The sequence below is a fragment of the Dermacentor variabilis genome, chromosome 2 (assembly GCF_050947875.1).
Source record: "Dermacentor variabilis isolate Ectoservices chromosome 2, ASM5094787v1, whole genome shotgun sequence".
In the NCBI taxonomy this organism is placed as follows: domain Eukaryota; kingdom Metazoa; phylum Arthropoda; class Arachnida; order Ixodida; family Ixodidae; genus Dermacentor; species Dermacentor variabilis.
The window spans coordinates 110,126,573-110,270,751 of NC_134569.1; the positions used below are offsets into that span (position 1 = coordinate 110,126,573).

At 48.1% G+C, this 144,179-nt stretch overlaps 1 protein-coding gene across 1 annotated transcript; it reads right to left on the reverse strand.

Annotated features, from left to right (window-relative positions):
- Nucleotides 1–518: 518 nt before the first annotated feature.
- Nucleotides 519–90,980, reverse strand: LOC142570401 (uncharacterized). The gene is made up of 12 exons (XM_075678787.1): nt 90,738–90,980; nt 89,860–89,910; nt 85,619–85,820; nt 62,785–62,894; nt 50,574–50,606; nt 45,581–45,785; nt 34,335–34,489; nt 34,207–34,248; nt 25,770–25,983; nt 23,626–23,747; nt 7,364–7,560; nt 519–662 (listed from the first exon to the last, which is right to left on the reverse strand). Exons 1-12 carry the CDS (start codon nt 90,934–90,936, stop codon nt 519–521), a joined length of 1,674 nt encoding a protein of 557 aa, XP_075534902.1. The 5' UTR covers nt 90,937–90,980.
- Nucleotides 90,981–144,179: the final 53,199 nt, after the last annotated feature.

Sequence of the window (144,179 nt, forward strand, 5' to 3'; positions counted from 1 at the left end):
TTTAAGCCAATCCTTCACGCGAGGTAACCTACAACGAATATATATGGGCGGCATCACGGACCAGCTCGTCAACGTCATCAAACTGGAGCTTCAAATTGCCTGTCGCTATCGCGGTTCCTCAGTGGGCACGTCAGCTGGCTTTCAGTCAGCACAGTGACAAAACCGTTCACGTTTCTTGTACCGGTTACTAAACCTATACCTCTACCTTTAAGTCCTGCAATCCCTACTTATTCAAGCTCACCAGGCCTGAGTTTACGTGTACACTTTGTACCGTTGTTTCCTGCTTCGTTTCGTCGTTGCTCATGCTCAGTGCTCATGTCGAGCCTAACCCGGGTCCACCAACTGAGAAACTTCTTGGTGAATTTTTCGAGGGGCAGAAAGAGATAAAAACCAGGCTAGACGACACTAAATCCCGATTTAATATTTTTGAAGACCCGGCTTCAGCTATTCCTGGAGCATGTTCTATAGCGCGCAGCTTGGAGAAGAAGGTTCAGAGCTTAGAACTTGAACTTCCGGATTTAGAGGACTGCAGTCGCCGTAATTATCTTGTAGTGTTTGGTGTCGAGGAGAAAGAAAATGAGACACACGAAGGTCTCGAGGAATGTGTCCTCAAAGGCGTCCTTACAGGAACGCTGGGTGCACATGCCAGGTCGGTTGAACGCCTACACAGAATTGGATGGAAACATAATAGAGAGTTTTAGAATAGGGGCCCCAAACGTTTTGGGGCCCCAAAGAAATAGCGTCGAAGCCACTGCGCATGCGCAAGACGCAAACTGCCTTTGGGTTTTGCGTTGGGAACGCTATTTCACCGATTTAGAGGGACCCCAAATAGCGGCCCCACAAGCTTTGCGTCGGCAAACATGGCGGCACCCATCGAAGCGACAGCTCTAACCTAGCGCCAAACTGGGTTCGATTCGCGGTAACGCGTGATGTTCGCAAGCTAGGAGAAGTGACTGCGGTTATCGCTTTCTCTCATCTAGCGTGTGTTATGAAGGTTGACTCATTAGACGCCGCTGATTTTGAATTCGATTGTGGATTTTATGGCTCGTAGGTCTAACATGGCTAAGCTTGGCTGGTGAAGGCTAGTAAAGTTGGTTTGCTCAAAATTAAGCGCAACTAATTGTTTGCTGCTTACAGAATAACCTCTAAATTGTAATTAAACGCGTATACACGGAAGTAAAATTACTATTTCTATCATAAAATGGTATATATATTTTAATTATTTCTAATAGCTTTTCTTTGACGCCGTAGTGGCGCTGTCAGCGCAAGACGCTATCCGCAAACGTACAACCCTATTCTAAATCTCTTCACTCCTACGTGCTCCAACGCTAACACCCGCAAAGCTCTTTGGGGCCCCAAATTATTGGGGCCCCTATTCTAAAACTCTCTATTGACAAAGTTGTAACGGTAATCGTAAAATTCTGCGATCACCGCGAGAAAATTTATGTATCTATTTCCGACAATTTTTCCGTAAACACAAGAAAGAAAAGAAAGCACATCTGGGACAGCGCCGCTGCGAACAAAAAGAACGAACAAAAAGTCCAGCTCATATACGATAAGCTTAAGATAGACAATGACATGTTCGAATGGGATGAGGAACGAAACATCCGGGTTCCACTTCGCCAGCAAGACAAAGGCAGTCCGTGAACTACACCCCCCGGGAATGACCAATTTGTGTGCCTTCAACTAAACGCGCGGAACATTGTTAATAAAATAGTTTACCTGGAAAGTATCTTGTTCACACATTAGCCACATATAGTGTGCTTAACAGAAAGCTGGCTGCACACTGATCTCAACAGCGATGAAATATTACGGGCAGGCTACAGAATGATCCGCAAAGGCAGGAATTCCTGGAGTGCTCGCGTAGCAATTATTTTCCGAGCATCACTGCATGTAACTAGACTTCCTGACATTCCTGGTAATGAGTGTTTTCTGATTAAGCTATTTCTAACCGAGTTTTCCCCTTCCACCCACCAAACAACGACTGGCCTTTTTCAGAGGCATTGAACGAATTTTTATGCTCTATTAGCATTCCCTTTTGTAACACAGTGCTTGCTGGTGATTTTCATATTCCTGCTGCCAAACGGGAAAGCGAATTCCCTCGACGCCTAAATAGTGCTGTTGAACTGTTTCTACATTTAAACTTTTTCCACAACTTCACTTAAGTGGCGAAGCGACCTACCCGCATTCAAAAAGACACCAAATCAATTTTAGATATTTTCCTCGTGAGTAGCAGTCTACTTTGCCGAAATCCGGTTACGCATGTCTATGACGGCATATCAAACCACAAGGTGATATCGTTAAATCTCAGATGTGGCTCTGCTACTAGCAAATACAAGGACGTGCGCGTTGTCCCGAATTTCACACGCGTCAATGACATTGCCGTTCTAGATTTGTTGAACTGCTCGTTTTCTGATTTTGTTGCTTGAAGTGATGCCACCGATTGCTCTATTGAAGTATTATAGTGTTTCTTCAAGAGAGTTGTGTTGAAGTCCGTGGAAGATTTCGTACCAACTATGACGAAACGAATACGAAATACTAGTCCTTGGATGACGCCAGTAGTCATTCAGCAGAACTCAAATAAAAAAACGTTAAGAAAAGGAACCCAGTTGTCCCCTTCGGCGGCTAACAAAACTAAGCTTTCATTGTTACGTACGCAGGTAAAGGACTGTATTAAGAGAAACAAGGACTACTATTTCGAAGTTACCTTAAAGAACCTTTTGCTCACGGCCCCAGAAAAGTTCTGTCGGCATTTATCTTCTAAAAAGAAAACAACGTACAAGTTATGTATAATGCCGAAACGATAACGTCAGAACCGCAAGTCGCAGCCGCCTTTAATCAATTTCTTTTGTTTTGTACCCACAAATGATGATAGTAGAACGGCACATTTCAACCCACTGGCCCATCGGCAGCCAATTAACAAGGTCTGTTTATTTGAACAAGGCCCCCCTTCTGTCTCTTCTGCTCAACATTGGCAAAAAAATATGCAGGTGCTGCCGGTATACCTAATGCCTTCCTCGTCAGGTATGTCGAATGGTGCGGTAAATGCTTACATATTATGTTTAACATTTCCTTGTCAAAAGCAGACGCTTTCCTTTATTGGAACTGCAGAAAAATTGTACCCATACATAAAGCAGAAGACTCATCACTTTCGCCCTGTAGGCCAATACCATTGTTTTGTACGTGTTCTAAGATCCTTGAGCATATTATTTTCAATCATATTTGGACATTTATAGAAAATAATAACATAATCGACAACAGCCAACGCGGGTTCCGAAAAGGATTTTCTACTGTGATGGCACTCTTAGAGCAAATTTTCAATTTCTCAGCAGCAACTGACATTCAAAGCCAAATCGACCCCCCCATTATATTTCCAAATTTCGAAAAAAGCCTTCGATCGCGTCTCACACCCTAAGCTTCTTTTAAAACAAAAACGACTGTTAAAATATAATTCGCTCCTTGCATTCATCGAACCTTATATCGAAGCCAGTGTGTGAGAATTGACGAATAGCGTTCTGGCTCATGCACCTGTTAAGTTGGGCATCCCACGAGGACCTGTTGTCGGGCCTCTGTTCTTTTTAATCTTCATTAATGACGTAGTTCTCAACCTAATCATCAAAACTAAACTATAAGCTGACGATTGTATGATCTATCACGAGATTCACAGTTGCAGGGACAAGGCTGTACTTTGAATTCTTTAGATAAAATTGCAACGTGGTGCTCAGATTCGCAAATAACTATAACCATAAGAAAAGATCAGTTGGGATGACCATAAGATGGAAGCGCCAGCCCTTAAGTTTCGTATACTGCATAGGTGGCAGCCCTCTTGCAATGGCAACCAGCTACAAATATCTGGGGGTAATCATAACATCGGATCTCAGGTGGAATGACCACATATTGGAAGCCGTGACTTGGTTAATTAAAGAAAAGACCTTGCGACAGTGCCCACACGAGGTTAAATTAATGCCATATAAAACTTAAGTTCGCCTTGTAAAAGAATATGGATTAATTGTTTGGGATCCGTACAGTCGAGGCAGCATAAAATAGAATTTGTCCAAAAGACAGCGGTTATGTTTGTACCGTATGCCGCTCATATTGTTGGCATACTTCTGCGAGTGCTCTGGTAAAAGAAAGCAGGTTTAGATTGCTTACAGAAGAGGCGCCAACGTGACTGATTAAAGTACATGCACTTGCTATTCCACGATAAAGTCCGTGTACACAGACACACCTATATAGAGCCAGTGTCCAGACGAGCCAACCGATGGCATCATAATAAAAAATTAACGGAATATTTCTGCCGTACTAAAGAGAATTCGTTAATGGAACCAACTACCAGTCAGCATTGTCGGACGCCGAAATACATATACATTTGTGCAAGCAATTCAGTTGCAATCATTTTTGCAATCAGTTGTAATCGGCAGTGCTTCAAACACTGTGTGTGTGCTTTACTTATCATTTTTTTTTTGGCAGAACGTTGTAGCAGGTGTTATCATGAATACATTTCTTAACTTCTTGTTGTTTTGTGTAACACGCTTGTTGTGTCTTGACTTGTTCTGTCTTGATTTCTTTTATACGTGAACACATTTTTCTGTTTTTTTATCTCACCCACCCCTGCTTACGGCCTCATCTGGAGGCTAACAGTACTGTATAAATAAATAAATAAATAAATAAATAAATAAATAAATAAATAAATAAATAAATAAAGAAGACCCAGTTATAAGGAAAGCTATCGAAGTCGATAGCCGAGGTAAATTGGTGGATTTTGTATAAAGGCTTTGTTAGCGCTGAGCACAAGAGAGAACAGGCGAAAAAAAAAAGGCTAGCTAAAGAAACGAAGCACGAGCAGAACCAGATGACAGTTGTAAAAGAGAAGGTGACCCATGTAGCAAAGAACCAGGGGACAGCCATTTCGGCAAACATTAGTGGACGCTTCGAAGCAGCCAGCGAGGACAGAGCTGGCTACGAAGAGAGCAAAGGGCTGGAAGGCCGAGGCCTTCACGCCGGAACGCAGTGACGGAACCGACAGGTACGGGCAGGAAAAAGGGAAAACCACTCAAGTGGTGGCATCGGAAACGGATAACCAAACGAAGGGTTATTTTAGGACTAAGGGGAAGGATATCGCGACTTCAGATGCAGCTACAGTTTTCTTTATTGGGAATCGGAACGAGCTGAAACCGGTGATAAAAGGGAGAGCAGACGTAGACGAGTGAGTCCACATTAGTGAGCTTTCACGGAGAACCAGTCCGCATAGTGATCACTTATCCAGCTTTTCTGGACACGTACCAACAAGCGCCCCATGCGGCCCCGGCACGAAGCTGGCGCGTTTTCAACGGAACGAGCGGGTTTTTTGCGAATAACAAAAGCTGCAGGTAGATTACTGAAAAAACGCAGGTGATAGGCAGGTTCTGGAAGACATTTCACAGGATTCAAATGCTGTGATCGCGCTGTGGCAAGCAAGAATCTTGTTCCCAGAGCTGTTAAAGACTCAGAAATGAAAGCCTATAGAAATGACGAAAATATGTGCACGATTTTTGAGAAAAATACGGTAGCTGTGATACAACTACGGCGACTACCATAAATGTCGCTGCGGCGTATGTAGTACGGAGACTCAGCTTTCGATTGATGCCTATCTGGACTCTCTACACATGGCATAACACTGCTCCCAAAAGCAATTTTTCAGTCATGCAAGTTCATGTGGTATCTATAAAAACCCAAGCGTATCACTTACGCGAACGTTCTAAGCCGTGGCCGAGTCGTTTAATCGCCCGCAGCTATCGTTCCGCATCATAGCGGCAGTGGTGCGCTGCCGTGATACCGTTTTCTCTTCTTTTCTTTTAACACCACGTAGGACTGAGTTCGACAGTCTTCGATTAGTTAGCTGAAATACAAAACTCAAAATTTTGTTTCAGTTTTGGTTTTTGCAGGAGGGCTCGTCAAATATATTTTCTATTTCTACTTACCAGAAAGTAGGAATGGGTTGCTTATTTGTTAAGTCATCGCCTTCGTTATAATATTTTATTCATTGCACAACATAACAAGCATGCGCATGTCTGTGTAACGTTAAAAATATATATGCTATAGGGCTTTGTAGCATGGATATACTCAGGAATTCTGGACATTGCACCTTCACCATCCTGTGGAACTTCGCGGCAATGCACATGCGTAACTGAATGGGCAAAATTTTAAACAATTTTGTTTCTATATAATAGCCGAGTATCAAGAAGTTTCAACTGTCTACGCCAAGAGGGTAGTCTTTTGTAACAACATAAGTATTTATGGCAATTAGTCGGAACATTGGTGGTGCGTTAAAGCACATCAATGTAGAAATTTAGGCTTGTTGGTGTAACATATTGAAGTTTTTCTTGCGGCGCAAAAAACACCAGCACGCAGAAGAGAAAAAAAACAGACACACACACCGGCGCTAACTTCCAACAATTTTTATTCCGGGACGGACGTCACTTTTATACCCTCGCATTTTCTCGATTTTAAGCACGTATCTACTGACAATATAACAGGATTGTCACGATCCACCTGGGTTCGTGAACAAAGGCGGCCTCGAGGCACCCTCCGTTAACGGACGCTCCGCAGCGTGGTGGTGCTGAACGATGACTGACCGCCGAGCAGCTGTGCTCGTCGTTCTTTATTGCAGTGCGGTGACCAATGTTGCCTGCCGAGCTTGGCAGGCCACCGATCCTGGCGGCGAACGAACATTATGGCTCAGGGGGCGTCACATGCTTGCTACAGCCCCTTCCCCCAGTTTGTTAAATAAAAGAAACAAACGTCCATGTTCTGAGCAGAAGGCTCTGCCACCATCCCAGCCAAGCCGACAGTGCCTGCTACCCAGGCGAGCAACGGTCCGTGGCCTCCGCCGTCGAGTACTCCGCCTGGGTACCGCTGTTGATGGGTCGGGTGTGGCAACGCCAGGTGCTGTCTGAGCCAGCCTCGCTCCATCCGCAGGGTCCGTAGTGGTCGCCCTTGTCAGTGGTGGCGGGCTCGACACCGGTCCAACGGGTGCCGCACCAGTGGCAACGGTTGCCGCCTCCGAGGTGGGTGGTGCTCCACTGGAAGCGACTGGTGCTGCCGCTAGTACTCCAGCAGGATGAAACTCAGAAGTGGCCCTCGAGGGTGCTAGCCAGGTCCCGAGGCGAGGTCTGACATGGTTGGCGTGTCTGCGCCACATGACCCCGTCGGGCATGCGAACGAGCAGCGAAGAGGCGCTGGCAGGAGACACCACCTGTTCGGCAGACAAGCGTGGGCCAGGACGGAAGTTCCTAGCGAAAACTGGAGCTCCCAACTCTGGCAAAGGCCCGGGACGGCCCCCTTGGTCAGCAGCCAACTTCTGCTTCAGCTGCTTCAAGAGCACTGTGGATCTGAGGTACGGATTCAAGACGTCCAATGGTGTCTTGACCATGCGACCCAGCAGGGGCTCGCAGGGGGCACGGCCAGTGACATTTTGGGGCGTGGGCCGGTACTGAAACAGTACCCGGGCAATCTGCGTCTGGGAATCCCCAGTCTCGCTCTTCCTGAGCTTGTTTTCGATGGTTTGCACCACCCGCTCGGCTGCACCATTTGAAGCAGGGTGGTACGGCGGAACCATCATCCGGTGGATACCGTTCTTCGTCAGCCAGGCCAGGTACCGTGCTGACGAAAGCAGGACCATTGTCGGACACGATGACATCTAGCAACCATTGGGCGGCAAAGAGCTGTCGTAGCGCTGGAATGGTCGTGCCTGCTGATGGAGTGGTGACAGGCAGAACGTCCACCACTAGGAAGTAAAGGCCCTTGAAGGGTTCCCAAAGATCCACATGTAGGCGGGACCAGGGTCTCTGTGGGAAAGGCCAGGGGGTGATTTCCACATTACGCGAGGCTTGCTGATGCTGCTGGCAGATTTCGCAGCTCTGCACGAAGTGAGCGATGTCCTAGTCCAGGCCAGGCCACCAAACATGGGACCGGGCCACCATCTTGGTATTTTCTACGCCAGGATGACCCGCCTGCCGCCACTGCAGGGCCCAGGACCGGAGACTTTGTGGGGTCACCACCCTAGAAACCCACAGTAGGTAGCCCTGCTGCAAGCTCAGCTCAGCGGCCTTGTGGCTATAGGCCTGCTGCACCTATTCCTCTCCACGGGACACCGCCTTGACCACCTGAGACAGGACTGGGTCACGGCTGGTCGCTGGAGATACCGCAGATCAAGAGAGCACCTCCAAGTACGCGTGTTCCAACATGAACACTTCAGCAGGTTCTGGAACAGCATGAAGCACCTATGCCAGCGGCATGCGGCTCACGGCATCAGCAGGTCCCAAGTCCCTTTCCCGGACGGTAAACCAGCTGGTAACTGTAAGCTGCCAGCCTCACGGCCCAGCGTACCACTCGAGGTGATGCCTCCACAGGAACTGCCTTGTCAGGCCCCAGCAGCCCCAACAGCGGCTTGTGGTCCGTGACCACCTCCAACTTCCGGCCCCACAGATACTGCTGAAAGCGTTCGACACCGAACATGGGGGCCAAACCTTCTTTGTTCAGCTCGCTCTAACGTTGATGTGCAGCCTGAAGCCGTCGAGAAGCAAACGACACAGGGTGTTCCTGGCCGTCTTTGTCCCGGTGTGCCAGGACGGCTCCCACGCCGTACGGCGACGCATCTAGCGTAAGGACGACAGGCTTAGCAGGATCGAAGTGCTCCAGCACTGGATCCTTGGTGATTGGCTCCTTGCTAAGATGGAAGGCCCGGTCCTGCTCCTTCTTTCAGACCCATGGCTGACCATCTCGAAGCAGAAGATGGAGCGGCTGTAGATGCTCCGACAGGTTCGGCAGGAAACTCCTGTAGAAGTTGATGAGGGCGAGGTAGCTCTGAAGCTCCTTGTTCCGGAGCTTAGGTGCCTAGAGCACACCATCAACTTTGTGGGCAGCCGGGGCTATTGCCTGGGAAATTACATGTCCCAAGCACTCAACGCTGGGGGCTAGGAAAACGCACTTTTCCAGCTTGAGCTTGAAGCCGGCGTCCTGCAATAGTGCCAGGACGTTGTGCAGGTTCTGCAGGTGGTCCCCGTCGTCGCTGCCAGTAACCAGGATGTCGTCCATGTACACCGCCACGTGCCTCATGCTCCTGAAGAGGTTGTCCATCTCCCTCTGCAATATGGCTGGCGCCGACGCCACGCCAAACGGTAAGCGCGTGTACTGAAAACGCCCCAAAGTTGTCGATATTGTAACATACTTCCGGGGGGCATCCTGGAGCACCAGCTGCTGGTACGTATCTCTGAGGTCGAGCTTGGTAAACTTCTGTCCACCGGACAATGCTGACCAGAGATCTTCTATCCGGAGCAGCGGGTACTTCTCGACGGTAGCGACGGGTTGATGGTAACCTTGAAATACCCGCATATCCCGACACTGCCATCTCGCTTGAGGACTGGTACGATGAGAGCGGCCCATTCAGATGTCTTGACAGGTACCAGGAAGCCTTCTCACTGTAACCATTGCAGCTCCTGGGTGACCCGTCCTTCAGGGCCAACGGCAGTGGGCGAGGCTTGAAAAAACGTGACCGGGCTCCCTCAGGTACATAGATGGTAGCCGTTGTGCCGGCGAATGTGCCCACCCTTGGCTGGAACCGGGACTTGAACTCTGTCAGGAGGCTGGGGACGTCTTTCACCACATGCAGGCTGGCTTCCTGGTACTGTGGCAGACAAACGTCCAGTGCATGAGTCCAGTTTCGGCCCAGCAGCGTCGACGACGACCCCTTCGTTAAGTAAAGCGGAAGGGTTGCCTCCCTGTCGCGAAAGCGAACGCTGACGTGTGCCTGACCGTGGACCTGGGAGAGTTGCCCGGAGTAGCTGCGCAGCAGCACGCCGGCAGACACGCCGGGGAAAGTACGCTTGAAGAGTTTCCCGGCCATTACTGACACATTGGCGCCTGTGTCCAGCTCCATGGAAATGGGTGTCCGCAGATTTCGACGGTCAGCATGTACGACGGCACAGACGGCGGTACAAGGCCTGTGTGCCACATGTCGAAAATCGGCGGGTTCTCGGCCACGACGTGGAGCCTGGCCTCGGAAGAACTTGAGCCTGCTGCCGCACGCCCCCGCCGCATACCCTTGCAAAGCCTACTCTGGCCACGGGCTTGTGTGGTACCTGGGCTTGAATCAGGCTGCTGCTGCTGTTTGCTGTTCGTCCTCCCCCTTCGGTATACATGTGCCAGGTGCCCTGTTTTCCCGCACTTAAAGCATTGTGCTTGGGAGAAATGGCACTGTGAGGGGGAGTGGGCACCAGCACAGCGACCGCAAGTACTGCCCTTTGTCGCCAACTCGTCGAACACCGCTTCCGCCGAAGGTGAGCCAATCGCACGGAAAATCGCGGCGGCGTCCTTGGCGGCAGCTTCCATTGCCATCGCTGCCTTCACGGCATCATCCAGCGAGGGGTCGGGAAGCTCCAGGAGTCAGGTATGCATGGCGGGGTTGTTGATGCCACAGACGAAACGGCCCCGCAGCAGCGAGTCCAGCTGGTCTCCGAAAACGCAGGCACTCGCTAACCCTCGTAGCGCAGCAACGAACTGCCCGAGGGTCTCTCCTTCCCGGCGGCTACGCTTGTTGAAGCGGAAACGCTCCATTAGTGTGGACAGTGCAGGGTTCAAATGCGAGCGCAGTATGGCGAGCAGCTCACCCAGAGTCTTAACGTGCGGCGTGGCTGGCTTGAGAAGTTCGAGCAAGAGGCTGAAGACGCGGGTGCTACAGCTGGCCAAGAAAATGTCCCGCTGTTTGGCCTCGGGTATGTCGTTTGCCCAGAAGAACACGTGGACTTGCTCCTCGTAAATTTGCCAGGCGGACGCATCTGAGATCCCTGGAACGGCTCGAGCCTTCCGTACAGCGACATGGCGGCAGCAACGGAGGGCAGTGTTTCGTCGCTCGCGGCGGCGTGGGACGATTCGTGGGTACTCGTCGCCAGTGTCACGATCCACCCGGGTTCGTGAACAAGGGAGGGCTCGAGGCACCCTCCGTTAGACGGAAGCGCCAAGGTAAATATACCTGGTAGCGATGCTTCCATAGGAACCCATACGTTCATAACATGGCGGTCCATCGGCGGTTCATGGGGCTTAGCGCCATCTGTATGTGGTGGGAACACTTCCGGCGGAAGAAAAAATAATCTCACGCTATGTCCGTTAAAAGCAGAAGTGACGTCCTTTTGTTTGAAGTGGCGCGAAATTTGTTTTGTTGGCCAGCTTTTGGAACTATACATTCAAGTTCCCTGCCATTCGACTTGATGGACGTTTCGAGCTTTCAGCGCGGAAAGCGATGCAGGAAAAGCCAGCCGTACGGTTGTCGAAATCGCACCCCTGCACAGAACATACTTTCTTTGGAGGCCGACGAAAGCTTTAGATCATCATCATCAGCAGCAGCAGCAGCAGCAGCACCAGCCTGGTTACACTCACTGCAGGGCAAAGGCCTCCCCCATACTTCTACAACCACCCCGGTAATGTACTAATTGTGGCCATGTCGTCCCTGCAAACTTCTTAATCTCATCCGCCCACCTAAGTTTCTGCCGCACCCTGCTACGCTTCCCTTCCCTTGGAATCCAGTGCGTAACCCTTAATGACCATCGGTTATCCTCCCTCCTCATTACATGTCCTGCCCATGCCCATTTCTTTTTCCTGATTTCAACTAAGATCTCATTAACTCGCGTTTGTTCCCTCACCCAATCTGCTCTTTTCTTATCCCTTAACGTTACACCCATCATTCTTCTTTCCATAGCTCGTTGCGTCGTCCTCAATTTAAGTAGAACCATTTTCGTAAGCCTCCAGGTTTCTGCCCCGTAGGTGAGCACTGGTAAGACACAGCAATCATACACTTTTCTCTTGAGGGATAATGGCAACCTGCTGTTCATGATCTGAGAATGCCTGCCAAACGCACCCCAGCCCATTTTTATTATTCTGATTATTTCCGTCTCATGATCCGGATCCACCGTCACTAGCTGCCCTAAGTAGATGTATTCTCTTACCACTTCCAGTGCCTCGCTACCTACTGTAAATTCCTGTTCGCTTCCGAGACTGTTAAACATTACTTTAGTTTTCTGCAGATTAATTTTTAGACCCACTCTTCTGCTTGGCCTCTCCAGGTCAGTGAGCATGCATTGCAATTGGTCCCCAGAGTTACTAAGCAAGGCAATATCATCAGCGAATCGCAAGTTACTAAGGTATTCTCCATTAACTTTTATCCTCAATTCTTCCCAATCCAGGTCTCTGAATACCTCATGTAAACACGCTGTGAATAGCATGGGAGAGATCGCATCTCCCTGCCTGACGCCTTTCTTTATTGGGATTTTGTAGCTTTCTTTATGGAGGACTACGGTGGCTGTGGAGCCGCTATAGATATCTTTCAGTATATTTACATACGGCTCGTCTACACCCTGATTCCGTAATGCCTCCATGACTGCTGAGGTTTCGACAGAATCAAAGAAGCTTTAGGTGTAGAGTGCTGATCCTATCGTCGGACGCCAACCTTGTCGGCCAGAGCAGTCGAACGAAAACAACTAAACAATCATCTGGAAGTCGTAACTCACTACTTTTGACTGAACAGATTAAGAAGCGATGAAGTTACCCGCGTCACCAAATTCAGACAAACTTCGACAAGCAAGAAAGCACAAACTGTGAGGGGTGCGTATTTCAACAGGTGAACTTTACGAGTGCGCCTTTCTGCCCATTTCCTGACGTGCATTGCATTACGAGCGATAGTGGCGTCAACGCCCCCTCTAACGATGGGCGCGGAAAATAAATGCATTTAATAATAATAATAAAATGGAATAAACTTTTATTTTCTTAACTCGTCACGAATATATAAAATTGATCAGGAATCTTATTTTCGTTAAATGAATCTAAATGTGTCACACTTGAAGTTAAAAAAAACGCTTTTTTCTCTCCCAATGTTTGTTCCCTCCAAACAGTCGCGCTTCAATTGCTGCTCCCATAACCCACCTTGCTGACGTCGGTGACAATCTGTACTGAACCGCTTTTCGCCCGAAGCTTCGCGACCTATTTGGATCGACCTTGGAAGCTCCGCAGCGTGGTGGTGCTGAACAATGAACGACCGCCGAGCAGCTGTGCTCGTCGGTGTTGATTGCAGTGCGGTGACCAATGTTGCCTGGTAAGCTTAGCAGGCCACCGAGCCTGGCGGCGAACGAGCATTATGCCTCAGGGGGCGTCACATGCTTGCTACAAGGATACTATATGAGAGTACAACAAACTTGCAGACTATGCACAAACTATTACTTTTAACACATGCGCAGGAATTCCAACTCTTTTTTTGAATAGTGACAATGACTACTGGCTAACACAAGCATTGCCAAACTCTTGAATATGAGCAGTTTCAATGATGAAACTAGTGAATTCGCATTTCCTTTTCCCTACAATAACTGCATCTTCGAATCCCGGAATGCTATGCTCTTATGACAGTGAATTGCAATGAAGCCATCCGGCGAAGCCTTGTTAACTTTGTTCAAGTGCCTTCTAACCCTATCATCAACGCATCTGCCATTTTAAAAAATTAAATTATGCGGTTTTACGAGCCAAAACCACTTTGATTATGAGGCACGCCCAGAAATTTCGACCACCTGGGGTTCTTTAACGCGCACCTAAATCTAAGTACACGGGAGTTTTCGCATTTCGCCCCCATCGAAATGCGGCCGCCGTGGCCGGGATTCGATGCCGCGACACGATAGCCACTGAGCAACCACGGCAGGTACATCTGCCAACAATGCAACTGCACATTTCTTTACACATTTAAAATCAGTGCTTGAAAATATAATTAACGTGGCTTAGTTAATTACGCACAGAACGTCTCAATTTCCTTCGTATCTATAGATTACCTATATGAACACTGGAATGGTAAAATTATCTCACCAAGACTTATGTTGGTAAATATCTTTCTTTTGTGCAGTTAAAAACAGCCGGCATATTGATAGGGCAGTAGGCTTCCTAGGAAACAAGCGTGAAAGCATGCAAAGATTTCCTTGGCGCAAATGAAGTTCATGAGCTTAAACACACGTTCCAAGCCGTGCACTTCTGCCTTTACGATGGAGTCTTCGACATTGTACAAGAATCACTTCAGCGTTACGGTACATCATAGAAGGTGTTCGAGAACATAGCGTGCGCTCCCGATTACATTTATGAGCCTTGCTGGCATCAGGCTCGATTTCCTGGCCTCATTAGGAATAAAGAGTGGGGGGACGCTTAAGCTCTGCCTATAAGAGTGGAACGCGATAACATTTATAAATCCCTGACTGCTTCTCACGCTTCCCGGCAACTGCAGGTTATGCAACTGGAATGTTTACCGGGAAAAGCTGGCGGCGAACGTTATGCACGAAGACCAGCGTTCTGGTAGAAACGCGGACCCTTGCGTGGGCCGATCCCAGAGTCAGTGCGCAGCCGCGCCACGAAATTAACATCATTTTCAGGTTTCGGACCTTCTTTCGCACTTTCAAAATTTCAGTTTTCAAAGATTTATGCTAAAAGGTATGCGCTGTTTGTATTTTGTTTCATGGCGTTTGTTTGTGGGCTCCCAATTTCAAAACACCGTGGAATAACTCTATCAAGACTGTAGGACAAGGCATGGGCATCTTCAGTGATAGAATGTCGTGGCAACATAACCCGCATATGCTGCATGTCATCTAGCGAGGCATGGCATATACATATGCCTAAGTATGTACGAAAGTTTTTTTCACTGACTACACCGCCGAAGCCGACACGAGACTTTCTTAGTCACGGGGCCCTTAACGCTATCGCAATAAAACAGCGGCCTGGGAGAGAGCATTGGATATATCCTTCAGTACTTTGCAACAGATGGAGAAGCGTGGACATGTAAATTAGAATAAAAAGTAATATGTATTAGGATGGGTGTTTGCGGCAGCAGAGTGCTGAGTGTGGAAGTGCCAGAGAAGGTGCTCAATACTGCCTCGTAAGCCTCCGAAAATTACATGCGCGCTGCTGCACGTTTCTAGAAAACTGTGTATGCGACGCCCAGCCATATGCAACATAGCAGCATTGTTTTGCTATGGCAGATTCCAGGTCAGACAGAGGATCATTATGGAGATGAAGAGACGCTATCTTCTGCAGCAATTTAGGAATAAATAAATGAGTGAATGAATTCAATAAGAAAAAGGACAACCGAACGTCGATGGAAGCACGTCTCCGTACATTGGGAAAGGAGCGACGTACAAAAAAGAGGAAAACAATTGAGTCCAGGTGGCAGGCGAAGTCGCAGTTAAGATTTGAGAGAATATAAGCGGGAATTTCTGAAACCAGCGTAACTTAAGTGTATATGTATGACGCAGCGAGCAAATGATTGGAGTCACCGCCCAGCATCCATCCTTTGCGGTAGTATATGCACCCGCCGTTCTTGGTAATTAACGTTTACCAAATACCAATCTTGCCATTTGCTTATTCATCGGCCATACCTCGCCGCGTATTCCTTAGTGACAGGCTCTGTGAACTACAGGTGCATGCGCTGTCGGGACAACTTACGACCACACCGTGACTCTTGCGGTTGCGGTTGCCATACTCGTCACCTTTGCGTTTGCGGGAATGCTATAAACATCGGTTTACTGCGCAAGTTAGAGAACAGACAGTTTAGAACAGCGTTTCTCGCCTTACATACGCTCAACGCAAGCACCTTTGTGGTATGTTACGGTGCGGGTCCCTTCAAGACAAAAGAGAGTTACAGCTCAGTGAGCCAGCAGGCCAGCGTGCCCAGTGGGCTAGCGTAGACGCCAGTGCGCATGCGCGGTACAACATGCTCAGCGGCGTCTATGCTGGCCAGCTGTGCCCGCTGGCTTCCTGAGCCATAACTCTCTAAGAGCGCGTTAGAAGACAGGGCCTCGTCTTCGGCCTCGTGCCAAACATATCCGAGCCAACAATCTATTAGCAACCATGCTGAAGACAGGGCCTCGTTTTCGGCCTCGTGCCAAACACGTCATGGCTGCCTGCCACAAGGACATCATGGAGTTACGGTGATGACAGTTTGCGTTGGGTGCTTGAGGATAAAAACGAGCACAGCAGAGACGTTTGAGGGACATTTCTACGGTACAAGATCACATCCTGAAAAAAAATGCTTGCGAATAGGGGCTTCAGAAAATCGAGTATTACGGCCCTTATTATGTTCAGGATGACGTCAGCGTTTCATTCAGCGTTTATCTCTGAGAAAGAGTTCAACGTATGTTTATTTGCATTACAATGGCAGCCGTAATCATGCAAAAAGTGAAAGCGTTAGAGGCTGCCTGAGTACTCTGTGTAGACTACGTATCGCAATGACACAAGAATACAATAAGAGAATATCATTAGAAAACAAGTTCATTTATTAATACAGTGCAGTAAAAAGGAAGTGCCTCCGCAGTATACCTGTGTATGACGCAAATTATGAGTATACTGAAATAAAAGGTCTTGTGGGTCTGTAGTAAACTGGCTAGAGCATTCACTTCTTGGCAGCAGGATAAAAGTTACTCCTGAAGGCGGAAATCCTAGTGTGGAAAACGGACAGTTGCATCTCGCAGTGATTTAACCCCGCAAAGGACGCGATGAAGCCCCGACGACACGCGATATTACGCCAACAAATAAAGACTTTTTTAAGCGAAGCATTCCTTGCCTCTTCCTTCGACTTTTCCACTGCTGCTGCTGCTGTCTTGCACGCCGTGTGGGGGAGAGAGAGGGTGCATATACTTGGAAGGAACAGGGAAGAGAGGAATGGTGACGCGAGAAACTCGTTTGGACCTTTCCATCGCGTCACATGTGCACAGTGCTCTCTGGAGCTCCCTGGGCGTCGTCACCTTAGCCTCTTTACAGCTGTAATTATCTGTGACCCCGAGGGATAACATTCCAGAAACTGCAGGACTTAACGCTCTACTGACGTGCAAGTCCTGACGAGAGGTAAATTGAATGGTAGGGAGGGAGCAAGGAGATGAGGCAAAGAATCGGTACAACCGGCTCAATCGCGAAACGAGTGAATAACAGCCTTGCCACTCTTCGCTCACAGTTCTCGTACAGGAGAGAAGGTCATGACAGGGAAAAAGTTACGTTATGGAAACGAAGATAAGTAAACGCTACTACAATAGATACGAGAACAGTTTGCAGGCCAAATCGAAGGTACGGTACTGTTCGTTTCTGCTATTTCTCAAAAACACCATGCAAATTCGTCAAGAGCACTATTGACACAGGTTGTGCAGATGAACAGCCGCATTAAATCACCGTAGGGTGTATGCAACACTAAAGAAGCGGCCGCACGTGAAATCAACGCTTCTGTGCCCGCCGCGGAAGCTTTGCAGAAATGGCAACGCTCGGCGTAGCGGTTTGGATGCCTACCGTGGGAGCTCGATTTCGACGGGAGCGAAATACAAAAGCAGTCGTGCACTTAGATTTAAGTGCGCGTTAAAGAACACCATGGTGTGAAAATTAATCGGCAGTCAGCCCCTACGGCATGCCTCATAATCCTATTATGGTTTTAGCACGCAGAGCCTCGTAGTTGTGCCAGCACTTCTGTCGCGATGCGATGTGCCATGAGAAGCAATGACAATGCTCAACCCTCTCATAGGTTATAAACAATGGCGCACAACGACGCCTCAAGCAAACACGTCTCGCTGCAGGTTGGGTACTACCCAGACAAGCAGCAGTGTTGCACGAAAGGTAACATTTGCCATCAACTCGCTACTCTCATATTGCACTAAACGCTGAAGAAATCATACATTCGCAGCCAATATCACCGCTAATTATCGTTCATAAAAGCAAACAACAAAAAAGCTTCGCTTACATCAATTCCCACAGTGCGTGGGATAGGCATAATTTTTTAGGCTGTCAGCTTATATGCTTAAGATTGGCGCTCATTATTACAATATATTCATTGGCAGTGAGCAAAAGCGGCTGTCAAGTCCACGGTGTAATCGATTTAAACGGCTTCAATCCCATGGCCATTACATCATTGCCAACGACCGTGGGATCGTAGTCGTCAAAATGGGATATAAGTGACAGGGAAATCGGGAAGTTGATGAATGGAGAGAAGGGAGAAGCTTGCACAAGACCTCATGAACATAAACTGACTTTTTGAGCAGCCTGGTCAGGGGGCCGCGCTATGTTTTCAAAGTGTGCTAAAATTCCCCAAAATGTGAACACAGGCCGACAAAACTGCAGGCATTTTGGGAAAGGTGAACCCGCTGGAAATCTCAGAACATTACTAGCTTAAATACAAAAGATGACTTAAAGATTTTAAAAACACATAAAGTTGGTAGCCGAAATTCCGGACCAATAAATTGGTTTTGAAGGAGTCCTGCCCAAAGCCGATGGTATGAAATAAGGCGAGAATTTCGGCAAGCGTTGTGCAGAGGCCAAGTAGGTCCTGTGGCCGACGCCAGCGCCCGGCAGCTGTGAGGCGACTGCACATATAAGCGAGATGCCTGGTCGTCATTCGTTACAGGGCAATTTGGGTACAAAAGTTTAGACGCGGACTCCATCACATTAAATACAATGCACTATACGGTCATTCTTCGACGGCTCGTACCCAGTCTAGCGCCATCAGAATGCAAACAAATTGTCTCGCGTGCCGCCGGTCTCGTTTCTCGAACTGCCAACATGCCTTGCCCGCCGTAGTTGCTTAGTGGATATAGAGTTGGGCTGCTAAGCACCAGCTCCCGAGATGGAAACCTAGCCACGGCGGCCGTATTTTGATGGGGGCGAAATGCGAAAACACCCGTCTACTTAAATTTAGCTGCACATTAAACAACCCCACCTGGTCTCAATTATAACGGAATCCCCCACTACCGCGTGCCTCACAATCATATCGTGGTTTTGGCACGTAAAACCCCATAATTTGTTATTTACCATTCCTTAAGGATGTCTTTGGGAGTCGCACAAGTCTTGAATACAAGTAAGTGTCAGGAGTTGTGCGCGAGGTCTTTGAGTAAGTGGGTAGCCATTTTGGTGTGCGATATCTGCTAGTCTACATGGCAGCTATACTATATAGGCGGAAAGGAAACATGCTAGACAATATAGAGACCAGACAAATCCCGCGTATATTCCTGCACAATCATCTTAAATAACGGTCTCCTTTGACACACGTGGATAACCGTGACAGAACAGTATTTTCACAACTAACTGCAAGTACCGCATATGTCGAACCCAAAGGTGTACCTGGCCCGGTGGCCAGTAAATGGGATCTAATATTGTGAGCAACTTCGGCCATAGCATGTTAACGGACGACCACACAGAGACAGTTGGTACAATTCTTGTGTCGTGCACCTTTTGCCTTAAGGTGCAAAACCAAATTATCCATGTATCCATGTAAATAGTTATGCACGTCTCGATTTGCAGCTGCTCCGGCAGCCCATGATTGCGGATAGCAAAGTCGCTAGGGAAAAATTAGGGGCACCTTAACGAAATCGATAAGTCGAAATCAAAAGCTTTCCACGAAGGCGTCTCTCGTAGAAGCTGTGCGATGTTCGGACGTTAAGAATACGGGCCGAGTGTAGAAAGGCTGCCGCGGGGTGCTTCCGACAATTTTTCCAACAGCTTGTTTACTCCGTAGCAAGAAACGTATCAAAAGCGAAGAATCGACCATCGCTCGTCGCGAATAAACATTCTTAGGGTAACTTATTTCCAGGCGATGAGCGGTTACGCTTCGTCAGGAACACTGATAACGCCGCCGGGACAAGCATTGTGGCGAAGTTCAATGCACAGGGGTAGCTTTTAATATTTACATTTTTTTTTTTGTTGACATCATCACGCGTCCCCGCGGGACGTTTGAAAAGTTTAAGGTCAGTACGCCACGTGGTGCCGCACACGCGAACTAAACGCTCGTGTCCGAAAAGCTGGATACGAGCGAAGACCAAAGAACACGTATCACAATACTGGCACGATGACAAACTACGGCAGCGGCGTTATCGGCGTCGCATCTCAACCATGCATGAGACGAGACCGATAGAAAGTCGTCGTCGTTTATTAGCGGATAATTAAAAAATTTACTGTCCGTTCTGCATACACCAGTGTGCGACCACGGTGTGATAGGCCAGCAGAAACCCTACTGTGCATGCTCATGATGATCATGCCAGCAGCGTAAACCAGAACACAGCCCTGCGTCCCGACAGAACTCAGTGAACGAAAACTAGCCACACGACCACGCGGCTTCGCGGCTTTTGCAGCCAAACGCACTGAGGTGGGGGGGGGGGAGGAATCTGGTGACGTTCCTGCCCTCAAAAGGCGGGCAAGTAACGCGAGTCGTTACAATGCCATCGTGCTGACAGACAAACGAGCCTCTCGCATCCGTATCTATGCTACCGCACCAAAAAAACGTTTCGATGCACATACACGCAACGCCATGCTCGAAGGAAGCAGCAACGCAGCAGGTGGCTGCGTTCAAACGGGGCCGTGGTACAGGCAAGTGTGCAGATGCAGACGCCAGCAAACCTGTTACAGCGAACGGCTACAATTTTACCAGCGCCGATGCAGTCAAGAGCATCAGCACAACGATTGTGCACTGACGCAGACACTCACAAGCGTTTCGACGCCACTAAACATCAACATCTCAATGTAGTCTTTTCAACAGTGCCTCAGTGCTTAAAATCACCATGAGCAAACCAAGCAACATTCGTACCCCAACCATTGTTTTGAAAATCATGAAGAACCAGACGACAAGCAAAACATCGTCCACAGCGAAAGCGAGGAATGTTAAGCCCCACGCTGCGTGGACAAGCTCCGACTTGCACCATTATTGCCATGACAAAGACCGGACCGGTTGGTTCAACCCAGCACCCAATCGCGGCGTCTCTATCCCATCCACTTCCTTGTGCTGCAAAGAACACACCAAGAGTGGTAGAAATCCAGTGCCAAAAATATACTTCCTGAGAAGTCAAAATATTAGGAGTGAAGGACGACACAGACTCCTTTCATTCAGCAACCATTGCTATGCCTACTAACATTCAGACAACCGCCAGCAACAACATATTAAACTACACACGCGGCCCCCCTTTGAGCTAATCGATGAAGACATGCTAGACGAAAGGAATCAGTCAGCAAAAAAAAAAAAAAGAGCAGTCAAGCTATAGGAGACCTAACCCGATGATGGGCCTACGCCGCGACACTTTCCCGCGCCCTCTAGTTTAAAAAACAGGGACTGCGAAACCGCCTCGTCACACGGCGGTTCTAATCCCCACCCAATGCGTGTAGGTCGGCAACATATTTCCATGATAAACAACTGTGTTACTGAATCAGACAATATATTTCCAAACCAATGATCCAGCTTCCATTCAAGATGCTGCTAAACCCCGCAGCAGACATTTGGAAATCCAAGTTGGTGCTTCATATTGGCACGTAAAACCTCCGAATCAATATATATATATATATATATATATATATATATATATATATATATATATACACATCTTTCTAAGTTTGTGCCAGCATACAAGAAGCACGGCTAACAACACCTCAAGGAAGTACAGCTGTTGTCAACTTAAGAATTTTGTGGGATAGGTGCAAGCAAATACAACAATCTAAGCCTAAACATCACTTATAGAGGTACACGTAAATTACTCAATGCCAGCAGTAAGCTACACCAACACAGTCGACACTCCGATCTTTTGCACTAGGAAATTAGAATGTTAGAATTAGAAAGTTACCCGGCTATTTCTTGACGCGAAATTGAGTCACACAACTACCGCCTCAGCTGTCAACAACCATGACCGGACAAATTAAGCATCTCCAAGCGGCGTGTGCTAAAGACAACAATGGAGTCAAAATATGATGAATTCCGGTACCTGCAGTGTAACTGCCGGGACAACGCGAACCACGCAGTGAACACACGCGTGTTTTTACGACGGCAGTCATAAATCATGAGCGATTTCCTACAAAAACACAAACCACGCATCATCGATTTCACTTGTACGATACCAGTCGCACATTTTCAGGCAGATAATCTACTTCGGTTAAAGCAAGAGGAATGGGAGTATGCCTTAAAAGAAAGGTCAGGCCGTGATCATCCCGGGCAAAGGCATCTCAAGGAGCCAGATAGAAACCTGAGACTTCATTTGGAGTTCCAAGAGGTTAGTAGTGCAGTGCACGCAGGTAAGCTAGACGGAAAACACGTTACGTCAGCATTGGTCTGCGTGTGACCAGCAGCGCGAGACTCCAAAAAGATTTTGCCAATACCGGGGAAGAGTTGACCAAGTAGCTGTCGACGTCCATGCAATTCCGCGCCCATCGATGGAATCAGACACAATGATGGGTGAATGACGAGACTGCTGAGGTTCTGAGAAGGATGATCACGAGTGCGTTCTTACTTTTACTACGAGTGCAAGAGACAAACGCACTCAAGAAGAAAAGGGATCTTGCTTCGTTCTTCAAGTTTACATGTCGCGGCATCTTTATTCTGTCCTCTACGCTAAAATTCCCAGCAATTGTAATGCTGAGAAAAGATTTTGCAAGGACCACACCTTTTTTTTTTTTTAGTGTACTTACCTTGCCTTAAATATATCTGGTAATATATATTTGCAAGTTACGGCCGATCCCTATAGGGACTATTGCAGGAAGGGCACATACGTGATCAACACACGCACTACAACGTATTCAGCTTCAAACACAAAAAATACAATTAGGAAGAAAAGAACACGAAGACAAATACGGGTAGGCTACAAAAATTAACACGACAGTGAAAGTTATTTGCATTGCTGTTAACAAAGCGAAAAAAAGAAAATTCATTGCTGTGCGTACAAGTGCACCTCATACAACCGTAAAAAATTTACTAATGACAAAGTGCTAGTTAAGTATGCAGGTAATTTATTCCATTGTCTAAGTGCCAATCCTAAACGCAAGCCAAACAATGCTAAAGTGATACTCCTACTGTTTGAGGACCTTTATGACGAATGCGTCTTGTTAATGACTTACGCAGGTAGTACGTGGTGCTGTCTATGTTAAACATAGTATTCAATAGTCAGCAGATCGTTTTTTTCTCCGGCGAGTTTTGTGCGGTACTGCAGCTTAAGCAGTCCTGCTGAGTGAATTAGTTCTGGTGGTGAATCAGTAATGGTGTACTTGTTAAAGATGAAACTTATTGTTTTCCGTTGAATTCCCTCTGTCTGGTAGTTAATGTCTTAGTATACGGGAATCAGGCAACTTTAAGGCATTAAATGACAGGCTTTCGGAGTATATTATAAGCTAAAAATTCTATATTATAAACTAAAAATTCTACGTCTAATGTAGCTGCTCAAATGCGCGTTCTGAGAAAGAACAGCCGTTTTAGTGCAGTAGTTATCACGTAATTCCCGTGAGAGTGTCATCTGAGGCCATTTCATACTATCAAATAAGGTATCCGTGTTTATTTACTGCCGTCAGTGGAAAGTTATTTACTGTGTACGAGAATTTCGATGTATCTTGATTTCTGGTGACACGTATCAGGATTGATTTATCAGCGCTAAAGCTCACCTGCCAGATACTACACATGGAACTTGGTCAAACGGATGTCGCCGTTACAGCACATAATTGTAACAGGCTGGTACATGGCAGTTCAAATACGTAAAACGAACGCTAAACGGTCAGGAGTAGCACTGGATGCCGCATAATCTTAAAATTCGCTTTGTGGGCCTAGGAGCTTTAGCCACTCACGCCCTTGAGCCAACTTACATACGTAGCCGAGTTCTTCAGAGCAGTTACGTGGAATCCTATTGTACTGTGGAAAGGGAAAGTAGAACTGTGGAGTGTCAGATTCTAATTCGACTGCGAGGCACTCGTTGATGCTATCTTGCCTGAAACAAAAAAAAAATATTGCGTTGGTGAACCGAGACAAACAACTTACTCATAGCTTTAAGCACAAAAGTATTATTTGTATTTCAAGACTATATTCTTTTAATAGGACCAGACTTCGTGCTCAAAGGCCGCCATATGTATTTGTGATCATTCATTCATTCATTCATTCATTCATTCATTCATTCATTCATTCATTCATTCATAAGAAGCTCCGGATTTCTCTTGATGATATCGTGTTTTTTAAGCATGTGCCCTTGTTAGCGAAAGTGGCGGGCACCCCTGACGGTGCCGACCTGCTTTTACGTCAGCTAGATAAGGCTGTTGCTGTTTCCTACTTGAGAATGTTTCAGGTGCATGGCCACGCCATATACAATAAGAAACGGTAGCTGTTGCTTCTCATGCCGCCTGTAAGCTTTCGAAAAAGCTCACCTGACTGCCAATTGCAGGCTGCAGTAAATAATGAATATTATGCAGAAAGACTGTTTGCCTGTCAACACACTATGAAAGCTGCCGACATGAATATGAATAGAACCGGTGATATCGACTTCAGCCGTACGGCAATTACCAGCACTTTTAATTTACAAATCACTCGCTTACGCGACAAAAAAAGCGATAATATTCCGCACCCCTGCATCTGGAACAATTCTTCCCGCCACTCCTCATCACCTTCATCGGTTAAAGTTGTCCCTGATTGCTGCGGCTCTTAAATTATGTCACCATCACAGTTATCAGAATGAGTTTTGTAGCTGACCAATCCTAGAATAAGGGTTTCGCGGTGGTCGGAGTTGGACTTCAATGTTGCACCGAAACGCAAGCAGCGGTGCTTCAAAAACTCCAGAAGTGTACTACATACGGCATCCTAACATTCCAGTAGTGCTGTTCCGATACACAACATCCACGTCTTATTTTAGACCTCAGAAACTCAATCTCAGCAACAAAGTGGACCACTAGCGTTTCTGAACTAACCAAGTTGTGTATCCCAATGTCCAACGGCGATAATTGGGTGTTGGCGAAAAAATTCAGAAACATAAATGTTACGGGAAAAACTCGTCAGCCAATGGACTCTTGAAAAACTTTCCTTTTTTCTATTTCACGAATTAGCCGCACGTCTGAGAACTTTTCAAAAATGCAGAGTGTGCACCTCCTTCTTTAAATTTGAAACAATACTTTTTTTTTTATTCCCTTGGCTTAGATATGTAATGCCAAGCAGTGTCATGCTCGTCAGAGGTATTTTACAGTAGGCGGTGAGGTAGTTAGGCTTTTGTGTCGACGGCCTCTTTAATAATGAAAAATTCATGTGTCCGATGATGGGATCCAACCTCTGTCTCCCAACAAAGCAGCATAAATGCACTAGCTATTAGTCCACACTTGACGCATAGTTTTCTCGTGCCTCGCCTAGTTGCTCGCATCCTCCCCATTCAAAGCTTACTCACGGCAAGTTCATGGTCCCTGATTATACATAATATGACGATGCGATTAAATAAATGTTTTTATCATGTCTTCTTCGCGCGGAGTGCAACTAGCTTCGGGAGGATTTTGTCGTGCGCATCACGTCTCACTTGCTAGAATTCTTTCCTCGTAGCAGCCACCACATTGAGACGCTGTGTCAGGCTGTGGAGCCTTCTGGATCAACCATTTTTACCGGTCCTTCCGTCGCACCTGCTAACGCTACGTAAAAACTGTTGGAGGAGCCGTGGTTTGAATGCACTGGCACTCCACCAAAGTTCAGAGCATGTGCTCTAATTATACCTGATATGTGTACAGCTACACGTATTAGTATAGTTGCATGATATTGCATTCCAAAAGCTCTTACTACGCTCATCCTGCCTTGTTCCTCCATAACTATAATGTAACGGCTCCTCAGGTGGCACGCTATCCTGAGACGCCCAACGCCTAAACTCTGTGTATCTCAACTACGCTGTTCTTCTGATAAATACGCGCACGAGCACCGATTAAAGTTGCAGCTATACGGCGTACTTCAGTGTAGCTGCAGTAAACGAAGAGAAACAAGTCACGCTTACCGGCTGCTCGTGCTGCGTGCGTCCCAATATACATAGCGCGGATAGGACCACTGAACGAAGGGTCCTTCCCAAACAAAGTAGATCGTATGTATCTCATAAAACAGCTTTGCAGTCAGCAATAACAAACGGCGATTTGCGCAGAATTCTGATGCAGCTTTTTTGTTGAACGTGCCGTTCTCCAATAGGCAGAAAGTAGCCTTCGAGGGGACATCAGCTGCGGATGAAAAGCACAGTAGGAGAAGTGCACTTCACCACAAATTGCGAAGCAGTATACAGCGCGAAGCAGTGCGTGCGTGCGTGCGTGCGTGCGTGCGTGCGTGCGTGCGTGCGTGCGTGCGTGCGCGCGTACGTGTGTGTCACTGTTTGCTGAAATACATGCATCACTCATGAGGTGTATGTCATTCTATGTCATGAAGTCATGAAGTACTGAATACTGGGCTTTTAACAGTTTTTCTGCCTACAACGAGTCATGTATACTAGGCTTGGGTTTCCGGTCTGTACAGTGAGCTATGCTGCGCACGTCGCTTATATGTCGTTTAACTAGGAAGCCTGTTGTGGGAGAGATACGACAAACTTCAAACATCTGCAACGTAAGTATAGCTTTTCTAGAAAATTATTTCTTTTCAATCCTTGCAGAATGTTATGCAGCCGTGCAGCGGTGCAGGGCATCATCGCAAATGAGCCACGACATTAGAAGTGCAATTTGTGGAGAAACGTTCCTAGAAATCACGTAGCTTTGCAAATAATTACTGAAACCTGTTTTCTTGTTTTGCTTTTGCTACTTTCACGTGTTATACAACGCTCGAATTGCGATTTCTTGACGTCGTTGATGAACCTGCAAGCGGGATGTTGATGCGGGTCGTCTACTTTTATTGTGTGAAGCCACCATTAGCCGAGGCGGCTGGCCGGCGGCGCATGAGAGGGTGGTTCGGGCCCGGAAGCCTGGAGCGCTTCATTCCTGTAGCTCGCGGCCTCCCGATCGTTCTTTTCTTTGGAGGCCATCGCGAACGCCCGCTACCTAGCCGCTATAGAGCAAGTAAATCAAGGCATGTTGTCAATAATTAATTAATATATTTCACAGCTTGTGGGTGATGTGTAGGAGAAGCTGGAAATTGGGTAGTTAATTATGGCATTTGTAATAAATACGAATGCAAGGGCTCTGGCGTCTTGTGGTTGCATTTTACAAAGGACGCTAAACGTAGCCCACTGCCCTGGAAAAAGTACAAGTGTCGCATAAATCAAACTCCAAAAATAGGAATATAGTTTTCCGGAAGATAAATAATTAAATGTATATAAGAATAGTGTCTTTGTAGTAAAATGAACAATTCCTCGACAACGTTATAGGAACATTATATGTTGTTTCCACCTGTGCCGAGAGAACGTTATGTGACACCAAGCGCACCTTTGGAAGACATGACGGGAATATAAGGTGTAATGTGCGGCGGAACTTTAACATTTGCGGTCTAATTACTAGGGTATCAAATAATTACAGAAACGTGTTGTTTTTTGTATTTTTGTGTATTATACGTGGCTTATAGCAGGTTTTCTCACTGGTTTCGGTGAACAAAATTTGGTCCTTCGTTTATACTTAGTGAAATATAAGAGTATGATATGAGTAATATGTTGGCATACTTCTGAATGCGTAGATAAAATGTTGTGATAGCAACTAATTACGTATGCCGGCCCTTGTGAGTGTTAAACTTTTTCTGTGGCATACGCACATAATTTAACCCAATGAGATGGAAGCCATAAGCGCCACCAACACTAAAATTTTACTGGATATGGTAGAACATAACGACCAATGTTCCCGGAAAATAAAATGTGTGCGGATTAATTGCTGCTTTCGTTAAAAAAAACATATCAGCGAGTGCTCGGAAGCGTTATAATATGAGGAAAAGGCTTCAGACGGTCGAGTCATATGCGGGCAACACCTTAAAGTGCGCGGTGCCATTACAAGCAACTGAAATTAGTGTTGCACCTGCTCAAAAAGGAACAGCTTCACGGAATTTGAGTTTGATTCTTCAAGATCATTGATTAAATCCAGAATCAAGCTTATCCATTGAGTTGTGATTCTTCAGCAGCACAAGTCCGCTGTCTGTGCTTTTTGCCACTACCTTTCCCCGAGCAATCTCGCGCTCATTAATTAATTTATTTATTTATTTATTTATTTATTTATTTATTTCTTTATTTCTTTATTTATTTCGTACTGGAGAAGAACGAGCAGCAGGCACTGCTTGGAGAAAGACGACGGCAACGAGTGGCTGGAAGCCTTGCGCCTGTGTTTCCGAAGCTCTCTGTCCTCTCGCTACGCTGCTCTGCTATCTAAGCATTTTATCAATTGAACTATAACGTTGCTTGACATTTGGTGGACGTGCTGGGCCCTTCTCAAACCTGGAACTCCGCAGCCAGACGCTCCCTACCGTATCTGCCATCCCTCAGGTCGCCGCGCAGCCCGGTCCTCCCCTGGCATCGCCTGTCGTCTGCTCCGGTGCTCTCCGCCACGACATCCTCCGTTCTTCAGCGGCAACGACGACCATGACGTGGAGGATTGGCTCTCGTCATACGATTGTGTGAGCGCGCATAACAAATGGGATGACAAAGCTAAACTGACTAACGTCATGTTCTATCTCTCTGGAGTCGCTAATCTCCGGTTCCAGAATCATGAATCCAACCTTTCCATCTGGAAAGCTTTTCCCATTGTTTCAAACACGTCTTCGGTCGCCCTGCTGTGCGCAAGCTTCGCGCAAAACAACGCTTGCGTGGTTGCGCTCAGCAAAAGGGTGAAAATTTCACCAGCTAAATTGAGGACGTAGTTGACCTTTGTCGGCGCATTAATCTCGCCATGCCCGACTCTGAAAATATCAAGCATGCCATAAAGGGCATAGAGGATGACGCCTTCCAAATGCTCTTGGCGAAAAATCCTCAAAAGATTGACGAGGTCATTACACTGAGCCAGAGCTATAATGAGCTCCGCAAACAACGCATTACTACGCGCCGAGCTGCCGCGCCCGACGACACCATTTCGGCTTTAACCGACAGTTCCAGTGTTGCTTCCGCCCACTCCTCGACCCTGGACCAAATCAAGCAATTCGTTCGTGAAGAAGTCGCGCGCCAACTGTCACTGCTGCCTGCTACTCAGTCGCCTGAGTCCTCTTTGTCCCAGGAACTCCGACGCCTCATACATGAACAAGTCAGTGACGCACCACCTTCAGCAACGGTTCCGCTCATGTACGCTGCCGTTGTCTCCAGGCCAAGACCACCACCTCAAGTTGCGCACTACACCCCCACAAGCGGCTTCTACGCCTCGCCTACTCCAGCTGCGAACTATACTTGCCCAGAAGCGGCTTCTGCGCGCCTCCCCAGCCCCTACGCCCAACTCAGAACTGTGCACCGCTACCTAGGCCCCCTGTTGATAATCCGTGGCGTACCCAAGGCAACCGGCCGATCTCTTTCGCGTGTGGCTTTGCTGGCCACGTGGCACGGTTCTGCCGCCGGCAGGGTTGGTATCCTCCCGATACTGCGAGATTTCAAGGGAAGCTCGTGACTCCCAGTCCCGCTATTCGCCACCAGTTCTGCACTTCGCTCCTTCATCTCTTCTTCCCCGAAGCATCAAGACTCGTCGGTCTCCATCTGCCCGTCGACGTTCGCTCTCCCCCATCGTCCACCGCCTTCCAGCTGTGGAAAAAACTAAAAGGCGCAGTTCCGGAGGCAAGAACTGCGATCTCTTCTAACTGCTGAAGCCCTCGTTTATTCCCTACGAACGTCGTTGAAGTTTTGGCCGAAGGTGTCGCCGTTGACGCGCTTGTCGACACGGGTGCCGCAGTGTCCTTGATTGCCGACCAGCTTCGCCATACGCTCCGAAAAGGCGCGACGCCGTTTTCTGTAATTTCGCTACGCAGAGCAAGCGCTGAGCCAATTGAGCCCTTAGGAACATGTACCGTCCGTGTCGCCATACAAGACTGTTTATGCCACATTGACATTGTAGTTCTTCCCCGCTGCTCTCATGCCATCATTCTAGGACGGGACTTCCTCTCATCTCATCACGCTATTTTGATTGCGCCCGTGCAGAACTTGCGCTGGCTCCATTTTGCGGCAGTCCTTCTGAAGGTTCGCCTCCACCTTCTGCTCGAGTCTTCGTCGCCACCGACCCTGATATCCCTCCTTTCTCTTCCGCCCTTGTACCCGTTTCCTGTGCTGCTTTCTACGACTCCACAGTTCTTTTCACGCCATCTCAACTTGCTTCACGCCGTCTTCCCTTCTTGCTTCCCTCTGCCCTCCTTCCCTTTCGCCAGGGCTCCAGCGCACTTTACGTTTCGAATCCGTTTTCGTGTCCATCAAGCTTACATCCTGGCGAGTGCCTCGGTTTTGCTGATGAATTCGACACGAGCTCTGTGACTCGACTCCTCTTCACGTTGACGCCACTGCTCTCCCTGTCTCTGCGCCTGCGCCTGCTTGTGACCGAACGTTTGCTCCCTTTATTGATTCTAACCTCACTCCGAGTCAGCGCACGCAGATCGTCGACCTCCTTAACCGATTGCGAACTTTTTTCGACCTCTAAAAACAATCCTTAGGACGTACCTCCACAATCGCTCATCACATCGACACCGGCAGCCACGCGCCTCTACGCCAACGTCTATACCGTGTGTCCGCGACGGAGCGCCGTGTCATCGATGAGCACGTAGCAGACATTCTCCGACGCGGCGTGATACAGCCATCACACAGCCCCTGGGCTTCTCCGGTAGCGCTGATCAAAAAGAAAGATCGGGCTATCCGTTTTTGTGTGGACTATCGACGACTAAACAAGATAACCTGGAAAGATGTCTATCATATTCCCCGTATCGACGACGTACTGCCCTACCTCCAAGGCGCTGAATTCTTTTCGTCCTTAGACTTAGGATCCGGCTATTGGCAGGTCCCGGTAGCTGACGCAGACCGCCCGAAAACAGCATTTGTTACGCCTGACGGCATATATGAATTTACCGTGATGCCCTTTGGCCTCCGTAATGCGCCTGCAACGTTTGAAATAATGATGGATAACATCCTCCAGGGCCTCAAATGGCAGACATGCCTTTGTTTTCTCGGTGACATTGTCATCTTTTCCCCAGACTTTCCTTCTCACCTGTTCCGACTCAAACGCGTGCTCATGCCTTGCCGATGGTGGGCTCCAGCTCAACTTAAAGAGGTATCGCTTCGCCGCACGGCAGCCAGTCGTCCTAGGCCACGTTGTTTCGAAAGGTGGTGGGCTCCCAGATCCAACTAAACTCCAAGCCGTTGCAGAATTCTCACGACCAAAGACCAGCAAAGAACTCCGCAGCTTCATCGAATTATGCTCCTATTTTCGTTCTTTCATCTGCAACTTCGCCACCATCATAGCGCCTTTGGCGCAGCTTCTCGCGGCTAACGACGACCACTTGGCCTGGCGGCCAGTTTGCGATGCCGCCTTCACGACGCTGCGTCGTCTTCTAACCTCACCCCCATACTCCGATATTTTGACCCAAGCGCACCGACAGAAATACACACGGATGCCAGTGGCACCGGCATTGGCGCTGTTCTTGAGCAACAAAAAACTGGCTTCGACGAATACGTTGTTGCCTTCGCTAGCCGCGCACTCACGACAGCGGAAGCAAATTAGTCCGCTACAGAAAAAGGATGCCTGGCTACAATTCGGGCCATAACAAACTTTCCTCCTCAACTCTACGGCCGACCGTTCGACGTCATCAGGGACCACCATGCACACTGCTGGCTCCCGTCCTTGAAAGATCTCGTCCTTCAGGTCGCCTCGCTCGATTTGCGCTTCGCCTCCAAGAGTGTGATATTCGAGTGCTCTACCACTCTGGCCGTAAACATTCGGACGCGGATGCCTTGTCTCGCTCCCCAGTGTCAGGCCAGCCCAATTATCAGAAAGTACGAATATGCGAGTCCTCACTCACAGCCACGAATTTGATTTCGGAGCAGCAAAAGGATGCATCGATTGTTGCTATGCTGGCTTTTCTGTCAGACCCATCAGCGCCTTCTACTGGCAGTACATCGCGTCGCCAAGCACACCACATTGCTGTTCGTGACGGGCTCCTATACCGCCGTAACTACCTCTCGGATGCGCGCAAATGGTTACTCGTGGTACCTCGGCATCTACGTTCGGGAATATATGCAGCGTTTCACGATGACCCGCAATACGCACATACAGGATTACTAAAAACATGCGCCCGCCTGCGAATTCGTTATTACTGGCGCGGGATGTACCGATTCGTCCGCCAATATGTCCGCTCCTGCTTCGCTTGCCAACGCCGCAAGAATATCCCTCATGCCTTAGCTGCTCCACTGCAACCATTGCTTTGTCCAGGACGGGCCTTTGACGGGATCGGAGTTTATGTTTATGGGCCCCTTCCGACTACTTCAGATGGAAACCAATAAGTGATAGTGGCGATAGACCATCTCACATGCTACGCCGAAACTTCGCCTCTGCCCGAAACATCTGCGCGGGATGTTGCCTGGTTCCTTCTGCGTAACATCATTCTTCGCCATGGAGCCCCCAGAGAGTTGCTGAGCGACAGAGGCCGCGTCTTTCTGTCTGATGTTATAGAAGCCCTGCTCAAGGAATGCAACGTAATTACTATTGCATACCACCCGCAAACTAATCGCATGACTGAGCGCTTTAACCGCACTTAAGCCACGTATGTCGCATCTGACCAAACCAATTGGGACCGAATTCTACCCTTCGTGACGAACGCTTATGATACCGCCACACAAACCACTACAGGATTTTCCCCGTTCACTCTTCTTTACGGACGCGAGCCTTCCTGCGTAATGGATACCATCCTTCCGTATCGTCTTGACACAACGGAGGCTACTACCCTGTCCGAGGCTGCCGCACACGCGGCAGAGTGCCGAAAGCTCGCACGCACATTAATTTCGGAAGATCAGCAGCGACACCTTCGGGATATTCCCACTTCTCCGGCACCCTATGCCTCTGACTCACTAGTCTGGCTTTGGGTTCCCGCTACCAGCCCTGGACTTTCACCCAAGCTTGTGTCCAAGTGCCAGGGTCCCTACCGTGTCGTCAGTCAAACATCTCCTGTGAACTATTTGGTAGAACCCCTTGAGCCGCCTTCCGATAAGCGCCGCCGAGGGCGCGAAATAGTGCACGTTCAGCGGCTCAAGCCATACTTTGATCCACCTGTGCTATCTTGCCCGAAGGTCGCCGAGACAGCTCCTCCGGGGAGGCCGTTGTACTGGAGAAGAACGAGCAGCAGGCCCTGCTTGGAGAAAGACGACGACAAGGAGGAGTTGGAAGCTTTGCGCATGTGTTGCCGAGGCTCTCTGTCCTCTCGCTGCGGTGTTCTGCTATCTAAGCGTTTTATCAATTGAACTATAACGCCTCTTGGCAGTTCGTTTATATTGCAATAGCAACTCTACGCACACTCCAAGCTTTTCTCCGCCGTCATCGTCGCCGTCGCCGTGATGTTCCTATAAAAGTCCGAGCACGACAACAACGTCGCCGCGCGCCGTACGCTGTATGTACGAGCGAACGCTAGTAATGGTCAGCCGACGATCGCGGCTCAATCTCGCGGCGCAAGCGAGCAAAGCGTGCAGGAAGCGCGCCGTCTTCCGTCGCCGGCGAGGCACCGGGGGGAGGGAAGGAATTGAGAAGGTTTCTACTCCGGCAACTCCTGCATAGGCCGCGGTCGCGCGGGCGCCTTATCTTGAAACTGATCTGCGAAGTGGACGAAATGCACTGACTGCTGGGAGCTTCGTATGCGCTGTGCTTTAGCGTGTAGTTCGAATTGAAGTGATAGGCAGCACGAAGGTCAATTTGGTTGCTGCTGCTGCCGCACTTCCGCATTCTCGCGTTTTGACAGCGACTTTCCACGGTCACCGAGCGAGATGCGTTCATATTGAACCAGGCGCGCGTGACACTATGCTTGTTAAATTAGCATTTATTTATTTATTTTATTTTATTTCAATCTCGCTTCTTTCTCGCTGTACTACGTAGTGCGATGTACCTTCCAAAGGAATCCACGGGTTCTTTTACGGCTGGCTATTTGCACGCTGCAAGCGGCATGCCAGTGAAAAGAAGGGACAAATGCGTGACGTCACCTCAATTGCGGACCAAATGGCTCCCGCGATGAAAACAACGCCCAGGCGTTTGTGTCAATTTGCCGTTGTTTTTGCCACGTACACCGCTGTGATACTTTTCACGGCCTTTTACACAGAGGATGTTTTACACACATCACCACAACCTTTTCACACTGCCCTACGAAATAGCGGAAGTATTGACAGAAATTAGAGCTTTGTTTCTTCTGAATATGTCACTTTCTGAGAGTCACACAAAACATTGGCAAATGGCAAATTTTTATCTTTTGCAGCACGAACGGGGTCCTTAGCATGCCTAACTTGAAAAAGATTTTTTTGCGAAAAGCGAACGAGCACTTCTACTCACCGCAGTAAACTTCAGCGTTAATAGTGTTCCCGATTGGTCCACCTGAAGAAAGTATACAGACGCCATGTTATATATACATTCCTACAAAACCTAATGAGGCTCCGTACTTGTCCGCTGTTTATACTTACTCTTAGTATATGTGCTGTTCTCGCACATCACTGGATATAACTGGCTACAGTTGCGCTTGTAAAACCACGGTACCCAAGCGCCGAACCACACCGTGACACAAGGCATATTCCAGTCAATATCATCCACGTCGAATGCAACCACGCCGGCGAGCTTGCTGTTGCGTGGAAAGAAAATGTCCATGATATCATAAATTACGATACGTTGCGAAAAGATGTTTAAAAATTGAGAAATGAAGTCCCCAGATCTGCGCATACGTTTGCGGAATTCCATGTCTCAAATAGCCAATAATGCATTCCTACAACCACTCGTCGTTCTTTTATGGATACCTTCAATTCAACAACCCGTCACTATAAGAGCGGCAACGGCGACAAGCACGTCTCGAACAGCATTTTGCGCAGCGAACTCACAAGTGGCATTAATAATTTGACCGAGGGCTACATAACTTACTTCCAAGATGTCCTGGGCCTCCGCAATTTGTGCTCTCTGGCAACCCACTAGGCGTGGCGCCCGAAGTTTTGGGAGGCCATCTCCCAACTTTATTATGCCACCTTGTACCGCGCTTTGGGAGCCGCGGCTTTAATTAATTATTCTATCGCTGTGTTAGACTGCTGGAAGAAGAGAGCGGCCACCACAAGAACAGAAGACGTGTGCGTGTGCGTTTGTAGGTCTTCATTTTGGCCAGTGCTTACTACTTCCAGACTTGAAAATGTACCGCGGGAAATTCCACATACTTCCACGTAACGTATTTTGCGGAGAGGCGGCGAACCTTCTGACAACGCAGCTTCGCAGCGTGCGCCACCTCGAGTCTACCACCAAGCCTCTGTAAGAAGACACGTCGCCGCCAGCCACGTCTGCGACCACCCAGTTTGTCGCTCTCTCATATCCCCGCTTCCTCCTTACCCGTTCAGGCATAGACCACGTTCAAGTGGAGGGGCTCATCTTGCACCAGCATGTCAGCAAACATAACCGCTGGTACCAAAGAGTAATGGTGGTGAATATCATCATCTACGTCGGCGGAACTCTTCCTGTCTAGTTTCAGACCCACGGGAACGGGCCACCCCGCAACGACGGCTTCAAGCAGCATGCTCCACGACTTTCTGGGCAGCGCGTCCTGTTGACAGCTTGTCACCCAGAAGCAACAGGAGGTACGTGCCCAGGTGTCAACAGAGCCCTGCTATGTACAAAACGTGCTGCCCCATTATGCAATAACTCGTCAGATGTCCGAGACTGACATACACGAAGCCACCACCGAGCGCGTGTGCGGTCTGCTCGTCTTTACCACCGTGACGAACGTTGACAGCCTGATGAAAGAATGCGGCTGCTAATAGCAAGCAACAATCCATGGCATATCTCATTACTTCACGCGTCTGCCAGACAGAACTGCAACATTGACCTGCGAAAAAACCTCTTGTCAACCGTCTACGTCTGACGACGTGACGCATATTCCCCGACTCAAACTCAATGCAGCATATCCAGCTGCTCATAAACCCACGCTCTCCGACAGCTCGACGCCAGCTAATCCGTTGATCAAAGTAATTGTTCAGCCAGGAAATTCACAAAAGTGAGACTTTTCTGTATACTTGGGGATATGAAAAACAGGCAAATTACAATCCAGTTCATATCTAGGGAAAGCTAATCATTCTTGGCGTGATTGGCTCGTCAACCATATGTTTATCAAGTGTCGTTTCCGCGCAATGAATACCATTATTATAAAGCAGCACATTATACGAATAAATGCTTTCATTTGCAGAGAGATATATACAGTGAAATGAAGCAGATGCGCCCCTAGTTGTCGGGCGAGACAGCGGCAGCAGCCGGGCAAGACATTTCCCAGACACATTGCAACCGGGTAACCGGTTGCAATGTGTCTGGGCAACCGGGCAACCGGTTGCAATCTCTGCAACCGGGTAAATGTCACCATGAAAGAAGACGAGAAGATAGAGCACATTCTCGAAGTAATCGCGGACGGTGCATTTCAGATGTTGCTTGCCAAGAACCTAGCGAGTGTAATCGCGCTCGTCAGCCTTTGTCCGAGCTTTGAAGAACATCGCCGCCAATGCAACATCGTCTGCCCAAACATATCCGACGCTGATCCTATCTCGGGCATTGCTGTTGCTACCGTCCACCCCACCGATCCTCGCTCTTTGATCACATAAAATATTTCATTGATCACAAGGTGGCCCGCCAGCTTTCGCTGCTGCGTCATAGCCAGAAGCCTGCCGCAACCTTGAGTCCGACCCTAGAGCCAACCATCCACACACAGATTTTCTAGGCTATTGCTGCTGGTCCCAACGTTCACGAGCAACCTACTGTGACGGCGCCACTATCCTATGCCAACAACCCTCCCTGTCTTTCTCACTTCTGTCGCTAAACTGATACCACAACCTCCTTTGGCATTTTTCTTCTGATCGCCCATGCATCCAGCACCATTTCCCGTTCCGAGGCAGACACCACAGTTTTTTTTTTCTTCCAGCGAACGCATGGCACACTTTAGGGGCGCTATAAGGTAAAGCTATTCCAAAATTTCCTATTCCAATTCTGCAATCAGCCCACCGCGATGGGTCAAAAAACTTTTTTTTTGAAACACCCCCTCCCCCCCATATGTCATCTGTCTTTCACGCCTTGTCACGAAAACCGCGATAGCTACCCATCTGACATGGCGTGAAGAAAATGATGTGTATGATTAGACCGAACAAAAGAACGACAATTATTTTTGATTCCATGCTTTTCTCTGTTAGCCCTCGGTTAATCGTCAAAAGTTTTCGGGCCGCGCCTACTTCACGTGACTGTCACGCGACGTCGCACAACCGCGAGAACTCAACGCGTGAAAGTGACGTGTACGTGTTAAAGATGTATTAATCTGCCGCACAAAACTTTTTTTTTCTTAGTACCCGAAGACTGCTACGTTCCTAGAGGAATAGAAGATGGCTGCCTCTGGTCGCTCAGGCACTAGCTACTCGCACCTCCCGGAGAACAGTGGTTTATTTGCATATAATAAAACGTTTTGCGTGGCCGTGAAACATTATCGAGCCCTGTCGGCACGTTTATCACAATACTTTACCAACATTTTTTTTTTGCTTGGTATCCGCTTTTTCGGTATTCTAAACCTTCCGTTGCACGCCGCATTGACTTTCGATTAGCCAAGGCAAGCTACGTAAGGGGAAGCTGACCAATCGCAGACACCGGCACCACCCTCTTTACCCGGTTATCTATTTTGAGTGCACTGACTCGGCCCCAAGGAAACCCTTTCCACGTGAGCGTGCTCCTCGCTTCTTGCCAGCCCATTAGATAAGAAAAACTGCTCAATGTAGGCAATTCTATTCGTTTTGAAAGCAAACAAAACTTACCGCCTATAAACGAGGAGAGCGTTTGGTTGGGCTCTTAAGGCAATGCTGCGGGTCACCGCCAACTGCTTGCGTCCGTGGCTTCGGGAATTCGACACCAGGATGTTGGAATAAAAACATATTGTAATAGTTTTACGTTATAGGGCCCAAGACAACCGACCCATCTGCTTCGCCTGTGGAATCGCCTTTCATGTTGGGCGCTTTGACCCTTTGAGTCCGATCGCCGCCAAGGCACTCTACTTTTCCTTCTGCTCGTCGATGATCGCTTTCTCCTTGTCCTTCTCGCAAGCTCAGCAACGTTACCACGTTACTTTCTGGCATGGTACTCTCCCCTGCTAGTCATCAGCCGCGTGCACGGCCCGTGTCGTCATCGAAAACGTTCTTTACATCATCGAGTTTTTCCTGTTGCCATCCTGGTTTCATGAACTGATTCTCCGATGCGTTTTTCTGTCAAGTCACAAGGCCGTCATCGATTGTTTTAGGGCGGAAGTGACGCTTTAACCATCGGCCGGCCCTTGTCTCAGTACAAGCAAATCTTAGATGATTCCGACACAAATACAGCTCCTAAAACATGGGCGCTTGTTGCTCTGTTATGTGCTGCCGAACCAGGTGACACCTTAATATTTACGCCATCGGACGTGCTCGCTCAACTCAAAGGCATTTATCTCGCGTTTACCGTCCGCACTGTTACCTGTGGGGCCGCATCGGTTCTGGTGTACAACCACTACCCGTACCCAGTCATTTTTCTCAGTGGAGAGCGATTAGGACATGTTCAAGCTGTTGACTCCACTGAAGAAATTGATTCTACTGATAATTCCACCTGTCGTCACGCTGACGCCATCACGTCTGTCCCTAGCCCTCGCTTCCAGCCGTGTTCGACTTACCCATCGACGCTGATGTTTATTTTTCGGCTCACCGCGCCCAACTTCTGGCTCCCCTTCAAAAGCTTTTCTCTTCCTGTGGCTGTCTTCTATCACCAACGGGCCGCACGACAAATGTGTCTCATAACATCGACACTGGCTTGATACAAGCCCCCTTGCGATATTACCCTTATCGCGTTTCCGCGGAAGAGCGCCAAATTATCGCGGAGCAAGCTAACGACATGCTGCATCGCCGAGTCATTCAGCCTTCCCAAAGTCCTTGGTCGTCACCCATGCGCAAAAAAAAAAAAATTCACCGACGATTACAATATCCTTTAATGCGCAATTTGAGTTCAGCTCTATACGTGTTTTGATTTCATGATGCATTGGCTGGCGCTAACAATCTCTATCTCGTGCACGTCGCAAACTGAGCAAAGCACGGCGCAACTGCCTCGCTGATCTGTAGATCAAGACAGTCAGCGCATGGGTGACGCGTGGACGCAATTCACATCAGCCACCGCCGGCAGACCTCTCAGACGACGCCCACTACTCCAGCTGGCGCCATGTCGTAAGCATCGTCGCCGCACTAGGCTTTTTTCTTCACTGTTTCGCCATACCCTCCTGCGCCGCTCTGATGCCTCTTGATATCTCTTGAATCTCTTTGATGCCAAGTCAAGTCACCAGGGGTAGCACACTCTCAAGTTCAACGAATGGCCACAGAGGGCGAAAAAATCGACCGCGCGCCGCTGCTAACAAAACCAGCGTAGTAGAATCACTTCGGGATGCTTTCGTTAGTTCCAACATTTCCCGGTAGAGGCGTCGTAGTAAGCGCAATTTTATCCTACAAACTTTCTCTTACAATCACCGAATCATTTTCTTTTACATAAAAACAGGGCAAAATTATCATTGCTAATTAGATATTGTACTCTCTGTTAGTAAGTTTATTGTTTCTTCGCCATTATAAACGCAAATAGCGTTCAGCATCATCGATCTTTCACGTGACCTCTGGCGTGGATTTAAAATTTTTACCGGTATTTCCGAGTGCGCGGCGGCACGGATTCATTCGTTCGTACACTCGAGACTGGTTGCTTCTTTGTTTCTAAAACTAGTTTCTTGCGCTTCGATGTCTCGCGTCATTTAACTTGGGGTGAAGTTACGTGTTTGCAAGCGGACATGTAAGCCCGGCAGTTGGGTTTCGGTCGTGAGCCATTCGGAACAGGTCTGCCTCGAAACGGGAGCTGGATTTTGCTGCGGCTGACAACGGCAATAACGGTGAGTCGTTTAACACCGCTGCTTGAATCGTTATATAATATCCGTCTCATTACCTTCCAGGCGGGCACAAGTTAACTAGATCCTGCATTACATATGGGCAGTGAGGATCTCAGTTGCTGTTTCCTAAATAAACCTTTACTTGCGAGGCTGTCGTTTGGTTTACACACACAACTAGGAAAGAAAGAGCGATATCGGAACGCGCGTCTCATTTTTCATGTTATTGTAGCCGTGGTTGTAGGTGACTGAGTAGCCTCATCAATATACATATTAAACTTTTTTTCGAGTCCGCCGGCAACGTCTTTCGTCCACAAAACCGAATAATCCTTTGGTAAAATGAAGTGAAAGTACAGAATTTAATGTATTAAACAGTTGCAAGCACGATAATTCACCCATATATCGTACTTGTTGGTTCCAAATGTTCTTGCTGTTCAGATTGGTTTACCGTAGGGCATTTATTGTTTCAGTAGTGAAGCGGTGCATCACGTTCGTGCAGAAAAATAATGCATCATTTCTAATAGCTTCATGACTTTCATGCATTTGCTTGTGGAACTAGCAGTGTGATCACTTCTAGTGTATAAATGAACCCACAAATGTTCTCATTTGTGATCTTAATAGTACTTGCGCTGTTGACATGCATTGTAGTTAGGCAGACATCAATTTTATGGACAATAGCAATATTTATTTAACATGCTGCTTAAGCACCCTAGAACAGACAGTGTACATTTGCATGTGTTCTGTAGTCGCAAATCATTACAACATATATGTCACACCTTTTTGCATTTCATATTGCAAAACTTTGCTTTTTCAATTTCTGATTCAGTCAAAATTTCTGTTCCAGACATGCAGTAATGAGGACGGCACCAGTATAAAGCAACACACTCCACGCACTAAACAGAAGCTGCTGCCTGCTACAGCAACGTCATTGTGTGGACATTGGCTACTACTACAAGGTAAACAACACATGGTTCAGAAATAAATATGTTTGATATATGCTGTATTGGCTTGCTGTTTGCAGCAGATATGAATGTTTGTTCATATTTATGGTTCAGTATAATTGGTTCGAACATATAAAACACACATAAATTTGGCTAATCTGTGCTGTATCTCATGTGTCACCGTTTTGCCCCAACAGAGTCTATGCCAAGCACATCTTGGTCATCACAGGAGCTCCTATCTGCGCCAACAGGAAGGGGCTGGAGCCGAATTTGCAAGGATTTTACACCAAGAACAAAGAAGCACATGCAGAAGAATATGAATGAGATATCAAGTCTGCAGAGGACTGTGTCAAGACTGAAAAGAGCTTCAGCCACCATTCCACCAGCATGGACATTTGGCTGAGTCATCCAGGTAACTCAAAAAGGACTTTCTAGAAATTCTTCGTCTTCAGATGCACCTGCAACATCTGACCAAGCACGCACGACGCTGGCCAAAAGATCGAGTTCCATCAGTTTGCCCTTAATCAGCTTCCTAGCCATGTTAATTCCGTTTGTGCCAAGTGTAATTTTTCTTCTATAAATGCAAGCTTTCTCATTGCCCATTTTTTTAGAGATCATTCATCCTCATCCAAATATAACGGTGAACCGATTCATCGCTGATACTTAATACCAGTCACTGTCTAGCAGCCTAACATATCTGTAGCAGTATCTTCTAGTATATGTTGTCATGCGCAATTCCTCTCCTGAAATAGCTGATGCAGCATCGGCATGCGTTTTGCATTAACCTATGCAAATGTGCTATGCACCATTTTACTTTTCTTGATGTTTTTAGCCTTCAATGCTTGCAGAGCAGAGTGCCTTCTCTCTTGAATGCAAGCTTTCTCATTTTCCATATTCCTAGTCTCGTTGATGATTGCTGCTCTTCCTTGATAGCCTGGGTCTTTGTGCAAGCTACACTGAAGTGATTGATTGCAGAATCTGGTTTTGCTGCCACACTTGGTTGTGGTAACTGTGTTACGTTTCTCAGATGTGGGGGCCTGGTCAGTTGCATTGGTAAGCAGTCCCTCGAGGTAAGCATTTGCTCCTGCAGTCCGCAAAGCGACATAGACTCCCAGTATACACACACCGTAACTGGTGCGCCCCGTTCGTTCTGGCCTGCTGCAGCCAAGGGCAAATTGTGCTTGTGGCCTACCTCGGCCATGATTTGCTCAAAACGGAGACCAGCATATGTGCTTACATGGTTCGAGGTGTATGAAGTTGATAGCCGTATGGGTGGAAAGGCCCGCAAGAATGGCTGCCGAAGGTGATGCCCACAAAAGCGACTTGTCCACATTGGGACAAAGTGGGACACAAAGTGTAAGCCACACATAGCGGCCCCCGAAAGAAAATAAATGTGCAGGTTGGAAAGGAGTTAACGCTAAAATGCCGGGTAGTCCATGTCGCTGTGTTGGTTGCGGCAGCAGATGCCTGCGTCACCTGATTGCTTCGCAATGGAAGTTGCTCATCTTCAACGGCAACTGTTGGTTCAAACAGGTGCGAGGCTCTGTCCAATCTGTTTGTACCGCAGGTTTTCGCTCGTTACCAGACCACCACATGCGACAAAGGCAAGCATTATGCCTGTAAGATGGTTCGTAGCCAATGTATAATGTATTGTCTGAACCTCATGCGGTGACTGACTGCTGTTTAAATTTGCTGTTATGTCACTTGGTTACGGTCGCAGTTTTATGTTTTTCGAATATTGCGGCCTGGCGGTTACACTGGGAAGCAGCCTCTCGTAGTAAGCATTTGATCCTGCAGTCTGCACAGCGACATAGACTCCCAATTTACGCACACCGTGATTCGTGCTCCCCGTTCACCCTTTCCTGCTGCAGCCATGGGCAAATTGTGCCTCTGGCCTTTCTCGGCCGCGATTAGGCATGAATGGAGACCAGCATAAGTGCTTACATGGTCGGACGTGAATGAAGTTGGGTGGAAAGGCCCGCAAAAGTGGCTGATGAAGGTGATGCCCACGAAAGCGACTTGTCCATATTGAGACAATGTGGGACACCAAGTGTGAGCCACACATTAGCGGCCTCCAAAAGAAAAGAAACATGCAGGCTGGAAAGGAGTCAATGCTAAAATGATGGGTAGTCCATGTCGCTGTGTAGGCTGCGGCAGCAGATGCCTGCGTCCCCCGATTGCTTTGCACTGCAAGTTGCTCATCTTTAACAGAGACTGTCGCCGCAAACAGGTGGGACACTCAGTCCAATCTGTTTCTGCTGCTGGTTGTTGCTCGTTAGTAGACCACCACGTGCGACGAAGGCAGGCACTACGCCTGTAGGTAGGCAGCTCAATGTACTCTAAGAGACCCGTGTATGTGAATGCTCACTGTTGCCATATGGTTCGTCGCCAATGTATAATGTATTGTCTGAACCTCATGCGGTGACTGATTGCTAATAATTTTGCTGTTATCTCACTTGGCTACGGTCGCAGTGTTATATTTTTAGAATATTGCGGCCTGGTCGGTTGCACTGGGAAGCAGTCTCTCGAAGTAAGCATTCGCTCCTGCAGCCTGCACAGCGACATAGACTCCCAATTTTCATGCACCGTGATTCGTGCTCCCCGTTCGCCCTTTCCTACTGCAGCAATGGGCAAATTGTGCCTCTGGCCTTTCTCGGCCGCGATTAGGCATGAACGGAGACCAGCATACGTGCTTACATAGTCCGATGTGTATGAAGTTGATAGCCAGATGGTTGGAAAGGCCCGCAAAAGTAGCTGATGGAGGCGATGCCCACGAAAGCGACTTGTCCATAGTGAGACAATGTGAGACACCAAATGTGAGCCACACATTAGCGGCCCCCGAAAGAAAAGAAACGTGCAGGTTGGTAAGGAGTGAACGGCTAAAATCTGGGGTGGCCCATGTCGCTGTGTAGGCTGCGGCAGCAGATGCCTGCGTCTCCCGATTGCTTCGCAATGCAATTTGGGCATTTTTAACGGCGACTGTCGCTGCAAACAAGTGGCACACTCTGTCCAATATGTTTCCGCTGCTGGTTGTTAGTCGTTCACCTGACCACCACGTGCGACGACGACGGTGAGCCGTTTACGAGCTCGCGTCAATGATTCCAGCGTATCTCGACATGCAAATTTTATTTCTGCTATTGCACGAGAATGTACACTGCTTGTCTTCTGCCAATAATGTCGCGCGTTCTGTTCACTCACTTGTGGCTTGTTTGTATGGGCGTCAGTAGAGGCTCTTGGCAATTATAACGCACCAGCTACGCGGGAGCGAAGGCATTGAGGCATGCCGCATAGCCTGCAGGGCAAGCACGGCGCGTACCAGCGTACGCGACCGGCAAAAAACGGCCATATTGGATTGTGCTCTAAAAAAAAATTGCACTTCCGCTTCCGGATTGAGCAGCGTCATCTGGCGTCCGCCTAAGTAAGTTCCATGCGCTGCCGCTGCTTATTTTCTAACCACGGCGGAAGGTACAGTTTCCCTTCTCTAAGTTGGTTCTTTATTCTATGGGGTCACTGGGTATGTGGCAGAAGGTGGGTGCCGTCATCAATGAACGCATTCGAAGCCAACATGGGTAACTGGGAATGTGCCGCTCTACAATGACACAAAATATCTTTTGACTTTCTCCGAAGCTGAGCGTAATTGAATCCGCGTCACAAGGGTTCATCAACGACAGCAACCCAATGCATCATCAGGCTGCGCCACAAATGCATTAGGTATGTGCTACTTTCGCCAACGCTTTAGGGTTGCACGAGTGGCCCTGGGTTTGGGCCGCTCTTGAATAAACCACTCACCAGCTAGGGTCACTGAGTACGTGCGACTGAGCGAAGGAACAATGTTGAGCGTTCGCAGGCACGCTGCGCCGCACTTCTGGCGTTGGAGGCCACACATGCAGTGCTCAGCAGTGCCACTAGATGGCGCAGCTTGTCCAGAAAGACGCGCGACAGAGGAGCCCAGTTGCCGCAAAACGCATTTCTCAGCGTTCACCATGCACCGGCCCGCATTGCATTTTGGAGGCCACGTGCAGGCTTCTTGGGAGCTGCGCCTGGTGGCGCCTAGTTTCCTCAGGGAAGATCGAAGTAAAAGTCCCGCTGTAGTGCACGCCTCATACATGACTCAATTCTACGGTGCGAATATGTTGTGTACCTATATTGATACAATGCTAACGCATTACCATCGAGAGTCGTCATGAGATAGGTTCCACCTCTTTCTTTATGTCTTGGTACCATTAAGTCAATCATCTGTAGGCGTCGCCACAGTTCGCGTACGTCCCGAATTTTGCCAAACTCAGGGCTCCTTTGCATAGCACCCCAGGATGAATTTTGCTCCAACTGTGACGCTTTCATTCTGGGAAACTCGTTGGGTATCTTTTGTAGCTTCATGCTACAAGACGGGTGGATGTCAATTTTTCCTATTCATTAACTTTCCTCCACCTTGTGTGCTTCCGCAGAACTTTCTTTGCCATATTCAGTATGCCAGTCTTTCGAGTTGCCGATTAATTCGCCATCTCTCTGCGATCGCCTAGCCTGCTGGTTAGCTCAATAGTAGAGTCACCAGCCCGGAAAGGCCTTCATCCCGGGTACGAATTCCGGACCAAGACGAATTTTTCTTCAAATGCGAAGCTTTCTGTCTGAGAAACCCGTACGGCTCTCATCTATAGCTTCGGGCAACGGGAAGGGTGGACGTCAGTTTTTCCCTTTCATCTTAGCTTCCTAACAGCTTTGCGCGTGTTGTCTGGCACGCGTCGCGTTAGGTGCACTCAAATAAATATTACTGAGGCTACGTCATTGCTATAAACAAAACAAAGGCGCAACGCTCAAACGAAGAATTGGCGCGTACCTCACGTCTTCCTTTTTCAGGTCTACCCAGAACTCCCAGTTGAGGATAGGGTCATTCGCGAGAGCCTCGTGTAGTGTTCTGGGCAGTTCCTCTATCTCCACCAGCGCCGATGACTTCTCTGCGCACCGCTTGCTGGCCTCCGTAGCGTTGACTTTATCTTTTTCGTAGCAATACTCGACATCGATGTTGCCTTCTGCTTTCGTGACTGCGAACGAAAAAAGTGGCGGCGGCCAAAAGAAAAACATTTACAGTGCCCTCTTGCTCGCAACAGCGTTGCAAGTGCACCAGTGATGTTTACTGTGTGGACATCATTCAAGTGTACAACGATCCTCGTGAGTTTTCACCATATGAATAAAAATTAGACAACCATCAACATCGAAACGTTATTCTATTTTACTGTAATTTCATAACGAAAAGCTCGTATTAGTCGTTCGGTGGAACGCAAATGATTGCTGTCGTTTTAGTTCTGAGAGACGGGGTTTACCTAAGAAGGAGTGGGAATAAGACACGAACAACTATTCATAAAGGCAGGAAAACGAACTCATAAAAAGCCTGCGCCATTCCACTGCAGTGAAGGTGGGTTACCAGCGAAGCTGGATTAGAACACGACATTGATGTGACACAAATGTGACATTGATGTGACATTGATATGACACATTGATGTGACACACACACACACAGATTTAAGGTCGGCGGCACACGAACGCACACGCATTTTTTTGATGGCTGCGTCTTAGTCGGTGGTCTTAGTCGGGGTCTTAGCAGGTGGATTTAGTTGGTGTACTTCGTCGGCGGGCTTTGCTGATAGCCTGAATTGGTGCCCATAATTTGGTCGTGATGGTGGTGACGATGTTCTTGTAGTCGCTATGGCATACACTGATCGGCTCGGGCACAACCGTAGAAAGATTCTTTGCAAGAGTGAGGTCTAAGCACGACCAGTGGTGAGTGGTCGGAGTTGAACAATTTGTGTGCCACTCCAAGTCGAAGCGTTTGAGCACATAATGTCGAAACCACTTCTTTTCCGGCCCCGATAGGTCAATGTTTAAGTCGATGACGACGATGATGGGCGAGGTGTCGTCATCCCTGATCCCAACGAATGGCGACGACATGAATAAATATCTCGATGTGGCATTTTGTTGCACCCGGCGATATATACGAAGTGTATACCACGATCCCGTCAGTCGTCCGCACGGCATTCACATCGGCACATTCGGTGACACTGTTCTACGGTGGTTTGGGGAGGCGTTTAGCGTAGCACACCCAAATTGCCTGTCCAGAAAGTACCCTTTGAAGTTATAGCGTACGCTCTATTGAAGTTCTGCAATGTAACCGCGTGGTAACTACGCCTTTGTGATGCGTTCTCTGCCTCACGAGGTTGGGCGTCTTTCCTGACTCGCCGCATGCGCTTGGTGTTTCTTGCACGCTGTTCATCGGTGGTGTTGGCCGACCGACGCCGCCGATCACATTCACGTCGTTGTCGTTTCCGTCGCTCCTTGGGAGTGGGCGCTACACGGGGCTTCGCCATGACGACGAGAGAGCGAAATTGAATATGTAAAACGGCAGCTTCTCTTGTGTAGTTTTATTTATATACACGCGCGGTGAGACAGGCGAACGACCACTGGCGCAACGTAAACACGCCACGCATGACGGTGGCGCCGCCCCGTGAAATCGGAAGGAAACGAGGTGCCCATTAGATTGGAACGACAGCAAAGACGGCGGTGTGAGCGTAGGCATGATCAACGCGGGTTGCATAGCGGTAAATGTTTCAGAAACATTTTTTGTCTAGCTGAGAGTCCAGTGATCTTGAATATCGTGCTTATTAATAACTAAATTACTCGACATACATATGCAAGTGCTGCACATACAAGGTTTTTGCGCAGAATGAAGCGATTTTATTTCAGTTTTAAGACCGGAGTCTTAGCTCGCACACATGAATATTTACGGAAGGTTAGCCATAAACAGCTCCGCTTTAAAAAGCGATTGGAACACTCAACAGCTGGAATGCAAAATCGGCCACTGTTCTTGCGAGCTTATTTAAGATCTAAAGGTTGCAGAGAGAATCATCATATACTCCTGGCACCTTTGTTTGACTTCCTAGCGCATAAGTAATACCCTCTGCCACTACAACTTCCGTCCGTCCTTCCACACTCCCGTGCAATGCAGCCAGTGAGAATTAATACCTCTGCTCCTCAAAAGCACCCCCACTGAAACATTTCTCTTTGTTGTCTGCCAACAGCAGCGTGACAACAGTTACTTGTTCATTGATATATAATACTTACATGACTTTCTAAAGGCAAGAGATACTCCGCCTGGCCGAGTTTGACAACCTTCTTTAGCACAATAACGCGAAAATTGTGCAAACGTGTCTTAAATAAAGGACCGACCAAGATAAAGGCGTCAACGAAAATGTGCAGTAGAGTTGACTCACACTAGTAAAACAGGGAATACTCACACGGTATGAACATTTCGATATTAGTTACAAGTTCTCTTCACTCCTATCTGCCAAAGAAGTAGTTAAAATCACGAGTAGTATATTTCGTGTCAGTGACTCTGCCAAGGAAAGCCCCTACTACCCTGAAGACGACAAGTCATCTTTTGGATAAGCCTGCCAATGAGAGTAGTTACTGTTCTGATAAAAAAAAAGCTTTCTTTTCGAAAACGCTGCAAACAATAGTAGTAGCTGCCCTGACGAAGACGAGTCGTCTTGCCGGTAACCTTGTTACGGAAAGCAGCTGTTACGTTGACGAAGTCGAACTTTCATATTCAGTAAACCTGCCAATGAAAGTAGCTGCAGCACTATTGGAGACGAGTGCAATCGTCGCTAACCTTGGCAACTCTTTCCTGCTATAAACAAGATATATTGCGTTATCAATAACCCTGCAAAGGATACAATAATAACAACTCTGCAAAAATATACCTACTGACTTCATCAACACGAGTTTTATTGTCAGTGACCGTGCCAATGGATGTAAGTTTACCCCGACAAAGACTAGTCTTTTTGCTGATAGTCCTGGCAAGGAAAGCACCAGTTGGCTTGGCGAAACGAGTCGCCTTTTTGATAACCACGCCAAAGAAACTACTTGCTGCCCTGACGATCCGTTTTCTTGTAGGCAACTGGTAGTGTTATCGGTTTTCTCTGATCTGACCAAGCACTCGTGTGGACAGGATCTTCGACGTTATTGAGAAAAAGGGATAATAAACACGGGGCTTTTTGGGTACGTCGCTACATCGGAGTGGCGTCAGTCTGTCGCTCCCATCACCGCTCGGCAGTGGACACGACAGTAACCCTGCGAAATAAAGAACCTGCTGCCCTGAAGGGGACAACACCTGTTCTCCACACTCCTGCAATGAAAGCTGTTTTGAATCAAACGAGGTTTGGTCCTCTTTTCGCTAACCCGCCAAGGAAAGTTCCCGTTGCCATGACGAAGACGAGTAATGTTGCCAATAAACCTGCCAATCAGATGTTGCAATGATGAAGTCAAGTTACGTTTTTTGGAACGCTGGCTACGAGCAGAGGTTTCGTTTGTTTCCCCACTTTTGAATAAGTTTGCAAAGTGGACATTTACAGCGCAGTTCTTAAGTATTCGTTCCTGCGGCGAGCTTCGGCGTCGGCTTTGTCGACAGCGTAACCGACCGAACAAGCACAGCGAAAAATAGTGTTTTAGTTGGGCGTCTTACGCTCCGCTCAGGAGCTAAGCGGAGCGGAAGCGCGAATACGCATGCGCCTTCCGCTTAGCCGCAAGCGGGCTAGCGGAGCGACAAACACGGTCCGCCTACATGCTGCCTGAGCGGAACGGGCTGCGCAGCACGTTGGCTAGCGATGGCGTCAGAAAGGATTGGATTGGAAGCAGAAACCAAGCTCGCTGGCTATAACGTGGCGTTCCCCGAGACGGCGCTTTATTTTTCACCGGATAAGATGGCCCGGTAACGCATTACAAGCGCACGCCTAGATGCTTCATGGACAAATAAGTTATACATGTATACGTCGTACATTATAAAAGTGATCAAGGTGTGTTTTTATTTTCTTTCATTACCTTTAATTTGGCCAGAGGGCGCTGCAACTATGGAACGTCCGCTCCGCTACGCTAAATCGCCCGCCGCTCCGCGGTGGCTTGGCGGCGCGACTCGGAGCGGAGCGTACCGTAAGGACGCTCAACTAAAACACTCTAAAACGCCAACGCCGAGCGTAGCGCGGGATGCAAGACGTGAGGAGGAAAGTGGAGAGGAGGGTGCAGCGCAAGCAGGAGACAGAAAAAAAATTATGGGGTTTTTACGTGCCAAAACCACTTTCCGATTATGAGGCACGACGTAGTGGTGGACTCCGGAAACTTTTGACCCCATGGGGTTCTTTAACGTGCACGTAAATCTAAGTACACGGGTGTTTTCGCATTTCGGCCCCACGGAAATGCCGCAGCCGTGGCCCAGGAGACAGAAAGCTGAGGAGGGCATGGCGACAGCTTGAGAAGAAAAGCGTACGGCGGCGACGAAGGCTGCTGGGAAGTCTGAGAGGCCGTCGGGTAGGTCCGTCGGCGCGGCTGCTGTGAACCGTGCCGACGTGTCACTCACGCGCTGGCTCTGGCGATATCAAGATTAGCGAGGCAGTCGCGCCACACTTCGCTCCGTTTGCAACATGCCGCACTTGACGCATTGTCCAGGCCAGCCAATATGTCGCGAAATGAAAGCACTCATAGGGCTGCGCTCAAATTTCGCGTAGAGAGTATTGTAATCATCGGTAAGCTTCTTTGCTTTTTCTTGTAAACTGCCGTCTTGTTCGAACACCGACATTTAAAAAATTACTACAATAACAAGCAATCCAATACTCATAGGCAATAACTTCAGAGACAATCGATATTAACAATGACGTCCCTATTTTTAATCCCGCATGAGCAGTAAGAAAAGCAGGCACGTTGTAAGTAGCCCTTCAGTAATGTTGAAACAAGGTTCAATAAATGCACATTTGATACATGATCTCTGTAAGCGTTCTTCCACTCACCACAATCTGGTCCATTCAAGTAGTGGAGCGGAGCTGCAACACAAGTACAACACCGTTCAATTTATTAGAGTAAGTGTCGACACTTACATCGATGGCGACCAACGATCATAGCAACGCCGTCGAGCTCACAGAAAACGAGCTAGAATACGGAACGCTGATAAATACGATACATCTCATTGATTGAATGATCGATTGATTGAATGATGGAATGATTTAGTTTAATTTACTTCCTTATTTATTTCTTTACATCCACTTTACAAGCACTAGGCTAGTTTGTGTCCAAAACAAAGTTTAAGTTGGCAGTGCACCTTTCCAGATATGCGAGCCCGTCAGCGGCAGCAGCGCCGTGATTCTGGACAACTTTACGCCCCTTTCTGGAAAGGTCCATGCGGACAGGCTAAACAACATTGCACAAAATCAAATATGCGATAATCAACTAATTTGATCAACAGTTCCTCAACGATAAACTGTACACTAGTAATCAAATATAATATTATATATAATATCAATGAACTACAATGAAAGGAAGAATAATATCAAGTACAGAATAGAGACCAAGTTGGTGAAGGAATAAACAATATACATGCAAAAAAATGCAACTGAGTTGCGTTTCTTTATTTTTTGATTACGTCAATGACTTAATCGTTCTATATACATAGTGTACCGCTAGTGCGTTAGAAAAATTAGGTGATATTTGTAATACAATGGGAATTGCGTTCAAGATTGTATTACCCGAGAATTATGTTACCGTTCACCGTATACATTCTACAGTGGCAAGTATTTAGTGACCGCTATTTTATATTGATTCAGTTGTTTTCGCTTTATCTGTCACAGTAGTCGCATCACATGGTTTAATCCGCCCTTCGTCATCGTTTGGTGTTCCAGACATTGACATGTGAGGCTTAGCTGTTGAGAGCGATGAGCATTTGCACTGGCAATGACTTGGAAGAACCTGTACGGACGTGTTGTCAAACGTAGAATGCGTACAAGTGAGCGCTCCACAACATGTGTATGTCGTATCCATTGTATTGATGTCATTGTGCTTATGTCGTATTCATTGTGTTCTACATACGAAAGTTGGCACTACTGTTTCACTGAGATTCTCCCGGACAATTTTATTATGTTTCTAATTTACCACGCGAGGAATCATGGTTGCGCGCACGAAGCCATCACCATCAGCCTTCTTGTGCGGCCATGCATGCATGCAGTGTCCCGTCTAATTGCCTTGCTGGTCACGTGCCGAGTTGAGTAACATGCCCCCATTGTTCCTCCCCGGCCATTCATCTTTCAACAAAAATTACAATGGGAAACTGTGCCGCTTGTGTCTGCTGTAGATGCAAATATGAAATTAGAGTCTAAGAAATATGCGTAGTACGTAAATTTCGTTCAAGCTTGAAATACCTTTCTGGCATTGCAAATTGAACATTTTCAAATGATGTGCTTGAATGAAGTGAATTGTAATATTTATGCACGTGCACAAAAACCTATCGCATGTTTATGTGTAGAACATGTGAATAATAGAAAAAAAGTTTAAAGGCGGTACTAACTTCCGCCGTTAGAACGTCTGAAGCCACGAGACCGAAGATTCGACAATTTTATGTGCTTGCCATTGTAGCTGAACAAATGCAGCAGGGTTTCCCCTTGTACTTTTGTAGAAACATTTTTGGTCACTTCAAAGGGGGAGAGGAAAGAAGAGTGACATATGATTTTGACAAGTGTCATAAATGTGACGGATGCAACGCCATACGAATGGCGGTGCGTCCTGCTGATCTTGACGCGCGTCGTATCTGTGATTATAATACAGAACGTATTACCGCTTATGTGGAAATTCCTCAATTCCAGGACGCTAACTGCACTGGTTGGTGTAAAAAGCGCTAAAAGAACATGCGTTATCCCGTTTCTGTGTGTAGAAACCCTTACGTAGCGTACGCTAAATTAGAGTTTTGCGTCCTCCACCAACAATTGTAGACGTAACACTACCACAGTTTCCTTTATAAACAGCAATACCAGAAAGGTAATTAAGGGAACAAAAAATGTAGAAACATTGGTGCTTTGGTTCTAGCAAACGGCTCTCGAACAAAACTACATTAGCTGAAACCCGCCAATATGCTAGAATTATATTGTGTTCGGCACCATTTCTGGCAATAAATAACCCGCCAAGACCTCTTCGTTGCGCGCGAAATCACGAAAACCATCAAAAGTTTCCACTGAACTTTACCTACGATAATGCAAGCGCAAAATATTTGCAAAAGGAACGTCTGAACTGACACCAGGCTCAGGTTCTCAGGTGCTTGCATTAGCTTTTATTTAAATATCCGAAAAGCCTTACAAGCCTCCATGCGAGTCACTACTGAGAAGGAGTAAGTAATATGTTATGCCAAGTAAAAATTTGTAAACTTTCTTAAACACTATAAAGCGTATGAAGAATGGTAATAATTCACAAATACAACAACAAATATGGGTGTTAAATTCGAATATTTCACGTAAACGCTTACCTTAAGACGGCCCTGAACCACTTATTATCGAAGTGTAGAAATGCATTTGAAGTGAAAATAGGCTGTTTCAAAAATACTTTGTCGCCGAAAGTACTTCTATGCGTTAAGCAGAATCGGAATTATTGGCAATCAAACGCCGGCTTCCGCTGTGCTCCCGTTCCCTCTTCAATGACTTGCACTGCGAAGACTACGGCGCAGTGGAGCGTGCCCACAACGCTCCACCTCCTCCTAAATGTCACCGTGGCGCACAATTCAAGTATAATTTCAAATGCTGACGTAGACGCCACGACTTCCGCCTTTGGTGCCTACGACGCGCCAAACATAAGCCAAACGCGGTTGTCCTGAGAGAGCCGCCGTGCTTTCTGCCACTGGACTCGTGGCGGCACCCCGCAGCGGCCGCGGTATCTACGCCATGTAGCCGACAGCGGCTTGATGTCACTTATCGGCCAACAGCAGCCGTCTGATGGAATGACGCAATAAAGCGTCCGATGACGAAATAAAGCGTCCAGAAGAGAGTGAGGAGCGGGCCTTGTGTTGAAAACAGAGCGTTTGAGAGAAAGATGACTTTCCGATCGGCTTGCAGTACGAGAGTAAAACTTGTCTGAGATGTTCACAGTAGCGTATGCTACTCGCGGACTATGTTATTTCACCAAGCCCGAGGGTCCGTTCAGGGCCCTTTAACATAGCGTAATAAATTAAATTATGGGGTTTTACGTGCCAAAACCACTTTCTGATTATGAGGCCCGCCGTAGTGGGGGACTCCAGAAATTTGAACTACCTGGGGTTCTTTAATGTGCACGTATATCTGAATACACGGGTGTATTGGCATTTCGCCCCCATCGAAATGCGGCCGCCGTGGCCGAGATTCAATCCTGGGACCTTGTGGTTACCAGCCCAACACCCCAGCCACTAAGGAACCACGGTGGGTCAACAAAATGTAATAATCGAAATGGTACATTGTATACAATAATTGGGGTCATTCACCTTATGTGTCATTTGAGCATGTGGTACAGTTCCTATGATGCTTCTGGCACGCCAGACTTTGGAATTATGTGCATTCGAGTGTTCTTTTTAAACCCAAGGCAGTTGGAACTTTTGACATAACTCATGAACTCTCTGAAACACTCTTAATCAGCAAGGTGATCGGAGGAATCGTAGCCTGCATAATTTGACAAAAATTGTAGATTATATTGACGCGAAATAAGTTTGCACATGATGACACGGGACCCTTAAGGCGAGAACGACGAAGTTCGAGGTTGCGCGCGCGCTCTCCGAGGACTAGCCATCGCTAAAGGCAGACGTTTTTTTGCCAACCTGTCGGTGGTAAACTGTTTCAGTTGTAATAGCTGGGTGACATTTCTGGTGGACGTGCGAGGTACGGTCGATGTTAAGATATCCGGAGCATACCCCATACCTAAGCCAGGTGACTAGTTCAGCCGAGCTTACCCCTGTGCATGTACGCGCCAGCCGACCTCTCCAGGGGCTCCAGCCACGGCACGGTCTACTACCCGAACGAACTAGACTGACGAACCAACCACCTCCTGCCACTCCTGCAGCATCGCACGTTGCCGTCAATCCCATCCGGACGCCGAATCTGTTGCACGGTAGTGCTTCAGAGGACGCCGACGACTGGCTTGACCATTTTGACCGTGTTGCCAACGTCAACGACTGCAACCACGAGCGTAAGCTACGCTACGTCGACTTCGCTCTTGGGGATCACGCGAAAACGTGGTTTGAGAACCACGAGGCGACACTGACGTCATGGGAAGAATTTCGTAGGCAGTTCCTCAATGCCTTTGCCAGGGCGGACAGGAAGGAGAGGGCGGAGTTAGCGTTGGAGGCAAGAATTCAAGGCCCGATTGAGCGAGTGACGGCGTACGTAGCAGACATGAATCGGCTTTTCAGACGTGCGGACCCTTCCATGACTGAAACAAAGAAGGTGCGCCATCTCATGCGCGGCGTCAAAGAGGAAATCTTTGCTGGCCTCATTCGAAATCCGCCGAGGACACTTGCAGAGTTCCATGACGAAGCCACTACTATGGAAAAGGCCCTTCAACAGCGGGCCAGGCAAAACAACCGCGACGCCATGATTTCAAGGAAGCTCTCTGCCGTTACCCTCGGTAACGACGTTGGCGCCTTGCGAGAACTCATCAGGGCTGTCGTCAAGGAGGAACTGCAGAAGATGCAGACGACCACTGCCCCTGTGGGACAACTTTCCATTGCGGAAATGGTGCGCGCCGAGGTCCGACAGGCCGTCCGTATTCCTGGACAGTACGAGGCACCACAGCAGAGACCGCACGCCGAAATGAGTTACGCTGGAGCAGTACGCCGTCCGCCGCCCTCAAGTGCGTGCAGCATGGTACACCCCACTCAACAAATGGACGTAAGCTTCAGGCCGCCTCGCAGCCCACCGCACATCGCCGAAGCAAGGACTAGGAAGAGCGACGTCTGGCGCACCACAGTTTACAAGCCCCTTTGTTATCCTTGTGGCGAAGCCGGACACATCTGCAGAATGTGTCCTTATCGTCATGTGGGGCTCCGTGGATTCTCGCCGAATGCACCTCGTCCACGACCTGGTGGGTGGCCGCCGGAAATAGAGAGTTTCGTCGCGAATCGTCGCAATGTTGATCAGCTATGGCAGTGGCCCCGTTCGTCGTCTCCTGCTCGTTACAGGTCACTATCACCAAGCCAAGCCTTTACTCGCGGCGCTCTGAGACGCCGCTCGCCTAGCCCGGCGGGTCGGTAAAACTGAGTTCAGCGACCTCCGGAGGTGAGGCCGCTGACGACGACCGTACGCAAGATCCTCCACTACGACGACAACGACGAAAACAGAATGACGCAGACGTACAGACGGAGTCAAACACCTTACGAGAGGTAGTAACGTCGAACATTCCCGTCACCATAGACGACGAAGAAATAACGGCGTTAATCGACACTGGAGAGGACACCTCAGTTATGAGCATTGACCTTGCCTGCAAGCTGAAGAAAGTTTCTACCGAGTGGACTGGGTCGCAGATTCGCACTGCAGGAGGCCATCTGCTAACCCCGGTAGGAAGATGCACAGCACAAGTGAGCATTCGTGGGTTTGCATACCTCGGAGAATTCGTTATCCTCCCAAGCTGTTCGAGGGACCTAATTCTGGGAATGGACTTTCTGCATGTTTATGGAGCTGTGATTAACTTACAAAAGTCGCAGGTACCGTTTTCGACGGCGCAGGCCTCAGCAGGGAGCAGCGCTGCCGACACGTATGTCAGCGCCTTGAGGATTGTTGACGAGAACATCACAGTGCCGCCAAGGAGCAGCGTAGTGACCCTCATCACCAGCGACGCATTCGACGGCTATGAGGGTATTACCGAGGCAAATATCCCGCTGCTGCTCGAAAGACACATCTGCATCGCCCGGGGCCTTGTTCGAATACAGCATAAGTGCTCGCAAGTTTTGTTGACAAACTTCAGCCATGAGTATCAGCACGTCCCTCAAGGTACAGCGGTGGCATTCCTGAACGACATTGCTGACTTCTCCAACATCGGCACGTTACAAGTGACTTCACCGGATGCAACAACTCCCGCCAGCCTGAATACCCTCGTCCACATTAATGCTGACTTAGCAGATGTACAGAAGGATCAGCTGCTGGGCCTACTGACAGAATTCACCGGTTGTTTTTCCACGGAATCCAAATTCCAGCGCACTTCCATTACGCAACACCGGATCGTTACAGAAGAGTCGGAGCAGCCGGTTCGTCAGCATCCGTTCGCGTGTCACCTATGGAGCGGGAGGCGATAAGCGTCAAGTTCAAGAAATGCTGAATGATGATGTCATCCAGCCGTCGACAAGTCCGTGGGCATCGCCTGTCGTACTAGTAAAAAAGAAAGACAGCACACTCCGCTTCTGCGCTGACTACAGACGGCTTAACCGAGTCACCAAACGCGACGTTTATACCCTGCACGGATCGATGACGCTTTGGACCGTCTGCGTCATGCTCAGTTCTTTACTTCGTTAGACCTAAAATCAGGCTACTGGCAAATCGAAGTGGATGAGCGTAACCGTGAAAAACCGCCTTCGTGACTCCCGATGGGCTGTACGAATTTGAAGTGCTGCCTTTCGTTCTCTCTTCCGCTCCTGCTACGTTCTAACAAATGATGCACACTGTACTCGTTGGACTAAAGTGGCAGACGTGTCTAGTGTACCTAGGCAACGTTGTTGTGTTTTCCAGCACGTTCGATGAACATCTCGCCCGGCTACGAAGTGTCCTTACCGCAATACGCAAGGCCAACCTCACCATCAAGCATGAAAATTTTTACTTTGGCTTCCAGGAACTCAAGTTTCTAGGCCACGTGGTCAGCTCCCAAGGAGAACGACCAGACCCAGAAAACTCGCTGCCGTTGCAGAGTTTCCTCGTCCTAAAGACAAAAAGGCTGTTCAGCGGTTCCTGGGCCTCTGGGCTTACTACCGTCGTTTCGTTGAAGGCTTCTCAAACATTGCTGAACCGCTCACGAGACTGACGCGACAAGATGTGCCCTTTGCGTGGACGGAAGGCCAAGAGCAGGCCTTCACCGAATTGCGCAAACGCCTTCAATCCGCTCCAGTGCTGGCGCATTTTGATGACACCGCGGCAACTGAAATACACACCGACGCCAGCAACGTAGGATTCGGGGCCACTCTGGTTCAATGGCAAGATGGCGCAGAACGTGTAATTGCGTATGCGAGTCGTAGTCTGACAAAAGCAGAAGCTAATTATTCAACGACCGAAAAAGAATGCTTAGCAGTGGTGTGGGCCATCAGCAAGTTCCGACCCTACTTATACGGCCGGCCATTTCGAGCGATCAGCGATCACCACTCGCTCTGCTGGCTTGCCAATCTACGAGACCCGTTAGGTCGCCTCTCTCGTTGGAGCCTCCGCCTCCAGGAATACGACATAACTGTTGTCTGCAGATCCGGCCATAAGCATAGCGACGCTGACTGCTTGTCACGTTCTCCTATTCCCTTGACATCCTCCGACTTGGAGCTAGATTTGCAGTTTCTTGGTGTCGTCGACATGGTGCGCATGGCTAACTATCAACGTGCAGACTCTGAGCGTCTTCCAGTCATCCGATATCTCGAGGAAGCTGACGTTGTTGTCCCACGCCCACTTTCACAAGCATTGACGTCGTACTGCCTGCGAAACGATGTCCTGTACAATAAAAATTTCGAGAACAGCCAGGAAACGTTCCTTCTCGTCGTTCTGACGGCACTGCGCGAGGAAGTTTTACAGGCGTGTCACGACGATCCCTGTGCGGGCCACTTAGGCTTCGCGAGGACATTAGCGGGTATACGGCAAAAATACTATTGGCCACACCTATTTTCGTCGATTCAGCGCTGTGTGCGAACGTGCCGTGACTGTCAGAGGCGTAAAGTTCCACCCGTGAAGCTTGCCGGCCTCCTTCAGCCTTTGGATCCGCCTCCGGCGCCATTCCAGCAAGTGGGAATGGACCTTCTTGGGCCATTCCCCACGTCATCCTTGCAAAATAAGTGGATAATCGTGGCAATTGTCTATTTAACTCGCTATGCGGAGACGAAAACTGTGCCGCGGGAAACTGCTGCTGAAGTCGCCAGCTTCTTCGTCCACAACATCGTGCTTCGCCACGGTGCACCCGCTGTATTCATTACTGACCGCGGTGCAGCGTTTACAGCGGAGTTATTGCAACAAGTCGTCACACATGACGCACACCGACCACCGAAAGACCACAGCCTATCATCCCCAAACTAACGGCTTAACAGAGCGCCTAAACAGAACATTAGCCGACATACTCTACATGTACATTGATATGGAACACAAAACATGGGATGAAATTTTGCCATACGCCACGTTTGCTTACAATACCGCTGTGCAGGAGACCACCGAGTTTACACAATTCGAGCTTGTTTACGGACGTCGCGTTACAACCCCCTTAGACGCCGTGCTCCCGGTAGACCACGGAGCCACAAGGAATGACACCACTGAAGATTTCGTCGAGAAAGCCGAGGAAGCTCGCCAGCTTGCTCGGAATCGCATCCGCACCCAGCAGAATACCGACGCCTACCGTTTCAACCGGACCCGACGGAATGTCCAGTACTTACCAGGCGACCGCCTGTGGGTGTGGACACCTATCAGACACCGTGGGCTCTCAGAGAAGGCGCCGCTATTTCGCCCCCTATGAAGTTGTACGCCACCTCAGTGATATGAACTACGAGGTGGTTCTGGTCCGAACCGACGCCGTCCCCGTGCTGAAGTCGTCCACGTAGTACGGATGTAGTCGTACTACGCACGCGAGGGATAAGCAACCCTCACAAACCGCTTCAGCATTGTGTACATTCCTGTATGTTTTTTTGTTTTGTTTTTGTCTTTTCGTGTTGGCACTCTTGCCCATAGTGCGCGCCCGCTGCCCTTGAAACGACCGGGCCTGTCGCTTTGGGAGGGGAGCAACGACACGAAATAAGTTTGCACATGGTGACACGGGACCCTTAAGGCGAGAACGACAAAGTTCGAGGTTGCGCGCGCGCTATCCGAGGACCAGCCATCGCTAAAGGCAAACGTTTTTTCGCCAATCTGTCGGTGGTAAACTGTTTCAGTTGTGATACCTGGGCGACAATATGAAATCATCACAAAAGTAACATGTGAACTTTTAATGAGCTATAACAAGAAAATAATTTTCTGAAACACTGGTTGTCAGGATTTAGGACACAATACTCACGCCATTTTACTCTCACATTGCGAATGAACGGGGTAACAAAACGCGAACAGAAAAGGCAAATATGAGATTTAATCAAAAAGTATTGGCCCTACTTTTTATTAGCCAAAATGACGTGCATACACGTAATTACAAATGTACCTACTCTCTTGCGTATCTTACACAATTTTCCCACATAGTCCCCATACCGGTTATGACATTTAGTTGTCCCATCGCAGCACTAAACTTGAGGTCCCCCGGTGGTAGAATACGTTAGGCTGACTGTGGAACCTCACTTACTGTGTCATACAACTCTTCACGCACTTTTGCGAACTCACAGCACCACCACCTCACACTTCTCAAAGCCACACACCTTACCCATGTGCAGGCTGCATTTCCCTGCGGATTCCGAGATGGGCGTTCGTTCCCTGGCTCCATAGAAAACGAATCGCACTTCGCTGCTCCTATGCCGTGGACGTGTGAAGCATAACCGCCGTCTTCAACAATTGACAGCAGCGCCGTGCCGCGGAGTTATCGGCAGATAAAGCCGGGCCGGACTTAAGAAACGTAAACTGCTGGTAATTGTTATGTTGACTTCGCATTTAAGGCCGTAATTTGACTTTAAAAAATACAGGCAAATACTTTCTGATTCGCCCTCGTAATGCGGAAATTATCATCGCCGTGACATTATTATGTCAGCTAAAGGACGAAGGCCTCTCCCAGCGACGCTAGCAGATTCCAAGTAGTGCCTGCGAATTTGCGAGTCTTCCTTACACTTCCTAATTTTCGACGATCTTCGAACGCGCTTCCCTTCCCGTGGCATCCATTCCGTAACTCTAATAGACTAATAGACCACCGGATATTTGTCATAAATATTACATTGCCTACCAAGCCTCATTTTCTTGTCTCTTAATGTCAACTAGATATTAACTACCCTGGTTTTCCTGGCGCCTAACGGCACGCCTTACAGTTTTCTCACCATGACTCGTTGAGGGGTCCGCAAATTCTTAACAAGCTTCATTGTTAACCCCTAAGCTTAAGTCCCGTATTTATTGCGGATTATGCAATGTTTCTACTTCTTTTTTCAAAGTACGACGGTGAGCTGCCGGTCATCATTTTGCAATGCCTGCCATATATCCTATCCAACCCATTTTTATTCTTCTGTGAATTTCCGTTTGATGATCAGGGTCCCCTGTAAGTAATTGACCTAAATAGACGTACTGTTGCAGATTCTAGAGGCTGTTTGTCAATAATTAATGTTGGTTCCCTTGTCGGAGATACTGGAGTGCAAAATTAATTATGAATGCTATACGGTAACATGCGCGGTTCGACGTATACGCGGACATGTTTCGTATCAGATTCGAAATATTCCACAGGTGCGTTCCTCAAGCGACTAGCATGTGCGAGCGCCAATGAGTTCAGACTGAACATGTTGATGTGCATGATGCTTAGATATTCAAGACGGGACAACGAGACTTGAAATAGGAAGTCTGGTACTATAAACGTATTTCTGAAGCTAGCACTCATGAGGCGTAATGTAAAAAGGGAGGCTTACGGAGGACAGCAATAACACGGTAGCGAGAGAATGGCACAAGGCTTTGTTCTTATTTTGTTAAATTTTTAGCCTTCAACAGGGAAAGAGCACTGCTTCCCGGTAGCGTCATCCTTCTTCTATTTTGTATTTATTATCTTTAATTAAAAGGAGGATCTGTGTGTGTGTGGAGGGGGGGGGGCGTGTGCGCGTACGTGTGTGTTTGTGTACGTGCGTGGGTGCGTGTGCGCGCTTCTTCATATTCATCCATCTGTACAACGCATATGCGTTCCTACGCAGAATCAAAGGAGAACAAAGCAAACTATTTAAACAGGTTCTTGCCCTCTACTTTGCACATTTCCGCAGCTCTCTGCCTATCGAGCATTTCGAGATGCCTTAAATACTGGCCGACTTCATTGCTCCAACAGCAATATTTTTGCATAAGCTGATGTTTAAAGAATTAAGATTACATTTTTATATAAGCGATTACCCTGTCGTAAAAAATTTACTGCATGACGTCCACAGCCAATTTACGAGTGCAACAGAAAAAAGAAGTGGTGCTGTAGTCTACTCTACACTGAGTTGAAATACAAGTGGAAAGTTTTATTGTCACAGCAATTATACGGACACTCCAGATGGCTTTCTGCCGTCTGCGTCGCCGTCGCCGTGAAGTTCCATATAAACACCAACGGCGATAACCGTGTCGCCGTGCGCCGCATGTCGTATAGGCGAGTGAAATTTTGCGAGGGGAGCCGATGATCGCTGCTCAATCTCGTGCGCACAGTGAGGAAAGCGTCCAGGAAGCGCACCGTCTTCCGTCGCGCGCGAAGCTCCGGGGAGAGGCAAGTTACCGGGAGAGGAGGGGTGTTCTAGTCCGACGGCTTGAGCGTGAACGAAGCGCACGGTCGCGCATGCCTTCTTCCCCCCCCCCCCCCATCATCTTCAAAGCAACCTGCGACTTGGAAACAGTGCTCCGAGTGCTGGTTGCTTGGCATGCGCTGTGCTTTCGACGCTTAGCTAGCGTTGAAGCGAAACAACATGAGTCTCAGTTCGCTCAGTGCTGCTGCCGCGCTTCCTCACTACTGCGTTTTGAGAGCGAGTTTCCGCGGTCATGGAGTGAGATGTGTTTATGTCTAATGCTGCCCGCTTGACACCGTGCTTGTTAATTCGGTTAGTAAGCGAATGTTTACAAGTTTATACGAGCGATAAAACTACTATTCTTACTTATTATAGCTGTCTACTAAATTGCTATCGCTATGAATGCTTCCCCTTTCGGGCGAAACAGACCACTTTTTCATAGTAAAATATTTAGCGCACACAATTGGCAAAGACACAGTGAAGGGGGACACACGAACACTCAAGGCTAAAAGACGTAGGCCTGTACAACTAAGTCTACCTCTATAGTACTGCACGCAGTTTTCCCGGGTAGAGCGATGAACTCACGCGATTCCTCCGTTAGCCCTAGAATCATCGCATACGAATGTTGAAGCAGGACTTACTGGCACAAACCAGGGCGATGTTGCAACCGGTACAATTTTCAGGTGGTTTCGTTTCATTCCGCACATCAAAGTAGCAGTCATCCCACGTCAGTGTGTCGATCTGTAGCAATCTATGCATCGAGATGAAAACAACATTACTCGTTGAACACGGTGTAAGAAATCTGACAAGTATTCGCATAAAAAAGGAGTATTTAGCATAAAAATAAACAAGTAGAACCTCTCATGCACTCTATAAATGCACACATTTACACGAAGTCTGCCATTTGCGCACGCCAGCGCGCGGGTGTCTCGGGGGCCACGGAGCGGCGCGCCCGCTTCCTCGCAATACCTCCAGATGGCGCTCGACTCCGCCGCATTGATTGGACAGTTCGCGACAAAGTAGAATGAATTTAATTTATAAAGGTAAAGGGGAGAAAGACACAATTCCCTCGTATAGGCCGTTGACCATTACATCGGTAATATACAGGCTAGCAATGCAGGCAATCAAATTAAAGCCTCAAGCATGGGCAGAGAATAATGGCATTTTGGGAGAGCTTCAGAATGGCTTCAGAATAGGTAGGCGTTTGGATGATAACTTGTTTGTTCTTACTGAGTGTATTGAAATATCAAGAGCAGAAAGCAGACCGTTTGTATGTGGCTTTTTTAGACATTACACGAGCCTACGACAACGTAGACCGCAACATCTTGTGGGATATTCTGGAAGGGGAAGGCTTAGGTAACGATTGTCTACAGCTTTTGAGAGAGATTTATCTAGAAAACACCGTTTGCGTTGAATGGGAAGGGATGAGGAGCGAGGAGAAAGTTCATATCAACAAGGGACTGAGGGAAGGGTGCCCTTTATGCCGGCTGCTGTTTATGATGTACATGGTGAGGATAGTGGCGGCGTTAGAAGGAAGTAATATCGGCTTTAATCTCTCATACAAACAGGAGGGTACAGTAATAGAGCAGCAACTCACAGGTTTATTTTATGCGGATGACATTGTGTTGCTAGCTAACAAGCAAAGTGATTCGCAACGTCTGGCTAATATCTGTGGAGAGGAAGGCAACAATTTAGGTTTGGAATTTAGTGTTAGAAAATCAGGTGTTATGGTATTCAATAAAAACAGTGAACAGACAATGGAGATACAGGGGCAAGAAATACCTCGGCTAACAGAATATAAATATGTTGGCATATGGATAAACGAAGGCAATGCATATATGGAAACACAAAAGAAAAAAACCATAACAGTAAAGGGGAAGAGAATTGCAGCCATAATGGAAGCACAGAGCGCTATGGGGATACAATATGTACGAGGTCCTCCGAAGTATGTGAAAAGGTGTAATGGTTCAAGGACTTACTTGTGGAAATGCGGTTGTTGGCTTTAAACCAGGGGTACAATCAGGACTCGACGGCAACCAAACGTCAGTGGGTCGCCTCGCATTGGGCGCTCACGGGAAGACTACAAATGAAGCTGTGCAGGGTGATATGGGCTGGACTAGTTTTGAAGTGAGGGAAGCTCGCAGTAAAATTGAGTATGAAGAACGGCTCAGGAATATGGAAGACAGTAAATGGGCTGGGAGAGTGTTCAGGTATCTGTACAGGAAAAATACTGATTCACAGTGGAGGAAAAGAACTAGGATACTCACCAGCAAGTATGCGGCCTGTAGTGTGGGCAACACAGCAACAATGGAGGTCAAGCGGAAAGTCAGAGAGGCTGAATTATACTCATGGGTGGCGGCAATGGAAAAGAAAGCTGCCAGGAGTAACTACTTAAGAGGAAAAAACGAAATCAGGAAAGAAACCATTTATGATAACCCAAAGGGAAGCTCATTACTTTCCGAAGCGAGATCGGAATGACTTAGAACACGCACCTATACAGCGGTATATAAGAAGGAAGAAGAAGCATGTGCTTGCTGCGGTAAAGCTGGGGCAACGACGGAGCATGTTTTATTAGAATGTGAAGACGTCTACCCAGTGTTTGGGATCGGACTGCTGGTACGATCTGTTGGGAACTCGGCGCTGACGCCCGTGGTTGTACCTGGGTCGCAAGCCCCAAGGGTAGCGTTGGCCTGGCGGCCTGGGGTACAACTGGAAGCATCCGAAGGTCCCGGCAAAGCATGAGTCGACTGGTAACAACGAAACAACTTGTTTATTTTAACATCGCAAAGAGTTGGCGGTCAGGTTGACCGAAATAGAGAGACGGGAGAGCACTTCACTCAACAGAAGAAATCGGAGCCCTCCTTTTGGCGTCCGGGGGCAGCTGTTTTTATACTCTCGCAGTTGAGGGCAAGAAGGAACCCCTCAAAAGACGAGCACGTGAATGTACAATGGGCTAATGGTGACGCACACTGTCGTAGCGATGCCGTAGCACCATGTCGAGCACGATCTCGTAGCACCCTGTCGTGGCGCTGCCGGTCGGACACAATGACTGTAATGAGAGGATGGTCCCTGCTTTGGCATCGCCTGTTTCGGGCACAATGACTGGAACGAGATCCCTGCTTTGGCATCGCCTGTTTCGGGCACAATGACTGGAATGAGATCCCTGCTTTGGCATCGCCTGTTTCGGGCACAATGACTGGAATGCGAGGATGATCCCTAGGCGGTCGCATCGCCGCAGTCGCGCCTGGAAACACCTGGCGATGAGTGTTGCGGCGACGACGATCGGGCCAAAATGTCTGCCGCCCCGCCGCAGTCGCGCCGGCAAAACCACGTGTCGCAGGCGAAACGCAACAGACCGCCCCGCCGGGGGAAGGAGATCCCGATGGACAGGGGACTGCATCCGCTGTCCGGAGGGATGTCGCTCGATGATGCTCATAACCGAAGTCGGGCGTCCCTCGACGTTTCTTGAGCGCAGCGCACAGAGAAGGCCTCGTTCTCTTGTTCAGGTTCGCACGGGACACTGCAAAGTGACTTCGGGAGAGTTCACATTTTTGTTCTCGTTCCCGGCAAGCGTTAGAACTACGCTGAAACTCAACCGCTCAGTCAGCAAGCACGGCACAACCCTCACTAAGCCCTGCCAGGCTCTTTCCCCTTTTTATACCACTGCCTAGTTCCTTACAGTAGTCTAGCATCACTCAGAACGCGTCCACAAATTGAAAAATTGCACTAGAAAGCATATCATCACTTTGAAACACTAAACAAAAGCAATATGTTAAAAAAAAATCCTGCCTCAGGAAGAAAACACCAGTAACAAACAATTTTGAGGCTGATTCCTACGTTAGGGGCTTCGACTTAAGCCATCGGCGTTACCGTTGAGACTCCCCTTTTTGTAACGCACCTCAAAGGAATATTGTTGTAAAGCGAGGCTCCAGCGCAGGAGGCGGCCATTTTTGGGAGAGATGGTCTGCAGCCATTGGAGAGGGCAGTGATCCGTCTCAATGATAAACCTCGAGCCGGCTAGATAGCATGACAATTTCTGAACGGCCCACACGAGACACGCACACTCTTTCTCGGTGGCGCTATACGCCTGCTCACGACTGGTCAGCTTACGACTAGCATACAGGACGGGGTGTTCTACTTCTCCATTTTCCCGTTGGCACAGTACAACGCCCATGCCTCGCTCACTAGCATCGCACTGAACAATGAACCCTTTTGTATAGTCTGGCGATCGTAGCACAGGCTGGCTTGTTAGGGCACTCTTTAGGGCGCTAAAAGCTCTTTCCTTTGTCTCGTCCCAGACGACTGTTTGAGGCTCTGTCTTTCTTAGAGCATCCGTCAGGGGAGCCGCGATATCAGAGTACCTAGGGATGTACCTCTGATAGTAGCCGGTGACACCCAAGAATGACCGAATATCGGTCTTGGTGCGCGGTTGCGGAAAGTCTCGCACAGCGGCCACTTTTATTTCAGAGGGGCGGCGACGACCCTGACCAATCACGTGACCGAGGTAGACAACCTCGGCCTGTGCTATCTGGCACTTAGGAGCCTTGACTGTCAAGCCCGCTTCGCGCAGGCGGGTTAGCACTGCCCGCAAGTGTGCCATATGCTCAGACCAGGATGCGGAGAATATCGCTACGTCGTCTAGATACGGTAAAGCGAATTCTTGCTGTCCCCGCAACACTTTATCCATGAGGCTTGAAAAACAGTATGGCGCGTTCTTCAAACCAAAACTCAACACTTTAGGACGGAATGTTCCCATTGGTGAAATGAACGCCGCATACCTACTAGCCTCTTCTGTAAGTGGAACCTGCCAATAACCCCTGACAAGATCTAGGGTGGAAATAAACTGAGCGCTACTAACTTTCTCAAGGCGCTCCTCGATGTTAGGGATCGGATAAATTTGATCCTTAGTGATGGAATTAAGCCTGCGGTAGTCGACGCAAGGACGAGGTTCCTTGCCCGGTACCTCAACTAAAATCAAAGGGGAGGTATAATCACTCTCACCTGCCTCAATAACACCGAGCTGTAGCATTTTCTTTACCTCAGCCTCCATAATATCGCTCTGGCGGGGTGACACCCGATACGCCTTGGATCGTACTGGCTCTGGGGAGGTAAGTTCTATATCATGAGTAAGTACAGAAGTCCTACCAGGCCTCTCAGAGAACAGACCTTGAAACTCTTGTAATAGCTGGTGTAGTTCGGTTTTCTGCTCGGGCGACAGCGGTGCTTTACTGATAAGGTCACTAATGACTTGACCGGTGTCTTCCCTGTTCGTCACTGAGCCTAGTCCTGGAAGCTCGACCGGAAGCTCTTCAGGAACGTTTACCATCATGCAAACCACTGCTTCCCTTTGTCTATAAGGTTTGAGCAGATTACAGTGGTAAACTTGCTGTGCTTTCCGCTTTCCTGGCAGACTTACCACGTAGTTAACGTCCGACAGTTTCTGATCAATTCGTGCTGGGCCCTCCCACTGCACGTCTAGTTTGTTGTTTAGCGATGTGCGCAATATCATGACCTCATCGCCAACCTCAAAACGACGGGCCCTGGCTGTCCGATCATAATAAACCTTGGCCCTCTGCTGGGCCTTTGTCATTGCTTCACCTGACAACTCCTGTGCCCTTCTTAAGCGTTCGAGGAGCTTAAGCATGTACTCCACCACGACTGGGTCGTCGCCCCTACCTTCCCATGATTCTCGAAGCATGCGAAGCGGAGACCGAAGCGAGCGACCGTACACCAGTTCAGCTGGCGAAAACCCCGTAGCCGCATGCGGCGCGGTCCTTAAAGCAAACATCACCCCAGGCAGACACAGCTCCCAGTCAGTTTGATGTTCAAAACACAAGGCTCTCAACACGCGCTTCATGACGGAGTGGAGCTTCTCAACGGAATTCGACTGTGGGTGGTACACTGAGCTGTGTAACAGCTTTACCCCACACCTTTCGAGAAAAGTTGTCGTCAAAGCGCTAGTAAACACTGTGCCCTGATCTGATTGGATTTCCGCAGGAAAACCAACTCGCGCAAATATGGACAGTAGTGCATTAACTATCTCAACTGAGCTGAGTTCTTTAAGCGGCACTGCTTCAGGGAACGTTGTCGCTGGGCAGATCACAGTCAAAATGTGTCTGTACCCCGTGGCTGTTACCGGCAGAGGTCCCACAGTATCAATAACGAGCCGTCTAAAAGGCTCCGTAATGATAGGTACCAATTTCAACGGCGCCCTCGATTTGTCCCCTGGTTTGCCCACCCGCTGACAAGTGTCACATGTCCTCACGAAATGGTCTGCGTCCCGAAAACACCCTGGCCAATAGTACTCTTGCAAGAGACGGTCCTTAGTTTTCTTAACTCCAAGGTGTCCGGACCACGAACCCCCGTGTGACAAGCGCAACAGATCCTGACGATAGCATTGAGGCACGATCAGCTGATCGAACTCCACTCCTCTGCGGTCTAGATACTTCCGGTACAGGACTCCACCTCTTTCCACAAAACGCGCAGTTTTCCTGGCGATACCTTCTTTGACATTGCAGCGCACGTTTTCCAGGCTGCCATCCTTTTTTTGCTCGGCTATCAAAGCCGACCGGCTGACTTTTAGCAACCTATCAAGTCCGTCTGACGTAGGCGCGATGAGCAAATCAGTAGATAGCTCTTCTAACTTTCCCGTGTCGGGCATTTCCTCTCCAGTATCTGGCGCCTTTAACGTTACAGACTCAAGTTTATTCAGTTCGGGCGTGCTCGGAATATCAGCTTGCTGCGCCTCTGACCCTTTTTCGTTGTTTGATAACGTCGGCCCCGCAACTACCGCCTTTGCAGCGAGCTCCCGAACCTTCGATCTGGTTAAGGCCTGAACACTAGCTTCACCAAACAAAAGCCCCTTCTCGCGCAGGAGGTGATCGGACCTGTTTGAAAATAGGTACGGGTACTGGGGTGGCAGCATAGATGACACTGCCACCTCCGTCTCAAGCGCTCCGAAAGGTCCTTCAATAAGCACCTTTGCTACTGGCAGACACACGCTATGAGCTTCCACGGCTTGCTTGATCCACGCGCACTCGCCCGTGAACATATGGGGTTCTACGTAAGACGGGTGAACTACATCCATCGTAGCTGCGGAATCGCGAAGCACTCGGCACTCTTTCCCGTTTACGAGGAGGTCTCGCATGTAAGGCTCGAGAAGCTTCATGTTCTCGTCAGTGCTGCCTATTGAAAAAAACACAACTTTTGGTGTTGTTTCCGGACACTGCGCCGAAAAGTGACCCGGCTTCTGGCACGTATAACACAAGCGCGCTCGCCTCATCTCGAACCGCTTTCTGCGTTTGGCTGCCGCCGTCTCTTTACGTTTGGTCGGACTGCTTTCGCTCGCATCCTCACTACGCGTGTCCCCCTTTAATCTCATGGGCGTGAATTTCGGCCTCCCAAACTTCGAGCCAAATTCACCCTTTTGACCGTCCTTAGCTCCGCGAGCCCGACGCGTCACAAACTCCTCGGCTAGCTCAGCGGCTTTAGCCACCGTACAAACGTCTGGCCTATCCAAGACCCAGTATCGCACGTTCTCCGGTAACCGACTATAAAACTGTTCTAGCCCGAAACACTGCAGAACTTTATCGTGGTCACCAAACGCTTTCTCTTCTTTGAGCCACTCCTGCATGTTCGACATAAGCCTATACGCAAACTCTGTATATGACCCACTTCTGCCTTTCTCATTTTCCCGAAACTTCCGACGGAACGCCTCCGCAGACAGCCGGTACTTTTTTAGCAGACTCGATTTTACTTTGTCGAAATCCTCTGCCTCCTCTCTATCCAAGCGAGCGACTACGTCGGCCGCCTCGCCGGGTAACAAAGTGAGCAAGCGCTGTGGCCACGTTTCCCGAGAGAACCCCTGCTTCTCGCACGTTCGCTCAAAGTTAACCAGGAACAAACCAATGTCCTCTCCAAGCTTAAACGGCCGCATCAGGTCCGTCATTTTGAACAATACGCGTTCTCCTGCACCGTGTGCCTGACTTCCATTACGAGCGCGTTCCATCTCTACCTCAAGACGCTTCATTTCCAAAGCGTGTTGACGGTCACGCTCTTGTTGCTCTCGCTCTTTCTGTTCTTTACGTTCACGCTCTTCTTTTTCTTTCTGTTCTTTACGTTCACGCTCTTCTTTTTCTTTCTGTTCTTTAAGTTCGCGCTCTTCTTTTTCTTTTTGCTCTTTAAGTTCGCGCTCCTGTCTTTTTGCAGTCTCTCTCTCTTCAATGGTCTCAAGGCATTCCGACAGCTCGTCATCCTCAGCCTCTAACTCAAGAATAGCCTTTATCAGTTCCGGTTTTCTTAGTTTGTCTGAGACATCCAGACCCAACTCTCTTGCAAGCTCCAACAATTTCGGTTTGCGCAACGACTTCAAATCCATGGCTGCTCTGAATGCTGCTTTCTCTACTGCCTATTATTGTCTTGCCGCAAACTAACCCGGCAGCAACGACAACCACAATTACCAGCTCTGTTTCTGACACTAACAAAAGCCTGGCAAAGCTCAGAAGAAGAAAGTCCCGCACTCACCAAACCTCGCAGGCAGGAATTCCGCGCAGTCGTTCCGCTGCAGGCAACCAGTCGTCACACAGGGCTCGTTGCACTGCTCCCGGATCGTCGTTGAGCTGCTCAGCATACAGTCAACTGCATCTCTTCGCTGCTGGCCTCCGTTGTCGCGATCCCACCGCTGGCAGACAGTTGTTTGAAGTCGGAGGCGATCTCACCGCTGCCAACCAGATGTTTGGAGTCGGACTCGATCTCACCGCTGGCACCAGATGTTTGGGATCGGACTGCTGGTACGATCTGTTGGGAACTCGGCGCTGACGCCCGTGGTTGTACCTGGGTCGCAAGCCCCAAGGGTAGCGTTGGCCTGGCGGCCTGGGGTACAACTGGAAGCATCCGAAGGTCCCGGCAAAGCATGAGTCGACTGGTAACAACGAAACAACTTGTTTATTTTAACATCGCAAAGAGTTGGCGGTCAGGTTGACCGAAGTAGAGAGACGGGAGAGCACTTCACTCAACAGAAGAAATCGGAGCCCTCCTTTTGGCGTCCGGGGGCAGCTGTTTTTATACTCTCGCAGTTGAGGGCAAGAAGGAACCCCTCAAAAGACGAGCACGTGAATGTACAATGGGCTAATGGTGACGCACACTGTCGTAGCGATGCCGTAGCACCATGTCGAGCACGATCTCGTAGCACCCTGTCGTGGCGCTGCCGGTCGGACACAATGACTGTAATGAGAGGATGGTCCCTGCTTTGGCATCGCCTGTTTCGGGCACAATGACTGGAACGAGATCCCTGCTTTGGCATCGCCTGTTTCGGGCACAATGACTGGAATGAGATCCCTGCTTTGGCATCGCCTGTTTCGGGCACAATGACTGGAATGCGAGGATGATCCCTAGGCGGTCGCATCGCCGCAGTCGCGCCTGGAAACACCTGGCGATGAGTGTTGCGGCGACGACGATCGGGCCAAAATGTCTGCCGCCCCGCCGCAGTCGCGCCGGCAAAACCACGTGTCGCAGGCGAAACGCAACACCAGCGGTCGATTTAGGCATCACTGGCCTCCTTGAAGCCCTTGGGTTCAGCGGAAGCAGTGGTAAAGCAAACATGTCCGAAATAGACATTAGTAAGAGGCGATTCAAGGATTGGTGGAAGAAAAGTGGGGAAACGACAAAAGACGGAGACGTACAAAAGCGCAGTTCGCAATAGGGCATCAGAAAATTTGGGCGGGGTAGTTCACAGCGTTTTCTTTTTTTTTTTTCATTGTTTAACCTAGGTACCATATGAGGTAGTATAGTAGCAAGAGCTTGGTGGCGCAACCCACCGCCCCGTTCCAAAGGGGACACTCATAACATCCATCCACCCATCCGGCCCCACGTAAGAGGCCGTGTTTCTACGACAAAGCTCGTGTTCGTGCATAGCGTTCTCGGCGAGCGTTTCCCGGTAAACATTACGGCTACATACGCTCCAGGTGCCGGGAAGCGTGAGAAGCAGTGAGGGACCTTTGAAGGCTATCGCGTTCCACTCTTAAACGCGAAGCTTAAGCGCCCACAAAATTTTTACATACATTTTACTAAATAAGAGGTAAACCTCTTATTTGCCTTTAAGAGCGGAACGCGATAGCATCCGAAAATCCCTGACTGCTTCTCACGCTTCGCGGCAACTGCAGCTTATGTAAGCGTAATGTTTACCGCGACACCTTGGCGGCGAGCGCTATGCCCGAAGCCGAGCGTCCCAGTAGAAGCGCGGCCTATTGTGTGGGCCGCAATGGATGGATGGATGTTATCAGCGTCCCCTTGGAACGGGGCGGTGGGTCGCGCCACCAAGCTCTAGTTATTTTATTCCTAATGTCCTAGCTATGTAAAAAAAACAAAAAAAAGAAAAAAATAACCTGCGATGAATTCATACCACCAAACTTTCTGAACCCCTATTGTGAAGTTTGTTTTTCTACGCCTCCGCTGTTTGTCGCTCCCCTAACCTTTCTTTCACGAATTTTTCAATCGCTTCTTACTCATGTCTCTTGCGGACATGTTTACATTCCCCCTGATCTCGCTGACCACAATGGTTTCAAAGAGGCCAGTCATTCCTAAATTAACGGCCGGGCATATATCTTCACATTATAATAAAACGTCCTCCTTCGTTTCCCTAGCTTTAGCGAAGCAAGCAAATGTTTCTTCTTCCTTCTTGTATCTCGCTTTAAAAGTGCGTGTTCGCAGGCACCCTGATCTCGCTTCGAAAAGTTCTGAGCCTCCCTTTAAATTATGATAATGTGTTTCTTTCCAGATTTTGTTTTTTCCTCCTATGTAGTTACTTATAACAGGTTTATATTCCATTGCCGCTACCCATGAGATTCTCTCAGCCTCTATGATATTCCGCTTGACGTTCTTTGTTGCCATGTTGCTCACCATACAGGCCGTATACTTGATGGGAAGCTTCCTAGTTCCTTTCCTCCACTGTGAATCAGTGTTATTCTTGTACAAATACCTGAACGCTCAACCAGCCCATTTACTTTCTTCCATATTCTTCAGTCGTTCTTAATTAATTTTACTGTGTGCTTCCCGCACTTCAAAACATGTCCAGCTCATACCACCCTGCACAGCTCCATCTGTAGTTTTCCCGTGAGCGTCCTATGCGAGGCGTCCCACTGTCCTTTGGTTGCCATCGTGTCCTGATTGTACCACTGATTTCAAGCAAAGAACTGCATTTCCAAATATAACTCCTGGACCCATTACAGCTTCCAGATGCACCGAAGCACCTCGTACCTATTCTATCCCCATAACGCTCTTTGTTTCACTATGGCCGCCTCTGTCTTCCCTTTTACTGTTATCGTTTTTTCCTGTGTTTCCATATATATTGTTACGTAAGGATGGAAGAAGAGAGAAGAAGAAGAAGATCGCGACGCGCTGGTGCCGCGTGTTGTGGGTGATCAGCCATCTTAATTACTCTGACTCACCTTGCATATATATTGTAAATACAGCCTTCCTATACTCCCAACATCCCTGTAACATATTGGTGGGAGATGCGTGTTACCACGGCTGGAAACGGAACTCCGCAGTGGACGTTGCATCACCTTCCGCACCATGAGTGACGGTGAGCATGCGGCATCAACGTCGTTGCCGCCTCTAACGTCACCGTCGCCAGCAACGTCGCTGTCGCCTTAGCTTGTGCTTCAGGAACCCAAGGATCATGGAACTTTCTGCGGGACAGATGGCGCCGACAGTGAAGAGTGGATGGCTATGTACAAACGCGAGAGGGGAATAAACAGATGGGACCCTACGCTTATACTAGATAACCTGTTGTTGTAACTAAGAGGCACGGCAAAGGTGTGTTACGAAAACCACGAAGAGGAGCTAACCAGCTGGGACCAATGCAAGGAGAAGTTGACAAAATTGTTTGGCAAACCAGCTGGCCGTAATATTGCCGCAAAGCACGAACTGGCCTCCCGTGCCCAATCCCCCACAAAGACCTATGTCTCGTACATCCACGACCTGGTGGTACTTTCTCGTAAAGGCGATCACGACATGACAGAAGCTAAGAATGGCTGGTACATGCTGAAGGGCACTGCTGACGATGGCTTTAATTTTCGCATGTGCAAAAGGTGCTATAGAGTTGACGCTATCGATAAGGAGTGCCAACACTTCGAGCAGGCGAAAAGCCGACGCGTCTTGCAATCATTCGCCAGGCTTCCCAATACAGCCGCAACGTCGACGTGTGAACATCAACCCGCACAGAAGCATGCGTCGCCATCAGAAGCCATGGTGCGAATCGTTCGACATGAACTGGATGCGAAGGCGCCCGCAGTTTTCTGTACGCCTACCCCTGATGCTACATTTTCAGTTCCCCTCGTACAAGCCATCAATCTCCAAGAATTCGAAAATATTATTTTACGTTCTGTTTGTGCTGCTACTAATCCCAGAGCTAACAAACACCCTTCTACTAATTTCGCTTCACCCCGACGCTTCTCTCCGCGTTATTGCAACCCTAGTAAGCGGAGAACTGCGGACGAACAGCCAATATGTTCCACCTGTCGCCGCATTGGTCATGTCGCCCGATATTGACGCACCTCGCATGCCGACTAACCTGAGCCGTTTTGATGAAAATTTCCGCAATGTTTCGCCCACCGCCGAGTCTAACAGGGCCGACAACTCTTCTAGTCGCTCACCATCGCACACGAGTCTCGTTCACCACAAACGCGTCGCCCATCTTCCAATTCGCAAGAGCCACGTCGCCTTTAGTCCCCTGTGGCTTTTATCCGAACCCTTTCGGAAAACAGAAATGCAGCCCTCGGAGGTGGTGCAGCATTGCCTACTACTGCAGCAAATTCTCTGTCTGCGCACACAAGCATAAGTGTACTTGACGTTAAAATAGACGGCGTACCTGTCCAAGCACTCGTCGATACGGGAGCCCACGTATCTGTGAAGAGTGCCAGCCTATGTAGACCTATAAAGAAAGTCCTCACCCCAGCAGCATCCAGAGTGCTTCATGTGGCTGACGGCGGTGTGCTGGTTGTTCTCGGAATGTGTGCTGCGCGTTTAGGTGTAGCCGGCCGCCCTACTTCTTTTCTCTTTGCTGTGATCGACAACTGCCCTCACGACGTTATCCTTGGGGTGGAATTTTTATCCAATCATTCTGCTCTCATCGACTGCGGAACCGGCGTTCTTAACGTGGAACTGCATCAACTCGCCGATCCTCCGAGCACTGCCCCACCGCACTTGTGCTCGTGTCACGATGTGCGTCTGTCACCCAAGGCAGTCACTTGCGTCACTTTGACCGCCACGACATATGTTGCTCACGCTGAATATGTGACTCGCCCCATCATCGACGTGCTTTTGAACCTGGACTTTGCTGTTCCGCCTACGCTGGTCACGGTTACGAATAACAACGTCGTTCTACCGCTTCTGAATTTGAGCCTGTGCCCTCAACTGATTCTGGCCGGCATGTTCTTGGCCAAGAGCTTCTTGTGGTTCCGAATTGGATATTGAGAGTCTGAATGCCAAGAGTGGTTTATTAGCGCCGATTGCAGCTCACAGCTCTGGTTCCTTAACGGATAACTTCGCGAAAATGATTGAACCTGTTCTCACCTCTGCACAGGCCACGGACATACGTCCCCTGCTTGAACCCTACAGTGACATCATTGATTTCGGCGACAGGCCTTTAGGCCAATCATGTGTTGTTCAGCACCGTATAAACACTGCAGACACGAATCCTATTCGTCGGCGTCCCTATGGTGTATCTCATGCTGTACGTCGAGTCATCCAATCAGAAGTGGACAAAATGCTCTGCAAAAGGGTCATCGAGCCATCAGCCAGCCCTTGGGCTTCGCCTGTCGTCTTTGTGAAAAGGAAAGATGGTACCTGGCGTTTTTGCGGTGATTATGGTGACTTAAACAAGATCGCACGAAAAGACGTCTACCCACTACCACGCATCGATGATGCCTTGGACTGTTTGCTCGGAGTTAAATACTTCTCGTTCATCGAACTTCGATCCGCCTACTGGAAGATTTCAGTTGATGAAATGGACCGCGAGAAGACGGCCTTCACCACGCCGGATGGCTTATGTCAGTTTGAAATCACGCCCTTTTGCCTATGCAATGCTCCTACGACATTTGAACGTATGATGGACTCTCTTCTGCGAGGCTACAAATGGACCACCTGTCTTCCTCATCCTGACGACGTTATTGTTTTTTTCTCCCCAGTTCACCAGCTACCTTATCCGACTCGCTGCAATACCGGCGGTCTTGCGAAAACCGGCCTCCAACTGAACTCCACGAAATGTCCATTCGGGCGCCGTCAGATTACCGCGTTGGTACACCTCAGTGACGCATCCGGTGTCCAACCAGATCCGGAAAAATTGCCGTGGTACGCAGCTTCCCTGTGCCCCGTTCTGCTTCTGACATGCGCTGCTTCGTCAGCCTGTGTTCTTACTTATGCCGTTTCGTCAAAATCTTCGCTGACGTTGCTCGCCCTTTGACAGATGTTCTAAAGAAGAAGATGCCATCCTCATGGGGCTTGGAGCAGGCTCACACGTTCGTCGCTCTCATCGGGTTAATGACCACCCCTTCCATACTTGCCCACTTTGATCCATCTACAATGACCGAAGTCCACACTGACGCAAGCGGCCATGGCATCGGCGCTGTTCTCGCCCAACAGCAGAATCGTACAGAATGTGTGATAGCTCCATCACCTAGCGGAAGTGCTTGGCTTTAGTTTGCGCTGTCACCAAGTTCCGGTCATATTTGTACGGCCGCACGTTTTCGGTTGTTAAAGAACACCACGCACAGGATGGCTTGGTCGCTAGGCTTTGCGCCTCCAGGAATTTCCATTTATAGTCATTAACAAGACTGGAAGCCTCCACAAAGACGCTGACTGCCTCTCTCGTCACCCCATGGATCCCCCTGATCGTGCTGCATGATCCGGTGACCTGCGTAATGGCTGTTACTGACATGACCGGCATGCGCACTGAAAAATAACGCGACGAATCCTTACAATCTATCATCGCCGGAGTGCAATCTGGCAGCACTGACGGCACGTGCCGCATGCTCAGGTTGCGCGACGGCTTCCTCCACCGCCACAAGGTAAACCCTGACGGCCCTGAGTTGATCCTTGTCCTTCCTCATCGGCGATCCGTCGCTCTCCAACAACTTCACGATGCACCGGCGGCGGGACACCTTGGAGTTTTGCGTAACTACGACCGCGTGCGACGCCGGTTATTCTGGCCGGGTCTCTACCGTTGTGTGCGTCATTATGTCACAACTTGCGAATTGTTTCAGCGCCGAAAGGAACCTCCCCTGGAACCGGTCGGACGACTCCATTCAATTGATGTTCCCTCTGAACTGTTGTTTCGCGTAGGCCTTGCCCTGCTTGGCCTCTTTCGGACGACGAGTAGAGGGAATAAGTGGATCGCCATCGCTACTAATTACGCGACACGCTACGCGATAAGAAAGGCGGTGCCGACTACTTGCGCAACAGACGTCGCCGATTTTCTCCTCCACGAAGTCATTCTCCGCCACGGTGCACATCGACAGTTACCTACAGACTGTGGCCGCTGCTTCTTGTCTCGAGTTGTGACAACCTCATCCGCTCTTGTACCACTGAGCACAAGCTATCCAACGCCTACCACCCACAAACGAACGGTCTTACCCAACGTCTCAACAGAACCATCAAAGAGATGCTGTCGATGTGCGTCTCCAACGATCACCGCGACTGGGACGCCACGCTGGTCTACGTGACGTTCGCGTATAATTCGTCCCGGCATGACACCGCAGGATATTCACCCTTTTATCTTTTGTATGGTGGTGACTCCACATTTCCGTTTGACACCATCCTACCTTCTTTTCCACATGTTGCAATTGAGTACGCTCGTGAAGTCGTTGCTCGCGCTCACATGGCACGTCAAGTCGCCCAATCTCGTTTGTTAGCCCCGCAGCATATACAAAAAGAGCGTTATGACCGGTGCCATTCCGATGTTAAGTTCCCCGAGTACCTTGGGTGCTCCTTTGGTCACCATGTCGTCGGGTTGGCCTCTCCCAGAAGCTTCTGTCTCGCTTCACAGGGCTTTATCAAGTCTTACGTCTAGTTAACTACGTAAATTACGATAATTCGCCCCTATATACAGTTTGATGCATCCTCAAGTCCGACGCCTGTTGACGTCGTGCACGTTTCGCGGCTGAAGGCATACTTCGTTCGCAGTTATTCGCCTACCATGCGTCGAGACGGCGCTTCACCACCCGGGGGTCCTATTACGGAAGGGTGAAAGAAGAGAGAGGAAGAAGATCGCGAGACACTGGATACTGGGTGCTGTTGGTGCGCAGCCAAATTAACTACTCTGTCTGATCTTGTATATACATTGTAAATACAATCTTTCTATACTCCCAGAATCCCCGAAACAATATATTGCCTTCATTTATCCATATACCAAGGTATTTATATTCTTTCACGCCAGGTATTTCCTGGCCCAGTATTGTCGCTGTTTATTCGCTGTTTTCATTTAATACCATAACACCTAATTTTTTAACGCAACGTTTCAGACCTACCTTATCGCCTTCCTGTGCACAGATATTAGCCAGATGTTGTATATCATTTTGCTTGTTATTTAGCAACACAATGCCGTCCGCATCAAACAAACTTGGAAGCTGCTGCTCTACTACTGTACCTACCTGTATGTATGAGAGATTAAACCCGATGTTACCTCCTTCTAGCGCCTTTTCCATCCTCAACATGTACATCATAAACAGCAGTGGGGATAAAGGGCACCCCTGCCTCAGCACCTTGTTCATATTAACTTTCTCCTCGCTCCTCATCCCGTCCCATTCCGCGCAAAAGGTATATTCTAGTGAAATCTCTCTCAAAAGCTGCCGACAATCGTCGCCTAATCCTTTCCTTTACAGAGCATCACGCAAAACGTTGCGGTCTACGTTGTCATACGCTGCTGTAATGTCTAAAAAGGCCACATATTACGGTCTCCTTTCTACTCTTGATATTTCTATACACTGAGTAAGGAGAAATAAGTTATCATCGAAACACCTACCTACTCCGACGCCATTCTGAAGTTCTCACAAAATGTCATTATTCTCTGTCCATGCTCGCAGCTAAAACTTAATTGCCTGCTTTGCTAACCTGTATATTACCGATGTAAAGGTCAACCGTCTATAAGAATGAATTCTACCCTTCTCCCCCTTACCTTTATAAATTAATTCTACTTTTTCGCCAACTGCCTGGTATTCGTCTATCTTGAAAACTTTTTTCTACTGCTTTCAACAGAGCTTCCGTACTTTTTGTCCTAGTTCATTAATCAGCCTAACGGGAGCCTCGTTAAGCCCTGTGCCTGTGCGCTTCAAAATTTTCTCATCGGCTTTGTTCCAGTTTAAATTTGTCAGCACCAGCTCTTTTTCCATCTGGTTCTAGTTCATGCTTCTTTTTTCCTCAACTAGAACCTCGCCATTGTCTTTGAAATATTCGACTGTTATTTTTCGGATGTAATTTAAAGCCTCGTCCGCTTCCAGTATGTTTCCACCTTCGTCTAGGTTATGTTGTATTGCTCCAGACATCCTGCCTAATAATTTTATGTGTTTCCAAAATACTCTGAGTGCGGCCTCATTTTCCTCACGTATTCCTGACAACGAACGTTCACTTTCACCGTTTATATTCGCTTGCACCAGTATTTGAATCACATATTTTTTCTCCCGGTATAATTGGTAGCGTTCCTAACTAGAACGGCAGCAGAAATGACAATCTAAGTGAGACGGGTGTCCTCCGCCATTTTATTCCAACTTCTTCCTTCCAACTTCTCCCCTAGCCCATTTCTTCGTCTTCTTTCATGCGTCCAGCGCAGACGGCTTCACTCTTCCAGATTTCTTTCAATTACACCTCCTGGGGTAATACTTGAATATGTTTCTCATACAGGCGCACTCCGTTTGACCTGAGGCTCCGGTGTACTAGACATTCTTCAATATTTCATGCTGGCATGCAGTCTTAATCACTTGAAATGGTCCGCAAAATTTTGAATTTGAAGGCATTGTCCCTTTCCTTACAAGGACATGGTCTCCAGTTTGTATGTCCAGGTGTCTCGCTACTGTGCCTTTCATCAGTTTCACTTCATGCGGCGCTTGGAAACCTCCTGTCCTTTGACAGCTTGCCTTATTTCCGCAAGTTCGAGGTTCTCTAGGAGGCCTAGCTCACGTTCTGCAGGAACTATGGGCGCTGTACCCGAAGTTGCAAAATGAGGACTGCAGCCTAAACCAGTTGTGTACGATCTGTTGTGATGTTTCACAGTGGCCTCGAGACAGCACTTCCAGCCACCGGCAAAGTTTGGATACATCTTCAGATACTGTTTGATGTCTCGTATGGCACGTTCCGCTAGACCGTTTGCTGCCAGGTGGTATGGAGAAGAATGCTTTATCATTATGCCGTGCTCCTGTGCACACTTTGATAATTTGGCACTCCGGAAAGCCGGCCCGTTGTCGCAGACGAGCGTCTTTGTGTGTTTAAAACATTCATCTTTGAGGAGATCTATTACGCTGTTACGTAATTGATTTATGCGGGTTTCAGGGTATAGCTGTAGTACCCTACAACGTAGTGTTTGGTTTGATCAGCTTGTTTGGAGCGTTTCTAGTATAGAACTGCAACGGTAGCATAATGTGATGCGTCCGTATTCAGCACCAGAGGCAGAGAAAAATCCGGTATTCGCAAGATGGGGTCCGATGATATTAGTGTTACAGGCTCACAATAGACAGCTTCGCACTTCTCGTCCCATTGAAAAGGCACGTCTTTCTGAATTAAACGCGTGAGGAACCTTGTTCTCAGTGCATAGTCTATGATAAATGCCCGGAAGTGCCCTGCAAGGACAAGAAAAATCGCGCAGGAAGGGCACATCATAAGGCTTTACGACCTTGGAGATTCTCTCTACCGATTCTTGCTTAGTAGTTTTAGTCTGTCCATCAAACACCCTGCCAAGAAATGCTGCGGTATCTTGAAAGAACGCACTTTTCTTGAAGTTGACTTTGAATTGGGCAAGACTGAGGGCATGACGAACTTTTGAAAGATGACTACGGTATTCTTCCTTTGTCTTTGAGTAGATGATGATGTCGCCGATGTAAACAGAGCAAAATGTGCCCAAGGTATCAAAACGTCCGTCATTACCTTCTGAAACCACGCAGGGGAGTTTTTCCAACCAAATGGTAGGGTGTTGTACTCAAACAAGTCAAATGGGGTTATGAACGCGGTGTACTTCTTCGTTTCTTCACTTAGTGGAATCTGCCAAAAGCCCTTGCAAGATGTTCGTGAAAATCATTGGCACCCACCAGTCTGTTCGTGAAAATCAATGGCACCCACCAGTTTCGTCAATAATGTCGTCGCTTCTTGGCATTGGATAAGGTATCAACTTAGTTTGACGATTGAGAGCCCGGTAGTCTGTGCAGAGGCGGAATGTCCCGTCTTCTTTTGGTGCAATAGTTATAGGAGAAGCAAATGGGGATACAGAAGGCCGGGTGATACCTGCGTCCAACATTTCTTGCAACTCCTTTTTCAGCCACACGTTTTTATCTCTGGACATATTATAGGGGGTTCTACGAACCACTGTTTTATCTGCGAGTTCAAAAGGGACGACCTGTGATTTCATTGCTGGAGGGTAGCTACCCACGCATGTAAGCTCTGGGTACTTAGTCTCGATGTCTTCCTGGTGAAAAATTAGCCTTGATACACTAGGTTCTTCACCAGGATCTTCTGTTCTTATCGTGTCTTCGGCCATTACTTTGTCATCCCAATAGAGGTTTATTTTAAGTTTTTTCATGTCTGGACGGGACAAAACAAAATCGTAGATGACATTGGGAATTGCCATTACGTCATTGGTAATAGCATGTACTTGAAATTCAATAGCCAGGGTTACCCAATCACTATGCATGGTCACTGACCCATCATAGGCTTGGACACGCAATGCTCTACCCACGTGCAGACTACCGGTATCCACTCGAGTCTTGTTGATAATTGATACCGAAGCTCCACTGTAAACAAGAGCCTTCACTTCAATGTCATCTACCTTAATGGTAGCGTACAATAAGCTTGACGACAACAAATACACTGTCTCACTGAAGCTCTTCTTCTGGGGCTTGTGATGCACCGTAGACAGATTATGTGGAAGTAGGTTGCCATGAACTGCGGTAATTGGCTCTTCAGCATCCTCACAGTCATGATTTACGCTTCCCAGGGATTTGTTTATGAAGCTGTCTTCACATTCAATTGACGGCAACGACTCTAGGTGTTCACTCAGCTTACGAGAATCAAGTTTCTCTGTTCTACCACCTGACTGTCTTCTCAATGTAATTCTTGGCACTGAGGTCTGTAGAAAGTTCCGAAGGTCATCAAACGTTCTTGGACCTTTGAGCTGGACATGACTACGGATCTCGAAGCATAACCCTAGCGTTATCGAAGCTACAACAGCCGAAGGCGATAGCTTCGGTTCTGCAGAATGCAGTAGGCGACGCTTCTCAAGACCGTACTGAAGCAGAGAGCCACCTGTATAACTAAACCGTAGTGCCGCATCTCATCTTTCTACTGCGTTGCCTTCAAAACCCGCTAAAGAGTTGCTCTTCCACAGTTCGCAACATGTTCCATGATCCATTAGTTGCACATCATAAATTTTCTGGCTATACCGCCCAAATGGCGGCGCATATTAATATCTTTGTGTCGTCGGAGTGCCACATATTCTTCTCAAAGGCACACTCGAAAAACGACAGCCAGTAGTGTGCACTTTGCAAGTTTTCTTCAAAAACATCTGGCTCAACAGTGCCTCGTGCTGAATGCTCTCCACTAAGCGATTGGACGAAAGTTCTCATTATTTCGATCTGTTGTATAATGTGCCTTTGCAGTTCCATAACAGTCAAGTATAAGCTCACCTTCCCGGTAGGCGTTTCCACTTTGAGGGTACCACGTTGCATGGGTTCCAGAACGAGTTCGCTCAGTGTCTGCAGTTGCAGATTCCCTGTCACTGATCCTGATTGCACGCGGGCTTGGCGGCTGATTGCTGCTTGTTGCAGCACCACGTTGATCAGCGCGGTAGAACTAACTTCGAGAGGAAGGTCCGTCGCTGGCTCACCGTGCACTTGGTATCGGGTGAACACAACAGGCTCCGATTACGCCTGGTCGGCGAAAAACGTCACCCGCATGCCTGGTCTTTGAAAAGTGTCGACTGCATCAGAATGTAGCGTTCCTAACTCGAACGGCAGCAGAAATGACAATCTAAGTGAGACGGGTGTCGTGCGCCCATTTTATTCTAACTTCTTCCTTCCCACTTCTCCCCTAGCCCATGTCTTCTTCTTCTTTCATGCGTCCAGCGAAGACTGCTTCCCAATTTCTCGCTACTTCATCCTGCGGCAACTGCGCTTTTTTTGCCTGCCTGTGCTCTCGTGATGTTTTCTGTCGTTCGGTAATCCTTCTTGTGTATCCCTGTTCACCAGCTTTTCGGGCCCTTTTTACCTTTCCAACGAACATGTTGCTCATCATTCCGTATTTCTGTAGTTATTAAGCTTAGATGCTCACTATATTCAGACTCTTTGCTTGGCCATTTGCCAATTTCTTCCTCGACTCTTGCGAATATATTAGTAATTTGTTCAGTGTTCAAGTTTGGATTGGGCATTTTGCGCTCCTTGCTCTCTTTCCCAACTGCATATCCCGCATTCAATATGATGGCTTTATGGTTATCCCTATGCTGCTATACCATTCCTCGTCAACGACTATTTCTCTCAACTCAGCATGAATTCCTTCAGTCATAACACACTAATCAATGGTCGTTTGCCTGTTTCCCACGCCGTCTGCCCATCACACTTAGGCCTTGTATTCCCGATAACGATGTCATGTTGCGCAAAAAGGTCTAGCATTGCCTTGCTGTTGTTGAGGGTATAGCCATCTAGAAACCTTAATATTGGCATTCATGTCACCTGATAGGATAATTTCGGCCTCATTAGAGAAACCCTTAATAAAGACACTTAAGCATTCCACTAAGTCTTGATTATTCTCTGTCTTATTATTTCCGGTCCGCAAATACCCTAAATACCCTAAATTTTTTCTAATTTTGCAATTTCATAGGCCTCAAAAATTAGAAGAAAGATGCGTGAGCAGCCCATCAGTGTCGCTATCTGAAAAAGGGATATGATTCGTCGGTTTATCGTTGTAACTATTCCAGTGTATGCTTTGATCGTGCCATGCACACTTGTACGGTTCATCGCACTGAACGTTCTTTCTTGTCTTGTTTGTTTCCTCTCGTTCGGTATATATTTATCGATGCGTGCGGAAATAAGATGTAGAGTTGAAAGTAGCGCTATCTCTGTGTATCTGTTTCCTTCTACGTCCTCGTCCAGGGGCACTTACAAAGTATATGATGAATTCAAACCAACTAGCCCACCAACGTGCTTTAACGTGGTTCGTAATCTTTTATATAGCCGGGTGTTTCCGTTTGTCGAGCCGCATCCTTGATTTTTGAATCCCCTAACGTAATAGGTTGAGCCTTGCCCCTGCAAATTGTTTTAATTTTCATCTCGGATATTAAACTGAACTTGTTTTTCTATAAAGCTGACACCGGATTAAAACGGAACCGAACATAAAAGTGTCTTATTTTCAAGGTCAAATGTTCAATGTACCTATCTAGTAAAGCCTTTAGAAAAAAATACAGTACAGTTAATCGTCACTGCCGAAGCAGGAATTCTGGCCAAGATTTGAGTAAAATATAATTGGCCAATATTTGCGTAAAATATATAATGTTGTAGAAAAGGCGAGCGCAAATTACAATGGGCAAACAATACGATAACAAATTAAGAATTTGTGTACTGAGCACCTCCCTATAATTAAACACCCAGAATAGTTGCACTACTGCTTGGTATCTTTGATTGAAACTTCGGCCACTTTTCAATATTAGGACAATCCAGTAAGATATGCGGTTCAGTTTAGCTTTGGTTCACTAAGTGTACTATTTTTTCTTATACATTCGTTCATGTTGTCTCTTTTGCCTGCTTTTGCTCTTTATTTTACATTCCTGTAGATTGTGTCCGCTGTTTACTGAGAGTACGAAATATTGCTTTCAGTTCTGCGGGTATTTCGTAGCTGGCAGATGTTGTCTAACTTCTCTAACTGGAAACAAGCTACTGTGTTCAAATCACTGTGTACCAAGAAACTATTTTGTAAAACCAACGCTGCTGCTGTTAGGCCCAGCCCAAGTGACCCACCATGATAGTATTTCGTCCGTAAGTGTCACGCTAGAAATTGCCCCTAGGGGGTCAGCGTTTTGCCTGGAACCAACACGGCTCAATTAAATGTCGAGGCCCTAACGCGGTGTTCCCTATGTGTTGTTAAGATACATACATACGTAGCACTCTACACTCACTTCATTCCTTTACCAGATTGTTACCCACTAAAAAAAACTGTGCTGCTGTTTTTCTTGCCCAAACATACACGGGCTCGCTACGCCGCGCCTGCAGTGCGTCGCTTGCATACACTTACGTGTCCTGGACCAACACTCCGCGAGCCTCGATATGGAAGAGCTTCATCAGGTGACAAATGCGGTACATCGGCGTGGTGGTCATACTCAACACGGACATGCGCGTCCAAATCAAGCACTCGAATTCGGCATAGTCAATCGTGGTGAGAGCAACCAGTGTCCCTATGTGGCAGTAGGTGGCCGCAGGCCACGCCGTGAAGTACACTGCAAGACAATTTACTCCCGTACATGCATATTCGTGAGGAAAGCAGGCTTTTATTAACCCACTCTTCTCATAAGAAATTAGGTAGGGTAGATAACTTGTTAAACACCTTTTCTATATAGTTTCCCGAAATCGCGCGAGCGTGAGGGAAAGTTGAAGTAGTCGACTCTTTCAGCACACAGTCGCCTTAGGCTGCTGCTGAGGTCATGCTATAGGGGCGCGCATTCAGTGACCAGAGCGAATGATGTATACACGCGTGCTTCGATAAAACAGCCGCTAGATGCTGTCGCCATGGTCCCCCCAGCCGAATAAGATTTTCATAAGATATCGCTTCTTTTTTAACCAGAATTCATCGGCGTCTTTAGAGTCTTGCCTGAATGAATAGTAAACACTCTCCCATATTGCCTAACACCGGAACGAAGTACGCGATCTTTACGCGTTTTGCATAGATGGATCATCATCATCAACAGCATCATCATCATAATCATAGTCATCATCATCATCATAATCATCATCACCATCATCAGCCTGATTACGCCCACTGCAGGGCAAAGGCGTCTCCCATACTTCTCCAATTACCCCGGTCATGTGCTAATTGTGGCCATGTTATCCCTGCAAACATCTTACTCTCATCCGCCCACCTAACTTTCTGCCGCGCCCGGCTACGTTTCCCTTCTCTTGGAACCCAGCCTTTAACCCTTAATCAGCATCGGTTACTATGATGTCATTAGCTCGCGTTTGTTCCCTAACCCAATCTGCTCTTTTCTTGTCCCTTAACGTTACACCCATCATTCTTCTTTCCATAGCTCGTTGCGTCGTCCTTAATTTAAGTAGAACCCTTTTCGTAAGCGTCCAGGTTTCTGCCCCGCACGTGAGTACTGGTAAGACACAGCTGTTATACACTTTTCTTTTGAGGCCTTATGGCAACCTGCTGTGCATGATCTGAGAATGCCTGCCAAACCACCCCAGCCCATTCTTATTCTTCTGATTATGTCAGTCTCATGATACGGATCCGCGGTCACTACCTGCCCTAAGTAGATGTATTCCCTTACCATTTCCAGTGCCTCGCTACCTATCGTAAACTGCTGTTAGCTTCCGAGACAGTTAAACATTAGTTTTCTGCTGATTAATTTTTAGACCCACCATTCCGCTTCGACTCTCCAGGTCAGTGAGCATGTATCGCAATTGGTCCCCTGAGTTACTAAGCAAGGCAATATCATCGGCGAACTCTTATCCCTAATTCTTCCCAATCCAAGGCTCTATCATGTCTGCCTGCCTGACGCCCTTCTTTATTGGGATTTTGTTGCTTTCTTTATGAAGGATTATGCCGGCTGTGGAGCCGCTATGGATGCCTTTCAGTATTTTTACATACGGCTCGTCTGCACCCTGATTCCGTAATGCCTCCATGACTCAGGTTTCAGGTTTCGAATGAATCAAACGCTTTCTTTTCATATATATATATATATATATATATATATATATGGGTTGGTTATATTCCGCACATTTCTCAATCGCCTGATTGATAGTGCGAATATGGTCTATTGTTGAGTAGCCTTTACAAATCCTGCCTGGTCCTTTGCCTGACAGAACTCTAAGGAGTTCCTGATTCTATTTGCGATTACCTTAGTAAATACTTTGTAGGCAGCGGACAGTAAGCTGATCACTCTATAAATTTTCAAGTCTTTGGCGTCCCCTTTCTTATGGATTAGGATTATGTTGGCGTCTTTCCAAGATACCGGTACGCTCGAGGTGATGAGGCATTGCGTATTGGCAGGGTTGCCAGTTTTTCTAGAACAATCTGCCCATCATCCTTCAACACATCTGCTGTTACCTGATCCTCCCCAGCTACCTTCCCCATTTGCATAGCTCCCAAGGCTTTCGTTACTTCTTCCGGCGTTACTCAAGATGTCAAATTACTCTAGACTATTCTTTCTTCCATTATCGTCGTGGGTGCCACTGGTACTGGTACGACGAATATACGTCGCAAATGCCAGCCACGGCCGCGCCTTAACATGAACAAACTCACCGCCAACCTGTTCCTCGAGTTAGATATTTTTTTGCTTCGGTATTTTGGGTCACACATACCCATGCTGTGATATCATGGCCTGTCTTCTCACAGATGTAAAAGCGTTAGCCTGAATCGTACGGGTAGAACTTGTGGCGTTGTGGAGAACTTCATGGGTAAAAGTTAAGTGTAGTAAAGACAAGCCCACGCGCCAAATTTTAGAGGTCGCCATGTCATCCGTACTCCACCATTTCTGTTGAAATAAAACGACTCATAGCGCAAGGTCATGTTACCAATTTGAGACATGTATTATCCGTGTGCAAACATGAAGAACACTGCCCCTTCTGTATGTACTGTTCCTTCCGCTATATCATTCGTGGGAGCAGTTACTGAACACTCAATTGCTAACCTAGCGTTATGTCGTGGAGCTTCTTTCCTATTGTCCATGTTACTGTTTTCGCCTGATAATAATGTGTATTAACTGTAGGCTAAAGCGTAGATCGTGTTACACTTCCTCTCTTTTACGACAGACGAATACTACCACCAACATAAATGACGCACCACCGTCAGATATGCACTTTTGTGATTCTTTGAGTCTCAATGAATAAATGCCCTGTCTTTTCTCATTGAAATAAAGAACCACATGGTAACAACTCCTTCCGCACCTCGCATCTTCGCATTATTCTCTATTTGGATGTCTGTGAAATGTTATCTGGCATATTGGTCCACCTTGTATGGACAGGCTTACTGGTCATGCTAAGAGTGCTATTCATACTAGGAGTCTTATTGTTCACACTAAGACTCACACCTGAACAACAGCCAGCAATGGGTGTGCAGTAGCGACTACTAGCGCTATTTAGACGGGACATTTGCAAGGCACTTCATGAGTGCATGCGAGAAAGCTGACATTGTATATCACTGTACTTACTGGTAATTATGGATACAGTGAGATATGCATGGTCCTCATATGCGTTCCTGGGTCCCCGTGAAACGCTTGTAAACGGACACACAACTTGTCCCCAACCAACCAGGCACGTACGCCGACATGTGTTTCTTTGTGATTTCAGGCTACGAGCCGTGATTCCTAAACGGAATCTTTAAGGTGTTGCGAAAATATCTCCACAATCTCTTTCTCTCTCGAACTTTCTTACATGTAAGGCGCGTACAAATCTTTGAGCCACTCACGACTGGTGCTCTGCCGGATCAATAGACCTTTTCCTTGAGGAACAAGCTCACCTCCATCGTATGCACCGACGCTAGCGCTTGTTTTTATTCTAGGCAAGGCGCGCTCCCGGGCGTGAGTCGAACTTTGCTTAGCGTTATCCATAGCTGTATCGTGGTTGCCTTACACGAGGCAACTTCTTTGCTCAGCTTCGCAGCCACCCTCTCTCTTTCTCTCTCTCTCTCTCTCTTTCTTTATTTCACAAGAAATGGCAAAGTAGAGTCGAGACAATAGATATCTATAAAAACAGCGTTTCGGCAATGCGACTTGTATTCTTCGCAACGACTTCTGGACGGGCCATCATAGAGCATCACTGCTCCACCTACATTGGAGCAGTGACGTTTACCTTTTGACAAGCCCAATCTGTCCGTACTGCTTCCGTGGGGTACTGCGGAGTGGCTCATGGGCGCGCACACTAGCCTTCGACATCTATCTTGTGGCATTGTGGTCTGTAGGGCTTCGAAGGGAAAGGAAAATGGCAGTCGCCTTCCAAGGTGGTGCTCACGGAGCTTGAGACGACGCGCATTACACGAATCGGCTTATAAGTAAAGCCACCTGTGCTACCGCTACGCATGTGCTATTTAACGACTCTGTTCTCTGCAGGATTACGCGATGAAACAACGTCACTTAAATATCATCACAGTCATGATTTGGCTTCGTTAGGTTCACCATTCATTTAATCAATCGAATAACTACCTAAGGCCCGTTCGGATATTTGAAGTTTGAAGAAGCCCGTTAAGGCGCTGCAGGGACCGAGGTTCGTGGTAAAAGTGCATAAGTGAAATGTGAAGAAGAAATAAACATTCACCCTTACAGCAATGCACATCCCATGTATGAAAAGGCCGCGCAAGAAAACGCCTTCTTCCTGAAATGAGGAACGATAGCGCGCCAGGTGTAAGTCACCGCAGTGGAAAATAGTAGCAACAAAATGATGAGCGACATCTCAGGCGGTATTTGTTGTTCAAGCATGGGTGAAGACTGGCGAGCCATTTTGTTCCATGGAGTCAAGTCGCTGTACACGAGTCTCAGTGCCTGGCATTTGTAGCCTCTGGCACGCTCTGCCCAACCTGTGACGCCGGGTGCACATTCAAGAGGTGCAAGTCGTCACAGTATTTCAAAGATTGATTGATTGATTGATTGATTGATTGATTGATTGATTGATTGATTGATTGATTGATTGATTGATTGATTGATTGATTGATTGATTGATTGATTGGTGTCGTCAATAATACGTACGTAAGAATGTCTGGCTGGAACCATCTCAGGTCGACGTTAACGCGATTAGCATTGAAGCAATGTAGATCCCCACCGTATGTAGATCCCCCCGCCGAATCGCGTCATGCATGAGGCGTGCACTGCAGCCGGACTCCTCTCTCGCGCTTCCCTTTAGACTCACTGCGCCATCTTCGCAGCAGTGCCACCACGACATCCACGTGTGGCGCGGGCCTGAACACGTGACGCCACCTCGAATTCCCCAGCACAGCGCAATTCCTTTTTTCCTTGAATAGCGGCACATACGCAGTCACACGTACCGAGTTACCCAAGTTGGCGTGAAAGAGTTTAAACGCAGACAGACATGCAGACATACCGCAAACACAGTCAGCTCAATACGTGCACAGGGGTGCATTACAATTAGACAGCAGGATGTCGCAGCGATGACTCGCATCGATACTGTTTCCAGCAGCGACGTACCTTCTAGTTCAGAGCCAACGGTCCTCCGAAGGAGTGTTCTCGGGTGCGCATTCGCCTCGGTGGGGTCGAACTGGCATAGCGACGCTACTGCGCACAGCATGAAAGCCAAGCTGAGCGAGAGTCCGCGACCTCTGACTTGCACAAGCATGGACGAAGAAACCAGACGGACTGAGCCGATGAGTGCATTTAGAGCATGCATGTCTTCGTTGAATCGGCGTCGATTGCTGTTGCCCTACGCAAGAAAACGCCTTCTTCTACTTCTTCTTTGGCCAGACGCTCAATGGAGTTTCAAGGACATTCAAGCGTTACTGAACTTTTTAAAAAGTACGGGCCTGGACTGTAGGCTTTGAGCATGCCAAATTGCTTGCCATATGTTTTGCATCCTCCTTCTCTCGTCATCGTCACCCATCATGCGCCTCTTTCTGTTCTTTCTTTCCCTATTCCCCTTCTCACCACGCATAGTAGCTGGCTAGAGGAATACACCTCTGGGCGACCTCTCTGCATTTCGCATCATTAAACTTCTCTCACTCTCTTGTTCTTGTTTTTGTTCCATAGTAAAATGGCGCAACCTACTCTGGGGGATAGGCCATGATGATGATGATTATCGGCACCAGAGAGTCAATTACATGTTGTTGTTGTTGTTGTTGTTGTGGCCTGTGATGCGTGTGGCTCCTACCCACGATGGGGGATGGAATTACATGTAGCGGGAATCACAGATTACACGAGCGCTGAAGAAAACGGGACTTCGTCGTATTAAGTTTCGGCCATTAATCGGAAACAATACGACGAAGTCTCGTCTTCTTCAGCGCCCGTGCAATCTGCGATTCCCACTACATGTAATTAACTCTCCGGTGCTGCTTATTATCGTAGCTTCTGTGCTTGGACACTCACACAGGGATGTATACATCGCCATAGAGAAATTCATTTGTAAACCTAATCGATTTCAATGTCAATGGTATTAATCATTTCATTCTTCCCTCATTCTCTCACTTATAAATATATATACCTACATCCTTCGTTCCTCTGTGCTCTATCATAATGACTGTTTACTAAACCGTCATTTACTCCACCCGCTTTAATTTATTCAGCAATATTACTGATTTCTAAGTTTATTCCCTTAACACATATAAAAAACGTGCCCGACGCCAGGCAAATCTCCTTCGGTGGCTATATCTTGACGTTGAGTGCCGGAGTTGGCCGGCGTTGAGGAGGATTTCGAGAACTGAAGGTTTCTTTGCATTAAAGATTAAATTAAAGGGTTTTACGTGCCAAAACCACTTTCTGATTATGAGGCACGCCGTAGTGGAGGACTGCGGAAATTTCGACCGCCTGGGGTTCTTTAAAGTACTGACACAAAAAGAAATCTACGTGGTTTTTGTGCTTTAATAATCAGTTAATGACCCAGTAAGCACGGCACGAAACCTCATTTAGTTCAGAATTGTCGTGCGACTGCCGCATCCATCGGACAACCGCAGCCAATGACAGCGCCGGTAGCGTGAACGTCATGGCCACGTGGTAGACCCGGCGGGGCGGGGCCGGCGAGCGGGCGCCTCGCCGCTCTGATAATGTCTATTTTTTTAACGCGAGAGCGTTAAGGAGCTCGTGTCGCAGAAAAGCCGGTGTCGTCGGCGTCGTTAGCCGTGAGCGATAAATCCCAGCAGGCACTTCATGAATAAAAAACAACTTGCAAGATGGGCTGGGTGGGAATCGAACCAGGGTCTCCGGAGTGTGAGACGAAGACGTTACCACTGAGCCACGAGTTTTTTTTTCTTTATTAAGCACTGAGTCACGAGTTCGATGCTTCAAAGCTGTACAAAAGCGCCTCTAGTGAACGCGGTGTTGCCTTAGAAACGAGCTGTTTCTACGGCTCAGGCGTGCGTCGCTTGCTCAGGCGCACATTTCGTTGTCGCGCCGAACGCTGCGTTGCTCGACGCTCACCGCGTCCGATGCGGGGCGCGTAGTCGCTGCGCCGTAGCCCATTGTCTTACACCCCTTGGCGGGTCGACGGGAACGCTGTCGCGTTCCACTCTTGAAGGCGAAGCGTAAGCGTCCTCCAATTATAACGCGATATCGTTAAGGAGCTCGTGTCGCAGAAAAGCCGGTGTCGTCGGCGTCGGTGTCGGCGTCCGCGGCCTTGGCCGTGAGCGATAAATCACGGCAGGCACTTCATAAATAAAAAGCAACTTCCAAGATGGGCTGGGTGGGAATCGAACCAGGGTCTCCGGAGTGTGAAGGGAGGACGCTAGGGGGCGCGATGTAGAGAAGTCGCCTTCACACGGAGCTCCGACGTAAATGTCCATATCTTGAGAAGTTTAAGCCCTAAAGTGAAAAATTCAAGAACGAGAAGAACCGCGAACACCAGGCGATCACGGAACTACCGCCGTCACCACGGTAGGAGCACTTCTCTACTCTCTGCAAGAGTTTGAATTTTCGAGGCGGCGACGCCGCCAGCTAAGCCTAACGCCTAGGGAACGCAACGGCGCAGCAACTCGCATAGCTGCTGCGCCGGCCCAAGCACGATGCAACCACGGGCAGCGGCTGCAGCGTCGGCGGAGACGCCGACAGAAGAGAAAAACGCTGAGGGAACGCAACGGCATAGCAGCTCGCACAGCTGCTGCTCCGGCCCAAGCATGACGCAGCCACGGGTAGCGGTTGCAGCGTCGGCGGGGACGCCGGCAGAAGAGCGAAGAAACGGAGTCGCAACAGCTGCGGAAACTGCCGGAAGGGGCATCCAGCCAACGTCCTCGGATGGAAATCATGCAGAAAGAAGACCTCTCCACGCAGGTGAGGAGGAAGGAGAAAAAATGGACCTCGGCGCTTTCGCCGATAAAGAAGAAACCCAAGAGGGATGGTGCCGCTCTATAGGCGGCAGATACGTCCTGGAGGAGAAGGTGGAAGAAGTATTAGCACCGTTGCAAGATTACCTAGCACACGTGCAAACAAATAACATAATAGCCACAGACGCTTCAGTGAACAACGAAAAGGCGGGCGTAGGCATCTTCTCGCTTCCGCTTGGCTGGTCATTCTCCTTGAGACTGCCAGACTTCACACCTGTCTTTGAAGCCGAGCTTTTAGCAATTCTTTTAGCGCTTCGGAAACTCCCGTCGAACTCAATAAGTGCGGTTATTATGACAGATTCCCTTTCGGTCTGTACTTCGCTTACGGCTTCACCCAATTCGCCACCACTAAAGACGTTTCTAACATTAGTTCCTCCACAGTTGAATTCTCTAAAACTATTATGGGTACCTGGACATTGTGGCTTACATTCAAATGAAATGGCAGACGCATTAGCGCGAGCGTCCCTGAGTGGACCTATAATGCCCGTTCTTCCTTTGGTGGCTCACATAACAGCAATTAGATATAGAAAATATTCATTTCATAGAGATATCAGTGAATCAATAACAACATGGACAGAATATCAGCACCTCAAATTTCCGTGGAAAATCCAGTGGTGTCCATCAAGACAATCAGAAGTAGCAATCACGAGATTACGCTGCCGTGTCCCTCCATTAAACCTATATTTACACAGGACTGGTCTGACGCTGTCACCTCTGTGTCCATACTGCCAAGAAACAGAATCACTAGATCATTATTTTTTGGTATGTCGACGATACAAATTGTTAAGAAAAAGACATCTAGAACTTCCGTTCGCAAAATTAGGGTTAATGTTATCACCAGAAATTATACTATCTTTCGGTGCGTCAGTTATAGGGGGCAGCCACAGGGACGTTTTTGATGCCGTTTGCAGTTACATCCAGTCAACAAAACGAATAACTTTTTAACTTTCTCTTGCATTTTGTTTGTTTTTGTATGTTTTCTTATCTCTCTTTCGTAAATTTTTTTTTTCTCATCGAATAAGTGGCACTTCAAAAGAATAGGTGAACGTTTCAGCACCCAATTCTTGGCCAATCCCCCAGTGTGGGTATGAGCCATAACATGAGGCCATCATCATCATCATCATCAAGAAGGGAACGAAAACCCCTAAACCTGAAGAAAAACAAGGCCATGGCAGAGAGGACGGTAGACAAGCTTCAAGTTCGCCTGCCATCGGGCACAGAGAAGATTGTCCTACGACCAGCAGGAGGAATCGACAGCCTAAAGAAGAAGCTGGGGGTTCTCGCCGGAAACGCCATCCTGGAGGCGGCCGGGCTACTCCCGATGGCAGAAGAGGACATTGTCTTCAACAAGAACAACCAAACAATCTTAATATCAACCCCGAACAAGGAAAGGGCAGAGGCTTTCGCCAAAATCAAGAACATCCGAGCCGGAAAAGAAGATATCGAAATGACTGCCCATCCGGCGATGCCCGAGGGGGGCAAAGGCGTCATCTACGGAATTAACCTAGAGCTGACGGAAGAACAAATACACAGGGCTTTGGACAACCCACGGAACCCAACGTATACGGCAGTAAGAAGACTAGGAAGAACATCCGAGTCGGTCATCATTAACTTCAAAGATCTGGAAGTACCGAGGGCCGTAAAATTTTTCAGTCAATGGATTCCATGTCACCTATATAAGAAAAGTACGACGTGTGCTACGCATGCGGCAAGATTGGACATAGGCAAGACGTCTGTCCAGATCCAACAACCACCCGCTGCAGAGGCTGCGGGCTAAGAAATCAGCCGGAGGATCACGCCTGCGAGCCGAAGTGCCTCCTCTGCGGGAAGAAGCATCAGTTAGGGGATCCGACATGCAGGGAACTCTACAGGAAGCCCCACTGGGTTAAACAACGCGACGCGGTCCGGGCCGAGGCCAAGGCCGAACAAGAAAAGGGAGGAGCGACCGCGGGCAGAAGCAGGCCGACAACGAGGGTCACGCTACCGCCTGCGGCGAAAAAGCAACGATCCGAGTCCAGGGACAGAAGTACATCCAGACCGCCACCCAGGGACGACCAGACCCACTGGCCAGGCCTCCAGAAACCAGGGGACAAGAGGACCCACTCTGGTATGCCTGTCAGCTTCGCAAGCGTGGTCTCCCAAGGTAGGACACCAGAATTAGAGGCACAGGCCAATTTATTTAAGAAAGAAATAGAAAAGAGAGATTAGGAAAATCGCCAATTAAGAGAAATAATCAAAACCCTAACCGAAACAGTAAACCAACTCAAAGAGCAAGTTGGGCAGCTAACGAACCCAACAGTGCGAGCTACGCAGGCGGCGCCAGCAAGGCCGCTTACCCCAGTCCAGAGAGTAGCCGTCCCCGAGACGCAGGACGAGGGTAGCATGGTGGTAGATACGGTAGGCACCGCAAAAAGGAAGGCAGAGGGGCACGAGACGCCTCCACCCGAGAGAAGAAAAAAGATGAACAGAAAGATTAACGAAGATGAACTAGAGGCGCGCCTCAAGGAACACGAGGAAAGCATGCTAACCAAATTAAGCGCTATCATAGATAAGAAAATACAGGCTATATCAAATCATATGAACGCACTTCTGACCGTGCTAGGAGGCGAAGAACGAGCTCATCCTGATCCCGAGCCTCCCTCGAGCCCGGAAGCCCCGTTCTCTTCCTCATCATGGCCAGGACAGGAACTATAATTTGGCAGTGGAACTGCAGGGGTTTCAAAAAGAAAAAGGCGTTGCTGCAACAGCACATTCTAAATCAAGGAGAGCCTCCGCTTGCCGTGGCGTTACAAGAAACAGGCAAACCTCCAGTCAAAATTTCAGGGTACCGCACATTCGACAACGGAAGAGGGGAAAGATCTAGAGAAGCCACCCTAGTTAAGAATAACATAGCGGTAATTGAACACGATGCGAGTACGGACGAAGTGGAGGCCGTGCTCGTAGAAATCCTTACCGGCAAAAAGAATAGGGGAAGCATATTTGTCCTGAACGCATACAGCCCCCCTCGTCACAACAAGGCACAGTTCGAGGCCACATTTAAGAAAGCGCTGAAGGCAGCAAAATCGTGCCCCCTACTCGTATTAGGGGACTTTAATGCAAAGCATCACGAATGGGGCTACACCAATATCGACAGGAAAGGTAGAATTCTGTGGGAAGCAATTCAGAACACACGACTCTCGCTACTAACGGACCCGAACGAGCCTACCAGAACGGGTAACAGCATCTGCTGTGACACAACACCAGACCTAACACTAGGCCACAGGACGGGCAAAACATCTTGGAAGAACACGGGCAAAAACCTCGGCAGCGATCACTTTATAATCGAAATACAGATTGATAGGAAACTAGGGGCTCCCGTACATAAGCCAAAGCAGGCCACCGCAACTGACTGGGATAAATTCAGGGCTATCAGATCAACAGCAGACTTAGGCGTTATCGGAGACATAACAGAGTGGACCTCAACCGTCGTCTCACACGTAAAACAGGCCACCGAAACGGTAGAAGGAGATGAGCTCCCATTCAGATTAGACAACAAGCTTAGAAATATGTGGAATCGAAAAACAACCCTCGAGAATAAGCTAAAGCGCCAGAAATGGAACCGGAACCTAAGGAAGAAAATAGCCGAGCACAATAAAGAAATAGAAAGCTACGCCTTCAAAGTAGAAGAGAAAAGGTGGGATCAAAAATGCGACGAGCTAGAGAAGAATATGAGCCGTCCCAACACTTGGCAGATGCTGCGCCACCTCATAGACCCCACCAACACCAAAACCCACGCCAACATAGAACAAATCAAGGCGAGATACAAATTTGACGGAACTGATGAAGAGCTCATCGACCGACTTAAAGAAATTTATAAAGGCCCCGCATGCCCGGCAGCGGATAAAGAATATCGGGGATCGGAGAATCCGCTGTTGGACGAACCGATTCTAGTTGCAGAGGTCAGAGCCGCGCTCTTTGATTTAAAAAGGAACACAGCCCCTGGCCCAGACGAGATCACCTACGGTATGCTAAGGAACTTAGACGACGACTCTGTAGTTCACCTGACAGCTTATCTGAACAAAGTGTGGGAATCAGGGGAAGTCCCTAAAGACTGGAAACACGCCAACATCATTTTAATCCACAAGAAGGGCAAAATTCCGGGTATTGGAAATCTCAGGCCAATTTCACTGACCTCGTGTCTAGGCAAATTAATGGAGAAGGTAATTCAGACGCGACTAACTCGATTCGCGGAAGAAAGCAGCATCTGGCCTCACGAGATGGTAGGTTTCAGACCGCACCTTAGCGCTCAAGATACCATGCTTAGGCTCCAACACGATATTATAGACAAACGACAGACCAAAGATACGAGAGCAATATTGGGCATAGACTTAACCAAAGCGTTTGATAATGTCAGCCACTCGGCCATCCTCGACAGCCTGTCAGATCTTAACGTAGGGAAAAGGACCTTCGCCTACGTAAAATCTTTTCTCAAGGACAGAACAGCGACCCTGCACATGCAGAGCCTCAGCTCAGAAGAGATCAAATTAGGAAACAGGGGCACCCCGCAAGGAGCCATCCTATCCCCCTTCCTATTTAATTTAGTAATGAAAGACCTCCCGAGCAAGTTAGGAAGGATCGAAGGACTAAAGACGAGCGTCTACGCAGACGACGTCAACGTTTGGCTCAATGAGGGCAGCGATGCGTCTATCGAAGAAAGGCTCCAGCGGGCAGCCGACATCATAGACTTACATGCCAAAAGTAAAGGGCTGAGCTGCTCCCCGACGAAGTCGGAACTACTAATCATAAGGCCCAGGACGAGGACAAACAACGTATCTCCTCCCAAAATCTCGATAGACTTAGACGGGAAAGAAATTCCACAAGTAGATGAGATCCGAATTCTGGGCATGCTCATAAGCAAAACAGGAAACAATCACACGACTATAGCTAAGCTAGACACGCACGCGAACCAAGTGGTAAGCATCATTAGAAGAATCTCGGCCAGAGGCAGAGGGCTAAAGGAGAAGAACAAGTTAAGGCTAATCCAGGCCTTCATCTTCAGTCGGATCTGTTACTCAACCCCATTCCTTAACATCAAAAAAGTAGAAAGAAACAAGTTAGACGTCATAATAAGGAAATGCACAAAACGGGCACTGGGACTACCAATCTCGACCTCAACTGAAGCACTAGAGGGAATGGGAGTGCATAACACATGGCAGGAGTTAGCGGAAGCGACGAGAACGGCACAACTCGAACGCCTGAGTCTAAACGAGACAGGACAGCAGATTCTGAACTGGGTAGGGCTACAAGCAAACAGAGGAACGAAATACCAGACGTTCCACATTGAGTCGAAAATTAGGAAAGCCCTCACGGTCGCACCGATACCTAAGAACATGCACCCACAACACGATCAGGAAGGACGCCAGCACAGAGCCAAACACTTGGCAACAAAGCTAAGCAGAATGCCACCCGAGACGGTTGCCTTCACAGACGCCGCCCTTGGCGGAGATGGAAGCTCCGTCTCAGTGGTAGTCGACGGGTCCGGCGCAGAACAGGCCGCGATATATACGAGCGGAGTAGACGCCACGGCAGCGGAGGAAGCAGCCATCGCCCTAGCGTGCGTTAGTACGGACGCGAGGGTGATCGTTAGCGACAGCAAATCGGCAGTAAGGAATTTCTGCAAAGGCAAAATATCAGACTACGCGTACAGCATAATATCGAAAGGTAACATAGGCAGAGGGATCACCATAACCTGGGCCCCCGCTCACTCCAACATACCAGGAAACGAAGCCGCCAACGCCCTCGCCCGAGCGCTCATTATCCGGGGGGGGACGGCAGCCTCAACCTCACTTTAAGGTCGAGACGCTCGCGACCTACCACGAGGTCACAGAGCACTGCAGATTAGGACGTCGGAAATATACACTCCCGGATAGGTCCCTCACGTCCGCAGAGGCAGTCACCTGGCGCCGCCTGCAAGCCAAAAACCACATGTCTCCCAGATGGAGATATCTCACGCAAACGGGAAACCCGGAGGACAAATTCTGCAGATTCTGCGATAAAATAGGAACCCTAAGACATATCCTATGGGAGTGCAGCTACTCCCCAGGATATAATTTATTCAAGGACGAAGAAGCATGGGAGACCGCGCTTCATAGCGAAGACCCGGCTGTACAGGCCAACATTGTCCGTCTGGCAGCCGAAGCGGCAAACCGCTTCGTCTACTAACACCTGCCCCTTAGGGTGACATCGGGCTCCCTGGACGCCTACGAGCGGTACCGGAGCTCCGGTGTCACCCATTACGGACAATAAAAGTTTTCTCACTCACTCACTCACTCCGGAGTGTGAGACGGAGACGTTACCACTGAGCCACGAGTTCGCTGCTTCAAAGCGGTACAAAAGCGCCTCTAGTGAACGCGGTGTTGCCTTAGAAACGAGCTGTTTCTAAGGCTCAGGCGTGCGTCGCTTGCTCAGGCGCACATTTCGTTGTCGCGCCGAACGCTGCGTTGCTCGACGCTCACCGCGTCCGATGCGGGGCGCGTAGTCGCTGCGCCGTAGCCCATTGTCTACACCCCTTGGCGGGTCGACGGGAACGCTGTCGCGTTCCACTCTTGAAGACGAAGCTTAAGCGTCCTCCAATTTTTTTCTCTCCCTGGTCGAAACGCGGGCCTCTTTCGCCGCTGACAGCGGCACATAAATCGGCTACAATTTGTTTCTGACACGAAATAACTACTAGAATAAAGTGACCTCGAAAGAGTGCGAGTTATAAAACGTTGTACGAAATAGTAAATCGGTGGCGTGATTTCTACTCGGACGCGGTAAGCGCAGACGCGCCAGCAATCGTCTGTATACGAAGCGGTTCGCTTCAGCGGCGTCTTTACTCATCGCTACTAACGGCACCTGGAAAACTAACTGCATTTTCACTTAAGAGAAACATAAATGTTCAGGCATTTCTTGTGCGCACGAATTTAGGCGCTTTATTACGAGCTGCGGACGCATCGCAAGGAACCTCGGTCCCGGATAGACGGCGGCGAACTAGGCCTACATTATCTCCCAGCGATTGCAAACTCGCCTGGCATGCTCGTTCGCTTCTGTCCGCGCCAATGAAATCAAATGTGCTGCAATTTAAGCGTGACATAACTGTGTACACGTTGTGCCGACTAACATAGGCGCTTCGTTATACGAGCTGCAAGCGATCGAGTCACAAGTGCAACCGGTATCGGATTCGATGGCCCAGCGAGCTATGCCTGCCGGCTCCTGGCCATCGGCGGCTGTCAACGGATCCGATACTGCTAACGCGGATCGCGTCTACAGTGATCGAAACACGTCTACAGTGCTCGCATAGACGTGTTTATATTGTCACCGTTTGTTTCAAAGAAGATAGCTGTGCAAATACGGTCGCTTTGACTTTCTGTTCGAAGTTACGCAGCATTCCGAACTTCCACGCAGGGGCGCCGCTTCTAGGCGGCGCTACCCGCCGCTCTCTCATCCGTACCATGTGTCCCGAATCGCCGCATGCGGCAAGTTGCACACGACGCGCCGTACGACAGATCGCACGGAAAATCGCACCATGTGTCTCGCGCTTTAGACGTGGCCAATCACTTAGCGACTCAGATATTGCGGCCGGCGATGGCGAGGACGAACCTCAACAAAACCCTCGCATCGGCCACGATCGATGGTAAGACACAACAAATCGGCTTTGAACGTTGTGGCAGCGCAGTCAAGCTGATAGTGTGGGAAATATCCCGATGGACACGACAAAAACTGCAGTTGCAGCGACACGGAGAGCGTCCCACTACGAGTACAACAGCTAGAACAAGCAACAACAGAGAAGAGCACATGTAAGCCTCATGGCAGCCAACGAAAATTCTTGACGTAGCCACATGACGTAGCGTTTTCTTGGCTATTTACAATCCCGGTTGATGTCAATGTCGCGAGGTGCTCTGTTTTGCGGTAGGTTGCGCGCACGTACTTTAAAATTGATTTTAAATATGTTCTAAGCGATATTCGCCGCTAATATTTAATAGACGATGTGTGTGTGACCAAGTAAATCGATCTCACAAGTTATCTCGACTTGAAATTTTTGTGTCAGTACTCTTTTAACATGCACCTAAATCTGAGTACACAGGTGTTTTCGCATTTCGCCCCCATAGGAATGCGGCCGCCGTGGCCGGGATTCAATCCCGCGGCCTTGTGCTCAGCAGCCTAACACCATAGCCGCTGAGCAAACACGGCGGGTTTTCTTTGCATTGTTTACCGTAATAGCACAAAGTAATGAACAGTCATAAAGTCATCGACTACCGGCAGCAAATCGGACGCTGCGGCCCATGGCAAGAATAACGAAAAAACTCTTCTCCCTGTCTCTCGCTTTTAACCCACTCAGTCTCTCAGGAACACGTCATTTTCGGCCAATCGTCGATTCAGCTCAGGTGACATCTCTCGCCTCCAGTGGTAGGCGCCCGTGAAAGTGCCGTCACATTCGGCCAATGGGACCATGGCTCCATTGTCCGATGGTTCACTTGCCTCCGGCGTTGCCTCCCCGCCTGGAAGCGCTCAGCTGGACGATACGGTTTGTTCTCGAACGACCTTTCATCAAAACAGCTTTATTCACTGGTTTCCCGCTCACGTAGGGTCGGTCGAGGGTGCTCCCCCGAACCTAGGTGAGTCTGCTCACGAGGCTGCGCGTGACCTCACCGACCGCGCTTCCTCTGTAAGGAGCACTGACTCCCCTCCTCTCTACGGTCACAGGGACGCTCTCGCTAATCACAACGAGAATATTAAATAAGAAGACTGCCGGCAAAACATCTTTACTCGGGACCAAGATCGACTACCTGGAACCGTGCCAGCCTGCAGCTGCACTTTCAGGAAGAGTCAAGCACGGGAGGGGGGAGGGGGGAGCCAATAGCTCGACGTGCGGCGCATGGGGTAGGCTTCGCCTACCTGACTGTCGGGTCCGATAACGTGGCAGACGTGCCCCGGCGCACCATAATTGGAATGCGGCGGCGTTTGGACGTGGTCGAGGAAAAAGGTCAGTTTCTAACAGTATGCGGCGATGTCTTTAGGCTCATCACCATCAACATGCCTAGCTTGTCGTTGTCCGCAAAAAAAAACAAAAGAAATCAGATAAATGCACAATGATGCATAGGCCAAGATTAGGTTTGTAGTAAAGGCAATAGAAAAAAAATGAGTGCATTAAGACCGCCGGAACAAGCTCGCTATTTGTGGTTGCACATTGTCTCACCCATCTTTAAAAATCCCCAAGCGATGGCAAACAACATTACCTTGGTTCTGTCCAGCTACGTGGCATTAGCATTTTCTTTTTTTAAGTTCGGTGCACCATGGATGCCGACGTGAATCCGATTAGTAATAAAGCAGCGCCGCGGTGCACCAAATTCCCCAAATGCCACGCGACTGGCCCCTCGAGCCACTTTGCGTGTATTTGCGGGCTTCTTTTACGTTCGGAAAAAAAAAAACGCTTTTTTGTAGCCCGTATCGAGCAACAGAAAGCTGTATTGGGAAATTTTTTTTATGTTTCTCTACAATTTTCTCGTTGAAGCTTTTCGTCTAATCATAATATGTGAGACGTTGAATAATTAATTAACACTAGTCCTATAATTAGGCGGAAGGCAAAAGAAGATACTCTCAGTATCTCCAAGCGACGGCAAACAACATTACCGTGATTCTGTGCAGCTACGTGGCATTTGCTGTTTCTTTTTTTTTTAGGTTCGGTGCACGATAGTTGGGACACACCCTGTATATTCTAACAATATTGCCTGAATGCAATACATGCACACGGGATGTGCGTGCACTAAACCGTGGCACCGCTCGATAGCGCAACCTGTTCAGAGGGAAACTAGAGAAAGGTGCCCAGGCCGCATGGAAGGCTCACACTAAACATACCATCATCCATCCATTCATCTACATGTATGAGGGGAAGCGAGCATTTGACCCGCCACCCGCATTCATCTCTGACAGAGAATTCCAAGAGCTGAAGTCTGCTTGCTCTGTTAATGTGAATGCCAGACTCAATGGAAAAAAAACAAAAAAGCTTGTCGTTCCTGGCTAAATTCATAGTTCTGGCTGAGCCACTCATATCGTGATTTCCCTTCAAATACGACGAGGCATTCAGACTTCATCCTAAAGACCAGCGACACAGACACATACGTAGAAAAGTATCTGCGCTGAGAGTATTTGTGCAACAGACTTTCATGGCGTGAGAAGAAAGCGCTTCCTTTCCTCCATTATAAGTGCTCGTGATCCCGGCTTCACATACGGAAAGCTATCTCCTCTCCGCGCGTGAGGTGAGCGCCTACGTGTTCAATATGGTGCGCCGCTACATTGTTTCTGCGCTCATCGCATTAACGTCGACGTTCATGGTGAGATGAGTTCTGGTGGGATTGTCTTTGATTCAGCTTCTATAATTTCCCGTTTACGCAGTGATACGCGGTGCGCCATGGACAGCACTGGTCTGAGGAGGATAGTTCGATGTCTTGCGTAGAGACAGACGTCTTGCCTGGCTTGTCCAAGAGAAAATATGTTATGAAACTAATGCAAGAGCCTCTGCAAATCGCCTTTCTGGTAATGTGCTAGCTGAGCATTAGAAACCAGATTGGTAATTACTTAATCGCAGGCTTCTCCGTCCGTCCCTGACACAAGCCCTGGAAGCTCTACCGGGAGATCTTCGGATACCTTCAGCGCCATAAACACAAATTGCTTCCCGTTGTCGATAGGGCTTGTGCACATTGCAGTGGTAAACTTGCGGTAGCTCCCGCTTTTCAGGCAAACTAACTGGGTCGTTGGTGTCTGTCAGTTATTTTTAATAAATAAGCATTTCTCTAAATTATAACGTTCAGCAATAAGTATTTTCTTTCTAGTTTAGTACAATTCCAATCTTCTCTTTGTATTGCCAGCTTCCTTGCGACTCTCTCGCTGCGGGTACGTGCCAAAAGTAGGGAGCATTATTATCATCTCGTTTCTTGTTTGTATTCGAAACTTCTCATGATTTTATTGCAAAGCACACTTTGCAAGTTCAATTCAGATTTTTTTCTTTTTTTTTTTACGCGGGTATCTGGCCTCTTTCGCGAAGCACGAAAAAACCCTCTACACGTGTGGCTGACGTAACCTTCCCTGATATCTACGCGCGGACACACTCGTTTGACGGCAGCATTTGATACGGTTTCCCTACATAATTAATAGTTTAGCCAGGAACCACGAGCTTTTGCTTTCCCTTGAGTCTTTCATTTACCTTACCAGAGCAAGCAGAGTTGAGCACTCGGAATTCTCTTTCAGAGGTGAATGGGGGTGGATTGGGATGGGGGTGGGGGGGTCAAATGCTCGCCTCACCTCATAGATGGATGGATGGAGTGAGTGAGTGAGTGAGTGAGTGAGTGAGTGAGTGAGTAAAGAAACTTTATTGCAGGTCAGGCGAGCACGCGAACTCGTGGCGCACCCGGCTAGTCCCACGTCGGGACCGGCAGGTCTAGCCCACCGGCCCGGTCGCGGGCACGCCGGAGCGCCAGGATTTGCTTTTCTAGAGCGGGGCTACGCAGAAGCGAGTCCCACTCCTCCATGATGAACTTGCGGTATGTCGAGCCGCACTCCCAGAGCATGTGAGCTAGAGTGGAGGTCTGCCAGCAGCACGGGCAGGCGTCGTCGCGATACACGTCGGGGTAAGCCTCGTGGAGAGCGGACAGACACGGATATGTGCTGGTCGGTAGAAGCCTAAGCGAAACGGCTTGCGCCCTATTCAACTTGGGGTGAAGGGGTGGAGAGACCCTTCTGGACATGTAGAAATATTTAATATTCTCGTTGTGATTAGCGGGAGCGTCCCTGTGACCGTAGAGAGGAGGGGTGTCAGTGCTCCTTACAGAGGAAGCGCGGTCGGTGAGGTCACGCACAGCCTCGTGAGGAGACTCGCTGAGGTTCGGGAGAACACCCTCGACCGACCCTACGTGAGCGGGAAACCAGTGAACTGAATGGTTTGTGAGAGCATATGGACTCGAGCCGCTAAGAAGACGAACAGCTTCCTTGGTGATGCAACCCTTCTGAAAAGCCCTAACCGCCGTTTTGGAATCACTATAGATTTGCTCGGCGACTCCGGGGTCTGAAGTGCGAATCGAGGCGCTATTCGAAATTTTGCCGCTCGAGTTGACCACAACGACGGCAAAGGTCTTCTCGTCACTGTACTCCGGGCGTCGACAAAGCTTGCTCTAATGTCGAGTTGCTCGATCTGTGTGAGGATGGCTGCTGCTCTGGCCTTGCGTCTGCCCTCGTTTTGGACGGGATGGATGCTGGTATGTTTAGTGGGAGCCCTCTATGCGGCCTGGGCTCCTTTCTGTCGTTTCCCTCTGAACAGGTTGCGCCATCGAGCGCCGCCGCCGATTAGAGCGCGCGTGACCCACGTGCATGTATTGCATTCAGGAAACATTGTTTGTATATACAGGGTGTCCCAACTATCGCGCACCGAACTTTCAAAAAAACAAGGACATGTCACGTAGCTGGACAGAACCACGGTAATGTTGTTTGCCGTCGCTTGGAGATACTGAGAGAGCGAGAGTGAACATTAATGAGCGCCAGCAGTTTAGTCGGCTGGGCCTAGGCCTCCCACGATGGGACGTCGAGGTCTTGCCTCTTCGCCGCGTCGTAGGCCTGCTGGGTCGCCCAGAGTTGCCCGTCGAGAAGGGAGCTGCGCAGGGCGGCTCCCATCTGATACTGAGAGTATTTTTTTTTTTTTGCATTTCGCCTAATTGTATGATTAGCCTCAATTAATTATTCAACATCTCACATATTACGATTAGATGAAAAGCGCCAACGAGAAAACTGTAGAGCAACATATGAAAAAAAAAAAGAACTCCCGATACAGCTTTATGTTGCCCGATACGTGCTACATAAAAGCGTTTTTTGTATCCCCGAGCGTGAAAGAGGCCCGCCTATGCACGCAAAGTGGCTTGACCGGCCAGTCGCGCGGCAGTTGGGCAGTATGGTGCGCCACTATGCAGCTTTAATGCCAATCCGTTCAACGTCGACATCCATGGAGCACCGAACTTTTCAAAATACATGCAAATGTCACGTCGCTGGACAGAACCAAGTTAATGTTTGCCGTCGCTTGGAGATTTTTTTATATCGGTGAGACATTTTGCAACCACAAATGGGGAGATTGTTCTGGCAGTCTTAGTGCACGTCTTTTGCCTATTACCTTTACTACAAGCCAATTCTTGGCCTATGCATAATTGTGCATATGTCCGATTTTTTTTCTTTTTTGCGAACAACGACAAGAAAGGCATGTTGATGGTGATGAGCCTAAAGTCGTTGGCACATACCCATCGAGGTGGATTCGCAAGGAGTCGGGCACATATTTTTATATGTGTTAAAGGAATAAACATAGAAATCAATACTTTTGACGTAGAAATTAAATCGAGTGAAGTAAAAGACTGTTTAGTAAACAGTCATTCTGATAGAGCAAAGAAAAACAAAGGAAATGGGTATATATATGTGTGTATAAGTGAGATAACTAGAGAAGAATGAAATGATTAATACTATTGACGATGAAGTCGATTAGTTTTATAATAGAATTTCTCTATGGTTAGCATACATCCCTGTGTCAGCGTCCAAGCACAGAAGCTACGAAAATCAGCAGCACCGGATAGATAATTACATGAAGTGGGAATCGCAGATTACACGAGCGCTGAAGAAGACAAGATTTCATCGGATCAAGTTTACGATTCATGGCCAATCCCCCAGAGTGGGTTGCGCCATTTCACTAGAGAACAAGAGCAAGAACAAGTTTCCATTGAGAACCATGGCCAATGCCCTCCTCGTGGGTACGTGTCATTATTTTGAAAGAAGAAGAAGAACGCGAAGGCGTTTTCGTGCCTAGGGCAACAGCGATCGAGGCCGATTCAAGGAAGACATGCATGCTCTAAATGCACTCATCTGCTCAGTTCATCTGGTTCCTTCGCCCGTGCTTGTGTATGTCAGAGGTCGTGGAGTCTCGCTCAGCTTGGCTTTCACGCTGTGCGCAGTAGCTTCACTATGCCTGTACGACACCACCAAGGCGAATGCGCACCAGAGAACACTCCTTCGGAAGAACGTTGGCAACCAGACCACATGTATCGCACACGTGCGAGCAAGTTCTCGAGATGTCGCGGTCGGCACTCTGTAGCGCTGAGTCCTGATTGTTGCTGGCGTCGGTATGTGCCGGGCAACAAACCCTGTTATCCGGCTGCAACTGTGCCTGCTTCGCCTACGGCAGACACTCTGCACTTTCCCTCGCTAAATGGTTATGAACAACATTACATTTTGTTTCGTTCATTCCATGCGATTTCTCCAAAAATTTATTTGCTGTCGAGCATAACAAAATGTATTTTGATTTTGTGCATGCAAGGTTGCCTCTCCAGGTCAGTGAGCATGCATTACGTTAGCAGAAGAAGAACATTGTCTAAAAAAAAAACTGGAAAATAACGTTTAAAATAATTATAATGTTTATTCAAATGTTGTATGTTTGTTTTTCGAGAAATGTTGAAAACATAGAAAAAGAAAAGTGGGTTCCAACGCGTACGAGCACACACACGAACGTTCCTGCTGAGTACTTGCTGTGCGCCCGCTACACCGCGGTGCATAGGCTGGTCCGAGGCTAACAGAAGGGAAACTTCAAGCTGAATCTAAATAATTCTTTCACTGGCCGCCGACAAACGGCAACGATTTTCCATCTTGCTTGCCTTGGAGGAGCGACGGCAGCAGCGGCCGCTGTGGCGGCGCTCTTCGTTGCAGCAACGTTGTGACAAGCCTGGTAACTGCTGGGGCAGCCTTCCCTCCGGTGCACCATTTGCATCGTGTGAGAGTATTCGGGCCACATCGTGCGAGAAAGTTGAGCGCAACGCTCTACGTTGCCATAGCTTTCAAAGCGTCTCCTTCGGCGTAATGTGCCATATTTCGCTGTATTTAAAAGTTGGTGAAGTGCTTCAATAATTGCAATATCAGTTGCAACGCAACCTAGTATCGTACTATGAGCTATCGGTATAGATTATCCGTTCGACCACCTCGTTTACACAATCCAGCCGAATTTGTGAACGACAATAACCTTGAACATTTATACCACTGAAATTGGGAATAGTGCATGTTCTTTTCCCACACATAACAAAAGGCTTCACACATGTACAATGAATTAAATATATTACGCGAGCCGATGCTTTCTTCGTTCGTAATGTTATAGCTTTCTCTAACAGATGATTTGTGTTTTGTTTTCCAGTCACCGACATTAAAAGACGTTCAACGGTGGCGCCTAACACCACTCACCTTACCATGGATATTGCCTGTGACGATACTGATATTGGCAACGGTACTGTCAGTGCTGTTGCCACCTAAATCACTCACCTTAACGATACTGCTGGCAGTGACACACATGCCAGCGACACAAACGCCAGTGCCACAAATAAATTCCTGTAACAAATAGGAGCCAAACTATGGGTGGTCTTTGACGACCAAGACCGATCTTGCAATATAACAAGACTGGCAGCGACGTGTAGGCTGCGCACGAACGCCAGCGTGGTAGCCATCGGCTCTGTGTGAAATTTTTAGTGGCAGTTGATTGTTCCACCGCGTAGTGTCGCTCTTTATCTTAGTTGTCCGTCATATACTAAAATTGTGGTATGTATAAATATAGATGTATGTATTTACAATTTAATCAATTTCGCATAAGTGCGCCAATCTTTTTTAGAAAGGTGGGTCTCCAGCTGATGGTATGCATCAGCACACTCATTTGTCGTTCGTCTGAAAGCGCAATGTCTCAAGTCTGCTACTCCAAATTCAGTATTTTTTCATGAGTTCTGGTTGTTTGCAGTAGTAGAATTCACAGAGCGCCAGTAACACAAAGTGGAGCCCTTAAATGAGAGAGATCCATACGTGCAGTGCTGATCCTCGTGTTTTATGCGCTATTTGTTTCAAAACGCAGTGATTGTGAATAGTTGAGTGGATTCATAAATTTCGTGTATGGATGGGTGTATTTTCGGAGCATGCCATTAAAAACAGCTCCTTATGTTCACATTCCTGCTGTGGACGTGGTCCGCGATTGGACAGAGAGACGAACCCGACGGACGGACGAATGAACATGTGGACGGATAGATGTCATGCCCTGCATGTCATTGATGCCTTATTATGACACACATGTAACGATATGCATGTCATGGACGAACGGACAGACAGGCAGACGGACGGACGAATGGACATACAGACGTATCATAGATAGATAGATAGATAGATAGATAGATAGATAGATAGATAGATAGATAGATAGATAGACAGACAGACAGACAGACAGACAGACAGACAGACAGACAGACAGACAGACAGACAGACAGACAGACAGACAGACAGACAGACAGACAGACAGACAGACAGACAGACAGACAGACAGACAGACAGACAGACAGACAGACAGACAGACAGACAGACAGACAGACAGACAGACAGACAGACAGACAGACAGACAGACAGACAGACAGACAGACAGACAGACAGACAGACAGACAGACAGACAGACAGACAGACAGACAGACAGACAGACAGACAGACAGACAGACAGACAGACAGACAGACAGACAGACAGACAGACAGACAGACAGACAGACAGACAGACAGACAGACAGACAGACAGACAGACAGACAGACAGACAGACAGACAGACAGACAGACAGACAGACAGACAGACAGACAGACAGACAGACAGACAGACAGACAGACAGACAGACAGACAGACAGACAGACAGACAGACAGACAGACAGACAGACAGACAGACAGACAGACAGACAGACAGACAGACAGACAGACAGACAGACAGACAGACAGACAGACAGACAGACAGACAGACAGACAGACAGACAGACAGACAGACAGACAGACAGACAGACAGACAGACAGACAGACAGACAGACAGACAGACAGACAGACAGACAGACAGACAGACAGACAGACAGACAGACAGACAGACAGACAGACAGACAGACAGACAGACAGACAGACAGACAGACAGACAGACAGACAGACAGACAGACAGACAGACAGACAGACAGACAGACAGACAGACAGACAGACAGACAGACAGACAGACAGACAGACAGACAGACAGACAGACAGACAGACAGACAGACAGACAGACAGACAGACAGACAGACAGACAGACAGACAGACAGACAGACAGACAGACAGACAGACAGACAGACAGACAGACAGACAGACAGACAGACAGACAGACAGACAGACAGACAGACAGACAGACAGACAGACAGACAGACAGACAGACAGACAGACAGACAGACAGACAGACGGACGGACGGACGGACGGACGGACGGACGGACGGACGGACGGACGGACGGACGGACGGATGGACGGACAGACAGACAGATTCAAAGGGCCTAAAGCAGAAAAATAAGACTTTGAAATAAAACCTGTACGATAACTAAGGGCAGTGCTTTGCTACTGGAGGGCCGAGCTTCTTGACTTAGGAAAAAACGTACCGGAACAATTATTCGCAGTATGATGAACGTGCATGTGCTGCAGAAAATGTCCGGAGACGAGTAAGCACGTCAACATGGAATGTCAAGATATTCACCAGGAAAGAAGCGTACGTAAGGTCTACTTGCCAGAATGGCTGGGATTTGGACAGCATGGCAGCATTAACTCGTCAGCAGTCGAGATAAACAACAGACCGCAAGGCTTGGGTGGAAAAAATCAGACAGGAAAATATGGAACCGTGGTGTTTAAAGGCAAAGATAAAACATAATGTTCGCGAGTTTGTATTGAAGAGACATATTATAAATTTGATATACCAGTGGTACTAGAGTGCTCTATGAGTAGTAAAAGCTAACTAATCAGGCTACGTGGCTATTTGTCGCCATCCCTTCACATAAGGGATTCTATTAGAAGTCATCATGACGATGGTTGTTTTTAGCTGTAGTGGAACAAAATTGAATTCCGGGCTTTTTAAGTGCCAAAACCGTCATGTTATTATGAGGCAGGCCGTAGTGAGTGACTGCGGATCAATTTCGACCACCGGGAGATCTTTAACGTGCCCCCGATGCAAGGCACACGGGCGTTTTTGCATATCGCCCCCATTTAAACGAGGCCCCGGCTACCGGGATGCGATGCCGCCTTCTCGTGCCTAGTAGCGTAGGGTACAAACCAGTCTGGGTGATCGACATATAATAGTGCGGCGGTACTGACATAAAAAATTCAAGCAGAAACACCTCCGGGAGTTGCCGTAGTGCACGTAAGCAATGTGCCACATGCTCGTCTCCACGAAGCCCGGTGTCATCATCAATGTTATGAAACTTGATCCGACCGGTATACACAACTGCTCTGCGGCGATACGAACTGCATCGGATGGCGGCATAACGAGAATTACTGACTCAGGCAAACAATTGCAGGTGGCGGCGCCAAGTGCGCTGATGACATTCCGATCGTTACAAGCCGTTATCACTCTTTAGCGTCGTATCCGTTCGCGTCGAACCATTATCAACCGTGATCAACCGCACTCAGCCGGCGGCTGCCTATCGCGCGGCCGCACAGACAGCATATTGAAAGCGATTTGCGATAGGGGAGGAGTGCGCGCGGTGCTGATAGCTTCGTGCGCGCAGTTTACTCGTCGCTGTTACCTTAGTTGACGGACACACGAACGGAGGTATGGACAGGTTTCCTCGCCGGGTAGGCTTAGAAATGTTTACGTATTTAAAGAGCCGCAGTTTCGCCCAAAAGGCGAAGCATCGATTGAAATAGCAAATTACTTGTGTTTAAAACGCAGCGCTGCAAAGTTGAACCACAGGGACGAGAACAGCGCATACAAAGCGCATCTATCCACTGTTTATCAAACAAATAGGGGGTGTACCGACTAGCCCAAACGCAAGCTTTAATCAATACCAAATTAGTAGACAGCTATACGAAGTAGATGTAGATCCTTGTGATTTAATGCTAGCGTGGAGCATGAAAGGAAAGACGACCGACGCGTAAGCTGCAGAGCTAATACTGGAGCCCACACCCTACTCCCTTCTTTTTATTTCCTTCGATGTCCTAGCTGTGAACGTCCGTTGGAATCGTAGCATATGCGGGCGCTACAGTAGTGTTATTGGCCGTATAAACTGGTAAACATTCGCTTACTAACTAAAGTAACAAGCATGGTGTCACGCTCACGTAGGTAAACATAAGCACATCTCACTGGAAGAGCGCGGACACTCGTCAAAACGCTGGCGTGAGGAAGCGCGGCAGCAGCAGCGAGCGAATTGACATTCGTGCAGCCTTTCGGTTCAACGCGAAGTAAGCGGCGAGAACCGAGCGCGCACGAATGTATGAGACCTCGACGCACTTCGACTCTGTACTCATCGGAGATAACTTTCAAGATAGGTCCGCGCCGTCGGATGGCTGACTCTGTATGCATCGCTTATCGCTTTCAAGATAGGACCTGCGGGGCTGCGCTCAGCTGTGCCATAAGCAACCGTTGACAGAGTAGAACGCCCCACCCGCTCCTCCAGCGGTGGAAGACGGTGTGTTTTCTCGCCTCTTTCCTCCCTTGCGTGTGCGATATCAGGCCACTATAATCGGCTCACCCTAGCACGATTTCACTCACACCTACAGCACACGTTCCGCAGCCACGGTGTTATCGAACTTGGACAATTTCTTTCTGTGTTGCTGGACTTTTCAACAGAACATGACACCGATGGTGACGACGGCGGCTGAAATGCAGTTGGCAGGCTATCCTGCAGGAGTCCACCTAGTGGAATGTCCATTTCAGCAGCTGCTGATTGGATGCAGCAGTACGAGATTGGAGGAGACGAGCGGCCCGAGCCAATGAGCAGCGGCCGAAATGGACAGTCCGCTAGTTGGACTCTTACAGAATAGCCCCCTGGAGTGACCGTATACTTGCTATCGCAATAATAAGAATTCTCGCAACGAGAGTGGTTCACAGGAACACCTGTGTTTCCTGTGAAAACTAAGCCAACCGGATTAACAACGTCTCTTGACGCGTATGCAGTTTCTTCAGTTTGGATTCCTTCTACTTCTTGAAAAACAAATGCGCCCTCTCACACCACATTCCCCTCTGTATCAGGTCTATCCCTCCCCCATGGTTGAATATTTAGACTGCGCTCACCATACACAACACACTGGTTCTTCGCCCGGTTATGGGTTGGATAGAGAGCCGTATAAACGCTGGCAAGGAAGACAGTCTAAAAAAGCTGCATTATAAAAAACCCTTGACTTCAGCCCGATAGCGGCCCATGTAAGTACAATTTTGAGAAATACAAAAGACACATCACTGGAGACCTTGAAGCGGGCACGTTATACATTATTAACTCGATCGCACTCGCGTTCGAAGACTCTTCGACATGGTTTAGTCAACGCTAGACCGGTCTGCAGGCGCGCAGGAAGAGTGAATTCTTCTAAGTTAATAAGGGCATTGCGAAGAAACCCCTGACAGCGTATTCTTATTTCTTTGCTATATTGTGGGTATTCGGTAGCCGAATTTAGGAGAGTTATACAGCTCGTAAAAATATTTCTTTATACGACAATGTACGTAGACTCAACGAAGAAAGCTAGGTGGTCTCTTCCAAATAAAAGCTTTGATTACGTGAAAGGAAAGGTCCAAAATCACATACTAATCGACACAGGCTGAATCAGAGTCATCTGCTTTGTTTATGGCGTATAAAGAACGGCGCAGTTTAGGGGGGAGCTCTTCTTTCAGAGGCGACACAGGCATTTGTATCTGGCACGCAGTCTGCGACAATGCGTTTACAACATCGCTTCGCCTGTTCCACTTCGTCGTTCGTACTGCGCCATTACAATCCTAGCGCTTCCATGGATGGATACACAGGCGCCAGAGGCATGTGGCTCGGCGTTGTGCTCGCTCAGCGGAAAGGTGAATATGGTGAATGACTGCAGGTATAGGCGAGCGGCACAATAATCAAAGCCGGATTGAATTACCGTCACAGAAAATAAATGCTTGCCTGTGATATGTGCTGAGGGTAAATAATGACCATACCTGTACGGCCATCCCTCTGGCGCCTTCACCGATCACCATGTCTTACGTTGACTTTCGACACTGGTGTAACCATCTGACCGCCTTGCCAGCTGCGCTCTCTGGTTAGAGGACTTTGACATGGCTTTGTGTTACGGTGTGTCCGTGAACACATCGACGCGCACGTTCTCACTAACTCGCACACATCAAGTGACACGGCTTGCCTCTTCGCCCTTGACACTGTATTAGCCGCGGAGTAGCGCAAGGTGTCATGGATTGCCGACTCTTCTGTGGTGCCTTCGCTACTACTCGGCGATAGGTCAGTTCCGTGCTGTCCATCGCCAATTACCTACTTTGAGCTGCCGGCCAGGTGGACTGCTCTCTCACCGAAACTACTTTTCGGTTGGCCACAAGTGGTTGTTATACCCCAGTCAAACGGGTACTTGCAAAGTCCTTTGAACCAAAGATCCTTTACTTCAAGGGAGAACGCGCACTGTCACATAGGCACAGCAAAGGAGCCCTGCTGGAAGGGAGCTTTGAGTCAAAGGAGTGCGCGTTGGTCCATTGAAACCTCAGGGGAATACTCTCGAGCCTTGAGGGCGTCCGACAGCAGCAAAAATAATCTCTAAAAATATGGAAGTTCAATTTTTACCTCTTCAGAATGAGCTTATAAGAACTGAATGATGTTACTAAAGTACTAAACATTTTCGGGACACCCGCAATCTCCATCATGAAAGCACCGGTACAGCAGCGCCGACCCGGCCTGTCGTCAGCAGCAACATCGACACAACACTGGTGCCATGTGCGATTTGGTTCTTTGGTTAGCGGCTGCTATAGGCATCCCAGTCTCCTCGGCTTTTTACTGCGCGTCTTCTTCCCTCGTCGCTTTTGTTTTGTAGGTGTTTATTTTATCGCGTTTACGCGTACCTACAGCTGCCTAGCCACAAGGAATGAAACAAAGCAGCTGAAGCAAAGGCAACAACGAATAATCGATGCCAACATGCAGTGTACGAAGCGTTACACATCGTGGCCATCATTACAAGAAATAGTTCTGTATGTGGTAAAGTAATTCCTTTACTACGCGTGCATTTTGTTTTGATGTTTCTATGTGTTATTACTTTCGCGGCGATGGCAGCGCTAAGAATACGTTGCGGTTTCTGTTAAAAGCTTCAACGGAGACCATCTGGAGACCGTGTAGCACTGACACATATCCCTTGAGCTAATGTACCTTTGAAAGCTCAATGCTCCTTAACTTCAAAGGACCTTTGGCATGCTCGTGTTACTGGGGTACTAGTCGTCGATCGCCACCTTAGCGAAAATGTATGCTCCGCTTTGAACTATGGCCCGCAGTGTGCCACGCTTGTATGTTCAAAGTTGCCCCGATACTTTTCGCCTACAGGTTTACTGGAGTGGCATGCCACAAGTTTGATCGCAGGTACGGTCGGTCATATTTCGCGTATCAGCATCGCAAGTCTGCTGCTCGGCGTCCTTGTGGTACCCTGCAGGCAATCCCTGCCCCAAGCAGCAATCGAAGGTGCCGTATAAAGATTGTTGTCGCCGAAGGCCATCTGACCACCTGTGTGGCAAAAGCTGTCCTACCAGCCGCCACTGCCCGCAACGTTGCGTCCTTCCTTTTGGAACACTTCCGAATTCGCCAGAGTGTGTCCTGTGAACTTCCGAGTGGAAGGAGCACGCGTCTTCCTTTCACAGGTAGTTATCGGCACTGTTCGTTGCATGCCGTAGTGTTCATCGCACTAGTGGTGCCAAACATTTCCAGCCTAATGACGTGACTGAGCGATTGAATCGCATTTCGATCGACATGCTGTCTGCCTACATCGCGCTCGACCACGATATCGCAAACTAGGCACACAACAGCGCCCCGCAGGCCACGCCGGGCTTTGTTACGTTCATTCACATACAAGGACACAAAATGTCTTGCGCACGCAACGCAATTCTTCTATACCAACCTGATCCATCAGAGTGTACTCCACTTCTGGAAGCTTCCAGATGCACCGACGGATGCCACCAGCTCTCCTGCCTTTATATACTGCTGAAAACCAGTAGTCCCGAAACTGCTTTCGTAATAACGAACTATACTGACGAGCGCATTTCGCCAGTAGCTTTTATGCTGGCTCTGCATCCCTGCAACCACTCCCGGACTTTCCTCTAGGTTCCTAGCCAGGCATCTGCACTACGTTGTGCCGCAGACGTCCCTTATAAGTGACCTCGTTGAACTGCTCACACCGTCAGCTGGCTTACAGTGACGTGGCCGCGAAGCCGTGAACGTGCAGCGACCCGAACAATATTTCGACCCGTCTGTCGACTGCTCACTTTCGGCTATCGCGGTGGCTGCCTCTACTCCCTGTGGTGGTTGTTACGAATAAAAACTGGAGCGTCTTTCACTGCGTGACCAGCGCGTCGCTCGTGCGCCGAGCTCTCGCACTGTGAGCGTGGTCCGAATTGCAATATTTCTGAACTTGTCCTCTTTCTCAATTTTGCTGCTGGATGTTTACGAAACGTTTGAATAGTTGTGTGGACAGTCGTTACGAAGCTTCGCATTGGATGAAAAATTAGCCACATAGGCTGATGGTGTACAGCTGTATTATTTAAGAATTTTGACGGAAATTGTAGGTAAGAATAATCTTAATTGTTATCGCTGAAGCAACAAACAATGCCCGTTTCTTTCCCCTTACGTGAACGGTCTTGCGTGTGCACATGTGACATAAACAATAAGTCAATAAACAAATAAATAGTCTAGAAAAATTTAGCACAGAAGCTTAAAGGACAGACACTCAGAAACCGCTCAGAACATTAATCAGGATAACCCCCCTCCTCTCCGCTGACGGAAAGATTGCCTCTCGTAGTGGGTAAAACAAGCAATGTTTTTCTTGTTAAACGTAGACTTACATTTTTAATTCTTCACTAAAAGTCCCGAAAAATGACTTTGGCGCCCCACACGGCAAGAGCATGAAGGTGAATAAGAGGCCTGTCACGTGACCTATTAATGTGCAGCGTTCCTGGTCTTTTTTTTAGTACTGAAATGTAGTGCACTTTTTCCTATTATAAGTTTTTTATAACTTCCAATGTGCAGATAGGCATTCGTTTGCAGTGAGTAGAAAATTGGCGCTGCCTTCGCATTCGTTTTCGATGAGTTGGCTCGGCTCATCTATCGACAGAACAACGACGATGGGGGCCAGCGAGCCATGACGTAGGCGTGTATTTAGGGGTGAAAAACGTAGTACAAATACTATGAAGGTATGTACAACAACGCAAGCTTGTTGCACCATGTTCTTATTTTCAAAAGTGGTTGAAAAGGTAGAAATGTAGGTGGTTGAGCACAGTTACAGTCGCTGCTGTGAAAGCAAAACGATGGGAGGCTTTCACAATTTGCGAGGCGGATTTTCACTTCTCAGCGTTGCTGGAGGAGGCACTCTTACTTTTTAAGAGGCTACCGAGATCTAAAAATTCTGCTTAAAAAATACGCACGCGCTTTCGGAAGCAACCGCTGCAGCTAGAAACACTACCGAGGGTGAGCTTTGCGTTGCGCCATAAAAAACTAGGTCCTTAAAATTCAGTTGTCAGTAACTTTAAGACTGCTTACGCGTGGGAATGCGAAAGCATTATAGTAGCTTTGTCACGATCTATGATCAGGAATTGCTGAGCATAGCAAACGCTGACCGATGAAATCCGAAGAGCAAGTGACGCGCGTGAGGGAGCGCGCTCATTTTAAACACTGATGGCGCCACCTCCTGTCCTCGTGACGCGCGCGCTATAGGCCGTACCATTAGTCAGCCAGACGGCTGCGATATGACGTGTGCAATGACGCACGCTGTAGGCACACCTTCGGTCAGCCAGAGCCGTGGAGCCACCGCGGCGTCGGGGAAGCGTGCTCGTCTCGAACCGCGGAGGCGCGGGTGCGATTCCCACCGAGACCGAAATGTACCGGATTTCATTTCCTAAGCCATTAATTTACTTTGTTTGCAGGAAGCTTCCCGGCAAATTTGGCGTCAATCCGAGAATTTTGGACGCATTTTTAGTCTTTGCGCCGTCGCACATTTTCGGTCACGCCGCCGACTACGACGCCAGATTTTCGCCTAATGGGGCATATCATTCTTTCGCATTAAAATTAAATAACGGAAGTTTATGCTTTCTTTGCTTCTCAGGTACAGTTTTCGTTAAGAATAGATGTCTCTGTTTTTCCAGTCACCAACGATGGAAGACCTTCAACTATATTTCCATTTACCTATCAAACTCCCAGTCATGCAAGCATTGACACTACGACTGATACTACTGCTGATACTGACAGTGATACAAATATTTAGGCCACCGGTGTTCCTGTGGCATAACACCGTCAAGCGATGGGTGGCAACCGACCAATGTTTGATCAACGACCTCATTGCGTTTTTATAAAAGAGCGTCTTTTGTAACGTGCAAACTGCTCTTAAATTCCTGCGTTGTAGTGACCATTATTTGGTGGAAGCCCTGATGGTCACCGATTGTTCGATTGCGTAAGGACACGATTTAACGTTTAGCTGTCCAGAATCAGCAAACCAGTGAAATATAGTTACATGTCTTTCCACTTTGAAACTGTCGGTACACAAGATGCTGTGCATATATAATGGAACGGCCATCTTCATATTAAATTGAGAGAGACAGATGAGGTGAATGAAGCATGCTACAAGTAACCCTGTCCGTTCTGCGCAAATATTCACAATGACTCAACAATTATCAAGAAAAAAACGTTATTTTATTATTTGTTCCCGCGGTTGTTATAGCCCAGTTTTAACCCCACCTACGTATATCTGAAGATCGAAAAAACATCGAGAAAAAAGAAAGGATCGTTCCTCTGTCACAGAGTATGCGTGGGAGTCCTGATGATGAGCTATGTAGTTCCTCCTTGTCGCCGAGTGTTATAAATGAAGAAATAAAGAGGAAGATGAAAATAGGTGTCGAGAAGAAGCGCGCTACAGCAGCTTCGCCCGACCACGCCATGTGCAGCCGGCCAAGTTTCTTTCCACTGAATGCCAGACAATGTCGGTTTTGTAATGGAGATATGTCGCCCACCAGTTTCTTCTTTTTTTTTCCACGGCAAGAGAGTCATACGCATTTGAGACGATCGCAATGGAAACGTATTTGCTAACTTCGCGGGCTTGAGCAATGCGAGTCCGCATTGGAGCGTGACGTCATGCTGGTTCCCGCGTACAGACTTCTCTCTTTCTCTCTCTTTTGTATGGAGAGATCGTAGGAAGGAGGACGCGAGCGGAAGGAGCCGACTGTGCGAGCAAACGATTCCCCGCTGTGTCTCAGTTGGATGATGTCAAATGGGACGCGAGAAGTGTGCGTGTGCTGGGAAAGCGACGCAGAAAAGAGCGGGACGGTGCTCTCTTAGGATCGGCCTGCAGCTATTTCAGCCCGCTGAAGGTGCGTCGATCGATCCGGGGGGGCGGGGGTGCGCCGACTTCAAATACAACAACTGGTGGCAGCGGTGGGATCGTCCCACGAATCTAATAACTGGTGGCAGCGGTGGGATCGTCCGACGAATCTACTAGTTCGCGTACGCGATCCCCATTTATTTATATCCAGGAAAAACACAAAACTCTTTCACTTGCACCGCGTCTTGCATTGCCGATGGCGCGAACTAAACCAGCTGGCTTATGTCGAACTGCTTTTCGCATCGGTCCGATGTCAGAGACAGGCCTTTAGAGCACCACATCGGAAGAAGCATAGGCCGCCTTCCCTTCGACTCTTGTACCGGTGTCACACGCCACACTTTTGATCGCGATCAAGCTCGATCCGGATCGAATTTCTCGGTCTCCATTGGCTCTTTTGGACAAGCTGCGTGAGGGAGCCAATCACAGTCGATAATTTATATCCCGATCGGGCTTGATCGCGGTCAAAAGTGGTCGTGTGGAACCAGTATTAGACTTCAGCTGGTTCTGTAGCGTCAGATCTTGTTCTTTTGTCCCCGATAAAATGGAAATATCTACTTGGAATTGTCATCCGAATACGAGAAGCAAGGGCATGTTCTCAAGGGCATCGGCGAGTAACATGCAAAGGTACATCAAAGCTAATGTATAGGTATGGCCGTCACATAGACACACAAACACGCACGCGCGCGTGAAGCGACGCCTTTGTTTGCGTATTATAAACAGCGGTCGTCACTGCATTCAGTGTTCCGCCGTCCCGATCACAATCAGGTAAGACGGAAAGCGGAGAAGGGGATCGTCCAGTATACTCGGTGTAGATAGAACTATAGGTCGAATGCGGTATGAAAGAGTAACTTCTTCGCAATTAAATCTCTGAGCCACACATGGTTGATGTCGATTTATTTGAGAGCTCGAAATGGTTTTGGATTGCGTCCTTACTTCGCTGCAGCCTCTTTGTGGTTCTTAATTTCGGTGCCACAAAATAGGACTTCATCTGTCTCTCAGTTCTTGTCAGGAAAGTTTACAGCATGAATGATTATACAAGAAATCTGTACTTAATTAGCATTGCTGTAATGACCAGTACTATTTGTAAATACCAGTACTAACGGTATAACGGTAAGCGACCAGCGCAAAACGTCGAAAGGACGCGAAGGAACAGTAAGATCTATTTTCGCTCACTCTCGGATAGCTGCAGGTTGTGGGAATGCTTTCCGTGGGTAACTAATAAAGAATGAAATTTGGCAGCAATAAAAGAAAAAAAAAGTGACACGCTAGGTTTATATTGTACGGTAAACTTTGCTGCAAGCCTTTAAGCCTAATACCGACATGGATAAAATTCACTGTGTTCCTCTGCACTGAACCATCAATTTTACGAAGCTGTAGCGTCCACAACAGAGTCGCATGTCGCCCTTTTGTAAAGCGTCCGTTCTGATTCTTTAGGATTACCCTTTCACCTCTCTGTGAATAAAAAAATAACCAAAGCATCCTAGGGACGTATTCTGAAACGTTCGCCGCCGCGAAAGTATCGCCCTGGCCACGCCTCCGCCGTTGCGGCGCGCTCTGAATGGCTGCTTTGACAAAACCGGAAATTCAGGTGGCGCAAGTGAATTTCCGGTTTTGTCAAAGCAGCCATTCAGCGCGCGCCGCAACGGCGGAGGCGTGGCCAGGGCGAAACTTTCGCGGCGGCGAACGTTTCAGAATACGTCCCCTAAGCTTCTCTCACTTTGTCAACACATGCTTATTAAAAAGCCCAATTAAGAATGCCAGTCTCCGGTTCCCCGCAGTCCCGGCTAATTAGGCCACCCCGTGCCTCCCCACGTTTAGCGTCGCCCCACACCCATGCACGCCGCCGCGCCTTTACAAATGACGAACACAGGGGGCGCTGCGAGTTGTGTTACGTTCCGAAACAGTCGAACTCACTTTCAGAGTTGCCAGATCTGGCTAATAATTGCCAAACTGGGATGCTTTTGTCCGAGTCGGCGTCAGAATCTTCCTTTTGGCTATGTGGCTATTCTTGGGCTAAATCTTTTTCCTGTATAAAGGGAAGTAAAAATAGCTAAGCACAAATGAAAAGAACGCTGGAATCAAAATGCAGACGACAGCAGGATAAGGAAATTGAGCGCGTCTGCTACAAAATCAAAATTTGCTCATCCTATGTGAGAGAACCCATATGCGTGCCAAAAGATCAAGGATTGCGGCCTTTTGATAACAATAATTAAGAAAGCTGGCCTCAGGAAACACCTCTCCATCCGCGAACTAACGCTACCCGCGCGCGCGCGCGCCAGGGAACATAGACTGTTGCTGTCTCCACATGTGAGCTTTTAGCTCCCGTTGACGGTGTGCCGCGGGTGACCTCGGTGCCTGAACGGAGGGAGACCGCCGAGCTGAACCTAACGGAAATTCGCCGAATTTTTCGCCTGCCGCATGGCGCCTATACGTGGCAATTCGCTCGGACCCTCCCTGCCCAAATTGCACGTGCTCCAACGCCAGTGTAGGACATATCTTCTTCCGTTGCCCCACAGCCACCACAGCCATGCGTACCCTACACCACCATGTGCCCGGCTTGCATACGGAAAACCATCTCTCCGCGCGTGACGTGAGCGTCTACGTGTTCAATATGGTGCGCCGCCACATTGTTTCTGCGCTCATTGCGTTAACGTCGACAACCATGGTGAGATGAGTTCTGCTGTAATTGTCTTTGCTTCAGCCTCTATAATTTCGCGTTGACGCAGTGGTACGCGGTGCGCCTCGGACAGTACTGGCTCTGAGGAGGTTAGTTCGATGTTGCGCGTAGAGACAGACGTCTTGCCTGGCTTGTCCAAAAAACAACATGGTGTGAAACTAATGCAAGATCCTCTGCAACCCGCTTTTCTGGTAAGGTACTAGCTGAGCTTTAGAAACCAGATGGTTTATTAATCGCTGGCTTCTCCGTTCGCCTCTGACACAAGCCCTGGAAGCTCTACCGGGATATCTTCCGATACCTTCAGTGCCATAGACACAAATTGCTTCCCGTTGTCGATAGGGCTTGTGCAGATTGTAGGGGTAAACTTGCCGTACCTGCCGCTTCTCAGGCAAACTAACTGCGGGGTTGGTGTCTGTCAGTTATGTTTAATAAATAAGTATTTATCTAAATTCTAATGCTCAGCAATAAGTATTTTCTTTCTATTTTAGTACTTTTCCAATCTTCTCTTTGTACTACCAGCTTCCTGGACACTCTCTCGCTGCGGGTGCGCGCCAAAAGTTGGGAGCATTATTATCATCTCATTTCTTCTTTGTATTCGAAACGTCTCATGATTTTATAGCAAAGCTTCTTCTGTGAGTTCAATGTAGTTTTTCTTTTTTTTTTTACACAGGGATCTGGCCTTTTTCGCGAAACACAAGAAAACCCTGTACACGTGCGGCTGACGTCAACTTCCCTGATATCTGCGTGCGGACTCATTTCTTTTTGAACAAAGGACTCGTAAACACGAACTACTTCTGTTTGTCGCAAGCAGACGTACGGAGCATTAATTTCAGCATACATAACGATTAATTTACATAAAAAAGAGCAGCTATCCTGTCTAATTCTTATGGCCAGAAGCTACAACGCTGCGCAGAAGGCGTGCCAGTGTTGTCTGTTCAGACAGCCCTGCGGGCGACCGCCCGATGCTTGCGTCGGCGGTTAGGCAGATTTGACGTCAGGACACTGGAATAAAGACAGTTTGGAATAGTTTTACGTTATAGGGCCCCTGTTCGCGTACCGCGATAAGCGTGCGTTCGGAAAGATGCCGCACATACGTCGCCACTGCCGTTGAGTGTCGCTGGCTACCACTCCCAGATCTAACCTTCCCCAATATGCACAAATGCCCACGAAAAGGTGACCGGAGGACAGCCACTCCCCCCGGCAACTCAATGGATGGACAACGCGTGCGTAATGCGGAGGGCGTGAATTCGGCACCCACCTGCCTGTAGGCTGCCTTTCCTCCTACACTTTCATTTCGTCTTTGTTTTTTCAAATTTTAATATTTCTAGTTTTCACTTAAACATAACCATTAATTTCCGCATATGCTTGCTCTGATTTATTGTATGTTTGCTTTACACGAACGGTTGCTACTAACGAGAAAAAAAATATCGAGCTCCTCTGTTTGCCCTTACTGCTATCGCTTATGTACGCACATTCCGTCACATGCGGCGTACGCGTTACGGAGTATTGATGTACACAAAAGAAAATATTTTGAATAAATACGATGCAATCTTTTTATAAGCTGCGGCTAACATTCTGAAGCAGGAAACGCCGCAAATTACGTTGGAGAGCAAACACCCCGCGTACAGTGTTTACATAGAAATATATTGCTATATACGTAGAAGACAAATACAGGGAAACGTTGTTTAAATGAGAGCAACAAAAAGAAAAAAAACTTTAATTGTAGACCAGAAAGTAGTATTTTGATATCTTCCTTAGATATAGCTAGGGAGGAAGACGGTTCAATTAGCCTTAGTAGTAAGGGGCGGTGATTTATTAGATGTGGGACTTGCCAGTGCCAAATGCACGGAGGGTGTCAAGGTTGTTTTATTTGCGCTAGAGCAGCTGACAGACCGGCTCAAAGGCAAGCTCGCTTCCGTGAAATTGCGGTACGTAGTTAATTACCGCGAAAGAGGGGAGTGCATGTGCCTCCGCGTAGAACGTTCCAACGCTTCCGCGTACTTCGAAAGCGTTTACGCTTGCCTATGAAATGTACCGCTGTCCTTCCTCTTCTTTTTCTTTTACTTTCACTCTTTCTGTTTCTTCTTGAAATGGCAGTCAGGCCCCAGTACTCCGTCACCCAACGCAACGTCATTACTATCGCTCGCCTCTTTTCTTACGATCATTATTATCATCCATCGGTATCGCCATCGTAAGCCGAGCGCTCGGCTCAGCATTTATAGCACGGTGGCCAGATAAGTAAACAAACTTCCCGTTCCTGGCTCGAGTGCATGCGTCATTGTTTGTTTCTTGACGCGAGCACAAACTGACTTTCGCCGGGTCGGGATAATTTCCAGCGGCGCGCGAGGAGTGGTCATAAAGCTAAAAACCCAGGCAGGGCTTCGGCCACAGTGCAAATGAGTTCGGCTGTTTCGGAACATAACACGACTCGCAGCGCCCCCTGTTTTCCTCATTTGAAATCTCGGCGTGGCAGTGGCGTGGCGTGGCGTGCACGGCAGTGAAGCGGCGCAAAACGCGGGGGAAGCACGGGGTGGCCTAATTAGCAGGAACGTTGCGGTGAACCGGAGACTGGCATTCTTAATTGGGCTTTTTAAATAAACGTTTATTGACAAAGTGAGATAAACTTAGGATGCTTTGGTTATTTCTTTTTAATAGCCAGGTGAAAGGGTAGTCCTAAAGAGTTAGACATGACGCTTTACAAAAGGCCGACATGTGAGTCGGTTGTGCACGCTACAGCATTGAAAGATTGACGGTTCAGTGCAGAGGAACACAGCGCATTTTAACGATGTCAGTATTAGGCTTAAAGGCTCGAGGTTTACCGTCCAATGTAAACCTAGCGTGTCACTTTTTTTCTTCTTCTTTTTATTGCTGCCAAATTTTATTATATATTAGTTACCTACGGAAAGCATTCCCGCAATCTACAGGTATCCGAGAGTGAGCGGAGATAGATCTTACTTTTCTTCACTTCATTTCGAGGTTCTGCGCTGGTTGCTTCGAACATGTGCATGTACTCTCGGAAGCAATCCTTTCAGGACGCTAAACGCAAGGACATCGAAGAAATCCCCCTTATTCGTAACCCAAATTACGAATAAATTAATAAATAATAGGTTGCAGCTGACTGCCGGTAGTGTCGTGCTACCGTGAATATCACTGGTGAAGTCACCAGTGATATTCCTGTTCCCCGTGCGCGCGCAGAGTTAAGTGATTGAAACGTGACACTCGCACCGCGCCGCGGCCGGAAATTAACGTTACCGGTGAGAACTGGGTGACCGCCGAGGGGCCCCAAGTGAATATTACGACGCATTACAAGCACTGTCACTGTCACGTGACACAGAGACGCTTCAGCACAGTGCGCCCAGCTAGCGCCCACCTGTAGCACAAAGAAGAAAAAAAAATTGGAGGACGCTTAAGCTTCGCCTTCAAGAGTGGAACGCGACAGCGTTCCCGTCGACCCGCCAAGGGGTGTAAGACAATGGGCTACGGCGCAGCGACTACGCGCCCCGCATCGGACGCGGTGAGCGTCGAGCAACGCAGCGTTCGGCGCGACAACGAAATGTGCGCCTGAGCAAGCGACGCACGCCTGAGCCTTAGAAACAGCTCGTTTCTAAGGCAACACCGCGTTCACTAGAGGCGCTTTTGTACCGCTTTGAAGCATCGAACTCGTGGCTCAGTGGTAACGTCTCCGTCTCACACTCCGGAGACCCTGGTTCGATTCCCACCCTGCCCATCTTGGAAGTTGCTTTTTATTTATGAAGTGCCTGCCTTGATTAATCGCTCACGGCCAACGCCGCGGACGCCGACGCCGACGACACCGGCTTTTCTGCGACACGAGCTCCTTAACGCTATCGCGTTAAAAAGAAAGTGCCAAGGCAGCCTCGCGCTCCGCCTATCGCGTTTCATTTGATGAGCGCTGCACATGGCGTGGTTCGGTGAATGCCTATTTTAAACAAAGCTATGTCGGCTCGTGCGGCCGACCTGCCGACGTCTACCCTCGAGGTCACGAAGACCACGAAGAAATTAACGCCTGCGCTTCATTTCGCTGCGTTTATGAAACAAGGAACAACGTCCTTGCCACGCCGGTTTAATCCCGGGCGACACAAACAAATTTTAGTGGTGCGCGAATATTCGAGATTTCCGAATACCGGCGAATGCCGGCCTGTTCAATTCGGTTTTCGAATCGCACTATTCGCTATTCGAAGCACTATTCGCAAACGCGAACATTTGTCGAATAGAGAGAGAAATAAGAAAGGTTGAAGGCGCGTAGGTTAGTCAGAAGCGAATGTCTGGTTTGCTACCCTACGCTGGGTAGAGAGGTGAGGGGTGAGGCAAAGAGCTATGAAAGTAAAGAAAAAGAGAGAAAGGGAGCACAAACACGCAATAACAGCCGGTCACTAGCATCGCACAGCAGCACCTTGTAGCACTATATAAACAGCAGTTCAGGCTACAGCCGATTGTGCAGGTCCATGGCCATTTTCCGTGGGGTACGATCCCACTGCGAGGCACTCTAACAATTTGTCTAATACTGCGACATTGACTTAATACAACAGCTTGTCATACTGCACAAAAAGCATCCCTTACCGTTCTACGTACTTCATAATTTTTTCGTGCATCAAAAGGTACCACTAATTGTTTGAGTATTTGAGCAATAAACTTCAATAAGCTGAAGCTTTTCCAGAGGTTCCAATTTGGGAATTTTTGTTGGAGATTTTTGTAAATTTTTGGAAATTTGGGAAATTTGGGAACTAATTATAACTTCAGTGCACATTTTTCGATGAATCCCTATTCGAAACTTTCAGGCTCCAGAAAATTCAAGCAAGACGTCGAAACCACTGCATTAGAACTACTTCGCTAGAGCTGCCCGCAGTGCAAGAATTTCAAGGCGCGCACCTTTTTAAATGAAACCGTCGTCGTTCGATCATAGCTTCAGCTAATTGATGAGGCGTGCTGGAACGTGGAATAGGGCACGAAAAGATATGGCATGACTGTTGTGCTCCGCAGAACCCTCCCACAACATAGTGCACAGAGCCTTCCATCTTTTCTCGAAATTAACTCGAATGCAATTACGTCAAGTATCCATACAGGATATGAAGTCAGATGCGTGCAGAAAGATATAGAAGTGCTTCAGTCACGTTTTTTAATTTTTTTCGACAGGTCTCGAAAAAAAATTTCTTCATTTGGACTGGATCGTTGTATATTCGCACAAGTGCGCTTCGAGTACCGTGAGATGACCCGAATATGCAACATCAGCGTGGCCACCCGTATCACCGCGCTACATCTCCACCGCTAAGTTTGGGCAAACAAAAGCGTATCAAAAGCATATCAAAAGTCACTTGACGGTTTGTTCGTCTTCGTGTGTTCGGATGGTGCTTTTGTCATCTATTTAAAGAACAACAACAGTTTTCTTTTTTCACTCTCTTACCACACCTGCCGGCAATAGAAATTGCCTCGGGGAACGATTTTTGTCTTTGCTCTGTCTTCGAATTTCAAAAAAGTATACGTTGACACGACAACATGACGGTGGTTCTCTCAATATGTGTGCCTTTATCGGTGCATTTCTTTTATTGATTTCAATTTGCATGTACCTGAGCTGCCGGATAAACCAAATTGTAGGGCGAAGACGTAACAAACACCTGAGTTAAGCCCACCCTGCCATGAAACAAACAGAACAAGAAAAACGGGTTCGGCGACAGTTTAAAACAAAAGATACAGCAACAGTAGTGGTCATTTTCCTTGTTAGATCGTTCAGGCTGCCAACTGAGCAAATGATACCCCACAGGATATTTATCACGTTGCTCTAACCAAAGCTTAATGTACGGCAGTTCCGAACATGCTGTCGTAAAGACTTCAATTCCTTGGAGCTGAAATCGGCATCGCTTGGATAGCGCTAGCCGCGGTTATCATCACCGGGGTCTGCTTTCTTTTTTTCTTTCTTTTTGCGAGGTCTTGTTCAAATGCTGCCGTTGTTTCCGAGCACCGCAAACGAGGCCGTAATGAGAGGTTCAAGCAGCTGGCTAATCACGGAAAGCGCAACCGCGCCGTGGCGTACTACATACAAAGTTATAGACCCTGATGCGATATACGCGCCCCGACGCGAACCGAAGCCTCTGAGCGCCCCGCCCCGCCCCCCCCCCCCTCCGCCTCCCCAACTCTCACCCCGACACCCGCTGCCCCCAGCGCCCAGTATGAGTCCGTAACGTTACGGTGCAACGCTACAATTAGTGACCGACCGCTCGCTTGGAAACGGCCACCGTACAACTAGATTCTCCTTCGGCAGCTCGAAGCCCTTTATGTGTATGATGCTCTCATACTTCCGGGGTTACGGTCGGACTCATGTCGGTATAATGATGCGTCGCGTCTGCGCATGCGTTCTTCCCATACACAGCGCAATAATCCACACAGCACACAAGAAGAGAAGCCGACACACGCATAGCGCTTACAAGTGAAGGATTCAGTTCCAGGCGTGTGCAATATAAATACGGGGGAAATAAGCCATTTCCCGTGTTTATTCCACAGGCCTACAAATAGGTCATTCAGTTGCAAGTTAGCGACGTGCACGTGTATGTGTCTCTTCTGTTGTGTTGTCTCTCGCTAAATCTCCAACACTGGCCTTTGCGTTGCATAAACGTTTATCAGGTACTTCGTTATAAGCGAGCTGCAAGCATTATTTAAGGCGTAAGTGAACTCGTCGAGAACAGTTTTCTGCAGACAGAAAACGTGCAAAACCGCCACGCGCACTGTTGGCGGAAACAAAATAAAAGAAGTGAGTCTTTTCACCGTTCTAACATGCTGTTTTGACAGCGGTGCGATGCTGAGCTCCATCGAGGCTTATCGACTGACGCGTGCTGCGCATCTATTTTTCGACTCGCCGCGGGACATGCCGTGCTCGCTCCCCGGCCCGGCACGCCGCCGTGCTCTACGAGCATGCCCAACAAAAAAACAATGGCGTCAGATTCGCCACACGTGCGAACGAACCACCAAATCCGGCTCCTCCCACGCCCTCCGCTCGGATCGTTTTGTCGCGGCTGAGCAAAACGCCGTGTATACGACAGCGCGGGTGGCTCGGATTTCGCAATGCGTTAACGGTCCGCTCCACTCAGACCTGTGCGTCCTAACGATTTGCACACGTGTTCGCCCAGCGGAAACGCCAGCGGTAGCGCGCATGCGCGCAACATTCGCACCGGCGGAGGAACGTCGAACGCTGCTGCCCACGTGCCGCTACGAAACCGATTAAGCGGAGCGCGCGTCCACTTGGTTTATTTCGTGGGGAAAGGAAAACGTTGGGAGAGAGCACTGTACGACACGCAGCCAGCCTCGGCAAGCGAACGATGCGTGGCGCCAGTCCCTTTGCTCAGTGCGGGCCCAACACGTGACCTCTCGCGCCGGAATCGCGCAGCAAGAATGGAGATTTGCTGAGACGTTCGGTTCCCATTGGCCATAGGCGGCAAGTTTTCATTTCTACAGGGGGAGCCGATCAGCTTTCCTAAGCTGATATAGATATATAGCTTCAGCATAAGAAACCAACAAATAACATGACACCAGGAACAGCATAGGGGAAATTATGTGATGTTCTTAATTGAATTAAAAAAACGATAAACAAACGGAAATAAATTATGTGAAACAACAACTGGCCGCAGGTGGGATACGAAGCCACGTTGTCGCGTCACGCGTGCGGTGCTCTTGCCCATTGAGCTACCGCGGCGCCGTTTTGTCATCCACTTTCTGGGGTGCTTGCGTCTGTCCACTGCAACCAGCGCTGGGAGTTTATTAGTTTATTCACCAGTTTCCTTCAGCCGAAACGTTCGCGTACTACGTGACGCCTGCACCAGAAAGGATGCTCCACATGCGCCACGAAGGCCGTGAGTGGTGGCGCTGGCTAACACTTCCGTAATGCGAAGACGTGGGTTCGTATCTCATATATACGCCCAGTCGTTTCTTCATCCACTTCATTTCCATTTATTTATCATTTCTTTAATTCAATTAAGAACTTTAAATAATTTCCCCTATGGTGTTCTTGGCGCCGTAGTTTGTTGTTTTCTTATGATATTACTAATAAAAATTCTGGGTACACTCTAAGAACAGTTTACACCCTTTGGCTTGCCCCTTCTGCCACACAAAGATAATCGTCATCTGCCTTGATGCGTTTCCTTTCTTTATCGCTGCAAGCCCGGAACTTTCCAGTGACGAACGGCACGCGCGTTATCAGAAGGGGCGCTCCAAAGGGTGTAAACTGTTCTTTGCTGATAACGCGCGTGCCATTCGTTACTGGAAAGTTCTGGGCTCGCAGCGATAAAGAAAGGAAACGCATCAAGGCAGATGACGATTATTTTTGTGTGGCAGAAGGGGCAAGCCAAAGGGTGTAAACTGTTCTTAGAGTGTAGGCTTCGGCATCACCGAGGGGGGGGGGGGGGGGCAAAGCCGATGTAAGCGAAGCCAAGCGTGAGCAACGCTCGCGTAAAAGCTGTCTAGTGGCGCCATGTGCGCGTCCCGAGGTGCAGACCGTGAAGTTTCCCGCGACAGTTTAGCAACGATTGCGTGAAACTCTATGGTGCACGCTCCTCGGAGCAAACTGTCAGATTTCTGTGCCGTGTGAATACCGCGCTTAAGCAACGCCCTGCATGGTTGCGACATTTGCAATCCTTCAGGCTGAAGCAAATGAATGACGAAGCCTAGAGGAAAACTGAGCATATAGCGTATGCATGACCGGCCGCTTCAGTTGGCGTTTTACTATTTCAAACATGAAGCTCAAACGATACTTTCGGTGTATTTGAGGAATGTTTCTCCACTTAGCTTCGTAGGGTGAACGAAGGTTTCTTCCGTGGCTATTTAAGAAAAGTTGACAGTCACTTTAGCATACGTTAAAGAGGAAGGGGAAATCCTGAGCGCTCACGAGACGTTCATTAAATTAATTTGACATTCTCATTCTAATGCGTTGTTACTTCCTTTCAATTGTTTTCTCTTTACTTGTGTTTCTCTTTACTTGTCTTTTTCGGTAGCCTAGACAACGCCGTTGGTTCTGTGTGTTTAACTTCAAGTTATAGAACGTTCGTGGCAAATCATGAAGACCATAGGCACCCTGCAATGAAGTTTTTTTTCAATTCAATTCAAGTTTATTTGCATCTATACATGTACAGATGACAGGAGTACAGACAAAAAGCCAAATGAATTCGGCTTGACGAGGTTTGTACCCCCTACAAAAATGGCACTGTGCACAATAGAGAGAACAAAAACATACAATAATGGATAAATGAGAAAAAAAAGTGAGCATTAGTGAACATTGTATAACCGAAATGCATACGGGTGAAAAAAATCAACGATAGAATGCTGCAAGAAATTGTATTACAGGAAGCGAATAGTATGAAATGACACAAATAATACAGCCTTGAAATTCACATCTATAAATGATACGTTATTGACAAGCAGAGAAAATTGGTTAAGCGTTCATGGCGTCAGTGTATACCAGAGCAAAAAGAAGAAAAAAAGGAATACACAATGAGCCTATTAAAAGGAGAGATAGGTGTATATTGAGTTTCCAATGAGTTTAACAAAGATGCTGTAACAAAGGCTGTACATGTCGCGCCACCTAGCAGCGGCGGTGAGCACCCGCGAGTAGGCCCTCGCCGCCATTTCCCCATTGCCCGTACTGCGCTCAGACCCGCCTGAAAGGCTCCTTCTCCAATTTTTCAATGGATTCACCGCGGCCTCTCGGCAGCTCCTCGGTGAGAAGTGTGACCAAAAAGAACAAGCGCAGATACTTCTACGTTAAGTATTGTCACGACTGCGAAGTGGATTTCGGCATCAAATTGTACTGCTTCCCTTCAGAACCCTGGGAAAGAACCCGGCGGCTGAAGTGGATTGTCGCGGTTGGGCGCGTCAAGTAAGTGTCGCGCTTGCGAGTTTATGTTAAACGAACGAAGACGTAAACGCAAAAAGAAAAAAAGAAGAACCGGCAGGCAGCATCCGTGAGAACGCACAATGAAGTGACAACTGCATAAAAACGCGTGAACAGACTGCCACTCTTGTAAATTGGTTTAGATAGTTGTTTAGCTCACCTCACTCGAAAACAAACGCGCAGTGGTTTTTACATGTCAAACCTAGCTTCGTTAGCACTCCATGATTGAGCTTTGTACGCGCTGGGCTTTTATTGCGCTTTAATAAGCCAACGTGCTGCTCGTTTCTGTGCCAGGATCAAGACGCGACTCCTGGAACCGGGATTATTCATGCCGATATTTTCTCGCGCTTAGAACAACAGAACTAGCGCTGGAGTGCAGCGCAGCACACGTAGAGTGTTCGCAAATTAGCATTTCTCTTACGCACGCTAGCACAAATTTGTTCAGTCTTCGTCTTGTTTAGTCTCATCTGATTGCTCCCTATTGTGTTTCAGCGGTGATGACCGCTCCTTATTTCTCTTTAAGCCCTTTAGGCCACTAAACTCCTTTAGGCCCCTTTACAGCTACGTCACATTTACCTCACAGAACCCATCAGACCACTACGAACTCATTAACACTAGCATGGCGCCCTTTGGCCATGCTAGTGTTACCAGGCCCTTGCGCCATTAGACATCAAACATTCATTCATACCACTCACATTGGAGTCCGAACGACAATACCAGAATGCGTTCGAGACACTTTGTCGACGTAGAAAAAAACACTTCCCTGCCAACTCGCCAAAACCTCTACAATTGTAAGGTGCAAGGCACGCTCAAAGTAATGAAGCTACAAATGACAGTTGAAAAACGTCCACGGCCGTATTTGCTCACCTAAGTGGAATTAAATAATTATTTGTTAACTTACTTTCAGTTCGACGTCATAAGCATACTTGTTTTGCTGTGACAAACACTTCGCTACCAGCGGTGGTTGCTTAGTGGCTACGGCGTTGGGCTGCTAAGGACGAGGTCGCGGGATCGAATCTCGGCGGCCGCATTTCGGTGGGGACGAAATGCCAAAACGCCCGTGTACTTAGATTTAGGTGCACGTTAAAGAACCCAGGTGTCCCAAATTATTGCGGACTCCGCCACTATGCGGCGTGCCTCAGTCAGATCGTGATTCTGGCACGTAAAAACCCATAATTTCTTTCGTTTAAGCACATCGCTGCGATGTCCGCTGTTTTACTTCTTTGACCCGATATTCATGGTTATAGCCCAGGGTGTCTACCAAGTTGACATTTCCAAATTCCCTGTGTTTTCTAGGTTTTCCCTGAGTGCCTTTGCAAAATTCCCTGAGTCACACAGAACTTTGTTTTACGTCAAGACAGGCTGACACTATGTCGCCCGATGCTGTCACTCTCTAGTAAGCATGCTAAGAAACGACTTAATCCAGTTTGAATAGTAAGGAGTATCATTTATTTAAATTTTTTTTTAAATCTGTAGCGAGGGGTTAGTAAAATGCGCAGCGAATAAGATAAATTAAAAAAATGATATAACTCATTGCAAATCGAGTGGAACATTCTCAAATATGAATAAAAATGAGATGCATACATAAACAAATGTTTTCGAGTATCCACTTGACTCACGAATTATGATAAACTGTCGATACATATGTGTGAAATATAGATGGTGATTGAGACTCCACTGAAAGAAAAACAAGGTGATAGAATGACTTGAGCATTTTATGATGAGTCATTATAGAGTAACTAAATATTTGAATATCCTAAAATCAGTCATGCTACGCTTCATCATAAAAAGGATTAAACCCCCCGCTCGAACTACATGCACAAGTTACTTATTAGCCTCACGCATTTCAAGAAAGAAAAAAAATTAATATATTTCAAGGTTGCTACCGACATGCCCCACATCAAGTGTCACCTAAACCTTGGTATAGTGCCTTCACCAAAGCGATACTCTGTAATGATACATATCACTCAGAAGCAAAATGGAAGTAATCTAGGTTAACATATCATTCAAGTTGCTGTAAGCTTAATGTTGATGCTCTATTCCTTGCTACCACTGCGCAGAAATGGCAAAAATATGCCGCTTCTACAAATGTGCACGCCATGACTGAAGGTGACATGAGCTACCTTTATCAATTTATAGCAAGCTCACTGGTGTGAGGCCCGAACTTTGTCACAAATGAGATTCTCAACATCTGGTGTGTCAACCTCAGCTCTCCTGACATACTCTCAGCACGCGCACAACACCTCAGTATTGCATTTCACTGCTTTAGCGAGTTTATTTTGGTTTGGATGAGGAACACCTGCATTCCAGGGTAAGCCAACACTTTGTTTTTTGAGCTCGAGCTCCTTGAAAAAAGCGGCGGCAGGCTTCCTTTCCCGTTCATTCCTCAAGGCGTAGGCTATTTCTGTTCTCGTCCTCCTAGCGCGCTTTCGCCCCACGGACCATTCTTAGCATCCTCTTCGTCAGCTGTACAGTGAACGTCCGATTTTTCGGACTCCGTGGGGGCCGCGAGAACGTCCGTGAAATCGAGCAGTCCATAAAAATGAATGCATGTCTTTTACTGCCATTAAAGGCTCAAATCGCCACAGGCACATCCGAAAAGACCTAGCAACATGCTCATTAGGCATATCGGTGCCCCTACTGGGACAGGAGATTGTGGATGGACGCGTGTATAATTAAAGGGCCCCTGAAACGGTTCGGACAAATTTTGTAGACGCGTAGGGTACAGCTTAAGCAGAACGTTCGCACCACAATTTAAGTGAAGCGTTACGTATTAATGGAGCTACAAACGATTACAAGTTACCCTCCTCCCGAGCCATGCTTTTCCTCCTCAACTCGTTCGCCGAGGGATCGGGGCTTCACTGGTTCTGCGTCACGATGCGACGTCACATCGTCTACTTCCGATTGTTTTGGAGCCCGCTCGATCGGATAGCCCGATCGGATAGCGGCAGTCCGATGCGTTGCAGCCAGTCCGCTCGTGTACTGGCTTGCAGAGAGACACGATGTCGCAGCTTGACATATTGCCAGTCGCTACGTTCGCAGTCCACAACGCAACAAAGTCGAATCATAGCGCTCGCGAAAAGACAGACCGACCCTGACGGCGGAGCTCTCGTCAAAGACGGAGCACGTTGTAACACAAGTAGACGACACTTGCTGTGTGCCGGAAGGGCTTAAGTGTACTGAAACATTTTTCTTGGGCATTCCCTTCATGCTACTTTCTTTTTATAAAAACAAATTAGCTAATATTCCAACTATTACGAACATTATTTGTTTACCATAAAGTTGGTAAAATTATCGGTCACGCGCCCTAGTCAGCCAATCGGATAGCTCGTTCCACTGACGTCATATGGGTAGGGGCGGCTTAAAATTCCGCCGAGCAGTGTGCTGCGATCGGCATTGATGCGCATTTTTAAAACCTTGTAATAAATTAGACGCTTTACGCAGAGCACTTAGATGCGTCAATTAATGATCAGAAGGGCCTACTCTAACGACTCAGTATGTATGTAGAAAATTGTCAAAATCGTTTCAGGGCCCCTTTACGGAATAGATACTGTGTCCCGTGACAATTGCCCCTTCCCACACTTGTTATGCTTCACCGAGTAACAATTTTGTATAGAGGCAAAGCTAACTTTTGAGAACCGGCATTATGCAGCGCGTCGTACTTTCCGAGCTTCGAAGCCAATCGCGAGGACCACAAAGACGGAGTCAGTGCCACTACTTACAGCGGCGAATTCTTTCAATGAAAAACACGGCGCCGAACGGCAAGAAGCTTTATAACGAACGTTGAAGCAGCTAGGCCTAGCGTTTGCCACGGTGGCGAGGTCATCAAAACGGTGGTAATCGTGGCTTTTATTAATGCCGTTTCGGACGTGCGGTCATGGCAAAAAGTCCGGAAAATCGGACTGCGAAGGGCTCTTGTGTCCGAAATTTCAGACGTTCTTGGACATTGATTCTATGGGGTACATGATAGTGCCGCGGAGCCGTCGGGCGTCCGGAAAGTCGGCCACTGACTGTAAACTCCTCCAGTCGACGACACGGCGTCAAATGATGATTCATTACGATCCCTCTCTGTTACACCAGCCAGCATTAGTGCGACTTTCGTTCCCTTTCAATAAAATTATAGCTAATTTTCCCTGCTATAAGCACAAATTCCCTAAGTTTTCCCTCGTTATTTCCAGACTATTCAATATCACTGAGAATGCCCGGTTTTCCCGGTTTTCCCGGTTGGTAGACACCCTGTAGCAGTATAGTTGGCGTCCTTCCTCAAGAGTCGGGGGCCGAAAATGGGCCTCGATGTTTTCGATTTATTTAAAACCACAACACGGAGCGACCGCGACATGTTCCAAAGGAGCGCCGCAAGAGCATTCCTCCGCAGCAGTGGCCGCCTCGGTGTTTCGCGGAACGGACACGGTGGCGCTGACGGCTGAGCCGATCTCTGCGCCACCTGACCATTGAAGGTAGCCTGTTCAGGCACATACGCTGTTTCACTGACTGATTTTTTTAAATTTTAGCACTTTAATTGACGAAGCTAGCTACGTGGACTTGTATATACGGAGCCTTCTGCTTTCTTGTAGCGCAGGCACAATGACAGAAACAGGAAAAGGCAAATTAGACAAATACGCAGCGCTAACTTTCAACAATGTATTTATTTCCACTTCTGGCAGGCGTACTTATAGTCCTGAAAACGTCTTGGAACACTTGCACATTGCTCGGTAAAGGAGAAAGCCGGGAAAACCACACGCAGACACTTATTGTGGCCACACTGATTATTTATAAGGGTGTCCGTTCAACGCGAACAGAGATAATAGAGCTTTTTTTATGATTATTCGTATTGTTTATAAAGAAATACAAGCGCATGCGCATGAATTTTGGTGCAATACCACTGGACGGTCAATTTTTCGACCCATGGGCCATCTAAGGTTTCCGCCTTAATAACCGGTACTGCTTTGTTTTGTGCCCCAGATTATTTAATTCATTACATCGGTGTACATGTTAAAGGGGATTCCAAGTAACGCTGGTGCAATAAAATTATTATGATACCAATGTTACATACTTAAAAACAAAGTTATTGCTGCTTGTGGCGATCTCTGACAAGCGTTTTACCGCGGCAACATTTAGAAGATTGTTTTATACGAGTTTCGCTTTTTCCGTATTTTTCGTTGCTCCGACGACGACAACCATGGTCGTGAAGTCGTTGTCAGGTCACCTCCTCGTCCTCAATCTTCAGCCTCGCCTAAGTGGGAAGAGAGAGAGAGACAAAGAGAGACAGGGAAGATGACCTGGTTGCATTTGGTTTGCTACCCTACACTGGGTAATGTTGTGCCATACTACGAGCACCACTTGGCGACCACGAGGTGACGGGAGCTGCCATACTACAGGCACCACGTGGCTACCACGAGGCGACGAGAGCTCCCACTTCTCCGCGACGAATCAGGAATTCGACATGGGCGAGGTCATCGCCCTGCCCCGCCTGGTTCCTGCGGACGAGAACTCGCCCAAACCGGTTCCTGCCGACGAGGGATCGCCGAAGGGATTTAAGGGAGAACCGGCCCATTGTGAGGACAGAGAGAGTTGCCACCAGCCGCCCCGTCCGTCTGGTGCACTCTTCGGCTCCGCTACCACCTTATATTACCTGCTATTGCCTGCTATGTTGTACATACTGTATAAAGCTTTTCGTTTCCTCCTCGTCGGCTACAAGATTCCGTCTCTCGTCTACGAGCGCGAGTCGCAATAGTGAGAAGAAAGCGGAAAGAAAAGGGAAGATCAAAAGCGACAAGACCTGACGCGCGCGCGCATCCAACCAGCGCTCACCGGGAATTCAAAAAGACAGCTGCACAGCCCGGGGGCGCTATAACGTAAAGCTGTCCCAAACAGTTTTCAATTCCATTTCTACAACCATCCCTCCAAGGTTCTCCAAATGTTTTTTTCCAGCCACCCCCACTTCGCTTGTATGTCACTCGACATCAGGAAAACCGCAATAAGCTCCTCAGGTCATACGACGTGTACGCATTCATTATTCGTGGTTAGATCGAACGAAAGAAAATTAATTTTGACAAATTATACGCCTTTTCGATATTAGCCCTCCGACAGTGGTCAAAAGTTTAAGGGCTCCACCCACCTCACCTGTTTGTCAGGCGGCGTCACGAAACCACGACAACTCCCTTTGTCGGAATGACGTGTAAGCAGTAAAGGCGCAATAATATGCCGAATAAATGTGAGTATCTTTCGACATAGCTAAAGACTGCCAGACTGCTCCCTCCCGAAAGGAACAAAAGATGGGTGCCCGCCGATGGCTCTAGCACTGGCCACTCTAAGCTGCCGGGAAGAATTAATTTAATTGCTTATAAAAAATTTTTGAGCGGCAGTATAACCAATAATGTCAAGCCCTTTCGTCACGCATACGACATCGCTTCGCCAACTCTTCCTTGTCGAGGAGCAGTTTAATACGTAACTCTGAGCTTCGGTTACACGTTGCCGCAATTTCGGAAAATCGCAGACGCCGGCACCACTCTCCCGATCCGCTTACCTTTCTTTAACTTCACTTATGCGTCACCACCAAAAACATCCCCACTTCTGCGTGCTCCTCTTCTCTTGTCAGCCAATTAGATAAGAGAAACTTGTCAAGGTAAGCAATGCTATTCACCTTGACAGCAAACAAAAGCGACCTTCTATAACTGAGGGGGGCGTTTGATTGGGTTGTTCAAAGAACGCCACAAGTCACCGCCCAATGCTTGCGTCGGCGGTATGCTGGTCTGATATGAGGAGACTATAACGCAAAACTATTCCAAACTTTTCTATTCCAATTCTGCAATCAGCCCACCGCGATTGGGGAAAAATTTTTTGGACCACCCCTACTTCACCTGTCACGCGACGTCACGAAAACTGCGATAGCTTCCAATCTGATGTGACGTGTACACACTGATTATGCATAATTTGGCAAAAAAAAGCAGAAATAGTTATTTCTGCTTCGATGCCTTTTTGTCATTAGCCTTCGGCTATGGGTAAAAAGTTTTCGGGCTGCACCCACTTCACCTGCCTCTCACGCGACGTCACAAAACCGCAAAAGCTTACCACGTCAAAGTGACCCACACGCGTTAAAGATGCATTAATTTGCCGAACAAAACTGAATTTTCTTCTGAATGGCCGCAAGCTGCCCAGTTCCGAAAGGAATAAAAGATGGCTGCCGCCGATCGCTCCGGCACTGGCTACTCGCCCCTGCCGGAGAGCTTGTGTTTATTTGCGTGTAATAAAACTTTTTGCTTGGCCGTGTAACGTTTTCGAGAGCTTTCGGCACGTTTACGACCTCGTTCTGCCAACTCTTCTTTGCTGAGGATCCGTTTTAGCGTCATTTTTAAGCTTCAGTCGTATGCCGCCGCGATTGTCGACGAGCCACCGCAAGCTAAGTAACAGAAAGTAGACCAATCGCAGACGTCGGCACCACCCTCTTCATCCGGTTATCGTTATCCCTCTCCACTTGAGCGTGGTCCTCGCCTCTTGTGAGCCAATTAGACAAGATAAGCAGCTCAGTGCAGGCAATGTTATTCGTTGTTCAAGCAAACAAAAGTGACCTTCTATGAACGAGTGGAGGATTCGATTGGTTTGTTCAGACAAACCTGCAAGTGACCGCCCGATGCTTGCGTCGCGGTTACGCGAATTTGACGTGAGGAGATATGAATAAAAACATATTGGAATACTTTTACGTTATACGGCCCTAGAATAAAAACAGATTGGAATAGTTTCCATGTCGGTCTTCAAAAAGCACAGCAGAGGCTCCAGTGGTTTTCTCCACTGACGGCGGTCGAGTTCACGAAGGATCTTGTTCTCTTCTGTGCAGGCTCAGTGGTCCAGCCGGCTTAAAGCAGAATGGCCTTTCATAGGGCGAACAAAAACAAAACACTGCCTGCCCACCACTTGCTATACAACTGGGATTCAAAGTAATGTCCCTGCGACAGACTGCAATAAGGAGCTAAGCCACGCGGTCGCTTCTTATAAGTTGTGCAAGGCATTTCGCGCCTCAGAGACACGGGAAGTGGTTGGGGCCTCCGTCTGTGTGTTTTGAAAGCCGCAAGAGGCAACACTCCAGCTGAGGACGACAACATTGCGCGCATCGCGAGGATGGTGTTTTTGAGATCATGGCGGCGTCCACTGTGAGAGTCGGGATACTGTCGCAGCAAAATCGGTTCAGGGCCTCAGGAGCCACAGAAGCCTGCTGCTTCACCCAGTTCAAGTACGTGGAACTTGTCGCAATAACGCAATAAGGATCATGTTTGCTTAGTTCCATTAATACAAACAGATGAAATCCTTGCGTCCCCAGTCCGCAACGTTTGCAATTATAAAGGTCAAGCCGAAGCGAACGGGTGAATCATCATAAAAAAATATTGCCTAGGTTGCAAGCGCTTGCTTCTGCTTCTGCTTCTGCCTTCCTGCAATTGAAGAGGCTCTTTGCGTCCAAAGCTTGGTCACTAAAGTCCCGACTTCTTTTTTTTTTTTGCGAGAACTCGTCATCTCTCGAGACTCATATTACTGTTATTATGCTTGTCCTCTGTGACCGCCATCCAGATTGATTCTGTTAGCAGACGTTAGGATTCGGTGAAGATTACGAGTTGTCTCAGATTAAGACGTCAAGATGAAATCATGAAGACATCAACTAGAGAATAAAGTAAGCGACCAAAATGCAATGGTATTCTCCTTTTATTTTCATTTTCTACATGTTATGTTCTCTCGGCGCAACGTCATCACCAGCCGTGTAGGGAAAAAAATGCATCCTGGGGAGCCATTTCAGCGTATTAGCGTATTTCAGCGTATTTCAGCATATTATGCGAGGGAACGCAGAGGGAAGGATTGTTCCTTGTGCATTATTAAAGCGAAGGTCTCTATGCCTCTTCCTTCAATTTTGCTGCTGCTGCTGCAGCAGCAATAGCAGCAGCTGATAATTTGCTAATAAGACAGCTGTGATAGCTTCAGAATTTGCCACCCGCAATATGTTGCTTGTTCGATCAGCCTTAGTCGACGTGAGGAATGTAAAATTGTTTTTGCACGTTTAATAAGCGCTGTGTTATAGGGAATTAACCTGAGTTGTATCAGGAGATAAGGAAATATGTGTTGTCATATTACAGTCTGCAATGTGTGAATAATTACTTGGCAAGTTTGCCATCTTATCTCATAAGTGCAATAATAATAATAACCTGTTGTTACTCTTAATAACTTGCCTTTCTAGTAGCTTTGAATTCTGTCCCCCAACGCTCCAAGGACCAGCACTCATCCCCTGCTGCCACCAGCCATTGCTCATCCATTCCTTTGTACGATATAAATTTGATCACAAGGTTGTGCATCCGGAATGTTTTTCCACTTGCTGACTTGCTGCTACGAAGCAGCTGTTAAATTTGCGGTATGAATCGTAAAAATAAGCCTTGCATAATATGTGCGCATGTGAACATTTGAAATGCGTTTAAATGTACGTGTCTGCACCGCATATATCAAAACGTGCAGCTGCTGTGAGCGATGGTTAGTGATCGATGAATGACGGTCATGGTTAACGGTCCTTGACATAATTGCATCCACAATATTTCTCTTGGCGACGATCATTATTCGTCTGGTTTCAGCAGCCAAAATGTGCTCACATAATTGTCCACCACACGTGTGTGAAGTTTACTTTAAACACCCTTTAAAACATTTCTTGCCTTCAGGCCTCCGCGAAAAAACTTCATGCGCATGCTGAAAAACATTGCGCCGCTTTTTGTTACAACGTAATACACCTTTGCACGCCAACTTTTGAGCTGTTCGAGCCACGGGCATAGTCAGGATCTTATTTCGAGGTATCGAGAGGTGTCCTATTCCGTATATGTACGTTCGTGCGTGTGTTTCTACACTCTAAAAACTAGGGAGGGTATCGCAGGAGCGAAGCGGCCGATTTACTCTTCAAAGTGTTGTTTTACTCTCGCAAAATGTCGAGTGGAGTGAAATGCATTGTTCACTCCGTCACAAAGGAGAGAGTGAAATGTGCTTTTCACTCTGCCCTTCTTAGAGAGAATGCCTGTTCTCCTCTTGCGGCAATAGACAGCAAAAAGTAGCGTAATCTTCAGCTTCAACTGTAGGAGGCTGGCCCCGAACATGGCGATGTACCACTCACGCACGCTGAGCAAAGAACACACCGTTTTGCTTCTAAGAGAACAAGCAGCCACAGTTCAAAGGAACGCGGAGCGAGCGCTCTACTTTTTCACTCGGAGTTGCTGCACCGCGCGCGCGCTCAACATCGCGGAACAGCACAGCACCGGAGAAAGGTGATCCGTCCAGCGAGCTGAAACGAAGGCGATCCAAAGGAGATCGTGCGTGAGGCATCTCGCGTCCCCTCGAAAACAAGTCAGTCGTTCGTCATTCGTTGGATATAACAACAAATCCTCCACGGTAAGTGAATTCTAACTTAGGTGCACATTCTGCGTACATGACAAGCTATCGCCAGGAAGTCGTCGTGGCGCTTAGCCGACGCGATTGACAACGGACTGGGCAAGCGCTCTTTCTCTCGATGTCAATCGAAAAAGCCAGTCGTCGCGATAACTGCATGTGATTTTATCACTTGCCGCTATCCGTAAGAGCTTTGAAAATGGCAAACGCTGCCAGAACTATGGTATGTTCAATAAGACGTGAGCCGAGAGGACACTTAAAAGGTTTGTTCCCCAGCCCATGATTCTGAGCGTATGCGGAGCGTGCTTAGCGTGCGTTTTGTATGTTTGAATTTATTCAGTTTGGCAGTCTACTGTGTACAGAACGCTGTTGAAATAAGGAGTCACATAAGAGAAGGCGTCATTTTGCTGGCGGCATGCTTTCGTTATAAATAAGTCGCGCGCTTGACGGTGTCCCGCCCATGGGTAATCTGCGACCAATGAAGTTACGTGCAGCGCCAGTGCTAGTTAGAAACTTTGCCACAGGCATTCATCTGCATGCTGCAGGAGGTCAATTGGGCGCGTTATATTGAACTTAGTAAAAACACATGAGGAATCCATGTTTTAGGCTGAATAAAGTATAAACCACATATAAGCGATCTTGCGCGCGACAGCTACAAGCGATGCGATGGAGATGGCTGTCGCGTTCGCTCGTCGCCTACAAGTCGTGCTCCGTGCGAGCGACGATTTTAAGCGACGTCTTCCCGGTGTTGCTGGTATGAGGACTGCAAATACGCGTCGAAACTCTGCGTGACGCGTGCTTTAGTAATTTAAGTTGATGTATTTTACTGTAAAATGTAGCATAAAATATTTCCAAAGGTCTTGCAGTAGGTTCTTATCCTTGCACGTATAAAAATTCGATCGTTTGCTCGTTCCGCGCGACAATCGGTAGTATTTGAGCGATGTACATGCAGTTCCGGCTTCGCGCTATTTGCTAGTCGCTCGTATCACTTCCGGGAGACGAGCGACGAATTCTAGATTTCTAGAACCGAGCGATCTGTCGAAACAACGGCCCGTTTTGTCGCTCGAAGCCGTCGTTCGTAGCCGTCGCGCACTAAATCGCTCTCATGGGGTTTAGCCCTTAGACTGAACTGTTTTTCCTTATGTATTGAAATGGTGTGATTATATGTCTGACTTTATGTCTCTTGTTGTGATTTTCGAGCACGGTGGGTAGCTGAAAGAGTGCTTATGTCTA

Bases quoted from the DNA above. Each gene is read 5' to 3' on its own strand.
- LOC142570401 (XM_075678787.1), bottom strand. From the start codon at position 90,936: ATGCATGCTCTAAATGCACTCATCGGCTCAGTCCGTCTGGTTTCTTCG. The intron at 50,607-62,784 runs GTAAGTCCTGCT...CTTGTGTTGCAG, and splicing joins CATCGCCCTGGTTTGTGCCA to CTCCGCTCCACTACTTGAAT. The intron at 23,748-25,769 runs GTAAGCGTGACT...TTTTTGTTTCAG, and splicing joins GCACGCAGCACGAGCAGCCG to GCAAGATAGCATCAACGAGT.